This window comes from Camelus dromedarius, chromosome 29 (genome assembly GCF_036321535.1).
Source record: "Camelus dromedarius isolate mCamDro1 chromosome 29, mCamDro1.pat, whole genome shotgun sequence".
Classification (NCBI taxonomy): Eukaryota; Metazoa; Chordata; class Mammalia; order Artiodactyla; family Camelidae; genus Camelus; species Camelus dromedarius.
In genome coordinates this window covers 6149241-6289078 of record NC_087464.1, presented here as the reverse complement: position 1 = coordinate 6289078, position 139838 = coordinate 6149241, and the positions used below count along the sequence as shown (strand labels likewise).

Genomic DNA, 139838 nt, shown 5'->3' with positions numbered 1-139838 from the left:
CAGTCTTTGCTGTTTGTATTAAAAGGAAGGGGTTTACGTGGCGGAGAGAAACTTGAAACGCTGCTGACAACCCGGCATCAGCACCCGAGCTGGTCTGCCCGCTAACGCACTCTCCAGAAGCCAGGAGGACCGGCAGGGCGTTCTGCTAACTGGGCGTTCACCACCACCACGGCCACGCCGCAGAACTCGTCAGCTGAGGAGCATCAGTCTTGGACACGTGCTTTTTCTGTCTCCTAGCAATTGAAAAAAATTGCCTTCTCGAACCATAAACCGACCAAAAAATAAAATAATCAGGCCACCTTTTCCTTTTAGAATAGTCATATATAATTCATTGTTTTTATCTGTGTCTGCCTCAGAGAACAATCACCACGGACAAGGGAAGACAAACCTATCCGCAGCAAGATGTACGTGTCGCTTGTCCGCGTCTGTCTGAGACACTTCAGTGTCACAGGCAGGCATGTCTCCGCTGCACCGCGTTTATCTGAGACGCTGCACCGTTTGGGGCCATTTTCACTTTCTCTCATTTGAAGATGAAACAGCTGCAGGCGTGGGTAATTTAAAGGTGCTCTGACAAGCAAGGAAGCTTCAACAAGTTGATTCCTGCACCCCTATAAGCCAGACCTCGCCTCCCGGGAGGCCCAGGCGGCACTGCCTGTTCGGAAAGCCTGACTCCAAGCTCTTCTCATTGGCTGACTTCAGCGGCTGAGAGACAGCTCTCCTCCTCTGTCAGCTTAACAGACAACGGCAAAATGAAAGCTGGCCAGAGGCAGAGAAGGGGAAATTCTCTGGTGCTCCACAGTTTCTCACGTTTCACTGATGAATTTAGTTCAAACAGGGAAGACTGGTCACGGCCCTTTCACTCAACGCTTGCTCACGCAGTCCTTCCTAGTCTGGTTCTCTCTTCCCAGACTCTCTTTCTTTCTATTAAGGGGTTTATACACGTTAAGGCTCATCTGGCAGGTGGTGAACGTCCAGCAGAGCAGGCGCTAAATGCACAGACCCTCTTCAGATCTTGCCAGGAGACCATATAGAATTGCCCTGCCTTTCTGACCCCACGCTGCCCATTTCTAGTCTGTCGTCCTCCAATTGCCACCTCACTTACTTTCCTAATTAAGTTTTTGCTTTATAGCGGCTCTCGCAGCCACCTTTTCCTATGGGACTCCTCGGCATGGGGGACAGCTACTCCTCCAGAATCTCCCCTTGCCCCTTTCCACTACTTTCCAGGCATAACAAACAGCCAGCGCCTGTGCCCTTCCCTTGGCGGCTCGCGGCCCTCTCTGCCTGATTTGTCTGACTCCCCCGCCGAGTCCCACAGCTCCCAGCCCTCCCTGTTCTGTGTGTGTGGCTATGCCACAACACTTACTCCACTATTATAACTTAACTGGTTTCGTATCTGCTGCCCCACTACACTGGGAATCCCTCTGCGACAGGCCTTAGACATTCTGATATCCCTGGAGCTCAGCCCAGTGCCAAGCTGTTCAACACTAGCCCCAAATTGTGAGCATTTAATTCTGGGGATGTCTGGGGAAGAGGAAACTCTTGAACCAGAGTTCAGGATTCTCTTCCTCAGAATCAAACAAGCCAGAAGACTATTGCAGGACTACATTTCTTATGTCACTTGTATGCCGAAATACATGCCATCCACTGATGAGATACAATGTTCACATTAAATGTGAAGTATTTATACACAGCCCAGTACCTCCTCTATTATAATAAGACCCCCATTATCATCGCTGTATTTCTGAATCAGCATCAAGGTGTAGCTCCTCCTTTTTCAGGGACAGAGGGAAAAACCTATGCAACAGGGGACAACAGCTACAGAGGTGGAAGTGAGGGGTTCCAGAGGTTTGCTGGTTGTGTCTCGGGGGAGCTGCATACCTCCACGTCAGCCTCCTGTGTCTGGGCACGACTCCTTTGAGGAAGGCAGATAAATACAAATATGGTTCTTTCCAGGGCTCCTACAGCAAATGCCTTTCTTTTTCTCTTTTTCACTTGTGCCTCAAGATAAATGTATCAGCTCATTGCTAAGAGAAAAGAGAGAAGCCCAGAGCGACAATGACAGGGCAAGATGCATCTGTGGGAATCACTTCTTGGAGGCAATACTTAACTGTTTCATTTTATGAGAAAACCTTAGGAGTTAAGACATTAAATCAGTTTTGCATCTGTTGGATCTTCATTAGTAAATATTAAGTCACTTCCTAAAATATTAACGATTTGTGGCTTTTTGAAAAGCGGATATTACCTCTGACAATTCAGTGTAGGCAGTTAAGCCTGATAAAAGTGGAGCGGTTTTGAGGGGAGCAATAGGGGGTACATCGCAAAACAGATGAGTTTTACACACAGAGCAATCTTGTTACTAAGTGTTACCAAAGCAGGAAAGAGTATAAAGCACCTACTAGGGATATTTCACAGAGAAAAAGAGGGGCGGGGAGGAAAAAAAAGAGCAGTGGGCACCCAGGCAAATCCAATCAAGATCCTGGAGGGCCACTTAGGAACTCACGGGAGGGAAACAGAGCAAGCCGGACATGGGGAAATGGATGTGGAGCCCGGCAGGAAGCAGAGAACTAGGAGCTGACTTAAGTCTAGCAGACTTAGGTCTGTCATTTACTGAGTACGTGAAGCAAAGGGTTTTTAGACTATCTGGCATGTACTCTGGGAAGGCTTGCAGTGCCACATCGCACACTGTCTGTGAGCCGGCTCTCAACAGCCCCGTTCATCACCCCAGGGAGGGCCCGCCAGGCGGTCTGTGCATTGGGCCCTGGCCTCCACTGTGGTCTCAGTGACAGGGTAAGGGGATGTCTCAACTCGCCTCTTTCAGAAAGTTTTTGTTGCTAAACCCCAGTCCCACTTTGTGCTCACTATGGGATCTTATTCTCATTGGCTGTGTGACGCCAGGCAAGTTACTTAACTTCTCAGTTCCTCAGGTTTCTCAACTGCAAAATGGGGACGATAACAGTAATATCATATGGAGTTGGGAATACATTAGATGAGTTAATAGACATAAAAGCACTTAGGAGAGTACCTGGCATATAGTAAGCACTCTGTGAATGTCAGCTATGATTATAACAACTATTTTTAATATACTTAATCTATAGGCTTTATTCCCATGTTACTTTGTAGTAGACTTTATTTCTTGTACATAGACAGTTTCTCCAATTAAATCTTGAGTATAAGGACTGTGTAAAGTCCCCAAGTAGCATCCATCACCTGAACATAGTATTTATTCATTAACTCACTCAGCAATTATTTATTGGGTTCATACTATGTGCCAGGCGCATCACGTCATGTCTTTTGAAGGAGCTAAGGATCTCAGCAATAAAAATACAGCACGGCTGCCCAAACTGACACAGACGCATACGCACACAGTTGAGCAGAAGTGTTCACAAACCCTACTATACAGAGTGCAGACGGAAATACACACATGTGTATGCAGTGTGGGTGTATTTACGTGCTCCACACAGGTACAAACTGGGACCACAGCGGAGACTGACCTCAAACATTTACTGTTTTATCTCCTTCATGCATGTGAGCATAATCTGTGGGTTTCATATGAGGAGCTCAGACTACACAGTACGGCATCAGGAAACAGACTGAAGTGGACAGATAAACTTTTCATCCTCAAAATCACCAATCCCCAGACTGTCTGTCTCAGCCTATGCAAGCTGGACTCCGTAGCTTTAACATCTACTCTCCTATACCCAACATTGTGCTGGAGCATTGAAGTAAATATTCCATGCACTTTGAATGGACTTATATGAGTTGCACCAGCACTAAACAGGTAGGAAGAAATAAGAGGTAAGAAGGAGATGAGTGTTTGAATACATATCTGAGCCATCAATACCATGTTACATGTGACAAGACAATGAGGAGTACAAAAGCCCCTCATCCATCCAGCTGTCATTTATTCAACACGTGTGTTGTATAAGCTGATCGAAATACAAAGAAGACAAAGTTCCCGACCTCAAGGAACTTTCTGTCTACCTTTTCCCTCTTACTCCCATTCTGCCTCCTATCCCATACCCTACATGCCACCTGCCAGCAAAGAAGTGGGAGAAGATATGCTTGGCTAACCTGAGACACCCAAGGATGGGCACCTCTCTCTTAAGTTTGTGAATTTCTGGGTGTGATTAAAAAAAAAAAAAAAAAACAAAAACAGGATGGAGTGCTCTCTGAAAAACACAAGCTGGACTAAATTTCATGACGTTAGCAACTGAGACAGCCCCAAGAACAAGACACTTCTGCCTTCTTATTCACAAAAGACTTGGTTATGCCACAGGGCATTAGAAACACAGACCAGGATTGAGGTTGAGAATGAGTGTGTGTGGGTTTGTGGCTGTTGGACAGGCATGGTCACCCTTTGGTCATTTCCAGCCCCTCCTAAGGTTCTAAACCAAATGCAAGTCCCTTCATCTGTTGCTCTTGTGCCACAGTGACCGGAACATCCTGGTGTGACTGAAAGTGGTGCTGAGATTCCAGTCCTGGTGGCGGCTGTTTCCCGTCCCTTTCGGGTCCCTGAGGGAGAGCTGCCCTCCTGCTCACTGCTACCAAGTAATCTCAAAATACAGCCCTCATCAAAGTACTTCTTTGCTCCAGAATTTATGGCTTCTTTATGCTGGTTACATGAAACCTGAACTTCCATGACTGTCTAGTTCCTAAACTCTCCTCCAAAATATAACCCCAACCCAGGCTATCCCACTTTCCTCTCCACTGTACCCCAATACCAATCTCCCCTTGGGCTGAGCCAGTAGCTGGGATCCCTCCTTATCCAAGCCCCATCCATTTCCTCTGGGAAACTGCCTTGAATCAACCTGAATCAACCTTTCTCTTCCTCTTTATACTTATTACCAAATCACACCATTAGCCCTATTTTATATGCAGCCCCATCATTTAATAGCACAGGACAAAATCCTTCTGTAACACCACTTGATCAGAGCATGTGTGTATGTGTGTACGCTTACACATGCAGGCATGCAGCTTGTCTCCACTAGGCTATAAACACCCCATGAGCCCAGATCTCACCCCAGAAACACTACCAGGTCCACAGGAGACCCTCAAAAAATATTAGTTAAGGATCTGATAACACTCTTCCCCCTAGGTTTTAAGCTGTGTGTACCTTCTGCTGCTGCTCTCCCTCCTTCCATGGTATTTTCATTCCTTCAACAATTATTTACTGAGCACCTCCTAGGTGCCTGAAAATGGGAAATCACAGTGAACACGGCAGCTATGGTCCCTGTTTCCTAGCAAGCACATTCCCTGAATGTCGCCAGTCATTTGCTCTCTCTCTGTAGGAAACTATCAATAGGTGAACTGAGCCAAACCACACAGCACGTGCTGGAGTCTCACATGGAAGATACTAAAGGGATATGAGCAAAATATCACATAGCAAGTTGATTATAAAATAAATGTCCTTCACTGGCTTCTACTGAGATCTCAAATAAGGAAAATAATCCTTTTTTTCCCTGCTTCTTTTGCATTAGGCTAGTTTTGAATTAGAAATTCAGATGTCATGCAACTTGTTTCACTGTTGGGTGCTATTTGAAAGTGTCCTATAGGACAGGATAGTTTTTTTTTTAATTTATTTTTTGAGGGGGAGGGAAGCAATTAGAATTATTTATTTATTTTTAGAGGTATATTGGGGATTGAACCCAGGACCTTGTGCATGCTAAGCATGCACTCTACCACTTGAGCTATATACCTCCACCCCAGACAGGATAATTTCTATTCACTTATCTCTTTTCAAACAGATGCCTCATAATGTCTCTGAAATAAACCTGCCAAATATTAGTTTCTCTTCAAAGAACCCAGCTATAAAAATTGTCTTACTAAGGTATAAAAATTGTTTTACTAAAAATGAATAATATGTATCACCAAATGTTTATGTGAATAATTCATAACTATAATGTTCATTCATTTGTACATTTATGGAGTTCCTATCATAGCAGTTACGCCACCAGGAAGTATGGTTAAAATAAAAATAGTTTGCTTGATCATGTTAAACTGTCTGCAAGGCCCATTTGCAAAATAAAATACTAGCCATTTACAATTAAATGTCTGGCCTAAATATTAGAGGAGAAATTATACCCTGGGAAATTATCTTCAGCAACTGTAGTCCAAACTTTCAGTTATTTAAATCCTTAAAATTCAACAAGCCAATCATTCAACAAACAAGTACACATACAAAATATAAAAAATACTTAGCACAGTAAGCATTAAGGGTTTTAAATTTTAGTTAAAAATTTTAAAAATCTGATATCAAAGCTGAAAAGAAAATCATCTGTTAACAGCAAAACCCCTTTGGCTTCAGATATACTCTGTATCAAGTTTTCAGAGAAAGTAACGTAACTAGAACAGACCAGAAAACTCTTGAACTATTAAAACTTCATCACTGGTATCGGCAGGGACAGTGTAAAGCAAAGATCCTCATATGGTCACACGTGGCAACAGCAGACCTAACCTATAAGTCATGTATATTTTCACAGTAACAACGATGGCTTGTGGCTTCCATGATCGGCAACCACCAGAGTGACTGACCTCCTACGCTGGAGTGATTCTGCCATTCCATTCCTTACACATCACCAATGACCTATAATGATTGTGATGGATCAGATACCCAAACACATGCCATGCTAATACCATGTACACTAAATCTAAACCATGAAGCTAATTAGGGCAGAGATACCATTTGACTCTTTCATAGTTTTAATCATGTAAAGGATTGTTATCAAGACAGATTATTCCTGCTGCAAGGGTACTTTCTATAGAGGTAACATATTTGTCCTGGTCTAAACCTGTAACTTAATTTTTAAACGTAATTCACAAAAAATACGTTACATCATGACCTAGTACCAAATATACCTGTAGACATACATGACTGAAACCAAAGTTTCATAAAACTATACTTATCCATATTATTTGCAATGTGCTTTATTATCTTTCTAATCTTTTAAAAATTCTGGTCTGGACCTACTAAATCTGTTTACTGACCCATTGATGGATGACAAGGCACAATTTACACTGACCAAACCAACCTAACTGGATCACTTCAGCCCCTTCTACAACACCACATACTACTTAGATTCTGCCCCGCCTCCCATTCCACTTTGATTTAGGCATTTTCTGATGGGGTAAAAGAAAAATTGGGGCCAGCATCAAATATCAGAGGGTAATTTAGGCCTCCAAACCATGACTACATGGAATAGGGTGGGTGCCTTTTTCATCTCTGAGGTTCCAGCACCTAGATGTCATACTGGTCTGAGCATGTACTAAGTCCTTGATAAATGGTTGAATTTTAGAGTAAATAAAAGGGTAATCTTACTATTTGTTTAAAGTTACATAGGGATAATAACTTTCACCTGAGAAAAACAAAGCCCAAAGCATCAGGGTCAGGGGTACAAAGGCCATGGTGGCTTGTGGAATCAAGTCTAGGCCTTCAGTCCAGTTCCAGACAGTTTCCGGGGCACCCTTACCTCGAACTCGGCAGAAATCCGAGCTAGACCTCTATTCACCGGAGTGGGGTTAATATCCAGGGAAGATGGAGCCAACCCAGCAATTCACAAAACCCCTGAAAGCAAAGATGCAAAGTAGCCCTGGGACGGGCCTAACTGACTCTGCAAGGCTGGATGAGCAGGGGCTGCAGCAGGAGAGGCGGAGGCTCGGTCTGGAATGCGGCCTCGGCCTGCTGAGGGCTGGGCTCTGGACAAGGCTTGCGTGGGGACAGTGGCTTGGTCACTAGGTCTGCACAGGGGCAGGGACCCAGACATGGCCTTGACCTGTGCAAGGAAGGGGCCCGGCACACAGCCTGCGTGGGGACAGGGACCCGGCCTCGGCCTCGGCCTCGGCCTGTGTGGGGACAGGGGCTCAGGGCAAGGCCCGCGCAGGGACAGGGACCCGGCCTCGGCCTGCGTGGGGACAGGGACCCGGCCTCGGCCTCGGCCTGTGTGGGGACAGGGGCTCAGGGCAAGGCCCGCGTGGGGACAGAGATCCGGCCTCGGCCTGCGTGGGGACAGGGACCCGGCCTCGGCCCGCGCGGGGACAGGGACCCGGACTCTGCCTCGGCCTGCACGGCGCCCACTCCTGGAGGTGAGGTCGCGCCCGCCCCGCGCACACCCGTGCCCAGCGCCCCTGAGCCCGCCCGGCCCGCACCTGTCTCCGCTGTGCTGAGGCGCGGGCTCCCGTCGCCGAGCCGAGGCGGGCGGTCCGCGCAGCGGTGCATCCTGGGACGCCGGCCGCTCGAGGCCCCCGGCGCGCGGGCCCCCTGGGTGGGGCCGAGGGGGTCCCCACTGGCCACCACGCTGCACGTAATGACAACAGCTTCCTCCTGATGGCAAGTAGTTTACCTGGGCTGCGCTTCTCCTAATTGCTTAAGTAACTAGCCCGAGCTGCAGGGCTGGTACACAGCACGGTTGGGCTTCGATCTGCTTTTTTTATGATTCTGAACCCACGACCTTGCCACTCCCTCCACAACGTCTTCAGGGGGGCAAATTACATCGTAACTTGCCGACAGACTGTTGACAACTTGGGATGGAGGGAAGGGAGAGGACTTCTAAAATAATTACATAGACCCGGGTCTGCAGTGATTTCTCATTACAAGGTAGAATAAACAGAGACTGACTGATAAATAGAAGATAAATAAAATGGGGCAATGGAAAAAAAAAAACCAAAAACCTCTAGTAAAAGGGGGGAGTATTATTTCTTTGAATATTTTATTAAAATACAAACCTATGAAAATCATTTATAGAGGAGATAGTATAGTGTAGTAGGGAAAACAGACTTTGGAGCCAGACAGCCCTGGGTTTAAACTATGACTCTTTAATTTACTAACTTTGGGATGTGTGACCTCAGGCTTTTTAATAGTCTTTTTAAATGCTATTTTCCTCATGAATGAAATAAAGATAATAATTCCTCCTTGCAAGGTATCCTGAGGATTAAATGAGAAAAACGTTATCTAGCATAATATCTGTTAAAAAATTAAGCACACAGAAAATGACAGTTAGTTTTACTATTCGTGAGCACAAGAATTTAGAAAACTATGTTCTTAATAACAAGCAACTTAATTAAATCTTATTAAGTGTTAAGTTTTAATAAGTTTACCATGAAATAAAAACAAAAAGACATCAAGGAGTTCTCAGGGTGAGATAAGAAAACTAGGAGTTGGGATGCAGGTAATATTTGAACAGAGATGGATGAAAGGAGAGTGCAAGGAAGTAGAAAAGTAATCATAATTTAACACCTGCTTTGGAGGTGATGATAAGTAGAACTGACAATGGAGAAAATAAAATCAGGTATGAAGCAGTAAAGAGTTCAGATATTCTTCCACAATACACAAACAAAGAAGAAGTTGCTAAGAGAGGAAGGTAAGCATGGAGAATAGAAAGCAGAAACTCAACCTGTAAATGATGATTTAAAACTAAATCTAAAGAATACTGAAGGAATGGCAAAAGAGAGCTCAGAAGACACAGCTGGGATGTATATGACTCATCATGTTCTAGGAAAGAATACTCAAAAGAGAACCAGATCTAGTTAAAACCTCAGGGAATTTTTAGATTTCCAGGACAAATAAATTATTTTAGACACATCCATCAGAAAATCAGTGAACCTAAAAATACTCAAATGAGAATAATCTCAGCTTTCTCCTCCAAAAGCTAAGGATAGAAAATAATAGAGCAAAATGGCAGCAGTTCAAGAAAAGTTGTAACACTAAAAGTGTTCCCAGACAAGTTGTCATTCAGGTCAACAAAAGGAGTGGCAACCAAAAGACACTGATATACAAGGTCTCAGAAAACACATCCCTCTTCCGAGGAAAAATGCTGAGAGGCACACCTCAGCCACCCTTCCTGGATACATTACTCGAGAGAAACCAAAATTGAGATTATTGGACACATTGTGAAACTGAGTTAAGACTAAGTAATAAATATAATGGTGGTAATAAAATGGAATGTAAAAGGCAAAAGTAAAATTTGGAGAAGCTATATATGTACAAATTTGGGAGGGAATTTCTATTCGGCTTACAAATTCAGATGAAATTATCATGGCCAGTAAGCACAATCAGGAAAAAGAAAGTGAACAAAATTTGACACAGAGTGGAATCTATACTTAGGGCTTGAATCTTGACTTGGATGATTAGAAAAAGGAATTTTCAAACAGGTTTTTTGAAAGTAGAAAAGACAATGATTTGTATAGTTAAAAAAAAAGTAGGTATGTCTTCCAAATAACTATAAGACATAAGTACCAATTATTAACAACCCATCTGCAACCCAAGAGAAAACCAAGGAAATACCAAGAAAGAATAAACGAACATGGCAAATAGCTAATTTATGACAAGAAAAATCATTTTGAGGTTAAAACTGTATATGCTATACTTCAATAAAAATTGATAACTTTTTTTGACTATTAAAAAGGAAAAACATTTTTATTGTGTTTATAATATAAAGTCCATTTGTTTATTATCTGCTCCTTGTACCTGACCAGACCAAAGAATTCATATCCAAAAGTTTAGATTAAAAGTCACATCATACAGTTGGGAAACCTTAAACCCTGGTCTTGGATGGTCCCAAAGCTCTTTTCTTTAGATACGACAGTGATTTTTTTCAGCAGCTGGTTCACAAATCAATAGTATAGCCAGGATGGATGACACCGACTACCCAAGAGTTCTAGCATCATCTGTTCCACTTACCACTATTCTGAATGGCACGCTGCTGTGTTTGTGCGTCCAGCCTCCCACGGTGGGTATGTCACCGCTGACCTATAACGAGTAGAATGACACACCTTCGCTGGAGATGGGCATTTGCCACCCTCCATAACAGACTATTAAAGACAATATATGTAAATAAATAAATATACTATTAACTGACTTTTTACCACACTGTTAAAAGAAATATTGCTGATAGAATCCTGGTGGTTTCATCTCTCTCCATGCTGATCCAGGAAGTGCAGGAGCCGTTCAAGATTCGTTTCTAAATCCTCAACAGGAGGTGTGCTGACATAATTTTTTGCTCATAGGTACCTTTCAGAGAATCAGGCTGTTTGTGATTTACTCCCAAATGATACTCTGAGTCCACTATTTGTTTTATATATATATTGAAGTATAGCCAGTTTACAATGTGGTGTCAGTTTCTACTGTCCAGCACAATGCTTCTGTCATACATGAACATACATGTATTAGTTTTCATTCTTTCACCACAAGTTACTATAAGATATTTAATATAGTTCCCTGTGCTATACAGTATGAGCTTGTTTATCTATTTTATATATATTAGTTAGTACCCGCAAATCTCAAATTCCTTATTTATCACTTCCTACCCCCTTCCCCGCCCCAGTAACCGTAAGTTTGTTTTCTATGTCTGTAAATCTGTTTCTGTTTTATGAATAAGTTTGTCATTTTTTTTTTTTTAGATTCCACATATGAGTGATATTATGTGGTATTTTTCTTTCTCGGCATTATTTTATTATTTTTTATGGTTGGGTAGTATTCTATTGTATAAATATGTCACAGTTTCTTTATCCAGTCATCTGTTGGTGGACATTTAGATTATTTCCATGTCTTGCCACTATTAGTTTGTAATAAAACTCCTCCAACTAGTTTTATTTTCTAGTTCACCACTCGTGGAATCATCAAATCATTCCTTATATATATTAAAATTGACACACTTTATATAAAGAGGGCATATGCCATATTTAAGCAAAGAGAGCGACATGACACCAAAAAGGATTTACTTGTCAGCAATCTAGTGAGTAAGGGAAATCTTTTTGCTTTCTTACAGAAAAATATAGCAAAGTCAGAACAAATTTACAAAGACAATTTACAGGAAAACTGACAGCAAAAATCCAGCTCTGTTTTACACGAGTAGGCTGTACTCCTCTTATGGTTTACAGAAATGAATGAATAAACAAAAATACTCAACAATTTAGAGATGGAAAAGAAACTCTTCCCTTCTTAGCAAATACAAGTTTAGCTGCAGGAAAGACCTGTGTTCCCTTATTATAGCTAAAAAACTTAAACAAAGTCGTTAGCAATCATAAATGCGTCACTGGCGGGTTCACTTTGGGCCTCAAGGGAGAAGTGTGTCTGACAGTTGGTCTAAAGCAATTTAAAAAAACCTCACCTGTTGTCAGATGCCACAGATAATCCCAACTGCCACTCCTAGAAAATACCTTTAATGGAAACTCATGTTTTAAACTCTACAGCTTTCACTGATTAGGTAGATTCCTGTCTCAAACCAGACTAAAAACACCTGAACTTTTCTCATCTGAACTTTCTCACTGGATAGGAAATCATAACCCGATCACATTCCATTTCTCAGTTCTTCTAAATATCAGAGAACTGTACTTTCTTTGAAAAAATAGCACAAGTCCCAAAGGGGTGAAAGATGCAAGCAATCCAGTGTATTGAGAAACGTGTATTTTACCCAATACAGTGAGTAACTGCACTACAGTTTAGTCAAACTACTTGGAAAGGTTAATGTCAACAGCAAATTTAGGGGGAAATCCCTGTTTTTCCTGTATCTTAAGAAACGTACTAGTGAGTTTGTAATTAGGAGGGGTACATGGTGTTAACCGTAAAGGCTTTGATCTGCTTTGCTCAGTTCCACCTTCCTTAAAATAATCAGAAACACTTAGTATTGGTTTGCTAGTTTGACCTGTGATTATATAGTCAGGAAAAGGGATTTCATCAACCATGACTTTCAAATAAGTACTTTAAAACGAGGCAACTTTATAAGCTGTCCTAAATGACGATGTCATAAAAGATCAATTGAAGTTCAATGTTCAGGTCAAGTTTCCAAACCCCTGGGCAGTCCAAGCGGGGTGTGTCAGGTGGCTTGAGAGTGGGCCCCTGGCCCCTGAGAAGAGGCAAGAGCAGCTCAGGCCAGAGCCCGAGGTGGTGCATGGGGATCGGAACACTGCCTTTGGGGATGGTGTTCACATTGGTGCTGACTTGGATGGTGTGTTCTCAGCCTTTCTGTCATGTCACAGGAGCCCTGACAAATTCCAGCATTCAGATGGCATAGAGAACACAAGTTGAAAACCACTATCCTTATCATAGTTTCTATTTCCTCTTCCGTGCATGCTTGGCTCCAATGGAAGCTGCTCTCTTAGACATGACCAACAGCCTCCTAATGGTCAGAGTGCCCAGTGGCTTCTTCTCAGATACCATACTCTGTGATACATTTCCCTGCTCAAAGCCTTATTTAACCCTAGTCTCCGCACAGTACTTCTGGTTCTCCTGCCTCTGCAATTTCTCTCCCTTTCCTTTTTCCATCCAGGCCTCTTTCCCCGCCTCTCCCTAGCCTCAGGGCAATCAGACCTCCCCTCTGATTTTCATAATACCCACATGCAAATGACTCCTATGTTTTGCCCTAATGGTGTCTTTCTGATTTTTAACACAGGATCTCTGTCTGTCTGCTGGATGTCAGCGTGTGCAGAAGACAGTGCCTAAGTCGTCTGGATGACAGGGAACTCATTTTCCTCCCCATCTTCCATTTCCAGAAACAGCAGCAGTTTCCCCAGGAAAGTGAAAAAACAGCTCCTGTCTCAGGTTGATCCTCTCCCTCCTTTGTAAAATTTAGGATTTGTTTTTCCCCTGAGTTATATATTTACACATTGTTTAAAGATTCGGTCTTTCAGTTCTGGAAATTTTTCCTGGATTGCTTTAGTACTTTTCCTTCTCCATTTCCACTTTTCTCTCTGTCTAGAACTTCTGCTGTTCTGTTCTTGAACCTTGGGAACTGGTCTTCAGATTTTCTCGTCATTTCTCTCTCCTATTTTCCAATTTTTATGTCCTGTGGTTATACTTTTGAGGAGATTTTCTCAACTGACTTTAGCTACATTCCTATTGAGTTTTTCATTTCTGCTATTGCATTATTCATTTATAAGAAGTTTGTTTCTCCCCCTGAATATTCTTTTTAATGTAGTATCATTTATAATCATTTATCTCTGAAGATATTATTAGATTCACTTCCTCCTTACTTAATCTGTCTTGGGTTTGTTTTGACCTCTGTCTTTCATGTTAGGAGACTTCCCTCAAATATGTGGTGATCATTGGCTGGTCACTCCTATGCAAGAGCTGGGCACTGAAATGACGTTTAGAAACTCTGCCCTGGGTGAAGGTGGAGACTGTGGGCTTTGTAGCGAGACTTGTTGAGTAATTTCTTTGGGGAACCCCCCCCCAGTGTATCTTTAGATATTTTCTCTTAAGTTGGTCAGATTCCACAGAAATCTTTTCTAGTTTCCTTGAGAAAAGGGTTGTGGATGGTGGTGGTTCTCGACATTCAGCCTGTGTCGAATTAATCCCATTTTCAGTGTGGTATCCCTGCCCTCAGCTGTGCCCAGTGTCCCCCAGCCCAAAGACTCGCTGAGGATTTGGCTTTCTTAAACTGCTAAGTCAGTCTGTTGCCAGTAGATGTAGCTGGTATCCAGGTTCTTGTCCCATCCCAGAAAGAATTCAAAGACAAGACACAGAGGTTAAGAAAGTAGAGAGGATTTATTAAGGGATAGGTTGCTCTCAAGGGGAGATTGGGCAGGCTCAGGTGAGGGGCTGCCCTGAGGTTTTTGGCAAGTTGGTTACATAGAGTGTAAAAATGAATGGGCAGAATATTCAATGGGGAGGGAAGGGTTTGGGGTCACATTCCCTGATTTTCATCCCAGCTCCACCTTCCACAAGGGAGGAGGGATTTTTTTCCTTATTTAGTCTAGATCGAAGCGTCATGGCATTGGGATATGATGGCTACTTCTAATCTGCAAGGCTAATTATATTGAAATGAGGTCATGATAAGCAAAAGGTTACATTTGGAGACTGGAAATTCCTGCCTTATCCCACCTTTCTTTGTTGGCCTCCAGGCTACTTACCACCTCAAAACGTGTGACCACTTATCAGCCCAGAGGTTCCTGCTGTTCCTTTTCTGCCCAGGGACCCCTGGTGCTTACATGATGTAGGGTTTCCTGCATTTGGCCTGTGCCCCTCCTTTCTGCCCAATTCCTGCCATTTGCCCGTGTCCCCCTTTCTCTGCTCATATCTAGCTACCTGCCTGCTCTAACAAGTCCTTGTGTGTCTCATTGCTCTGATTTCAGCCCCTTTATTCATATCTTAGTGGGTCTGTGGAGGGAGGGAGCCTGAGGCAGGCATTCAGCAAGAAGGCCTTGCTCTCCCTTTTCCATTCCCTTTGCCCCGACTCCAGTGCGACTTCTACGGGATTCCTTCCAATCTTTTCTACTTGTCTGTGTAGTCACTCTGTTGGTATTGAAGTCACTTTCTTCAAACACAGAACCAGTCAACTTACTTGAATACCTCATTGGCTCTCCACTGCTACAGAGCAGTCAAAACTCCTTAGCACAGCACACGAGGTCTTAGAGGAGCTGACCCCAACATAGCTTGGTAGCATGACTTTCCACACCACCCACCACCCATACCCAAAGCTGCAATGATGTTAGTTACAATAGTGCACATGTATCACATTGTCTGGAAGCCAGGCAGTCAATTAAGTTTGGAACTAGATGTCCTAGATCCATTGTCCCGGCTCTGCCACTTCACCAGTTGGGGTGAGTTAATCTCATTTGCCAAACAGGCAGATGATCTTAATAGTACCTGCGCTCCAGCATTGCTGTGAGGACGAGTAGAGGAGGACTTAGAACAGCAGCTGGCATACAGGAAGTACGAATGCATTCAAGACTTTATGTCTCTGCACACCTGTCTGCCCCAGTAGCTTATCAAGTCTTTGGAGAGGCTCTTATTTACTCAGTATTTGTGATGTGTTTATTATAATGGGGCAGACACGGGTGCATATTCACTAGGGACAATATAAAAAGAACTTGGCAAATGGAGACTGTTGACTAAAGGTTAAAACACAATGTGACAAATGCTACAATACAGGAAAGAGCACAGCGTGTTAAGATCTAAAGATTCAAAACAGATGGGGAAGGCTTCACAGAGGCAACATTTAAAGTGGGCTTGAAGAATGAATACATAAGGCAAGAGATGATGCTCCTAAGGCAATGGGCGGGGGAGAGCTACAGGTGAGGCGAGAGAAACAGGTTGGGGCCAATTGCACAAGGCCCTGCATAACCTGTTTGAGTCTATTTTGTTTCAACCGCTGTTGTCAGTTGCACCATCCTAGCACACTGGGAGTGCCATAGACAGTTTTAAGGAGTTATGCACCAAGTATTTGAGTACATTTTAATGATAGCTGAAATGCAGCTACTTGGCAACTATTTTAAAAATAAATTAGAGCACAGTCCCAAAATAATGTTGAAGAAGCCAGATGCAAAGAACACATAGTGTATGATTCCATTTATGTGAAGAACAAAACCAGGCAAAATTAACCCAGTTAAACCTAGTTTGTCCCAATTTGGGGTGTAGTTATCAACACCGGTAGTGACTGGAAAGGGACCCAAGGTGACTCCTGGGCGCCAGAACTGCTTCTTGATCTGGGTACTGGTTTCACAAGTATGTTGTTTGTGAAAATTCATCAGGTCGTATACTTTGCTGTATCTGTTAAAAGTTAGAACAATTAGATTCATGACACTTTATGCTCATTTGGACGCACATATGCTTTTACCTGGAGAAGAGGTGGAGAGACAGACTAGGAACAGGTGCAAATAACACTAGTTTAGTGGTCCTTTGTGGACAACTGAGAACAGCTCTTGGATACTCTGGCCAATTAAAGTTATCACATAGCCAGGGTAGCTACTTTCACCAACAGTAGGGCTTCAGTGAGGGTTGGACAAATTGGCTTATACCTAAGGGTTAGTTATGTATGCAGAGTCTCTGAAACATCAACACTCAGCATACATATAAGATTGCCTTTTCTTCATTTTAGATTTAACAAGGGGCTGATGGCTCCTTATTAACCTTATAAACAGAGGTCAAAAATACATCTGTTAAGCATGACGTTTAATGCATTTCACATTTATGTGTTACCAGCCAGGATTCTTGGACTCCCCAATCAGTCTGATGAGAGGCCAGATGAGAAATTCAGGCAAGGCTTTATAGGGCCTTGTGCTGCAGCACGAGGGAGTGAAACCAGCAACAGGTTGCCTTGCTCGCTCCCAGTGGTGGGGTGAGCTGATCCCTTAAATGGGGTGAAGGTAGGGGCAGGTCCAAGGGTTGGGCCGGAGGGGTGGCTTAGGTGGGCTGCCCACCCCCTTGGTGGTGCTGTGTGCAGGTATCATGCACAATATCCTGCTTTTGTTCCTGATATCTCAGAAGTGGCAGTTGTGTTTTTGGTCTTTTGGTTTCTTATTGTTCATGATTGGCCCCAAGTGTGCGTTCACACAGTTAATTCTAGCCCCTTATAGTTTCTTTGTATTCTGTTGCTTGAGGAGACATTCATCCCTGTACAAGCACTGCAGCCCTGGGTCCCAGGGTCTCAGGTCCCAGGCTGTCTCATATGTACCCTTAGGACTATAAAAAAATCAGATGTTTTTTCTCTCTTTAAAAAAAGGAATTTTTAACTACCCCCCCAAAAAAAGTACCCAGTTAAAAACAAATAAGAGCAGAAAAAGATATACAATGAGAAGTCAAATCTTCTACTTCAGATCTTTCCCAATGCAACCACTTTCCTATATGCTCTTACATAAGTATTTTATAAACACACAAAAGCATATATAAATATACGTGTGTGTATTATTCCTTTTGCACCTTCTTTTCTTAAACAAATGGGGGCCCTGTATATTCACTTTTATTTTTTACTGCAGATGTTTCATATCTATAAACATTGATACAGCTCATTCTTTTATAGTATTCCACTGAGTATATATCTTATGAATTATTTAACCAGGTATTTGTAGTCTTTTGCTTTTATAAATGTGGCCTTGAAAATCCTTGTATATATATTCTTTCACATACTTTTTAATTTATGTAGAAACTGCCCTAATGTATACCCCCAACTCTGTTACATTAGCATCTCAGTGTTATTTTAATTAGCAACCCTCTATTTAGTTCCACTGATTTTTCCATTTCTACCTGAATGAGTACTAACTTGTTTTGATTACCACAGCCTTAAAATATATTTTAAGGTCTGGTAAGTTCAGTCTTCCTTGTATTTCTCTATAAAAGGATCACTTAAAAAGTATTTTAAGGACAACATTTCAGACTGCCTTAATGACAGACTCACTAGCACAATACAGTTATGCTCTACACAAATCCATCACAGGCAGACCTCAGAAAGACTGTGGGTTCAGTTCTAGGCCACCACAACAGAGCAAGTATCACAATTAAGGTGAGTCACACACAGGTTTTTGTTTCCCAGTGAATATAAAAGTTACATTTACCCTATACTGTAGTCTAGTAAGTGTGCAATGGCATTATGCTTAAAAAAACAATGTACATACCCTAATTAAGAAATACTTTAAAATGCTAACCATCATCTGAGCCTTCAGCAAGTTGTAGTCTTTTTGCTGGTGGAAGGTCTTGCTTTGATGTTGATGGCTGCTGACTGATCAGGGTGGTGGCAGCTGAAGGCTGGGGTGGTTGTTGCAATTTCTTAAAATAAGACAATAATGAACTTTGCCACATCCACTGACTCATCCTTTCATGAACTCTTTCTCTGAAGCCTGTGATGCGATGTGTTTGATAGCAGCTTACCTACAGTATAATTGCTTTCAAATTTGGAGTCAATCCTTCGAAACTCTTTCACTGCTTTGTCAACTAGGTTTATGTAATATTCTTAATCCTCTGTTGTCGTTCAGCAATCTTCACAGCATCTTAGAACTGGGAGTAGAATTAATCTCGAGAAACCACTTTCTTTGCTCAGCTGTAAGAAGCAACTCCTTATCCATTAAAGTTTTATATTTATAACAAATATAATAATGAAAAACATTTGAAATACTGCAATTACCCAACTGACACAGAGACACAAAGTGAGCAAAAGCTGTTGGAAAAATGGCACCAATAGACCCGGGGACACAGGATTGCCACAAACCTTCAGTCTGTTAAAAAAAAAATGAAGTACCTGCAGAGCACAATAAAGAGAGGTACACCTGTAATCACATTGAAACTTCAATTTACTGCCTCCCCTCAAAAAGACAGAATGTAATTATCTGTATCACAATATTAAATAGGAAAATTGCCCATTAAAAAATCTTTTTAAAGGAGACTCATGTCCATAGGCTACACACATACATATACATAGAGCTAATCATCTCTCTTTTAAAAACTGCTAAGATTTTAAGGTTTTTATGTTATCACATTACACCTAAATATCTGTACTGGCTTAAACAGTGTCCCTCCCCAAATTCATGTCTTCCCAGAACCTGTGAATGTGACCTTATTTGGACATAGGGTCCTTGCTGATATAATTAAGCTGAGGTCATCCTGGATGAGAGCGGGCCCCCATCCAATGACTGACATCTTTGTAAGAGGGAAACTGGATACAGGTAGACACACAGGGGAAATGTCACAAGACAATGGAGAAAGGTTAGAGTGATGCACGTACCAGTCAAGGAATACCAAGGCTTGCCAGCAATGGCCAGAAGCTAGGAGGAGGCAGGGAAGACTTCTCCCTAGTGTCCCATGGCTCTGCTGACGTCTTGATTTTGAACTTTTAGCCTCCAGAACTGTGAGAGAATAAATTTCTGTTGTTTTATGCCACCAAGTTCAAGGTAATTGGTAACAGCAGCCCTAGAAAACGGATACAATAACCATCCCACATTTGTGTAAGTTTGAACTACCATGAATTTCTAGTGCTGTACAACTGTATCAGGTGATTTGCCATCTGATTTATCTTTTTTAGCCACTAGGCTGCTTTTAAAAGGCAAAAAAGACATGATTTAGAAAACCCTTCTTTTGAGGTTTTTTTTTTTTTTTAATAACTATTGTCTCATTAAGGCACAATTTATATTAGGGAAAGACAGTTAGTGGAAATAAAATGCCACTGTTGTACAAAGGGTTCAAACTTTTATTATATATTGCCTCGACATGTTTTAACAACTTCAAAAGCGCTGTCGGATTATACGGGAACAGATTTTTCTTCTGTAAACGGTAAATGGCACCTCGAAGCTCTTCAAAGCACTTTACTGTCCTGTAACATATTCCTACTTGAGAGGCAGTGCTATCTGAGGCTAGGTCACAATCCACAGAGAAGGGAGTGTTGGATTCTTTAGGAACCAGAGGCCGTGACTGAGGCTTCAGGCTAAGTTCTTTTTCACCCCTACTTGTCCCAATTCTGTCCTGAATTTTCTTCACTGCTTCTTGGTGGAAAGATGTCAGTCTACTGTTTGCTAAACGCTGGTTTGTGGATTCTTCTTCAGAATCATCAGAGCTGTCATAATCTACCAGACTTGGAGAAGCTCTGCAGGGAGACAGACTATTAGCCGGGAGTGTGGTGTAAGCTTCCTTGGACAACACGATCTGGTTCAGTGGTTCTGAAGAAGCATCGGAAGCATGGCAGACGCAAGCATGAGCATTTCTGTGATGACTAAGAACAGCCAAAGGACCAGGTTCTGTCCAGTTGCTGCTACTGTCTTGGACAAGTGAAGAGATACAACAATAAATATTTACGCTATCTTTAGATTCAGTTACATCAAAGTACTTGCAAACAGTGAAAAAATGATCCCAGTCCTTTTGCAATAATTTTAAATATCTAACAAAATATTCAAGAAAACATGTTTCTGATGAAATCAAAAAATCAAGAAGAACTGTAGAGTCAAATACTATAGTTTTCAATAAGAATAAGAAAATACAGTGTGGATTGTAGCCATTTTCATGTGTGTGATGGTTCCACATTTCTTTTTCTTGGGTCAAGCTTTCAGTAGCTTCACATTTCCTGAAAACAAAGATAGTGGAGACCCTAGATTAATGACTCTTTACAAAAATAATAGTTTTGACAGATACAATTCACGTGCCAGAAATTCTCTTATCAGATTACTTTTTAATCCATGCATTATTTTAAAAAGAAAAACATTTTCAAACCAACCTCTTTCTCCACAAACTCTATATAAATCTGATTCAATAAAATAAACAAAACCCATTGACTTTGGTAGCTCTAGTTTTTTCTGCCCAACAAAGTCCTCTGTCTGCCTCCTGACATCGGAGTTCCTTGTTCCTCCAGTGACTAATTCCACGTGGTAAGGTGGGTCTAGAGCCTGGCCTCTTCCCTTAACTTCCACACTCTCCTCCCCAGGGGTGGGCACAGGACCCAGACTGACCAATCTATGACCCTAGCGAGCTAATCAGACCTTGCCTGGGACTTCTGCTGGCGCTATTAAAGAACATAACCATAAGGCTGCTGGAGGCCTGGCACTGGCTGGTGGCCCTGCCTGAGAATGAATTCAGAGCTGTGACATAGAAACAAAGCGACATAACCAACGACATGAGTTGAATCCCTGTATATACAGTATACCTGATGCCAACCTGACCCCTTAGAAATCCCAATTAAGAGTCAATAAATTTCTTTCTTTTTATTTTTCACTTTGACTAGTTTATGTTGGTTTCTACCATTTACAACCAGCCACTCTTAACTAATACAGTAACATTAGGAAAAATACATTTGACATGAGCACGTGCACACTAAACTGGAGCCAAGAAAGTTAGGAATTCACATACAAAGTGAATTTAGTTCAGAGGCTTCCTCTTTCCCGAGGAGTAAGAAGTCAGCTGTGAGCACAACTAAGATATATTCTAGCAGCTATGTGCATTCAGACTGAATTTGTCTTTGACCGTTTCTGAGCCTAATTCAAATCACATGCAGGAATTCTGTGTTCTTGATTAGGTCCTTTTGAAAATTGGCCCCAAATACTTACAGTCTGAAAGCAGCCACTGCCAGCAGTGTCATAACACAAGTAAGAACTGGCAGCACAGTGCTGCCCCGACGACCATTAGTAAGAACTCCCTGTCTCCAAAGCCAAGAAAGAAGTGGAAATAAAGCAAACACTCTAAGGTTTTAATAAAGCAGAAGCAGAAATGGTGTAAAAGGTCATCAGTTATTAACTTCATAACCAATTACAGATATTTGCCACAAGAAGATATGACCCAAGTGCAGCTGTTTTAATAAAACCGAAATAGGATCAGCATGAAATGCCATCAGCAGTGTAACTTCATAATCAATTTCAGTTATCCGCCTCAAGATGGTACCAGTCCCAGTTCAACCGTGTATTAAAATGAAAATCTAGCACGGCTCCTTTGATTACTTCCAAGTTTGTACTCACCTTCACAAAGGCAAAAATCACCTTATAGAAGTTCAACATAGAAAAGTTAGTGTTAGAGGTGAAAAGAGTTCTTAAACGTCAATGAAATTAAGATTTAGACAAGTGCATTAACAAAGATGGAGACGCAACCGGAACCCACGTTGACTAAACCCAGTCTAGCTCTGCTCCGTAGATCTGCCTACCTAGCCAAGTCTTCACAATGAGAACGCAAATGTAATCTCATTTTCATGTAGGGCAGGGTTAAAGCACGGAATTGGAACTTAAAAGGAAACCACAAGATGGTTCGGGATTTTTTTCTCCCCTAATGATGGAAAGTAAATAGTAGGTCCAGCGCATTATTAAAAATGTTTTCTGCTTTCTTGGCACGTGGTTAGTACAATTACTTTAAAATACACGAACCTGGTCAGCTTTAGGTAGATGCCCAGCAATGCTTTGGCAGCCTCCAGCATGTCATCGTCTTGCTCTACGAAGACCCTAGATAACCACTCACAAAGATTGTGTGACTGCAGAGAGGGCTGAAGGTGACGCTTTAAGAAGGTCAGCAACTCAGACATAAACCTCTGTAAATCAACTTCAAAAAAAAAATGCAAATTTCAAAGAGCAGGTAAGGGTTTACGAATGCATTAATAACTTGCCTATATATAAATTTCTAATATCTAAAGTCCTTCAAAATGCATTATGATTTACATTTTCAAAAAGTTTGTGAGTCAGGGATTATCTCTGAGTTTAGAGAAAAAAATGACTCAGTCAGTAAGATACAGTTAAAATGTATATAGCCAGACCATCTATGTGCCACACCGCCAAACACTAATTATCTCCGAGAAATAAAAGTTACATGAATGTTTGCCAAAAGCATATAAATGAGTAGCAGACAACAGAAATCACTTCACTGGATGTCAACGTGTCTGTTACGAGAGGCAACAATGCTACCAACAAAACAATGTGCTTTCCAAATAACAGAAAAAAAGGTTTTTGTTTGTTTAAAGCATTAAAAGAAAGCACTACTATTAAGCACAAAAATCAAAAAGGTTTCAAGGAGTTTTAACTGCAGTTTAAAACTCTTGAATCATATACCACATGCCATCTAGTGTTGTAAATTATAACTGCACAGAAGTGTATCTTGTATGTAATTATTATGAGCTAAATGTTATCCAAAGCGATTCAGGGAAGTCACTGCTTACAATTCAAACTTTTCACTGAAACTATATGCTGCTTGTTTAGAGACGTCTACTATTCATTTTTCTCAAATGAAACGGAGGACGTGTCTTCCCCAACACCTACACTGAACGTCCCACTTTAAACAGCTATCTTTGGACTTTTAAGTTAATATCCTGGAAATTTTATGCAACAATTTTTTCATCAATGTAACTTCTCACATATTAGTTTCAATTCCTAATTATCAATTACTATACTACAAATATCTTAATATGAATGGACTTACATTGCTTACTTTGAAGTGACTCAACGCCACCTTTTCTTTTAAACGAAGTCTTTCACTGTGCTAGGCAAATTCAGCTTAGCCCACAAAACTGAAACTTTTTCCCTTATGGGTAATTCTAGTTTTCTCTCTCTCTCTTTTTTTGTTTTTGGAAGAAAATTTGGTAAATTACAACTAGAACAACATATAGCTAAAATTAGTGGAATTATAGTCCTGAGATTTGTTAACTGTGAATAAATACACTTCAGTACATAATTGCCTATTACTTTGCATACAAAAGGAGTTCAGAGCATTACCTTTCATTTCGTCTGCTGAAGCACAATTTTGAAACTTGATTTCTAAGGATCTAATGATAGGTAAACTTGCTGCTCTGAGGATCACATAATCTGGACCAGGGACATGCTCCCAACCAGGCTGAACTTCATCGCCTCCAAAGTGGGAAGGTTTTCCATGGACAGACAATGTCCTCAACAAGCCCAAATCCACAGCTTGCAAAACAGCGTCAGCTAAAGCCAACATGTCCACATCTAAGTGATCATCTGGCGGCATTAAGGCAGGGACAGACCCCCGACAAAGGTCTTCACCCACTTTGCAGAGAAGGCACTTTTTGATAAATATGATGAACTTCCTTTTGACAAAAGCCTGAACAGGCCAGGAGATAACGTCTAACACACAAGAAGGCTTCAAAAATAAAATCCTCTGGCAAGTGAAATGTAACTTCAGGTGGATTCTGGAGGCGATAAGAAGTTCAAGCAATTCCAGGAAACATATCAAGCTGTTCACGATTTTAGAAAAATCTTGGTGGTTTTCAAAATGCTGAGAAAACAAGGAATTGTAAAAGACTTCAAAAATGGTGTTAAAAGGAGTCAGGAACTGCTTTAAAATTTCTGCAATTATAAAAATAGTAGTTATAAGCAACAGGAAAAACAAGTCTTAAAGCATAATTTTACAATTCGAGTTTTGTAATTATTATCACTTTATAAGATGAAAAAATGGATTTGACTTATTTACCTCTAAAATGAACAAATGAAGATACACAAACTAACAGCTAATAACCATGGTTAATGCCCATTTTACAAATATTAATATCATCAGATGATGCAAAGTATATATAAAAGTGAAAAGCTTTTAATTTCAATTTTTAATAATAATGAAGTTTAATTTTTTTTCTTTTAAAAAGGTATTCTCAATCAAAAAATAGTTTTCCATGCTTATGGATGGATCAGATGTTATAAAATAAATTTTATTCTTCATTATATAAATAGAATGCTCCTTGTGAACACGATAATGACAGCTGTTTATGGGGGAACATAATTCATACCTGTTTTTTGTGAACACGTATCTTTTAAGATTTCTTTCATTACAATGGTAAGAGTTGAGAGGCAATACAATGCTTTATCTCTTTCAGGATATTCAGAAAGATTTTTCTGGCAAAAAGCAATCCAGGAATTACTTAATGTTATCTACAAGTGAGAAAAGATTTAAAAGTAGTAAGCTATATACAATAAATTGTCTTTACAGTTACAAATTACCTATTATATACAACCCTATAGAACCCTGTTAAATCTTGTGCAAAAAAAAAGTGAAAATATTTGGTAAAACAAGGACACAAATATCCTAATAATTAAGTCAAAATATTCAATATGGCATACAAATAAAAGATCAAAAGAAAACATGAAGATATTAGCAGTGGTTATCTCTTAAGTGGCTGGAATGATGTCTAAAATTTTTATTTTGGTCTTTATACATTTTGTCTGTTTCCAAATTTTCTACTGCAAATATCACCTTTTTGTATTCTGGAAAAAAGTTATTTTAAGAAAGGAACAAGCACTGATGGCTAAAAGAAGTCAGTAAATGCTTAGATTTGCTTATTAACTAATTCAGAGATAAGAGAAAAATCTGATAATTTGTTCACATTTTTTTCATTATGCTGAAGACCATTCTTAGAATCTGTTTCTATTAAACCTGTGAAAATGGTCTTAGTCTCAAGCAGGGGTTCCTAAAACTTTTTTGGAGGGGAGGAAGGAGACCTACCTTCTCCTTTGAGAATCTGAAGAAAGTTATGGACTCTGACTTGAAACCCATCTTTTGGGTTAAGAATGTGATTTTGTAATGATTTACAACATATTTAATTAAGTCTTTAACTCTTGATAGAATTCACCATCACATTATTCCATTCTTATACTTCAGTGAATTTACATGTCATTATGTGAACAAACATTTTATTGATAAAAAACTGAATGCCACAGAGCAATTTTAAATAAACTATAAAAGAAATAATAACATAATTTGATTATCTTACCTTTTCTCTCAATTGGAAATACAGAAGTAGTGCAAGGCACTTTGCAGCCATGTGAGACAACAATTTATCCGAGTTTTGGAACATACAGGTCTACAGGAAAACAAATAAATTTACCCACTGTTGCTGAATGTTTTAAAACTTTTATTTTAAAAATCTAGATCTTAAAAAAAAAACACAAAAACAAATGGGCTTACTAATTTAGAATCGATGTCAGATGATTTTAAAAGGATTTTAATTATATCTCTGTATTTCTCCTTTGCATGGAATTCAGTTTCAACAGACAATGTTCTGGTTATCATTACTTTGATCACTGTTAACTGAAGGAGCATTACTTCTCGGGTACTGCTCATCTGAGAGTGCCTCTTCAAACACACAGGTGCTACGGAAACGGTAGCCAAATGGACAGAGGATGGCCGATGCACACCCTCGACATCAAGGTTGTCTGAGCAGTCTGAACAGTCTTGATCTGAAAATGCCAGGCTGAGATAAAAGACGTAATCATGGCTGTCATTTTCAAGTGTGGCGCCAAGAAGTATCTTCCTGTATAATTGCTCTAAAATGTCAAGGAAAGCTTTCATTTTGATGGCCGAAATACATCTTATGAGAAGGCTGACAACTTCAAACTGCAAATATTAATCTTAGAAAAGCGATGAACCTCTAAGCCGTTTCTTCAGTAAAACCTAAACTAGGAAAAATAATTTTAAAGTGATTAAGTGTTATCATATTACAAGGGAAAGGCATTTGTTTCCACTTAATCATTTAGTCTCAAGTTAAGGGTAATACTGATTGCTTAATTTCTAAAATGGGATACTGGTAATAACATTACTTCAAAACCATAAAAACAAAATTATGCTCTTCCTATAGATTTAAGACCATAGTTATTTTTAATTTTATCACAACAAAGACTTCAGCTTTCCTCCAACATTTTTCAATGGGCTGTCACGGTTTCTCAACCTTGGCACTATTAACGGTAGGAACTGGGTACTTGTGCTGCGGGGAGCTGTCTGGTGCCCTGTAGGAAGTTCTGTAGCATTCCCGGCCTCTACCCATTAGATGCCAGTAGCACCCCCTGGGGGGCTAAATCATCCAGGTTGAGAACCACTGGGCTAATAACTCAAATTCGTTAACTTTCACTTTCAACTTACATATGAAAGCCTAAAGTTAGCTTGTTATGGTCAAACTATTATGGCTATTGCTGGATTAATCCCAATTTTAAATTATATGATAACATAAAGAAACCTTGGTCATCATTTATAACATAAAATAAAACAATTTTAGATGCCATCCCAAGGGGGAAAAAACCCAACAAAACAAGATATTAAGCAAAAGCAATCCAAACATGAGCAAACTGTATTTGAAACTGGATTTAAACTTAGACATTCTCGTTGCCTCAGATTCCTTTGACCTGATGGAGACCGGAAAGAGTGGGGAGAAAGGAAAGGACATGTAGGGCCAGACATGGCCTTTAAAGCAGAGAATATGGGCAATCAAGTGACAGGTGATTATTAGACGAAGCACGTAGTTACTGCAGAGCAAGCATGGCTAGGAAACATTTAAGATTTTGGCCCAAGCCAAAGAAATTATTGCATGCCCTTTTACTGGAATACTGGAACCTCTGGAAATGGTATGATCCTATAGGGCTAGCTCCTTTCACTGCCTTTGAGACTTCTGGAAATTGTAGGTAGACTGACAGCAATGCAAATAATCCTTGTCTACGGACATGTAAATAATTGTCTGGTGGAGGGGCAGCTCTCCCCGCAGTGGGAAGAAGCCAGTTTTGCTTCCATGTGTAAACTCATTTCAACATTCCTTTCTTTACTCTAAATTCATGGCGTCAATTTTTCCTTTAAAATGGTTGTGACATTTCTCTGGTTCTTTCATTGAGTTAAATAAAATGGTTGATATGTGTTCATTTTATATGGGTCATGATTCTGTCATCTTGAAAATTTATCCTTTAACAAAATCCACGGACTTCGCTCCTCCACTTTGATCCACTTTTAAATGCCCTGCCCATCTTAACCTCCTTCCTTCCTCACAGGAAGAGACCTTGGAGGGCTGTCACATCTACTCTAGGGCCCACTGGCCTGCCCTTGGTCTTCAAACCTCCTTCTTCACTGGTTTCCTCCCCTTGCTTAGCTTCTAAGGAATTTCAATTCCTGGTCACCCAAGACAAGACAAAGCTGCCCTGTTCTAGGTCTCTAATGCAGTGATAAACATTAAGAAATCTATAGATTTTAATTTAAAGTTCTAGATGAAACTTTTGTTAAGTTTTCACTGAATTCTGTTTTCAAAGTGTAGTGTGTACCTCATGTGATTAGTAAACATAAGTAAATATCGGTAACCTTGTTAAATTGACAGTGTTAAAATTTACCTAAGCCCTGTGCTCCCAGAAAGTGGCCGTGGGTAAGAAGAACTGCCCCTCTTGTGTCCCAAGAAAGGGCTGATCACATTCCCACAGAACACCTACCTTCACCCTTCCTCATCGACTCCCTAGTTTTATAAAACCCCACATCTTCTCCTTCTTTGAGAGGTTTCCCATGAATAAACATTTGCCCTGTTGCAATAGCTTGAATAAAACCATCTCGTTAATTGTCTGGTGTATTTCATCTGCCAGACATTAAAAATTAGTTTCATATCCTACTTCAAAGACTAATTTCATTGTATTTTACTTTATGTTTTAGTTATAATATTTCTTCCCAATTAAGACTATTGACATTTTTATATGTAAAATATTCCAACATTTTATTTTTAAACTAATCAGTAAACTCAACTAATTAGGTTTTAACTAATATATGATCAATTGAATTCATAATTTTCAGCCACAAATGGAATTATTTTTATTTCAAAGCTATAGCAATAAAAAAACTTCTAAAAATATTTCTATAAATCTTTTAAATCCTTAATTTTTACCACAAATGAGAATAAGACTGCTGTATTTCAACCATTCTCAACTTATAAAAAAGACCATTTCAAATGGTTCAATCATTTCAGCACATAAAACTAAACTGAAAGCTAATAAATAAATAAATAAACAAGCAAGCATTTGGTGGGGGGATGGGCTGTTTTCTATCACTGTGGGACCCAAGTTCTTTGATAAGAGTGTTTGTGAGAAATCAGATTGAAAAGTTAGAAACTTTAAGATACAGAGATTCAAAACGATGCTTTATAGACAGAGAAAAAAAAAAGCATCAACTGGGGTCACAGATGCCAGTAAGATAACAAATGAAGACAACAGGTGCCAGCCCCAGATGGGCAAGTTCTCCCCTCCCCCTTTCCCCACGACCCAACATGCTCCAACCGGGGCGGTGCGAGGGCAGGAGAGGGTGCTGTTTTTCACAGTTCCAGGAACTGCTCTCTCTACTTACCTTCAAGCCTAGAGCAGGTACTAGCAGTTACCAGCCCCCTAGGGTACACCATCCCTCTCTCAGGTCCTTAAAACAAATTTTAGCTGCCTCAGAATCACTTGAAAGGCATGTAAAGGCAGACGGCAGGCCTTACCCAAGAAGTTTCGGATACAGTAGTTCTGGGATGGGGCCCAATCACTTTTATTTCCAATAAGTTTCTGGGATATTGCTAAAACATTAAGCACACTGAAGACCCGGAGACCCTGCCTCATGTTTGTAAACTGTCCTCTTACTAAACTCTTGGCAGGACTCTGATAGAGGTCAGGGAATTTTATTTTAGCATGAAGAAAAAGCCTGACAATTAAGTTACAGATAGAAGACTTAAAATGTATGATGAAGGCAATACTTAAAAGTGTTTTTCTGTCGAAGCGGTATTCTGGTAAGAGCCTGGGACCTGGGATCTAGAGTCATGTGTCTCCGCCACATCAGGGTCACCATGGGGCAAGCCACCATCTAAGCCTCAGTCTCCTCCTATGTTCACGGGGCACAATGACTACCCAGCCCACAGGGCGCTGGGAGGGTTAAACTAAATGTGATTGTCTCTGTAATAACCCCTAGTGAACATCTGTCAGTATTCCTTATGCCCCAGATGGCCCTGTTAAACATGACAACGCATGGCAGGTTTGACTCCAGACGGCATACATACACCTCCATGTTCACTGCAGTATATTCACAATAGCCAAGATAAGGAAACAACCTAAGTGTCCATCAGTTGATGAATGCATAAAGAAAACATGGTATGTGTAATACATACATCTATAGATACACATCTCATCACTCAGCCATAAAAAAAGAATGACATTTTGCCATTTGCAGCAACATGGATGGACTTGGAGAGCATTATGCTAAGTGAAATAAGTCAGACAGAGAAAGACAACTATCATGTGATCTCAATGATATGTGGAATCTAAAAAACAAAACAAACCCAAAGAATGCATACATACAGAGAATGGACTGGTGCTTGCCAGAGGCAGGGTGTGGGGTGTGGGCAAAATGGGTGAAGATGGTCAAAAGGTATAATCATCCAATTATAAAACACTCATGGGGTGCCATGTACAGCATGGTAACTATAGTTATTAATACTGTATTGTACAGTATTACTAGCAACTAATAATACTATTAGCAACTTTCAAAGTTGCTAAGAGAGTGGATCTTAAAAATTCTCAGCACAAAAAAACTGTGTAACTATGTGTGGTGATGGATGTTAACTAGACTTACCGTGGTGACCATTTTGCAGTATATACAAATATTGAATCATTACGTTGTTCACCTGAAACTAACATAATGACTTTCTCTAGCGAGGTCAGGTCCTCCTGAGGTATTCCCAGTCTCCTCGCACCACTGCTCTGTCTTACAGAATGTGTCACAAACATACTTTCAATTATCTGTGCAATGATTTGTATGTCTCCTGCCTAGACTGTAATGCCATAGAGGTGTCTGGTTTATCACTTCTTCCCCAGCTTCCAGTCAGTGCCAGATACACAGTAGGTATTAATCAATATTTATTGAATGTGTTCGTGCCTGAATATTCTGTTTCAGTCAAGTTGTCAAGAGATTCATTAACTATTCATTTAGTGTCAATCAGTAGTGTGTGTGTCTAAAATAATCTTAAAATCAGTTCCAAAGTTAATTTTAATAGTTTTGAGCTCAAAAAGTATATAAATGCTGTGTAATTTTTAGCTTCTGAATTTTAAATTACAATAAAAATTTCATGTCAAAAAATTGTAAATATAGTAGTTTCCATAGCAGGGGCTGAGTTCTGAGCTCATTCAGTCTTTACTGTATTAGACCTCACCATGGGCTCAGTAGAAGCTGCACAGATCGAAGTCACAATTAAGTGCAAATTAAAACTACCCTTGAAGGGGGAAAAAAAATCCCTTAAATTAGCAGCTCAAGAGCTTCCTCTCTTTGAGCAACTTTTTTATTGGGACCATGGGGCCAAAGTCTAAAGTAGAATTTCTCTTTCCAGCCCCATCCTCCTTTCCTGCCAGGTACTGCAGACTAAAAGGCTAAAAGGCAGATGGTGTGCCTGTGTATCTGCTAGTCCTATTTACAGCATCCAGGTCCCTGATCCCCCCACAGTCCTAAAAAAGGAGCCTGCTGTCAGCCGGGGCATTAACTGCTCATTCTCTCCACCACCAGCACCATGTGCTTTAAGGACTGAGACATGGCCTCCTGGGCAATGATTCTTCTTTTTTTTGGGGGGGGGGTCATTAGGTCTATTTATGTATTATTAGTTAAGTTTTTTGATTTTTTTTTAAATGAAGGTACCGGGAAATTGAACCCAGGACCTCGTGCATGGTAAGTATGTGCTCTACCATTTGAGCTGTACTCTACACCCCTCCCCACCAGGCAATATTCTTGATTTCAGTCACACATTGAAATCAGTAGGGCACTAGGAAAAAGCCCTGAGCCCTGGGCACTAACTGAATCAGAGCTGCTGTCATGGGACTGGAGCATGTTTCCAACAGTAAAGTCCACTTCTGCTCAGGGAATGAACTCATTCCAGTTGAGTCAGGGTTTTATGAGCTAAAATACCATAAACATTGATCCTGAATTACTCCATTTCTGTGTTTCCATTGTGTGAATTTGATTATCACCTAAATGATTGGGAAATTAAGTATGTCTGGTGAAATCTAATCAATTTGAACTTGTTAAAAAATATTGTGCAATCTAAACCGCTTTGGAATCAATGAAAAGTGATAATTTAAGAATTATCCATTTTGATGGTGTCAATACAATATAGCAATTCAGAATTATCTAGTAGCATATTCTGTGAAAGTGTGGTAATACAATGTTCCCTGGTTGTAATATAATTATGTCTCTTAGTAATCTTAAAAATTGTTACAACTCGAACAAAGGATTTCAAGCGAAAAATAAGTGGCCAGAGAAATGGAAGGGCTGGGAATTGGGACACAACTCAGTTACCAGATTCTCGCTAGGAATCTTGTAGACCTTCATGTCTTGGTTGACTCAGCATTTAGCAAACACACTATTCACTGAGGCTGCTGTTAGGCCTGAACATGTTCTCCATAAACTGCATAGTTTCTTTCTTTCACTCTTCCTGGAGTTCATAATTGCCTGTTTCTATAATCAGTACATATTATAAAACTGAATTTGTAAATTACATTCGTACTAATTAAACAGCACTTTCAATAGATTTTTTTTTACATCAGCGTCCCACTGCGAAGAAAATTAAAAGATCACTGGATTAGATGATTCCTAAGGCCTCCCTGCAATTTGAGAACCCAAGAGGACCAGAGAGGTCAGGTGGCAAATCCAGGTCCCCACGAAGGAGGCAGTAATAACTTTAGGCAGAATGTACAGATAAGTACAAGTATTGTTGGAACTTCATGATACATCTGAAAACAAAAAGAATGTGTGAAAATTAAGTGGTAGTTGTACTGGTTAAGGTATTATAAGTTATTTCTCAAGCTTTTTGTGATGTTATTTTGTTTTTATAATAAATCAGGAAGAAATCATGGCAGAACTGAAAGATCTAAAGTTGCTAATATAGAACACCATTTAATACCGTCTGAACACAACTGGTTTCTAATTGTAATCCAGCTATGTACTTTAAGGAGAGAGGGAAATTTGGAAATCTGAAATTGTGAAATATGATTGCTGAGAAGTACAATGGAATAAAAATAAAATAGTTGATTTTTTTTTAATTGGAACCTGTACATCCAAAAATATGTGGCAGCCTTCAAAATAGTTTTTTTTTTAGGAAGAATTACCTCCAAACAGAGTACCATTGTTCCAGACTCTTGTTGAAATCCCTTTGGAAACTGCTTGCAGAGTTTGGCATACATTCTTTTGAATATATAATAAGATACTATACTTTCTGGATGGATCTGGCTTAAAGAAACAGCCAGGAGTGATTAAAAACTTTTCTTGTATAATTTGCAGCCTGGCTCTTAAAAAAAACAAAACTTTTTTTTTTTCTAGTCTAAGCAAATATTTATCAAGGATGTTCTTTTAAGAATTTGTATTTTCTGAAAAGCCTTACACAGAATAAGGGAAAGAAGTTATTAGAGCTCACCAGATGTGAATATTAATTAAATTATCAATCCATACTATTTCAGTGCCTTCTCTATCATACAGGAGGGTTCTTACTTTAAAATATATCTTTTCACTCCCTCCTCCCCTAGCCCCCAGGAAGTTTTAAGTTTTTTTTGTAAAAGGGGCTTCTTACAACTTCATCAGCAGAATTGCTGGCCAAAGGGGCATATTCTTTAAAGGAAAAATGGGCACATGTTCACACAGATAACTGGGTGGTCCTTCCATTAAAAATATTCTTGCCTTTTTCTAAACGCACACCAATCCTTGACAAGTCAATTTCTCTTGGAGTTCCTTCTCCCGCTCTGTAGGTTCTTTCTCAGACTCCACCTCTTTCTCCTACAGTCATCTCTGGGTATAAGACTGGTTCCAGGACCCCTCACATATCTATGGTTCCAGATCCCCTCACAAAATCTATGGATGCTCAAGTCCTTTGTATAAAGTGGTGTTGTATTTGCAAATAGCCTATGCACATCCTCCCCTATACTCTACATCACCTCTAGCTTAACATCTAATACAATGTAAATACTATGCAAATAGTTGCTGGGCTAGCGGCAAATTCAAGTTTTGCTTTTTAGAACTTTCTGGAATTTTTTTCTTTTTACAAATATTTTTGATCTGAGGTTGGCTGAATCCATGGACATGGAGTCTGAGAATACAGAGAGCTGATTGTAGTCCCTTAAATGTTGGGACATGTCAGGGTACAGTCCTATATAGCCCCTCTCTCAGAGCAATTTCAAGGACTCTCAATGTCTTCAATTAATATCACCATGCTAACAACTCCAGAATTCACAGTCAGGGTCAAGCTCTCTTCTGTGTTCTGTACTCCAGTGTCTAAATGCCAGCAGAGAGCTCCATTTGGAGGTTCCACAGGCACCTTCAGCACAAATTCAACTCACTCTATGACCCCTCGAACTTGTTTTCTTCTACACTGTTCATTTCAATATACGGCACCTCTATCTCCTAGTCACCCAATCAAGAAACCTGGTTATCTTCCTGGACCCTTCCTCACCTCACTTCACCCTATCCTCACTGCCACTATTAGAGTTCCCCACTTCTACCCTGGACAACCCCAATGGGGTCCTTGCTGAGTGGTTGTTCTTGGCCCACTATACTCCCACTTCTGAAAAGCTTCTCCACTTTCCTTAGGATAAAGTCCAAACCCCTGAAAAGGGCTTAGCAGGCCCTTGGAGATCTGACTCTTGGGGTCTTCTCACCTCTATGCCCCACAAACTAAGCTCCAGGCTTTCTTCTGAGGTCCTCAGGAACTCTGTGCACTTTAGGGATTCCCAAGCTTTGCTCAGCCCTTTCCTTCTAAATCACACTCAACCCTTCCCACTCTCAGCCTTCAACTTGGAAATTTCCAGGCCTGGAATATCCAAGTCAGGGTTAGAGAGCCCTGCCAAGTGCTCCCTCAGCCTATAGCACAGTATCTATCTCACCGCGAAACTATTTTCTAATTTGGTCACAAGCTTCCCTGAGTAGGACTGAGCCCAGTTTCAGTACCTAAGCCAATAGGTGGCTCATATGAAAGGCACCAAAATAATCAGTGAATGATAATGTAAAAGAAAACATCAGGGAGTCAATTTAAAGTGTTTGCAGTGACCCCCATCTGCCACAAATTTTTCTTCATATGTGTTACTACATAAAAGCATTTGAAATGCCAAAATACATAATAACTTTATACAATTAGATAGGCCTTTACTTGAGGGCACTGGTAGTAGTCAAATGTCCAGTTTATTGGGCGACCTAGTTTAAAATAATGTCAACTCTTGCCTGGACTACTACAATAGTCTTCCACATTTGCAGTAACTCCTACTCCCGGCTACAGTCTTCGCCACTGAGTAGCCAGAGATCTTTTCAAAACACAAATAAGATACTATAACTTCCTAATCATGGCTACAATGTCCCGCAAGATCTGCAGTCTGCGGTCTGTCCTCCCCGCCCTCCAAATTCATTACCAGCCATTCTCCCTCTTACTCTGCTTGTCTACCTGGTCTTCCTCTTGGCAGTTCCAGTCAACAGCAAAGGTCATTCCAGCAACAGAGGCTTTGCATTTTTTACACTTTTGGTTGTCTCTGCCTGCAAAATCTCCCCCGACCCCCGCCTCCACGTCTTGGCATGGCTGGCTCCTCCTCACTCAGATCGCTGCTCTAATGTCACTTCCTCACAGATCCTTCCTATCGAAAATAGCCATCACGTCCTAGTCAACTCGATCCCATTATTCTGCTTGCTTTTCCTTCTATAACCTATCCCTACCCGAAAAATCATTTTGTTTGTCAGCCTCCCTTTTTAAAAAGAAAGCTCCACGAGGGCAAGTGATAGCATCTGCTTTGCTCACCGTTGTCTCCCAAACAGCACAGTGTCCGTCCGCCAAATACTTGCTAAATGAAAAAACGCACTTAACACGCCCATATCCCATATTTTCCACTCTTTCCCCCTTCAATCGCAGGAATTCGTGAAGGTTGCTATCCTTGCAGGAAAGCCCTTGAAGCGTCACTGCCATCCCAAAGAGAGTCCTCTCGTCCATGCTAGGCGAGGTACGCCCAGCCTGGTAGCTAGCCGAGCCTCAGGGACCCAAAGACCAGCCAAGGAGCCGGCACTGGTCTGAAAAGCGCTGAGAAGGGGCGGCGGGACAAGGCGCCTCTCTCTTCGCTTTCTAGGGACTGTCGCCCCCCACCCCCCAGTCTTAAGTCTTAAGAGGACAGCCTCTCAGTCGGCCGCACACACGCCTCCCCCGCCGCCGAGGGTAGCGGCCGCTCCCAATTACCTGCCAGAGATGTGACTCCAGCCACACCACCTTCGCACCGCCATTCCAGCGAACACCGGCCCCTTCCCGGCCACCGTAGTTCACGGAAAGTACAAGGTGGTCCCTCCTCTCGCATGCGCAGACGTCCTATTCGGCGTACAGTGTCTCTTAGCAACCGCTACGAGTCCCTCCGCCGGGGGCGGAGCATCGGAGGCCACGGAGGCGGGGAAGTGAGTGAGGCCAATCGGAGACGAGTCCTAGCCTCGATCGGCCCGCCTCCTCTAACTGTCGCGAATGCGCAGGTGGCTTTACGGCAGGCAAGGGGTGGGGGCCGCTAGGGGTAAGGAAGAGAGAAGGAAGCAACCAACCAACCAAGTCGCCCCACCCCCCCACCCCCACCCACCCCGGACCTGGTTTACGGCTCCGGTCTCAGGCTCCAGTGCGGCCGCTGATTGGCTGCTGAAGGCTTGGTCCCATCCCAGTGACCCCAAAGTGCTGGAGGGAGGGGGCGGGGGTGGCCCAGTGCAAAGTGCATCCCGAAAGCCCCCAGCCTGGAGCCTCGGCAGCTGGCACTTCGGACCCTGTATGACCTGAGACCTCACTGCCCCGAGACCTCCTGTGTTCCGCCGTAGCTGGGAGCCTCCGGCCCGGAGCGCGGCAGCCCCCCGCTCCGAGCCCTCAGACCCGGACTGCCCCCCCACCCAAGCCGGGACTTCCTCTCTGCACCCCTGCCCCGAGGCTGCCCGGCGGCCAGGACTGCCGCCTCCAGTCTCCTCGGCTGTCTGGGTGCTCGCCGGACTGGGGCCGTGAGGCACCGAGGAGGATCAGGAACACCCGTGTCCGGCCCTGCCTGGGCTGTTTCTTCAATGGAGAAGTTGGTGAGTGTGGAGGAGGAGGAAAGGAAGGAGAAAAGCAGCAGCTGAGCAGACAGGTAAAGTCAGTTACCTCCTCTGTGGGGAAGGGGGCTGGCCTGGGAGGGAGGAGAATCACTGCTTTTTCCTGCCTGCCCTTACCACTCTCTTCCTCTGCTCCCCCTTCCTCAGAGCCCCCTCCTTGCTCGCCCCCGGGGCACTGCACCACTCACTGATTTCTGATTTCCAGGTTGAGCTGGCTAGAGGAGAGGAGAGAACAGGAAGGGGTCTGCCCACTCACCAGAGAAGCAGGAGAGAGCCTCTTATCAGCACCCTCCATAGAGGTAATAAGGCAGCCCTCCCTTCCCCCATTGTTTATTCCTGGCCCCTTCTCATTAACCAGTGCTTTATTTTCTGGGTGATACCTGGGACTGCAACCCCAGTTTCCTAGCAAAAGCAAAAACACTGCCCGTGCCCCAGTCTTTAACATTTTAATAACTTCTCTACCCCAGAAACGTATTTTTCCCCTTTCTCTCTCTACAGTGTGTTTCCGTATTTTGCATTATCTTTTGGTACACTATACCATTTACCCAGCTCGGAGACTCTGAGACCTTTTGTAGCTCCCCTTGCCCCTCTTGGTCTCACAGGAATTTCTCAATTCCTTGTTAATTGCTTGTTAATTCTGAATGACTCTGCTCTTTAATTAAACCACAATTTTCTGTTTTCCTCTTATTCCTTCCTGTCACTTTTCCTCTACCTGTATCAGAAAATCTTTGGAGTTACTTACCTAACAAGGGGTTGGTAGGGGAAGGTAGAGCAATAGCTTGAAATTTATGAGTTTCAGAAAATAACATGACTTTTTCTTTCTAGTAAAAAGTGAATCTGTGTATCTTAGTAGTGTGAATGGTGTAAAGCAATACTCCCTCCTGAAGCACTTATGTATAATTAACTCTTTGGGTTTTGTGTGTTTCTGTGTGGCAGATGTTGATAGAATCTGAAACTGTTATAAAAAGATGAATCGTATTTGTTATACTTCAGTTTTCTAGAACTTATAAAACTTTACACAGTATCTTGTTAATCATTTGACACTCAGGAATTTAAAAACAAAAGAATGTTTTGTTGTGTTTCGAATCAAGGGTTTTATTTTTGCACTCTTCATAAGAGTTCTCATTTCAAAACCCCTACAGAGAATTTGTTAGATTGAAATTTAAGCATCTAATTCATGTGATCACACTTCTGCTGTATTTTGTTGCTGCATCTGCAAATGCGCCAAAGGTAAGTTTAGGACATTCGTGTAATTCCCAAAGAGGGGATATGATCAGGGAAATTATACGAGTTAATTCAGAAATTAGCCAAGTGAATAACTTCTCTCACATCCAATAACAGGAGTATAAAGTGACTTGTTAATCTCGGAGTTATTTTAATATCTCAGATTGTTTAGGGAATTTTAGGTACAAAGAAGTACTTAAAATAGCAGAAGTTGTTAGGAAATCATTGATTTATTCTGTTCCACTGGACTTTCTGCTTTTCAGAAGAAGACATTAATGTCTTTCCTGATTCTTCTAATTGTCAAGGCACAGCAAGATACTTTTAAGGGGCTCTGAGGGTTTGCATATTCTGGAGACCTGGAACTGGACACCAAAGGAGAGTATTTGCTACTGAATGGGATTTAGAATCAGTATCTACCGATGACTGTTCTATGGTCCTAATGTTCAGGACACCCTTGTATGTGTATATAGGGTCCACTTCACTTCAGTAAAATCTAGGCGGGAGTCTGTAACATTAAAGGCAGTTTTCATTATTTAAATATGTGAATCACCAGAGAAATGCCTAATGATTACTTTAGGAGTTTTTTAAAAATGCTAAAAACTTGAGGTATGTTTTTAAGGTAAAAATGAATTATGTGTTTTCTACTCAGGCCTTCTCAGTTAAATATTTTTTTCTGCTTTCGATTGAACTCTAGCATGGTTTCATTTCTGAGGGGTATTATCACCTGTGCTGAGTTGACTATATAAGGTAGAGGACCCTGCTTTTCTCTGGTTTCCAGTCAGTTTATTCTCATTAGCTAAATAATATTTCATTGATCTCCTCAACTTTTAATGGTTTTTCTAAGATTAGGGAATATAATTTATATATACATATATAAATTTTCAGCATCTGCTCCTAATATTAGCATGATTGAGAGTATTTGGTCAGGATTATGCCAAACATTTAAAATATTTCATTTGAGTACTTTGTTACCAACGTGGCCAGTTAGGTAGTTTATCTTTTTCAGCCTGGTGGTTAACTTTGTGTTCATTCTATTGCCAGTCACATGATTTTGCAAGGAAAAAAAAATCAAAAGACACTTGATTAATTTGATAACCAAAGAAGATTTATAATTACATAGGGAGAATCACTTTCTGCTTTTTTGGAAGATATTCACCAATGCATTTTGAGTATGCTTTAGCCAATACTTACATTGTTCATACTGTCCTTGAAAAGTCTAAAGTCAGGTAAAGTTTCTATAAGCATATCTAATACCTGACTTTCAGCCTTTCATTTCACTCTCAACTGAAGGTGTGCCCTACGCAGAATGCTTGTCTCCTTTTTTACGAACTTTCTAGGTACTACCATGAGGCTGCTATGCCAGACCTGGGTTAATAAGGTTGACAAGACTTCATCATTTATAATAGCTGTCATTTAAGCTGTGAGGGGGGGTCTGGGTAAGTGAATTATAAAATTTCCTCTGTTGCCTTGTCCACATTTCATGATCTAAATTGTTGATCTTTCTGCTGGAATTTAGGAGACTTATAGATAAACTGTGCATGCTAATAAATCCTTGTGTTATACAAAGGCCCAGGAATTGGGAGGAAATAGAAATACCCTTACTTGTTTTGGAATATAAACACTATGCTGCTGTGTTGAGTGATACTTAAATAACACTTTATTTTGGGTTCCAGGCTCTTGGGCATACAAGTAGACCTCGTCAACATGCATCTCCGCCATGTTGCACGCTTCGGGCATTGTAGTCTTTTTGCATCCATCTTCCCTCTTAGGACTTGTGAGCTATTGGTGTTTTTTTTATTTTTTTTTCCTCAGAGCCAGTCTCCTTGGAGTTGCTGCTTGTATTTCCTTTCCAGCCTATATTTCTATTTACTCTGCAAGGAAATGCTTATTTCTTTTTTTGAGTAGCAAGCTGTTACCTTGTTTTTAGTTTGTGTGAAATCTGAAAGCACAGTTCTAATTTGTGTCACTTAATCAAAAAAAGTGTGGACTTTTAGTAAAAATAATATGCAAAAAGCCATTGATGACTAATCGTTTATGCCAAAGGAAACTGGGGACATGTGGGCAAATTTGGTGAAAGTTACATAATGTTAGACAGATCTTAAATATATTTTGTCTTATAACTATTTTATTCTTTATTCTTTGGATATAGATTTCTTTTGATTATGTGAAGCAAGAAGCTTTGGTTTTTAACTTAGTGAGGTTCACTTGGCATCTGCTTGAAAATTAGATGACAACATTTTAACTCCTAAATTGATAGTTTCTAATATGGTCAACAGGATCAAAGCTCGGAGACCTAGGTTGTTTTCTTTTGAACCCATGTGAAGGAAAGGTGACTTCCTGAAATTTAAATACATGGTTAACGTTAGGCAGGAAAATCTTATATTAAGAGTGATATGCACTGGGGAAGCAGCTCATTTTAAGATACAGTTTTGAAATCTTCCTTGTTAGTATGTTATTTTTTTCTTCTTTCTGACTGTGAAACCTAGAATGGAATTTCTAAAGATTGCACCCTCAGAGTTTTAGTCATTCTGAGTCAATTTACACATATTGCACATTGTACATATATATATAGATTTAGAAAATTGCCTCCTTTGCCATATTATTTTATTTTATAGGTGACTTCCATGAGCTATCAGATTTTGAAAGTTGGCATTCCTTGGGGAAATAGACTTTTTGCCATTCTCATCTCTGGACTTCCTCTCTAGGTTTTAATAGGTAACCTTTACCACTGGATATTACATTTACTTTTAAGTTCAATAGTCTTTTTTCCCTTTATTCATACGTACATGTATGGTTATACCCTATTAAGTGTAAACTCTGATAAAATTACCCCAAGATGACATTAATTACTTGGCTGATGCTTTGGACTATTAGGATATTTTGGTAATAAGTCATAACGTAAAGGATATAGCTGACAAATGATGAGTGCATGGTGTGTGTGTCTGTGTGTGTTTTTCCTATAAAGGCTGAAGCATATAAAGAGTGTTTTTTGGGTGTTTTTTTTTGGGGGGGGGGTTTAGACCTATGGTTATTTATAGTGCTTGGTATTGTCAGAAAAGAGAAAAATGATCTTAACTGTTCTAGGATTGTTTGATTCATCTTAAGTATGCAGAGCTCTCTGTTAAAGCTCTACTCAGGGTAATACCAGTGGCCAAAGCCTAGCAGTGTGGCAGGCACATGTCAGGCACTCGGGAGACTTTCATTTGTCTGACTGAAGTAGTCCGCGCAGGGCATCACAAGTTGCTGGTGTCTGTGCGTCTTTCCAGTTGAGAGAAATAATTGTCACTTTGACTTTTAGCACAAAGCCTTTATGATATTATGGATAAATTAATTCCATTTCATATTCTTGACCAACCCCCACCTCATATGTCATTCCCACCCCTCCCACTGCCTCCATGGAAATGGTGATGGGGATATGGGCAACGACAATAAAAGAAAGATTTAGGGGGGCCGGCAGGTTGAGGAGAGGTAATTAGGTTTGTTTATTTATTTATTTTAATGGAGGTACCAGGGATTGAACCCTCCCCCAGGACCTTGTGCATGCTAAGGATGCACTCTACCACTGAGCTCTACCCTCCCCCCAGAAATGAGTGTCCTTAAAGGCTCAGGACCCTGGAGGGTAATCTCCACTTTTTCTGGGAGGCAGGGGATACTGAGGATACACTTAGAAGTGTGTTGGTGTTCATTCTTAAAATGTAGATGAAACTCATTTGGAAAATAATCACACGTTCCTCTGTGGAAATGTTGGAATCTCAGGGTCAGAGACATTGGTTTTCATTCTTTATTTTAAATACAGTTTTATATTTATGGAAAAGTTGCAAAGATAGTACGGAATTCCATACAATCAGTTTCCCCTAATTAACATCCTATATTAATAGATACATTTGCCACAGTTAATAAACCAGAAACTGTTCTTAGTAACTAAAACCCATACAGTATTCAGCTTTCTTTTCAGCTGTATTCAGCTTTTACCTAATACCTATTTTCTGTTCTAGGATCCCGTTCAGGATCTCACATTACATTTAGTCATCTTGACTTCTTAGGCTCCTCTTGGCCGTGACAGTTTCTCAGACTTCTTTGTCTCCTTGTTTTTGGTGACCTTGACCTTTTGAAGAGTACTGGTCAGGTATTTTGTAGAATGTTCCTCAGTCAGAACTAGTCTGGTATTTTCCTCATGATTAGACTAGGGTTATGGGTTTGGGGGAGAAAGGTCAGAGGTGAATTGCCATCCTCACCTTGTCACACTAACAACATGAATTGACACTCTTGATATTGACAGTGATCGCCTGGCTGAGGCAGTGCTTTCCAGGTTTCCCACTGTAGACTGTCTCTCCCCTTCTCCTTCCTCCATACTGTCCTCTTTGGATGGAAGTCACTCTTAAGGATGGGGAGTTGTGCTCTACTTCCTTGAGGGCAGAGAAGCTACAGGATTTATTTGGAATTCTGCACAGGAGATTTGTTTCTTCTCCATCTTTAATTTATTCAATCAGTTATTTTTATCAATGCAGACTTACTGGTATTTATTCTGTACATCAGGCTAGAATCCAGTAGTACTTTATCTTTTTGTTTGAACTGTTCTGCCTTGGCTGTTGAGAGCTCTTTTAGTTGGCCCCCGTGTCTCCTTGACATACCTCCACCATTGCAGTTTTCTTCGAGTACTTCCTTCCTTTTTGACACTGGCAGGTGCTCCGTGCTCATCTTGTATCTTTCCTGCCCCAGTCTTAGCATCAGCCATTTCTGTAGGGATAGTTCCACATTTTTACAGCTTGATGTGTATTCCGATCATGCCTAGTTACTTATTTAGAAGTAACAGGCAGAGTTTTAAACCAAATATTAGGTATTTCCAAGTGCATGTTGGCAAAGTCTTTGGCCTTCCTTGAAGAAATTTGACAAGGAAAAATAAGATGTGAGAAGAGGAAAGGGTCATACTAAATTTGGAGTGGTTGAAAATTTTGGTCTGCAGCCAGCACCACCCATGACTGCACTTTCCCCGTAGCTCATCAGGTTGCCAGGCAGCCCGACCTTTCCTTGTTTAAGTGATGGAGGGCTTAGCACATCCACCCCCACCAGGAAGGAGTGGCAGTTCTCCCAGTCAGTCATTCCTAGAGGGATTCTGGTGTCATGTGTAGAAGTTACTTTGTATGTGTTCTTAACCTTAGTGGAATATACAGATCTAAGATTTAATTGACATGGGGAAAGATTCCTTTTCTTTTAAGTTGTAGAGAATTTTTTCAGAATTCACATGGAATAGGTGGCAAGACTGTTGTTCTTCTTCTGCCTAGTTTGGTGTTTGCACAAAGGGTTAACAATTTCAAGATTATTAACGCGATGCTTGTTATGTACACAAAGAACTGGCACATAGAGACAATCTCCTTTAAGCTGTCACAGGTTCCATTTTTGACCCTGGCTACCCATTGTATTGAACGCACATATGTTCTCATTCTGGTCGTTTGGAAAGAGCAAGAAACTTATGGTGTCAGAAAGTAATTCAATTCTGGAGGTATATTCTGAATACAGCAAAAAGAAGAATTTGTCTTTGTGTCCAGATTCCAAATGTGTGATTTATTATTTTCTTTATTCATTAAAAACAAAAAACACTGTCTTTTTAAGAAAAAAAAATTCCTGAATCCTATGTTCTGCCACCTTGGAGACTAATGTGGATATTGAGATCATTTCCTCTGAGTTGATTTGAGTTTTCTCTCATCTGTAAGTTTGTTGTAAAGTGCTGAAATGTAAGCTCATTAAAAGGTAGACTATTCAGGCAGCTATGGTGCTTTATTGTTTTTAGAAAATTTCCCATGATGATTATTTCATTTGTCTTTAGGTTAAGAAAGAGCTCATTGACACCAGAATCTGGACAGACTCTGAGCGCCCGCACTCACGATGCTGTATGTGCACAATGGTTATTAGGCAATCCACAGACCAGGAAAAGGGGCATTCTTCTGTAAGGTAAGTGACTAAGGGTCATAGGTCATCTGTGCTGTTCTGGGGAAAACCCATTTAGCTTTTATTTTTCTCCTTCAGATCACCTAATATACACAAAATACAGCACTTGCTAAAAGAAAACCCAGGTTTGTTTTGATACTCTGTCTCTTTTTCCTTGCATTGTATACTTCGTTTAAGTGCCAAGGTACTTGTCTCATTAAAAAAAAATCTGTTAAAGATGATTGTTTTGAGTATATGGTCGTAGTTTCTAATAATTTCTTCTGATGATCTTCATCTTCTCTGACAATGCTAAAAATAAGCAAAAACCTATTCCAAAAGGATTCTTGGCTTTAAAATTTCTAAGACAAAAAAGACTTAATTTTAGTGTCAGTTGAAAGAGTAATTAAGTGAAGAGATGGGGAAATCATGTTTATTAAGAAAACAAATTGTCAGGAAATTTCTCATTTCCCAGTTTTCTCTAAGAAATAGTTCTTTGTAGCAATAGTGTAATATTTTTAAATTATATTATTAGTGATACTTTGAAGTTTGTAATTCCATTTTCTCTGTCTAAAACAAGATAGGATATTTGATTATACTATTAAGCTGTGACAGTACGACCTAAGTCAGGCTTAAGTTGACCTTTGTACGGTCTATAATGAGAAGTTTTACAAGGTAAATTATTATTGGTATCAAAGATTATCCCAAGATGTTTAACCTACATATGAGGCCAGAATGTCTTTAAGGACTTTATCACATATTTTTTTTTTTTAATTTTTAGAAATGGAAGCTACTAATTAGGAAATGAGTCTAATCTATTCCTTAAAATTAGCCCAGATGGAATGGTTTCCTAGAAGCATGTTAAAGTTTCCGTATGTATTTAAAAGCTTAAAAAAAAAGTTTTTGTGTACACGTATATAAGATATGACTTTTCACCAATTTAGTTTGGACCTTTCCTATATGCATGAAGGAGATCTCATTTTATTTTGAGTTTGAGTACACACCTCTTTTGTGATTTATTAGAGAATGTGGGAATTCAGTGTATGTACTACTTTTACTTTTTTCTTGTAGTTAATCAACAGGTTGTTTAGATTCTTGAAGTTTTTAAATATTTTTATATGGTCTTGCTACTTGGAGTATTTGTAAAATAAAACTTTTGGAAAACTGACATCAAGAAAGTGTAGAGGAGGTGGCAGAAAAAGAGGAGTAAATCGTGCATCAGATAACAAAGAGGGGAGGATAGAAAGAGAAACAGAAATAAACAAAAGGAAAGTAAATAAATCTACACCTTTTTCTCTAATTTACTTAAATCTGCTTCCTCTCCCCCCCAACTTTCCACTCTTTGGAGCCAAAAATAAAATATTGTTGAAATACTTTAGGGAGCCAGCCTAAATCTTTTGCTTTTTTTAAATTTGAAGCTACTTGTCATAGTTAGAGGTCTTTAGTCCTCACCGTCTGTGAATTGTCCTTTTGATACTCGCTATTTACGCACTGATCTGTGCTAGAATCCTTGAATGGTTTTTAACTGAAATTTCCTCCGTGTGCATCAGGTAAATGCAAACTCCTGAGACTCATCTGTCTCCTCTGTTGTCTCCCATCTTCAGCTGCCCAGCCTCACCTTCCATTTTGCCTAAAATAAATGTTATGTTCATTGATGTTTGCTTTGAGTTTACAAAAGGTTGCAGAAGAAATTTCCTATTTCAGCCATTGAAGGCTTTATGCCTCGCTTTCTTTTTGCAATGCCTCGCTTTCTTTTTGCAATCTTTTCGAATCTTAGGGAAATTACTGAAAGCTTTGGTTATAACAGATGCATGCATGTTAATTAGGTGTCATATATGAACTGCCATTACTCAGGTTTACATGATTTAGCAATGGAAAATTCTGTGATATTTAATGAACACACTGTCAGGAGTCAAGGATTCTAAATTTTATGTATTCTACCATTCAAGGCTGATCCCTGTGACCTAATGAATCCTTAGTAAAAAGTGGACTCAGCTAGGATGTTACACCACCATTGTCGAAGGAACCCTGAACTCCAGGAAGAGTTGCAGATTCAGGCTGCAGTGGCTGCCGGGGATGTTCACACCGTACGAAAGATGTTAGAACAAGGCTATTCTCCAAATGGCCGAGATGCTAATGGCTGGACCCTGCTTCATTTCTCTGCAGCAAGAGGAAAGGAAAGATGTGTTCGAGTATTTCTGGAACATGGAGGTGAGTTCACTGGGAGTAAACCTTTCTTTTTTTTCCCAAGGAGGAACTTAAAATGAAATTATGTTTGTCTAAAACATATGTGGGAGTGTGTATGTAATTTTTAATGCTTCTCTGTTAATATTGAACTTCTTGTTTTCTCTCCTTTGTGAAGATTTATTGTAATTATGTTGAGTTTTGTTTAAAGCCAGATATCTAAAAAAATCAGTTTGTTGAACATGCTTTTTCCCCCTTTTAACCATAGTTTATATACAGCCAGATTTTCCCAGATTATTTCAGCTAACAGCAGCCTTTCTCCAGGTTGTCCAGTTGCTTTGTTTCAGAAGCGGAAGTGGCCGTGGTACCAACAATTAGAGAGTTGCTCAAGTTTCCCCTGCTGGTAATTGCTTAAGCAGACAGAGCTAGCACAGGTCCCTTTAAATATCATGGCCTTAACAGTACCATGTCTTTTCAGTTTACCTCTTTTTAAGAAAAAGTTAAATAAAAAGCTTTTATTACTGTTTTAGAGCACTTGCCTCTTCCAGAATTGTATATAGGTTCTAGGTCTCCTACAGGATTGGTTATCTGAGTTCTAATTTTGTGTTAATATATGCAGTTGGAAACTGCATTTGACATTTTATGACATTTTATGCTTTTGCTTTGAAAAACTATCCGTTCCCTTAATTAATAACTAATAATTGCCTTAAACTGATTTACCTTTTTCTCCAGTTAGATTTCCACTTAATTTATTTTCCTAAAGAGGCACAAATATATTTTATCATTTGTACCCAAATTATTTTTGTAACTTATGATGTAAAACAGCTTGATTGGGACTCAGGGTCCATTATGAACCATTCTAAGTCCTGGATTGCTTATGAGCAGTCATGTAGTTTCATTTCTGAGGTGAACTTTGTTACTAGTCCAACTTTCTTGCAAACTGACTTCAAGTACAGAAAATGTTAGAAGTCACACAGCTCCCATTAGGGTCTTGTGAAGTATGCACACGAAGGCTGCGAGCATGGACCTACTGCAGGTTCAGCCTGAGGCTAGGAATCGTCGCACGTCCGAGTGGCCCTGAAACAGCACTTATACCCCTGAAACGGGGGACTGTTGACAGGACTCAGCCATTCATTTGCTGGCCTGTGGCTCTTTTCTGTCCCTCCCGACCGCCCTTGCTTCTACTTTATTTCACCTTGACGCTTGAAGACCTCAGTTCTGAAGGTCATGAAGGGGAAGTGTATGAGAAATGCCAGGAGAGAGACCTGAAAAAATCTAAGAGGTGGGCGTAAGAGCAGAATGCTTAAATTCTGCCAGTGCTTAGTAAAATTAAGACCAAATCCGAGCTCCTATGTGTTAATTCCACCTAGTCCAGTTACTTTCTGCTTCTGCCAACCTTGCTTTTAAAAAAATAACTAAAAAAAAAAAAGTTCAGTTACTCGGTTAATATATGAACTTGTCTCTTTAAAACAAATAAAACACATTTGCAAATAAATTGCAGATAAAGCCGAAGTCCCCTTTGGACAACTCCCAGTCTTTATCTGCCTACCTCTGCCCCAGAAGTAAGCAATGGGTTTGAGTCTGGTTTGGTCCTTATCTTTCTAAATCACTTCCTAATGTGCTCATAGAAAATATGTCATATTGTGTTGTGTGTGTGGTTTTAGAGCATAAACGATATCATACCGACCATATTATTCTATAGCTGTTATTTTTTCTCAACTATTTAACTTAAGACTTTTTTAAGGGGGGATATGGATTTTATTATTATTATTTTTTTATTGAAGCATAGTCAGTTACAGTGTGTTAGTTTCTGGTGTACAGCATAATGTCCCAGTCATACATATACATACATATATTTGTTTTCATATCCTTTTCCACTAAAGGTTACTACAAGATAGTGAATACAGTTCCCTGTGCTATACAGGAGAAATTTAGTTTTTTATATATAGTGGTTAATATCTACAAATCTCGAATTCCCAAGTCTATCCCTTCCCACCCACTTTCCCCTGGTAACCACAAGACTGTTGACTATGAAGACTTTTTTAATATCAGGGGTTGGCAAACTTTTTCTGTAAAAGGCCAGAGAGTAAGTATTTTAGGCTTTGTGAGCCCTCCTGTCTCTGTTAACTTCTTGATTCTGCTTTTGTAGCCAGAAAGCAGACATAGACGATGTGTGAATGAATGACTGTGGCCGTGTGGTGATAAAACTTTATTTATTGAAAACCCAGGAGTGTGCTAGATTTGGCCTCTGCACCCCAGTTGGCTGAACCCTATTTCGTCAGCACCACCCCTTCTGTGTGTGTGTAAATATATTTGTATATGTGTGTACAGTTATTTTAACAGCTTTTATTGAGATAGAATTCACATACTTTACAATCCACCCATTTTAAGTGTACAATTCAGTGGCTCTTCATATATTCATAGAGTTGGGCATCCATCACCACACCCAATTTTAAAACATTTTTATTACCCTGAAAAGAAACCTTGTACCTGTTCCATATTAATACATGTAGATTTACTCTGTTCTTTTCAATTTCTGGGTATGGTATGTATTAGTATGGATATACCATCATTTGTCTAAACCATTCTTCCTTTTTTGTTTTTTGAGAGTGGCTGAAATTTTTCCAGCAGGAGATTTCATTTGTTGAGAAGGTAGCACATACATATATATACACGATTAAAAACAAAGCAGAAAGTGTTACAGAAACATCCACTCCTTACACCAGTCCTTTCATCCCCTTCCCAGAGGCACTCACTCTTCTGGTTTCTTTTGTGTCCCTGCAGGGATAGTCTGTGCATATGAGTGTGCATACTTTTCCACCTTCCACCTTCTAACTTGCTTCCCTTTTATTAATAGTTTGTTCTGCATCTTGATTTTTTTTTTCATGAAACAATTTAGCTAAGTCATAGTTCCTTGTCACTAGATGACATTATCTCAGATTCCATTATATGAATGTAATTTACTTAATCTTATTCCCTGTTGTTGGACATTTGTACTTCTGCTACTAGAAACATTATTACAGAGAATGTCCTTGACTAATATTTTTCCATATGTGAGTGAGTGTCTCTTGGATAATTTCTAGAAGTACAATTGCCACATCAAAGGGATGTTAGATTTTTTTTTTTCTTTTGATGGATATTAACACATTGTCCTCCAAAGACATTGTTGATGGCTCTGTCCTTAGCAGGTGGGAGAGCGCCCAGTCCCCAGCCTTTGCCAGCAGTGGTTCAAGTCACCATGAGGCTTGCTTTTCCTCTGTGTGGTTTGCTTGCCTGTCCCCCCTCAAATGACATATGAGTATCAAAGCATTGCAAGGCAGCACTGCTTTGTCTGTCTTTTTCTTATTGGCTTGTAGGAGTTGTTTATATACTCCCTGTTGTGATATGTGGCAACAGTCTTCTCCTAGTGTGTAGCTTTTTCACATTCTTGATGTTTTGGGGTTTTTTAAGAGGGGGCAGAAGTCTGCATATTAATGTAGGTGAATTGTATTTTTCTTTTGGCTTATGGTTTGTGCTTTTTGTGTCTTGAATGTCATATCACAGGATCATTATTTGCCTATATTCTAAAAAGTTTTGTGGCAATTAGGTTTTTAATCAATCCAGAATTGGGTTTTGTTTGCAATATGAAGTGATTGGCTACAACTTCATATTTTTCCCCCATAAAGGTAGCCTGAATCATCCCTTCTTTCCTCATTGCTATGTGCTGCCAGCTCTGGTATGAAGGTTTCATATATGCGTGGTTCCATTGGTTCTGTTGTCTGTTGGTGTATCTCTGGGTCAGTGTAACATTGTTGTAAATTACTGTTGTTCGCTAGTAAGTTTGGGTATCTGGTGGGGCACGTCTCTCCTTTAAGGATATATTAGCTCTTAGCACTTTACATTTCTGTGTAAAATTTTAGAACAATAAAATCACATATTTTGGAGAAGCCCCTCATTTATTCTTGTTTAGCATCTTGTACTTGCTCGTTTTACCCTTGTAGAATAAGAGATTTAGGGAGTATTTTTAATAGCACATTATGCATCAATTTGGAAATATTAATAGGAGAGGAAGCCTCCTCCCCACCCCTCTCGGCCAGTGTGATGCTTCGACATGCTCTGTGTTTAGTCTAGGCTCAGCTTCTGATCTTTAGACTGGTACCCAGCTGCCTGTTCAGGATCTCCATTTTCAGGGTTCGCAGCTGCTGCTTCAACTTTTTTATTTTTTGGCAGTAAATGGCACTGTAGCCTATGACTGCTGTGCCAGAGATCTAGAAAGTGCCCTTGACTTTCTTCTTCCTAAATAGTTGTCACAGCTTTTCACTTCGTTTCATTGGAGGCACTGCCCCGCCTTTGGGCGAGGAAACCTCCTTCCTCACCAGGACTGTTACTGGGTCTCCTTCTGTTTCCAGTCTTCCTTGCCCCAGCCAGTCTCTGAGTGGAGTGATCTGATAAAAATGAGAATGAAAATATTTCCTTTTAAACTCCATCAGTGGTTTCCCATCTCTCTCAGGGTAATAGTCAGTCCTCAGTGTGACCTACATGGCCCGGCAGCGTCTGCTCCTCTGCGATCCCGTTCCAGCTTCATCTTTGAGCCACAGCCCCTCTGATCTTTCAGATTCACTGAGCTCAGAGGTCTGCCCAGGACCCACCTGGGTCACTCTGCTCACCCGACTTCTGCCACCTTTACCTCACTCACGCCTGCATCTCCCTCACCCCCCCTCCCGCTTTCTCAGGGGAGTCTTCCTTTACCCTCTGGACTTGGTCAGATCCCTCCATCAGATGATACCGCTGTGCTCTGTACCTTCTTGTTCTGGCTGCTGTCACAAGCACCATAGCTTATTTTTGTAATATTCTATTTAATGTCTATATTGCTCGTTAGTCCAAAGCTTCATGAGGCTAGAACGCATATCTGTTTTGATCTAAATGAAGCAGGTGGGGGGGGGTAGCAAACACCAGTTACCTAAGATGATTGTTCTCCAGCCTTACAGAGACAAGACTGATCCTTTTTTTTTATTAAAAAATATTGATTGAAAATGGGCCAGTCTTATGGTGGGATTAGAAAAGCACCTGAATGCATCATACCTGCACTTTTCCTTAAACCAAAGTTTTTTAAGGGCTTGTAAACTTCCAGTCACGTTGGTCCCCACCTGTTAATAAGCTTATTTTGGGAGAGACATTAGGTGAAATGAAGTCAAAGATTCAAATATGGGAAAGTGAGTGAAGTCATGCACCAGAAACCAGGGTTTACTTTCTTCCCTCCCCTCTTCTTCCCTCCCCCTCCACCCCTGTGCGTGAGATAGAGAATTCATATAGACGGTTAGATGAGGATGAGGCAGCCAGTTGGTCACTTATTCATATATTTATTCAGCAAATGTTTATCAAGCACCTAACACATGCCGGGCTCTGGCCAGGCCCTGAGATATGGACGTAAGCAAGCATCGTGCTCACCTTCTGGTGCTTCATAGTCCAGTGGGTGGATGGATTTATAGCCAACATTTGTTGAGCATTTCGGATAAGCCATGTTCTTCACAACTATTCTATGAGGGTAAATCGTATTTTTTTCCATTGAGAAAACTGAGCCACAGAATGGTAAGTAATTTGCTCAAGGTCCTTCATCTCATAAATTGTGGAGCTCGGATTCAAACCCATTGTCTTAACCGTGATTCTGTATGACCTGGAAGAAAACAGTGCAGCCCCACCAGTGAGCTAAGCGCCGTGTATAAAATAGCAGCGATTGTTGTTGGGGTGGAGGTGAGGCAGTGGCAAGGAAGTCTCGCCAGAGAGAGCATGGTTTGCGCTGAGGTCTTGAAAGGGGAGGCGGGCATGGGGTGCTGGAAGGATGGAGGTATGGGGTTGTTCCAGGCACAGAGGACACCCAGTGAAGGGTTGAAGAAGACAGGGAGCATGTTCGGTTTTAGGGACTGAAAAAAAGTCAATATGATTGGAGCATACCCAGGAATTTGTCTTGGGGCCAGGGGTGAGCCATTCAACAGAGAGGAGTGAGAGAAACAGAAACTTTAGAAAGTTCACTAGTGACTGTGTGAATTTAGTGAAGAGATCCAAGATCTCAGGCACCGCTGACCCTCTCCCTGCCCCTCACGTGGATTTACGGAGCACCTACTACGTGCCAGGCGCTGTTCTGAGGGCTGGGAATACAGGAACCAAGTCGAGTCCCTGCTGTCGTGGCACTTACATTTCTGAGTGGAGGAAGCTGACTAAATATACGATGTCAGGTCATGAAGAAAAATGAAGCAGAGAAAGGATAAGAGAGGTGCAGGGTTTTGTTTTAAATTAGGAATTCAAGGAAGGCCTCTAATGTACCGTGTTAGCTGGGGCCTGGAAGAAGGGAAGCCCAAACCATGTGAACATCTGGGAGAAAAGTGGTAAAGGGGAAGGGAAAGGCAAGTGCTGGAGAAACTCTAGGATGGGGACATCCGTAGCCCTTAGACAAATCTAAGAAGACGGGGGCTAGAGCATCATGAGGGGAGACAGGGGGAGACAGGGGCAGACCGGGCCAAAGGGATAGTCAGCTGACGCGTGCTGTCCATCCTAGAAGGCACGGAAGAGACTTTGGACGTCATTCTAAGTGAGAATGGGGAGCCGCTGACTGCTTCTCAGCTGAAGAATGATAGGAACTTACTCACCCTGGCTACTCTGAAGAAGGTAGATTATGGAGGAGCCAAGGAGAGATGGGCAAGCCTGCCAGGAAGCTTTTGGATAGCTCAGCAAGAGAAACTTGTGGGCTTGGTCTCCACCATAGCAAGGGATGTGTTGAGAAGTGATCTGATTCTGGATCTGTTTTGAAAGTGGAGACAAGATATCCTGATAGATTGGCTGTAAGGTGAGAGTGAAAAAAAAAAAGAATAACTGAAGTTTGGGGGCTAAAGACCAGGAAGAAAAGAGTTGTCATTTACTGAATGAGTGGGGGAAAGTTAGCAAAAGCAATTTTTTAAAAAGGTGGGGGAGGGGAATGTAGATGTTTAATACAAATCACTTATCCTACCAGAAATTTTTTATCTCAAGTACATGAAAGGATTGGATCGGATCTTACGGTTAAATCTGTACACCTGCACAGTAAAACCACCAATGTGTGATCTCACAGACCTGTCAAAACCCAGAGCCAGGAGCATGCCTGTGAGTGTGCTGCGGTGACAGTGATGTGACCACAGAGGAAAGCCTGGTTGGGGAGCAGCTCTGTGAAGCCATACTTGCTGCTGCTATGGGAGAAATCCGGTTTCTTTGAGAAAATGAGCAAGTTTGACTTGAATTTCTAATGCTGTCTATATTCCAAAAGGAAAAGAAAGCAGTGAGGCTCTCTTTAGTTTAATCTAAACCTGTGCTGTCTGTAGCATGTGCATCAGCAGGCACCCTTAGAGACATTGGGGTTCAGTTCCAGACCACCACAATGAAGTGAATATTGCAACAAAGGAAATCACCGGAAACTTTTGGTTTCCCAGTGCATAGAAAAGTTATGTTTATGCTGTCGTCTAGTAATCTGTGCACAAGCATTATGCCAAAAAACAATGTGCATACCTTAATTTAAAACATTTTATTGCTAAAAAATTTCTAACCATTATCTGAGCCTTCGGTGAGTCATAGTCTTTTTGTTGGTGGAGGATCTTACAACAATGAAGTTTGCTACATCAATTGACTCTTCCTTTCACAAATGATTTCTCTGTAGCACACAGTGCTGTTTGATAGCATTTTACTCACGGCACAACTGCTTTCAAAACTGGAGTCAATTCTGTCAAACCCTGCTGCTGCTTTTTCAACTAAGTTAATGTAATATTCTAAATCCTTTGTTGTGATTTCAACAGCCTCCACAGTATCCTTTCCAGGAGTAGATCCCATCTCAAGAAACCACTTTCTTTGCTCGTCTATAGGAAGCAGCCCCTCACCTGTTAAAATTTCATCCTGAGACTGTAGCAATTCAGTCATATCTTCAGCCTCCACTTCTAATTCTAGTTCTTTTGCTGAGTAGTCTGCAGTTACTTCCTGCACTGAAGTCTTGAACTCCTCAGAGTCATCCAGGATGGTTGGAATCAACTTCCTCCAAACTCCTATTAATATTGATCTTTTGACCTCTTCCCATGAATTACAAATATTCCTAATGGCATCTAGAATGGTGAATCCTTTCCAAAAAGTTTTCAGTGTACTTTGTCCAAATTCATCAGATAAATCACTATCTATGACAGCCATAGCATTAGAAAATGTATTTCCTCAATAATAAGACCTCAAAGTCGAAATTACTCCTTGATCCCTGGGCTGCAGGATGGATGTTGTGTTAGCAGGCTTGAGAACAACATTAATCCCCATCAGAACTCTTGGATGACCAGGTGCATTGTCAGCGAGCAGTAATATTTTGAAAGGAATCTTTTTTGAGCAGTAGGTCTCAACAGTGGGCTTCATATATCCAGTAAACCATGTTTTAATCAGATGTGCTGTCATCCAGATTTTGTTGTTCCATTTATAGAGCATGGACCGAGTAGATTTGGCACAATTGTCAAGAGCCCTGGATATTTGAAGTGGTAAATGAGCACTAGCTTCAACTTAAGTCACCAGCCGTATTAGCCCCTAACAAGAGAGTTGGTCTGTCCTTTGAAGCTTTGAGGCACTGACTTCTCCTCTCTAGCTATGAAAGTTCCAGATGCCATCTTCTTCCAATAAAGGTTATTCTGCCTACATTGAAACACTGCTGTGTAGTGTAGCCACGTTCATTCCTTGTCTGAGCTACATCTTCTGGATAATTTGCTGCAGCTTCTACATCAGCATTTGCTGCTTCACTTTGCATTTTGATGTTATGAAGATGGCTTCTTTCCTGAAACCTGATGAATCAACCTCTGCTAGCTTCAAACTTTTCTTTTGAAGCTTCCTCACCTCTCCCAGCCCTCATAGAACTGAAGAGAGTTAGGGCCTGGCTCTGGATGAGGCTTTGGCTTAAGGGAATGCTGTGGCTGGTTTGATCTTCTATCCAGACCACTCAGACTTTCTGCGTATCAGCAAAAAGGCTATTCTGCTTTCTTATTATTCCTATGTTCACTGGAGTAGCACTTTGAATTTCCTTCAAGAACTTTTCCTTTGCATTTACAACTTGGCTAACTGTTCTGCACAAGAAGCCTAGCCTTTGGCCTGTCTCAGTTTTCAGCATGCCTTCCTCACTAAGCGTAATGATTTCTAGCTTTTAATTTAAAGCAACAGACATGTGACTGCTCATTTGAACAGTTAAAGGCATTGTAAGGTTATTTGCTGACCTAATTTCAGTATTGTTGTGTCTCAGGGAATAGGGAGGCCCTAGGAGAGGGAGAGAGATGGGTCGGTTGGTGGAGCAGTCAGAACACACGCAACATTTATCAGTTAAATTCTCTGTCTTATAATGAGCTGGATTCATGGCAAGCCTAAATAATTAAAGTAGTAACATCAAAGATCACTGATTACCATAACAGGTATAATAATGATTAAAAAGTTTGCAGTGTTTTAAGAATTACTAAAATGTGATACAGAGACATGAAGTGAGCAAATGCTGTTGTAAAATGGCATAGACTTGCCCTAGGCAAGGTTGCCACGAACCTTCAATTTGTTTTAAAAAAAAAAAAGTAAAGTGCAATAAAATGAGGTAAGCCTGAATTTACATTCATGTTAAATAAAACATTCAGTTCTGCAGTCACACTAGCCATGTTTCAAGTGCTCAATAGTCACATGTGACTGGCAGCCACCGTATTAGACCTCACAGATAGAAAACATTGGCCTGTGCAGATAAATGATATTTTGCTGCTTTATTTTCAAACATCCCGCTTCAAGGCGATGAACGCTTAGGGTTTAATAATGTCCCAAAATATTAGTGTTTCTAAACACAAATGTGATCCGTATAATAGTACCTCTGTCCAAAGCCTGGTAAGCTTTCTGACCAGGATACAGTGCTGTTGGGGTTATGGGGAAGAGTTTCTATTATAAGAGTGGGAATTTTAAGAAGCCCACAGTTATTATATCTTCATCTTCCCATTTTGAATCTTTCTAAAAATTCTAAGACCATGCTGGACGTTTTAAGATAGTAACATTAAGAGACCCTATATTAGTTAGTGCATTAATTTATCTTCAGATTCAGTGTTTATGCAAACTGACCTGGAGGACAGCCAGCTGAAGCTCCAGAAGTTAATTCCATAAAGCAAATCCCCAGAGGAACCTGAGAAAAGGTGTCTCAGGTCTCCTCTTGATGCAGTAGGTAAAATCCTCTTGGTGAAACCCAAGAAAGTGAATGAGGGAGATAAGGGATTAATCAAATTCATTGCAAAATGGTGAGAAATCACTTTTAGCTTTTCAAAAATGAAATTTTGCAAATGATAATCCCAAGTGTCATGAAACAGAGACATTAATGTTAGGAAATTATGAAAGCACTTGTGGAAGGAAGTGTAGCAGTTTGTGTTAGACCCTCAGAAATGGGAGAGCTTTTTGCCAATCAATCTACTTCTGTTAGTTTATTCCAAGGAAGCAGTATTAAATACAGGCATTTTTTTTCTGAATGAAAATTTTACCCTTTATTATATATAATTTTTAAAATGGAGGCATTTTCAGTGCCCAAATATAGAGGAAAAGTTAAGTAATTAGATTATGATTAAAATTATGTATAATTGTTTTAAATGTATAGAAAGAAAGCTGAAAGTCTATCATTGTTGACAGTAGTCATTAGGAAATGCTGTTTTTTGTCTTGCTGCTTTTCTGAATTTTCAGTTTTTTGTTAATGAGAACATTTTTCTAGGGGAAATCCTGTTTAGACACATACCATCTGACTTTCCAACTCTATTTTGTGGTGAATTATTAGACAAGTTTTAGGTTTTTGTCTAGATTTTGTTTTTCCTTTGTCACTGTTGCTCTGTTTGCCTATGATAATACTTACGGCACAATGCATTTTTTTTTTTAGACCTCCAAGCAGTGCCTGTGTCTGCAAATGTAATTGCATTTGGTGTTTTCTAAAATTTTTTCAAAGAGTAATCACACAAATAGCAAATTAGGGTACAACACTTATGCATATATTTCGTAAAACTCTAACTTAACTGCTTTTAGGATTTTGTAATGTCCAGAAGTATTTAAGCCCTTGAAACAAATGGGAAGCATATAGTAGTACCTCTGTACAAATCCTGGTAATACTTTTGACCAGGTTAGTGTATATTCCAGTCCTTAGCGCAACCGGTAAAAAAAAGATGGTGCAAAGAAGTATCACTAAAAAGTCCGTGGTGAAATTAAAATGGAATGCTAAAAAATGTTCTAATAATACAAAAGAAAAAGGTAGTAAAGGGAAGAAGAGGAGGATAGAGGAGGCTAGTAGAAAACAAATTGTGAATCTAAACTGAGCTATGTCAATAGTTTCATTAACTAATACTGGACTAAAGTCTCCAGGTAAAAGCTAGAAATTGTCAGAAAGGTAAGTAGACAAAACTCAGTTAGATGCTGCCTCCAAAAATACACTTTAAATAGAAAGGTACAGGCAGGTTGAAAGTAGATGAATGGTTGGGGATATATCATGCAGATGGCAAGTATCTGAAGGCCGGAGTGGCTACATTAATGTCGTATGAAATAGATTTCAGGATATAGACTGTTACCAGAACTAAAAAGAGACATTTCACAGTGACCAATTAGGCAGTTCATTAGGAGGAATAATAGTCATAAAATGTGCATCCACACCTAGAAAGGCAACTTCAAAATATGTGAGGCAAAAAATTGACAGTTAAGGGGAGAAATGAACAGTTTCACAATTGTAGTTGGAGATCCTGACATATCTCAGCAGTTGATAGAACTAGATTAAAAAAAAATCAAGAACTAGAGAAAATCTGAAAACCATTATCAAACATGTTAGCATAGTTGATATTTTTGAAAATTGCACCCAGTGCCTACAGAATATACATTCTTTTTATGTGTGAATTATATGGCCACTAGGATAAACCGCATGCTGGCCACGAAGTAAGTGTCAGTAAATTTTAAAAGGCTGAAATCTTAAGGGTATGATCCCTAACTGCAGTGGGATTCTTTTAGAAATCAACCATAAGATACCTAGGACGGCCTCAGATATTTGGAAATCAAACAAATTTTGAGCTGAATGATAGTGAAAATACAATATATCAAAATTTGTGGGATGTACTAGAGCAGCGCTTAGAGAGGAATGTATAGCTTTAAGTGTTTGAGTAGAAAAAAACAATCTTAACTCAATTATTTAAGGGTTTACCTTAAGATACTTGAAAAAGAAGAAATTGAGCCCAGAGTGGATGTTCTCATTTACCCTCTCTGCTCCCCAACAATCTCTGTGGCACGTTATCATTAGAGCAGGAATCCTCCTTGCTACTTGAGGAGACTGACCTGATTTTGGAGCCCAGTGGAAATGCCCCAAGCCTGGAGCATCATTGAAAGTAACAGTGCTCTTGATGTAAGTGTAAGCCAATCTGGAAAGGCCAACAGCTGCTTGACTGAAGCTTGAAGCAAGCAGCAGGGCAACCTCACCTTGAACAGGAGACCTGGCAAACGAGACAGCCAGCCACGTGGGCTTTGATAAGCTGCTGCAGATTCCTGGGCATCTGGATGGCTGATGCGTGCTTAAGAAAGACCAGAGAGGACCCCAGTTATCTACTCATCCCTGGCTGAACTTGAGGCCAAAACACGAAAGCTGGGGCATACTTAATAAATTATCTGATTATTGAATGTTGTGCTCAACCTATACACAGATCTCCTTGGCAAAAGGTTGGAAGCCTTACTGGCTCAAGATGCTTAAGCACAACCTCTGACCAGTTATTGGTCAAACAAGTTATTCCTAGGAGCAGCCCCTAGAAACCAGACTTTAACAGTAACAACTGAGCAGAAACAGAAGTGGCTGTGTACTGCAAGGGAGACAGTCCGCGTAGAATTCGTTTAGGCAATTCACTAAAATAGCAACAGCAACCGACCTGGAAGAGGTGAGAATCAAAATCCAGGGTTGCTATGATGTAGTCTAAAAACTTCAATTTTCAGTAAAATTAGGAGATATGCTAAGAAACAGAAACGTGTTGCTCATACACAGGAGTAAAACCAGCTAATAGCAAGTGTCTCTGAAGGGGCCCAGATGTTACCCTTAGTTAACAAAACTTCAGAATAGCTATTATAAATGTGTTCAAAGAACTAAGGGAACCATGTTCAAATAATTAAAAATGACAGTGACTCATCAAATAGAGATGATCAATAAAGAGAATACACACACACACACACACACACACACACATATATCTTATAGATATAAATGGAAATATATATAAATAAAAATAAAAATTCTAGAATTGAATCTACAATAACTAAAATGAAGAATTCATTACAGCGGTTAATAATGGATTTGAGCTGGCAAAAGAAGGAATCAGTGACCTTGAAAATTGATCAATGGATCAAAATTTAAAAGAATTTTAAGAAATCAACAACAATAAGATATCCAGGACATTCTGTGGCCAAAATAACTTATGTTTGACCAGTAACTGGTCAGAGGTTGTGCTTAAGCATCTTGAGCCAGTAAGGCTTCCAACCTTTTGCCAAGGAGATCTGTGTATAGGTTGAGACACACATTCAATAATCAGGTAATTTATTAAGTATGCCCCAGCTTTCGTGTTTTGGCCTCATGTTCAGCCAGGGATGAATAGATAACTGGGGTCCTCTCTGGTCTTTCTTAAGCATGCATCAGCCATCCAGATTCCCAGGAATCTGTAGCAGCTTATCAAAGCCCACGTGGCTGGCTGTCTCGTTTGCCGGGTCTCCTGTAAAAAGGTGAGGCTGCCCTGCTGCTTGCTGCAGGCAGTGTCACAGCCTCACTCAGAGCCCCAGAGACCTGTGGGACGTTGTCAAGCATACCAGCATATGCATGAGGCATAATGGGAGCCAGAAAAAAGCAAGGAGAAAGAGAAAGAGGCAGAAAAAAAGTATTTGAAGAAGAAATGGCCAAAAACTTCCTATATTTGAGAGGAAATGCTTAACTATACATCTGAGAAACTTGGCAAACTCTTAAGTAGGATATATTCATCTAAGAGACCTACTAGCCAAACTGTGGAAAGCTAAAAACAAAGGAAAAAATCCTGAAAGCACTTAGAGAAGTGACTCATTATATACAAAGGATCCTCAAAGATAAGATTAACAGCGGATTTCTCCTAACAAACAACAGTGGCCAGAAGGCAGTGGGATGACATATTCTGATTGCTGGAAACAACTGTCAACCAAGAATTTTATATCTAGCAAAAACTGTCCTTCAGAAATGAAGGTGATATCAAGATACCCCAAGATAAATGAAGGGAATTTGTTGCTCTTAGACCTGCCTTACAGGAAGTACTAAAAGAAGTCTTTGGACTGAAAGAAGAGGACCACGTGTAATCCAAATTCACATAGCAAGAAAGCATCACTGGTAAAGGTAATTATTCAGGTACATATAAAAAACAGTATATTCTTTTTCTGTTGCTGTGTAACAAATTATAGAAACATATGACTTAATAAAACAGATGCTTATTACTCCAGCTTTTAAGATGTTGGCCGGACTGTTCTCACATGTAGGTTTGACGGGAGAAGAATTTGCTTCAAAGTTCACTCATATTGTGAGCAGATTAATTCCCTTGGGTGTGTAGGACTGAGGACCTAAGCTTCTTGCTGGCTATTGGCTGGAGGTTACCTGTAGTTCCTAGAGATAACTTGCAGATTCTTGTCCTGTAGGCTTTCTCACCAAGGCTCCTTCGCTCATCAAGGCAGCAAGGAGGGTTGCTATAGCGAGTCTGCCAGCAGGATGGAGTCTCATGTATTGTAACATAACCACAGTAGTGACATTCCATCACCTTTGCCAGATTCTGTTGGTTAGAAGGAAGTCGCAAGACTTGCTCATACTCAAGGGGAGAGGGTTGCACAAAGACATGAACATCAAGAGATTGGGATTATGCGAGGGGCCGCCTTAGAATCATTCTGCCATAGACAATATATATACATTTTCCCCCTTTCCATCTCTTGAAAGACAACAGCATAAAGCAATAATTATGAAACTGTTGTTGGGCTTATATAAAGATGTAATACATCTGACAGTAATAGCACAAAGGAAGGGAGAGGAAATGGGGATGTACTGGAACAGTTTCTGTATGCTGATAGGATTAAATCCAAAGTAAGAATAGGAATGAAATAATAAAAAGAAATCAGTGGAATTGAAAATGGGCAAATGATGGAGAAAATTGATGAAACCAAGGAAAAGCTTGTTCTTTGAAAAGATCAAAAAAATTGATAAATCTCTAGCTAGACTGATGAAGGAAACAAGAGAAGAGACTCACAACCAATATCATGTATGGAAAAAACATTTCACATGAGATCCTATAGACATTAAGAAGATAATAAGGAATATGCCAAACACTTTTCTGCCATTTAGAAGAAATGGACAAATTGCCAGAACTGACCCAAGGGGAAAACAGAACAATTTAATAGCCGTATATCAAAGAAATTTAGTTCATAATTAAAATTTTCCACTAAGAAAACTTTAGACCCAGCTGCCTTCTCTATTAAATTATTTCAGATATTAAAGAAATAAACAATAACAACACTAGCCAAACTCTTTGAAGAAACACTTCTAAACTTACTGTATTAGGTTTTTCGTACCCTGAAACCAAATAAAGACATTGCAAGAAAAAGACACTGAAAACCACAGAACAGTATCCTTCATGACTACAGATAGAAAAATCCTTAATGAAATACTATCAAATATCATCCATCATTATATAGAAAGAGATATTACATCACCTCCAAGTAGTGCTTATCCCAGGAATGCAAGGTTTGTTTAACACCTGAAAATCAATGTGATGAGCAGTTTACCCTGTTCAGAATAGGAGTAAATACCAGGTGATCACTTCACTAGATGCAGAAAATGCGTGTGTCTGTATGCGTTCATCATAAAGACTCGCAGCAAACCAGAAGCTGAAGATAGCTTCCAAGCCCTAAGGAAAGGCACCTGTGGAAAAACTATGACTTACATCATAGTAAATGGTGAACTGCTGAATGCTTTCCCTCTAAGACCAGGAACGAGGCAAAAGTATATGCTTTTACAACATTTCAGCATTCTGTTCAAGTAAGAGTCCTGTGGATTGGAAAGGAAGAAGTCAAGCTGTCTTTGTTTGCAGAGAACATAATTGTGTATGTAGAAAATGGTAAGAAATCTACAAAATGTGCTGGAACTAAAAAGTGAATTTGGCTAGATTATAGAATACACAGATCTGTATGCAAAAATCAATTGTATTTCTCTATACCAACAATTAACATTTGGAAAATGAAATGTAAAAATAATTCATTATGATAGCAACAAAACTCTAAATGTTTGTTAATAAACGTAATGAAAGGTGTGCAATACTTTTACACTGAAAAGTGCAAAACATTGCTGAGGAAAATGACAGAAGACCTAAATAAATAGGTATTCTGTGTTCATGGTTTGGTTAGATCATTTTATAATTTTGTAAATTAGATTTACATTTTTAGAGTTGGTAGAGTTCCAGTCAAAATTCTGTCAGGCTTTTTTGAAGAAATTGGGAAATTGGTTCTAAAATTTCTTGGCCAAAACAGTTTAAGAGAAGGTTTGAGGATGTCTTTTAACTGCTGGGAAAACTTATTATAAAGCTACAGTAATCAAGACAGTGTGTGGTGTGGATACACTGTTAGATCAGTGGAACAGAATAGAGTTCAGAAATAGACCCACACATGTATGGTAAATTGCTTTTTGGCAAAGGTACCAGGGTAAATCATTGAGGAAAAGATAGTCTTAAACAAATTATGCTGCAACAAGTAGATATTTATATGGAAAATAATGAACCTTGATCTGACCTCACACTGTACACAGAAATCAACCAGCAGTGGATCATTGCCCTAAATGTATAAAACTAGAAGAAAACAAAATCTGTGTGACATTGTGTTGGGCAAAGACTTCTTAAACAGGACGAAAAGCAAAAAACAGAAGAAACAAATGACAGGTGGCTTTACCAAAATGGAAAACTTTTGCCCTTCAAATAGAAAATGAAAAAGCAAGCATAGACTAGGAGAAGATGTTTACAAAACATATCTGACAAAAGGGCTTGTATCCAGAATATAGACACAATTGAGTTTTAAACTCAATAATGAGAAAAACAACACAATAAAAATGGGTAAATGATTTCAGCAGACACTTCACAAAAGAAAGTATATGAATAAGCTCAATATCACTAGTCATCGGGGAAGTGTAAATTAACAATAAGTTACCACTTTATACTCTATTGAATTGGTAGCGTTAAAATTACTAATAATGCTGAGTATTAGTGGAGATGTAGAACATCCAGGATTCTCATACGTTGCTGGTGGGAAAGTAATACTGTATAGTCACCTAGAAAAACAGTTTGGTACTTTCTTAGGAAGTTAAATGTACATTTATGTGACCCAGCAATTCTCTCCTAGGTATTTATCCAAGTGAAATGAAAACATATTTCCATCTACATACAGACTTGGATGTATGAATGTTCGCAGTAGCTTTATTCCTTATAGCATCAAACTGGGAATAACTCACTTGTCCATGTACTGGTGAATATACAAATAAAAAATTGTATATCCTTATTATGGAATACTATTCAGCAATACAAAGGGATGCACTTTTGATGAACAACATCATGGATGAATTTCAAAAATATCATAAGTGAAATAAGTCAAGCACAAAAGCCCACATACTCTATCATTCCATTTATGTGAAACTCTAGAAAGGCACAACTTTAGTGGTTGCCTGGGGCCCAGAGTCTTGGCAGGGAATTGACTATAAAGAAGCAGGAAAGAACTTTTTGAGATGATGGAAGTATTTTGATTTTGGTGGTAGTTACATGACTATATAATTCCTCAAATTTCAGCTTGTACATTTAAAGTGGGTCAGTTTTATTGTACCTCATTAAAGCTGTTGCAAAGAAAGAAACCATATCGGTAGGGAATGTTTCTCTGCTCTTATTTATGTATACTTTTAAACTTTTCAGTAGGTTTAAATGGATTTCTTGAGACTGCTACAACTTGTTTAAAATAGGTTGCACCTGTGGGGAGGAAGCTTGCTAAAGTGGACAAAGTTAGGAGGTTGATGGGGCTGCCATGTTAGTGCCCAAGGAAGGCTTTTCCGATGAAGGAACATTTGAGCAGACATAGATGAAGTGAATTCAGTTCAGAGACGGTTTCTTCACATGTGCCTTGCACATTTCTTACAGAATTTATATCTAGGTGTCTTGTAGTTTCTATTACTGTTAAAAATAAGATCTTTTTCTTATCCTATTGCATTGGTTAATAATAATCCTTAATTTTTGTTTTCATCTTTATTTGCCTTATATTTCCCATTTGTTAATTCCTTGAGCAAAGTAACTATGCAGATTTCATATGTTGTTAATCTGCAGTCTTCATTCTGTGCTGTGTTTCCAGTGTGTGTTCAGTTAATGCATTTTAATGGTTTTTACTTAGACTAAGCAGATCACTGCTGTGTTTGTTAATCTTTGTTTTTCCCAGCTCAGCATAGCAACAAGATGTAAGTAGAATCTAAAAAAGACCTAAAGTGGAAAACCCAAGATGCAAGTGTAGTTTCATATAACATAGTTTTACTGTCAAATAGAGTGAGTACAGGATGCTCATAAGACAGTTTACTGGCAGCTTTAAAGGCACTCATGGTGGGTGAAAGGTGGGAGAAGTGAAAGAAGGTATTCTTAAATTTCACTAACACATTAAGAGAGAATGTCTGGAAGCAGTTGATTGGCCGGGTACAGATTAGAAATGGCCATCTTGGCAAGATTTACGGTTTCATCTGAATAGAAGGGGTTCTTTCAAATTTCATGCCTGTCTTCACATAGTCTGCTGTAGGTAAGTGAGGTATCTGCAGACAGACCGGTGCTCAGCATCCTGTCAAAATGGATACATTAGCGGCTCATGCTTATGGCTTACCGGTAGATGGCAGCAGTATGCTTTGTTTAAATGTTCTTGCCTTCATTTTTTTTTCCTAAGTCACATAGTGAATAGATATTGCATAGTTTTCTTTTTGCAAAGACCAAGACAGATATGATACTCTCATTTTCTTTAAATGGATAAAGATAATATTACTGTTGTGTAACGTTAGTTTATATTAAATGATTTTAGAAGTTCAGCTGATACAACTTACCTAAAAAGTGTTAACTTTTTATAGGTTTTGTTGCAACTACTTAATTGAAGTTTGTGTTCTCTGCAGTATTATTACTATATAGCATGTAGTTTTCAGCCTCCTAGGTTTTCCTAAGAGACCCAGTTGTCATAAAATGTCTTAGAACTAAATAACATTTCACTAAACAATATGTGAGTGTTAAATCACATGACTTTGGAGGTTTTTGTTTATTTAAAGAACACTCATGAATTTTTCTCTTTTCATGAACAGACTAAAAATTAAGGGTGACTTTTGTAAGAAGAAAGCATTTTAATCCTAGGTAGTTAGATCTGACCAGTTATCTTTACACGGAATTGTTGGCCTCCTGGAAGTGACTTACATAATATGAGGGTTCTTGCCCCTTTTTTGCCTGCTGCCCAGGAAGGCCAGTGGGTTGAGCGCATCACAGAGCTGACCCTTCAGGAAAGATTGGGAGCAGATGACAAAAGTCTGACTTGAGTCACATAGCAGATAAATCATTTTAGTTTCTTTCTCCTTCGTTTCTTTCTTTCTTTCTTTCTTTCAGAAATCAGTCAATTTAGGAGAGGGTTTTAGAACTGCTTTTAAAAAATAATGTTTCTACGGTGCTGAGTTCTCTTTCAATTTTTCACACAACGTGTGCCACTTAATTCTTACAAACTCCAAAGTTCTTGTAAAACTAAAAATTCAGAATAGACTTTTATCTTATGAAAACATGATTTATCAACATCACTTAACATATATCTTACATGCTTTGGAATTTTTACAGACCACAGAAAAACTTTTTTTTTTTTTTTTTTTTTTTTTACCTAATACACCCTAAAACAACACAGTCTGCCAGACCACAGTACATCCGTAATTTAGAGCAGCAGATGTTGCTACACATGCTTCTCTTTAAGACCAAGAAGCAGCACAAGAGAAAATAAAACAAAAAGTTCAAAACAGAAGAGAAACATGAAACAATACAGAGAGGAGGGAGTTGGGAAGCCAAGGGCAGTTGGTTAAGTTAGCAAACAGAGGGGATGTGGTGATCTGGACTCTGTGTTTTTTGTGCATATCTTTTAAACCCTTTATAAGTCATCCTCATCCTGTTAACTCAGGTTTGATACTTTTCTACGAAAATTGATTTTCCATTAAAACTATACTTCAGTTAAGCTGAGGAAAGAAGTACTTGACATTCATTATAATGTTTAATCGTTTCACATTTCGTAGGGGAATTGGCTAAGACGTGCTATATACCATGGCAGGGTTCACTGCTTTGTCTTAGAGTCTGCTAATGTTTTCATTTTGGTTTTAACTTTAGCTGATCCCACAGTTAAGGACTTAATCGGAGGCTTCACTGCTCTTCATTACGCAGCCATGCATGGCCGGGCCCGGATTGCACGCCTGATGCTAGAATCTGAATACAGGAGTGACATTATTAATGCAAAAAGCAATGATGGCTGGACTCCCCTCCATGTGGCTGCTCACTACGGTAGGGACTCATTTGTCCGCCTCCTCCTGGAGTTCAAGGCTGAGGTCGACCCGCTCAGTGATAAAGGTACAACGCCGCTTCAGCTCGCCATTATCCGAGAGAGGTCAAGCTGTGTGAAAATCCTCCTGGACCACAACGCCAACATCGACATTCAGAATGGTTTCCTACTGCGATATGCTGTGATCAAAAGCAATCACTCTTATTGCCGAATGTTCCTTCAGAGAGGAGCAGACACAAACTTGGGGCGCTTGGAAGACGGACAGACTCCTTTACATTTGTCTGCCCTTAGGGATGATGTGCTTTGTGCACGGATGTTATATAATTACGGAGCGGACACGAACACAAGGAACTATGAAGGACAGACCCCACTGGCTGTTTCAATAAGTATTTCTGGAAGTAGTCGACCGTGTTTGGATTTCTTACAAGAAGTCACAAGTATGTAATTTAATTATTACTATTATTATTACATATATTTTTTTTTAACAAAATTTGCATCTTCTGAGGAGCTTAAGGTATTTTTACAACTTAAAATAACCAGACGTTAATGATTCCTATTAGTCCTGCTTGGTAAGTAAAACCTCTTTCATCCGAAATGAAAAGAAATGCTCTCTATCACAACATTTTGTAAAAATTTCACTTACTAAAAGAATCAGGGGTAGATATGGTGAGAGAAGAACTGGAGAAAGGGACAGAGAGCAGAGAATTTTTTAAATTAAAATTTTTTTAATTAACAAAGATGGATGTTAGAAAAGGCAGTTCCAGCTAGTCTTTCCAGGCCTCCATGGACTTGAGATTGAAGAATTAGAATGAGAATTTTGGATCTTAGCGACCAGAGCTGTGGAAGGGCCCTGGAACTTGTGCTTTATTTATTGCTCATGTCTTACTGTTGCTTTTCTGCTTCATTATGATGTGGACATACATGAAATGGAACAGCAGTGATATTTATTTAGGTATCCTAGTAATGCAGGTTAAGGATGCTGGAAATGAGAAAAATTGTCGTAAGGAAAAATTTGCTATCACTGGAAAATTTGGTACCTCTACTCCCTGGCCCACACAGGACAGTGTCACTGACCTCTTTTTGTGTGGGCACTTTTTTTTTAAGCCAGAAAGTGTCTGACCCACGATGTGTAGTGGTGCCTGTGTTTGCATTGTTCTTCTGATAGAGGTGTTAGTTTGTGTGGCATAGCCACCCTCTCCTGTCCAGCTTCCTGTGACCAGTCGAGAACACATCTCAGAGCTTAGCATCCAGCATGAAGCTAAAGTCTATAAACAAAACGTTTGATTTTGTTGTCTACTGCACTTTTTCATGAATTCCCTTTTCCTTACCTGATTTTTACGGTTCACTCATTATTGTGCAAGAAGAAAACACATTCTGGGTACCAGATGCTGGAAGGTAAGGCGTTTACTTGATCTGCTTCTAAAAAGTAATCTGCTCCTCCTTGGAACTGATTTTGGGAGTAGAAAACTTAGGAAGAAATGAAGTGAAATTTGGATTTTGTTTATTCATAAGAAGGGACAGGCGAATTTTTTACCACTGAGCTTCTTTCGGCTAAAGCGTAAGAAGAAATCACGCTCAGGGTCAACTCATGCAGCCCAGCAGAACTTTGCTGTCCCCTGTGGTAGCCACTAGCCCCACCTGGCTGTTCCGCACTTTTTATGTGGCAGATGCCATGTAGGAACTGAATTTTTAATTTTACTTAATTGTATTAATTTAATTTAAATGTCCACAAGTGCCTCATGACTCCTGTGTTCTGCAGCACAGATATATCTGCCCCAGGAGAGATGCTTTGGGCTGTCTGGTAGGTGGACCCTCGCAGAAAGCTTTTGAGACACATCGATATACAAAAGACGGGAGATGTTTGGGAGGTGCTGGTTCCTCACCAGCTGACTCTGACTCTTCAGATCCAGGCTGCGTTTTGGGAAGAGATTGCAGTGAAAGCTCCAGTGCTGATTCTCACAGCAGGCGCTGTAACAGCCTTCATTTATAGACCGGGAGGGGTGCCGGTGTCGGGAAAGATGAGATTACTCTTCACCCGAGGTTGGGACTCTGTCATGGTCTATCCCCTAGAAAGTACATCTTATTCTTAATCAGTGCTGAGCATCTTTTTGTTGGTGTCGCTATCGTGTTGTTTTAACTTACACACCAGAGGCTCTTGGTTAAGTTATTCTGATCACCTTCGGGAAGCCATGTTACACTCATAAATGCCTCAGTCTGTTTGTTACATATTCTGCTCAGGGGTTGACGGCATCGTCGAGGGCTAGACCGCCCAAGCTCGAGTCCTAACTCTGCCACATATTAGCGGTGACCTTGGGTGGGTTACATAGCCACTTTGTGCCTCAGTGTCCTTGTCTTAAAATTGGGGTAACTATATAGGCTTGTTGTGAGGATTGAATGAGTTAGTATTTGTAGTGCAGTTAAAGGAGTACCTGGCACATTGAAGTGCTGTGTGTGTGTGTGTGTGTGTGTTTAATAAAATAATTAAATGAGGGTGGATGAACAGTGAGGGCTGGCTTGCTACCAGCAGAGTGAATCCCTTAGACTCTTATTCTACCCTCGCCTCTTATTTTCAGCTCTGCAGACTCTTAGATAGCCTGCATGTGGAGACAAATGGAGAGCAAGGATATTGAGTTAAAAGAGATTCCCACGTACCTTTAAAATTAGGGCAGATAGAAAAATCGACAGGGACTGCCTCTTTGTGGTTGAATTCTCAGCTGCACATAGAGCAGAGCCGTGCACCTGTAGGTCCTCAGTAAGTGTGGGTTGGCTGATGGACCGCATCCGGAAAGGATAGTGGCTGAGCAAACTGTATGCTTTGCAGAAGTGAAGGACCATCAGCCAGGACCTTTGGAGGCTGCAGTTACCCTATGTTTTCAGATACTGCAACATAATTCATTACTCCTTTTTGTTTTAATTGAAGTACAGTCAGTTTACAATGTTGTGTCAATTTCTGGTGTACAGACATTACTTCTTGACTTTATAGTCAGTGATGTTTCCTGCCAAAAGCAAATTGAGTATTTCTGCTTCGCTTGTACGTTATTTATTAGGTTTTCTTTTCCTAGTGAATAACTGTGTGCTAGAAGGACCGCCTGTAACTGATGCCCTTTGGAGCTCTCTACTGGCTCTCTTGGAAACCAGAGTGAAAGAAGGTTGGGCGGTTCAGGGAGCATCAAATCAAATCCCTGCACTCTTTCCTGTCTTTGATGCTGCCAAGCGCCAGAGCTCTCTAGGCACTGAGGCATTGGCTTCCAATCTGAGAGCTCAGATTCCTGAGGTGTCAGGACAGCAGAAGTGCCACTGGGTGGTCATTATTCAGGGCCGTGTTACTTTTCTGTGCACCATTTAGATTAGAAAGCAAATTATTTAAATTGGAAGAGGCCAAGACAGTCATAATCCTGGAATCTAAAAGCTGCTGTGGCTTTTTAGAAAAATTGCCATAAAAACTTCGATACACACGTCATAAAAACAGAGCAAGTCAAGCGGCTTACTTATAAGGTAGTATCTGCCAGTGCCTTGTTGATCACAAGTAGATGGAGAAGCCACAAAGAGCATTTGTTACTCTACAGCCAGACTTGCAAAAATCTCTGCCTTCCAAAATAGCTGGAATTCAGCGTGGTCTCCTCCAGAAAGCCATTCAAGTGAAGAAGTAGCTTATCTCTGCTAACCCTGGAACAATAAACGCAGCTCAGAAGAGCCAGAGATCATACCCGGAGACTGAGGATTGCCTTGCAGAAGGAAAGATGTTTTCCTGCTTAGAGAAGCCAGTTTTTGTTCTTTTCATTCTTTTACTTGAAAGAAAAAAGAGTGGAAATAAACCAAAGGGACAACAGCAGGGAGAATAAGGAAGGTGTGACTGATAACAGGTAGAGATGGTGATAAAGACAGGCAGCAGCAGATGTTCTGATGGAGGTCCACTGATGGACTCTGATGGAGGTCCACTGATGAAGGCCATGCAAATTCTATCACTAAAGTAGAATAATTTCTGCACAACGTTTGCACAAACACCATTATGGAGCTAGGAGGATCATGGTATCTCTGGCATATAGGAATGGGCTAAAATTCTGTAGCTGAAGATAAACAGCAGAAGATTGTAGGAACGTTTGCCCAATTCAAAGGAGAAAATTAACATTTACGCACAATAAACGGACAAGCACCAGAAAATGTTGTTAAAATAGTCTTCAAGAAAGACAGTTTCATAAGTAAAGCTTGCCTTTAGGGTCTGGTTGAATAATAATGGAACTCTTACCACCCCCCACCCACCCACCCAGACAGCAATCAGACTGTAATCTAGTGCTCTTTCCCCCTTATCTCCCTGCCCCACAGTATAAACTTCCCTGGCCAACATATGGATGAAGAGAGAAATTCCATGAGAAAGCTGGCTGTGGGCAGTAACTAGCCAGAACTCTTAATCTTATGGGGGGAAGAAAAAAGATGGGATTTTAATCAACTGTATGCCTGGGATTTTGTTCAGAAAGAAGTAGTGGAAAACTTACAGTTTGGGAGGGGGCCCACTTCTTAATGCTTAAGCACAGACTATGCCCACAGTAGGTAAGGACCTTCTGCCAGCCGCCTCTGCAGGAGCGGGGAAGGACGGAAAGGACCTGCAGTTCCTTGTGCACACAGCTTGGAACACTGTCAAGTCCACGCTGAGGTAGCAGTAAATGAGACGGCTCCCTGTTGGAGAATGCCACTCAAGAGTAGGCAGCTTCCACATTTGCTTGGCTAGACTGTTTGCAGAGAAGTTTCTCTGCATGCTGCCTGCCTAGGAAGCCCTTTAATTGTAAGGCTTTATCTTTTATGTAGAAAAGGGAAATGTTTCCAAGGCAAGGTGGCATCAAAGACTTGGACAAGTGGCAAGGTCCAGGGCATTGGAGGGGTCAGCTTGTCACCCATTTCTCCCTCTGCCAGTGACATCTCCATCTGTACTCACTGTGTATGGAAACTGCCTCTGTAGGGCTATTTCATGTTGGCAGAAGATAGGCAAGGTTTTTCTGTTACCATCTAACATTTTCATTAGTTTTAACATAGCAGTCAGTTATTTTCGATGGCCTGACCGATAATTCCAGCGTCTCTGTCATAGGGAAGTCTGGTCTGATGCTTGCTTTGTCTCTTCTGACTGTTGTTTTTTCTTGACTTTTAATGTGTCTTAATTTTTATTTTTTTTTTTAATCAAAGCCAGATGTGATGTATCAGGAATAGGAACTGAGATAAATAGACCTGAATGTTGGGTTTTTGGTTAACCTGTCTCGGAGTTGGGCTGTGTGTTGTGTCTGCTACAGCCGTAGGTGCCAGAGGCTTCAGATCCACCAGGGTCCTTGCTTTGGTCTCCCCTCTGGAGTTAGGGCTTCCCTCAGTGCCGCTCCGCAGCAAGTCTGCATCCTGGAACTCTTTCAGCTCTAATCCACTGTTAGCATGTTGGTGTGGTGGTTAAGATGTGGGGGAGGCGAATGGCCTAGAATCTAAGGATGAAATCTCAGTCTCTCAGTGGGCCTGTGTCCCTGGGCTATGACCTGCAGAAGAGTTTCTTAGTTTTGCCCACTCTCCCCTCTTCCCTACCACTACCCCCTCCTTGGAGGGCTTTGGTGGCTGGAGTCAGAGAAATGTTCATTGTCCAGGCGGGATTAAACGCTGGGAAAGTCTTTCCCCTTGGAGAACAGGCCTTTGTTACGAAGCTTCTGGGTGTGTGTCCCCTGGTTATTCTCACCCTCCCCCTGCCAGGGCCATGGGGGGCGCATCTGTATTGGCTCTTCACTGTGAGAACCTGGCGGGGTTCCTGAAAGTAAGACTCAGAAATGAGCAGGGGCTTCCTACGATGGCGGCTCTCACTCTCAGCCCAGCCCGCGCACAGCTTCTGGCAGCTCATCAAAATGACCACTTCTGTGTTCTTACCAGTTTGTGGCCCCAGCGGCTTCTGCTTCAGGTACAGATTTCAGCTGTGACGCTCCGGATTGGTTTTTCTCTCCAGGTTTTGCAGTGGAGGTTTGCCCTGTGACGTCAGTTTACTGATGGGTCCAAGATAAGTTGTTGATTTTGAGTCTGTTCTGTTTTTTCTTCTTGTAAGGATGGGAGTGATGATTTCAAATTCTTTATTGGTTGAAGCTAAAATAAAATGTGAAAAACATCCTATTCATGGTCCCTTGGGCTGAGTGGTATTGGGCCCACTTGGATCCAGAGGCACGTATCTCCCGCATGTCATCCTAAGCTCTCTGTGTCACAGATGCCATGAAATCAGCTGAGTCTGGTGTGGAGACAGCGGCTAATGGGCTCTTGACCCAGTGTCTCACTGGGCTCATAAACTTGCGCAGACTGCTTAGCCTCTGCCCGCCTCACGGACCTCAGTTTTCTCCTCTGAAAAATGGGGAAATTAGACTGTAGTCCTTGGGATTCCAACTTTTAAAAAATTCTTGCCTAGTAACCACCCTTAAAGAGGATGATAACCTGCTGCTAGTAATTTTATTTTTGGATTCATGTAAAACAGTGTGGACTCCTGGGAGTCCTCGAGACAGTTTTTAGGTGCCGTGAGGTCAAAGCTCGTTTCAGAACAATACTAAGATTCTATCTGCCTTCTTCACGGCACTGACTTCTGCAATGATAGTGTAAGAGTGGTGGTGGGTAACATGGCAGCCACCTCCGCATTAATCAGGGCAGCGGCTCCAGAAGGTTTGAGCCAATCTTAGGAAAGGATGTTCTAGTTCCATTTAGGAACGTCTTCAATTTAATTTTATTAAATCTTTTCCCTTTGAGTTTGTATCTTTTTAGTATTCTGTGGGATGAAAATTGAAAGTATTCTTATTGTAGATCAAAGTGCTGTGATTGAATTGAGGAAGAGCACTTCTGTGATGTGTTTGAGTGGAACCAGCAGCTTTTTGATGGAATACCAGTTTTACTTGAAAGATGAACTGACAGCCAAACTATAGCTGTTTTGTCCTTGGTATTTGGCAGACATTTTCTGGAAAGTGAATAAAGTTCACTTTGTCACCTTAAAGAAAACAACCGACAGTATTTATAGTGAGTAAGTCATAAAATTTGAGCTTTCAAGTGAAAATTAGAAAATGAAAAGCTTGTACTTGCCACAGGGACATAGACTCCCAATAGTAAAGGCTTTTTTGAAATCCACCAAGATATTAACAAAAGTGATTTTTTTGATATCATATCATGAATTGGGTCAGCATTTGGAAAATCTGCATGACCTAGTGAACCAATAATTTCCAAATGACTGATGTATATTGTTACAAAATCATGCACGGGTAAAAGATTCATTCAAAGGGCACGATACACCAATGGATTTTAATGTGAAAGAGTGCAAAACTTTCATTTATTTGGTTTCAGATTCCATATTGTATCTAATCTTAAAAACACACACACACACACCACTTGTTGAGTTTTGGTGAAGTCAAAGAAGATCCATGATTATCTAAAAAGGCTATTAAAATATTCCTTTCTTTTCCAACTACATCTGTGAGTGAGTCTGAATTTTTTCAGCTACTTCAGTCAAACAGCATATTGTAACAGGTGGTACGCGAACGCAGATCTCTGAGTCCAGCTGTCTTCTTTGATGCCAGACCTTCAGAGATACATGCAAGGATGTGAAACAGCACCACTCTTCTTATGAAATCTTTCCTGTCTTGGAAATCAGCTTTTTTTTTCCCCATAAAAAGTTATTTCACCTGATAATGAATTTATTACTGTTATTCTTAAATGAATCAGTAACTTTTTTTTTAATTTCTCAATTTTAATTTCTAAATACAGTAAATAAAGATATAACACACATAAACAAAAATTCTTTGAGGTCCATCAACTTAAAGAGTGTGAAGAGGTCCTAAAACTAAAAAGCTGAAACCTAGTGATGTACCATTTCTACGTCCGCAATTTTAAGGACACGCTGTTTGTTGGCCTTGTGCTTTAGGGTTTGTTGGGTCTCTTTCACATGTTTCTGTCTGCAGTTACAATCTGTGGATAAAATGAGATGCTTTAAATTACTGCTTACCCTGTGCTAGTGTATTTACCAGTTAGGATCTGTAAAGATCAGTGATTCCTGAACTGTGTCTATAAAATTGTTATTTTATCAGATGCTATGGTGGTAAAACAGATTCATTATTCATATCTGCTGGGGAGGTTAGTACCCTGGATTCTATATCCCAGCTTCAGGGACTCACCATGCACAGTAGCATGTCAGAGGTGCCAAGGAGTCCTTGAGTGAGTTAACCACTTGACTTTGTTTATGGAACACCTTACTTTTTTTCACACAGCATCTTTTATTCCCATGGCACGGTCTGGTATAGATTACTCTTAAGATAGAGAATATGCCAGTTGGGTTTGTGTTTAATATCCAGAGGTGTCGAAGTTAATTCAGTGTTTCTAGTTAGATGCTGTTCAAAGACTTGAAGTAACCACTCAGTATGCTTCAGTGGTATGTCAGAGGTAGTTAGTGCTGGGCTGTATTGATTTGTGTGTTTTAAAGAATTAAAGGAATTAATAAAAGGAATTAATTACTTAAAATTTAAATACTTCTATTTAAATATTTAATAATTTAAATAATACTATACATGATTTTAAAATAATTTAAATAAAATTTTAATTAAGTTAATAAAAGGAATTTTTAAAATAAAGGGCTCATATTTCTAAGAAAAAAGATTAGGTAGATAGCAATGAGTTGCAGGAGACTTAATTGGTCAAGTACTTGAGATTGTTACTTTTTTGAACATCAGTCACAGGCATTTAAAAATGCTATTTGATAAACACTGCAGTAACCTGAAATATGTTTTCTTTTTATTTTAGTAATAGTCAAGTACCATATTTTAGCTGAAGAGTTTCAAACTTTGAAAAATTAAGAATACAAATCATGCTTTTTTTTTTTTTTACTTTTTAAAATTGAAGTATAGTTAGTTTACCATGTTGTGTCAACTTCTGGTGTACAGCATAATCTGACTCTTTTAATTTTAAGAGAGTGAAATTTAGACTGGCTTTCTCAGCTAAATCCAGTACAAGGCCAAGTATGTAAGCAGACAGTCACATAAAGCAGCCCCTTTGCATCCTGTATTCCTTTCCAGTGCTGCTGTAATCAGATTCTTTGATTTTTTTTCTCTTTCTTTCTCTCTTTTCTTTTAGTATGACTTATCAGAACAATGTTACTATTTAACTCTTTGGAGAAATAATTTGTGTAGCACATTTTAAGTAAGGTTATTTTTGAGTATTGATTTTTTGTTCTAACTGGGGATTTTGCTAAACATCTACATTTATACTCTTAATTAGGTTTTTTTAGTCCCAATGATTAAAATCACTTTTAGAAATAAATAAGTCAACAGTACATAGTTTTAAGTCAAATTATACCACATTAAAAAGTTCCTATGATATAGAAAGTATTACCTTATTCTGGACTTTTTCCATCATACTGTATTACTTTCTATTTTTTATGAAAAGGCTTCTAGATATTTCTTGTCATTTGTTAGGAAGCAGTATAAGGTTTTGTTTGGCTTAGTGCAAATGGGAAATACAGGTCAAGGCTCTTTTGCCTGTGAAGAAAAATGTAATGAATGGACAGATGTCATCAGGGCTGATATGTGTGTATACGTTTGGATTTCATCTAAGAGTTAAATCAGTGGAAGCATTTTATTTTACAGTACTATGGTTTTTATTTTAAGGTGAGCTAGCAACTGCCTTTGTCCTATAAAGTAAGATTTGTTTAGCACATTTCATACTAAGTCCCTGTGAAGGGAATTCAGAAGCAGGAGCAAAGGAATAAAATGTATTCACGGTAGGAGTTTAAAATGGGAATCTGAGATTAAAACAGAGAGAAGACCATTCCAGATGTTGACCTAAGATGGAATGGTACTTGAAGGAACAAGTTAGATTATACAAAGCAATCCAGAACGGGCTAAATCTTTCTTTTTGTTCCTTTATGCCCTCCCCTCTACAAACAGTCTCTACCCTCCTTTCCCCCAAAGAAAAATGTGGAACTTTTGTTTTACTTTCATTTTGTTCGCTTTGGTTATCTAAAAATGTTTTGCCTCTCTGTCTACCTTTACAAATATTTCATCTAAATAAGTAAGTTTAGCCTATCATAAACACAGTGGTGCTGATGTCAAAAGGAGGTGGTTTAGGATATTTAATTTTCTAAATTAATGCTGCTGCCCTGGTTTTGTAATTTATCCTAGACCAGACCCTTCAAAAGCTGATTTCCTATTTTGTACCAGCCCAATTATTACTAATTATGGGCTTCTTTACCAAATGGAAAGACTGGTAACCCTTTGAAGTGTTATGTAATCCCATTGTAATTCATTAGTATGAATAATAGCGTGTAGTGTTTCTGCATCCCCCGTAGTGCTTGTAATTCCTTAAATTATGCTCCTTTTGTGAGGTGTCCCCCAGTCTCCCCTGTTACAAGCCCGTGGACAAGACGATTGCTGTTTAATAGGGCAGGAGTGGTTTTCTAAGACGCCTAGTAAACAATGTGCGCGTGTGAGTTGATTTTTTTGGCTTGTTCCCTTTAATCTTTCTCTGCCTTCTTTTCCTCTGCCACTGCCTCCTTCTTCCCCTTGCCCCTTTAGTCTCTGGGACAGTGCATTTCTGAGCGCATAGTAAGTGCTCAGTAATTTGTTAACAAGAAAATAAATGGAAGCACACCTCGGAGATACTGCAGATTCTGTTCCAGACCACTCCTGGAACACGAACTTCGCAGTAAATCCAGTCATACAAACTGTTCGATGTCCCAGCACGTACAAAAGTTATGTTTGCACTGTACCATAATCTGTTAATTGTGCGATAGCATTATATCTAAAAAAAAAAAAAATTACATCCGTTAACTAAAAAATACTTTGTTGCTAAAAATGTCTAACCATCATCTGAGCTTTCAGCTAGCCATAGTAGTAGCAACACCAAAAAAAAATCACCAATCACAGATCACTATAATATAATAATAATGAAAAAATTTGAAGTGTTGTGAGAATTACCAAAATGGTGACACAGAGACATGAAGTGAGCAGATGCTGTTGGAAAAATGGTACCAATAAGCTTGCTCAATGCAGAGCTGCCACAGTTCTTCAATTTGTTAAAACAAACAAACAAACAAACAAAACACAGCATCTGTGAAGCACAGTAAAACGAGGTGTGCCTGTACTTCGCTTTCAGTCATAATCTTCTATTCCTAAAGCGATATTCCTGAGTCTCAGAAAACAGTCATTACAGTGAGTCTTCGTTACTCTTTATTTTTTAGCCCACTTTTCACTCAGTGCGGCTACTGGGCAGGATGAGGGAATATCTGTGTTTCTGTGGAGCAGTAGTTTAATGACATCCCTCACTTCATCGCTGCACAGCTTCTTATACAAAAGCTCTCACATTTCTGCCTCATTCAAGTCAGGCAGTGATTTCCAGAATGTGATTTCCATCAGTTCGTCCAGGACCAGTTGCTCCTTTACTGTTAATCTGCCAACTATTTTTCTTACTTGGTGTTAAGAACCAGGAAGGGCCCTCGACTTTGCTGAGAAGGAGAAGCAACCACTAACTATCCTAACTAGTATTTAAAAACTACTGTTTTAATATTGATTTACCAGATACGTCAGAGCTCTTACTACATGCCTGATACTACTGTAAGCACTTTACCAAAACTGACTCTCCTTGTGCTTGTAAGGGCTATTATGTTGGTTGTTCTCCTCAGTTCACTGATGAGGAAACTGAGACAGGAGGCTTCTATTATGTTGGTTGTTCTCCTCAGTTCACTGATGAGGAAACTGAGACAGGAGGCTAAGTAGCTCACCCAGGGTCACATAGCTGGTACGTTTGGGGGCCAGCAGTCAGACCCACCCATTCTGGCTCCGGAGCTGATGCTTTGTAACCATTGTACTGGGCATCTGCCATTCAGGGTCATTCTGCGGACAGGAATTATGCAAAGCCACCTGTTTTGGATTTTTTTTTTTTTTTAATGGCAACACCCTATTTCCATATCCCAGAATCTCACTCGGTTATCGAATGCTGCAAAATTTACTGGCTTGAAATAATAATGGCTGATCATTTTACTTCTCTGCTCCAGGCAGTGTCATCTGGAGCTGCTTGACTGGGGCCCCTCCACTTTCCAGAGGGCTCTCACTCTGGTAGCTGGCTGGCTGGTGTGGGCAGTGGGCTGGGAGCTCAGCCTGGACTATGGGGTGGGGATGTTAGTTCTTTTTTTGTAGACTGCTTGGTCTCCTTCATGGCATAGTGATAGCTGTGTTCCAAGAGTGAATGTCCCAAGGGCCAGGAGAAAGCTATGATTTTTGAGTCCCATCGTAGTCACTTAGTCACTTTCAAGGAGAGGGAACCTGGAAACTGTGTCTCAATGCTGGGGTATCCAGTCCCGCTGTAAAGAGAACACAAGGCTTAGGAGTTCCTGCAGTCATTTTTGGAGAGTGTAATTTGCTATGAAACGAGATCATCAGAAGATATACCCCATTTGGAACCTTTTGTCTCCAGCTCTTCTACTTCAGCTAAGCAAATTCCAATAATACTGTTTTCCACATTGTTGGATGACATGTTTTCGCTTAAGGATGCACGTATATACTTCTCTATGTCAGTTTTATCCTCATGTGTTTTTTGCCTGAATACATTGTGGTTGCCCTTTTCATTAATATTGTACTTGAAAAGAACCTGCCATCTATTAGGAAAATCAAATTCTTTGAAAAAAGAAGATTCAAACCTAATTCATATTCTGGTTTGCATTTGCAGATCAAATACTATAAGCATCTGTTGAAAAATGACAGTGATAATTTATTCTCTTCCTAAAGGTAGCCCATGAATGGTGATGAAAAATAATTCAAAACAGGTTAGAAAATGATCTGCTGTTGACATGGGTATGTTTTGCAACGAGTCGACTGTAAAACAGTATAAAATACTTCAAGGGCCAGCCTATTAAGTATTCATTTATTCAACTAGTATTTGTTGCGTATTGTCTCAGGCCTTGGGCTTTTACACTGGCGGCCAGAAATTGTCTTGCTCTCTTGGAGCATGTGAGGAAGATGGGCATTAATAGATCATCACCAAATAAATGTAAACTCATAGCCTTATTCAGTGCTGCAGAGAAGAGGAGCTCTGAGAGTATCTGTTGGGGAACCTGACCTCATCTCTGATGAAGTGCCCTCTTGCCAAGAGACACAAGTGTGTGTTACAGCCACTCAGGGATCCTTGCTCAGACATCTGTAGATACACGTGCCCCTGGTTTATGGACATTTTAAGGTTCAGAACCTCTTGGAAAGCACCTGTTCATACAGATCTTACAGAGCAGAGATCTGCGTCTTAAGGATGCTTTTTCACTCGTGAAGAATTACTTAATTTTGAATAATGGTGATCGCTCTAAACCTGTACAGTTCAAGTAAAGGATCAAGGACTAAGTATAGCAGCGGTCCTCCACGAATGGCCTGGGGACCCCTGGAGTTAACCCAGACCATTTCAGGGCATCTAAGGTCAAACCGATTTCCATGATAATACTAAGATGTTATTTGTCATTTCTACATTCTTTCTTTCGTGAGAGGAAATAGAGTTGTCCAGAGACGGGATGATGGGGTTTCATCACAGCAGACTGAATGCAGAAGCATGTATGAGAAGTCAGTGATCATCTGTTAAGCCAGACCTTTAAAAGCTTTGCAGAAATGTGAAAGATTTCCATTCTTCTCATGATTCATTTTTGAAAATACCATTATTTTCATAAGTGTTACTTATGTTAGCATATAGTAAGTTTATTATTTTAAATGAACTAAGTATTTCTGAAATTTCTGTTTTAACTTCTGATATGATCATTATCAATAGATATAACCCACATAAATGGAAGTTATTTTTTGGGGTCCTGGATAATTTTTTTTTTAATGTGAAGAGGTTTTAAGACCAAGAAGTTTGAGAACCACTGAAGTATGGCATTCTGCTTGACTTTGAGTGTGTTACTTAATCTTGGAGACGCAAAGAGTCTGTAAAATCAGGATGATGATCAAAGTACTTCCCTCATAAAAGGGAAGGATTAACGAGTTAGTATATTGTCAGGAGCTTATAAGACTACACAGCGCAGAGTACACATTCGACATATGTTAGTTTGTATTATTGTTACCATTTAATATGAAAGTAGAATTTATGTGAATTCAAGCACTTTTTAAAAAAATTTTATTGAAATATAGTCAGTTACAATGTGTCAATTTCTGGCGTATAACACAATGTCTCAGTCATGCATATACATGCATATATTCGTTTTCATATCCTTTTTCATTAAAGGTTATTACAAGATATTGAATGTAGTTCCCTGTGCTATACAGAAGAAATTTGTTTTTGTTTTTGTTTTGTTTTTATCTGAGGCACTGTTGCATACAATTTTTGCTTGTGTTTGTGGTCACTTGTATTGTTTTGGTAAAACACAATATCCAAAAGTGAAAAAATTGTATTTTATAATTTTTCTTTTGAGTTTGTGTTAGAGCAGAGGTTTTTATTGGCAGATGGTTGGGATGTGAGGTTTGAAGAGACAGATTCAGAATAGCTTGGGGTGCTTTTCCAACCCACTCCTGCCCCCCTAGCCTATGCCCTCCCCCCTCTGCTGTCCAAAATCATGGTGAGCAGGTGGGCAGATGTCCTTTGAGAAGGCTCCCCAGGATTGTGTCACTGCCCTGGACAGTGAGCTGACAGGAGGAGCCACGTGAGAAGGCGTCCCTTTCAGTTCCCTCACTTTTCAGATGGAGAAACTGAGGCCCAGAGAAGTGATTCGCTCACACAGGTGTTAACCCATCACCTCAGAGGCCTGTGCAGGATGAGAATTGGCATTCTGATTTGTAATGGTAAGAATACCAGGCTTAGAATCAGAAGAACTGGCTTTAGTCCCGGTCTCAAAAGCTTTTAATTGGTCATCTGACATTGAGCAACTAACTTAAATCCCTGATCCTTAGTGTCCTTAATTTGTAAAATGGAGGTGAAAATATTGACCATCCCAGGGATGTGAAACCATCACAAGACACCACATCAAGGTACCCAGGATGCGTCCTTCTAGCTAGAGTCTCTCTAATCCTTTGCACGTAAAGTCCACACAGAGACACTTCCCAGTGAAACCCAACTGTTCTTTTCAGAACCTAAAAGCCCGCGCCTTAAATATTGTGCTTTGTAGCTTTGTAACATTTTCTTTTTTCTGTCTTTTTAGGACAGCCCAGAAACTTGCAGGACCTGTGCCGAATTAAAATTCGACAATGTATAGGCCTTCAAAACCTAAAGCTACTTGATGAACTACCAATTGCCAAGGTCATGAAAGACTACTTAAAACACAAATTTGATGATATCTGATATACAGAACTGTGAGCAAGATTAGGAGTTATATTCCAGATACTTAAAAGGCTTTTTGCCTTGCACAAAGTATATCCTATGCAATTTCTGATTTGCTGTGAAGTCAGAAAGCAGGTATACACTTTTAGGTTTCTTTTTGTTTGTTTGGTTGGTTGGTTGGTTGGTTTTCATTGTAGGGGAGGGTTTTTTTTATATATATAAACACACACACACACACACACCACATGCTTGAAGGTCTTAATTTGGTTTCTTGGTCCAAGTTTAAGAGGTCCAAGCTTTCTATACAATATTGCATTTATAAAAAAAATTGTTTTTTCCAAAATGACACAAGCAGGTTTGGAGTGGAGAATTTACCTTTTCCAAATTTATGGTTTCATTGGCGTGCATGGTGTTGTGAACCAGCAGAGCACTTGTTAAAGTTGGGAGGCACAGTTTCACCCAGGGGGTCCTGGGTTCTACTGGAAAATGCCCTAAGAAATTTTTAAAGTCATGCTGTCACCTTTTTCATTTTTAATGAGTACAAATTGGCTGTTTCAAACTGTTCTCTTCCTAATTAATGTAGCTTTTGGATGACATACATCCAGTACCCCTGCTTTCCTGTTGGTGTGCTCTTGTTTTTAACTTATTTTTTTTAACAACTGTTGTACACTACCCAGAGACATTGGGTCTCAACTTCTATCTCTAGTTGAACTGTGCTTTTAAAAAAATTAATGGGAAAGAAGATAACTTTCTAAAGCCAATGCGTTCTGTTTTTTAAAACAGTGCCTCCAGTGCAATACTCTTTCTGGTGTATTTTATCCATTATTTCACTCAGTGCTCCTCATTCCACAGCCGGCTTTGACATACCTGTGAGAACAGGAGCCGCCACTTTAATTTTAATTGCAGAACCAGAGTTATGTCAGTTGCAATTTCCATGTTAAGCTTTGTTTTTTACTTCACTTTAAGCAGAAAATTTCCTATCCTGGTGGTAGAGTATTCCCTAAAAATAGCCCAAAATATTGTGAAACCATTTGGCTTTAATGGTTAAATAATTTGGGGTGGTTTCCTGGTGTTTTGTTTTGTTTTTTCTTCCCAGTTAAAATAAAATTTCTAAAGGGCAAGAATTTCTAATGGGTGCACATTTGTAAGCCTGGTTAATTCCTAATACGCTAATTAAACATTTCCTATCCATTTGTAAGGATATGTACACAGTGAAGCTCTTCAGAACAGTTACTTTATTTTCTAGGCTGATTGGCATATTTCTGCAGTGTAAACACAGATGTGATAAAGTGTCAATAACAGTGATTCCAGAGGCATTCAGGGTCTACGGTGAGGCCCTGAGAAATGAGTTCTGTGCTTGAGTTGTCATCATATTAGTTTCAGAAGAAGCTTTAAAAATATCCCAGTATTGTGCTTAGTGCTTTGGGAAATTTCAGAATATTTACACACTTGTAATAAAATTGTTATCAAAAGTTTACAAGATGAAGGGCTTTCCTTGTCTGCATTTCTAGTTATAAGTCATTAAGAATAAAACTATTTCGCCTGAAAAGTATAACAACAGAATTAGAACTCGGCTCTGGCTTTACCCCTTTTCAGAGCCAGCAGTGATATTTCAAGCACAAATTTGTTCTCTTGGATGCAGCAAAGCTGTGGCATCAGAGAATCTGTTCTGCTGGGTCTAGGCTATGTATAGGTTTCTGAAGAACGGCAGCTTCGAGAAGGGAATGATTTGGGGGATCATGGACAGGGCAGACACTCTTTTGCAGGGAGTTAGTGAGAGTGTGACCAGTTTTGTAACCATCCCCAAACTGTAACTGGTATGTGATGAGTAGAAATGGGTGGTCTGTCTTTCCCCATAACAAAAGCTCCAAAAAGTTGCCTTCCGAGAGAGAGTGTCCCTTGGGAAGCTAGGATCCGGGCTGTGTTCTCGTTCTGGAAACCAACACCTGGGTCAGAGGTAAGACACGGTGTCACATCAGGGGCATGGCATGGCCAGGAAGGAACAGAGTGTTCCTCCTCCCCGAAACCCTGGGCAGGGAGACAAGGAGATGGGAGGGGGTGCGGGGGTCCTGCGCTCTGAGCAGTGATGTCAGTGTGACATTCACACAGGGCTCATTTCCTCATGTGTGTCTGTTTATTCAGTGAGTGTAAAGTGATTTTCTTTCCCCAACCACTTGAAGGTTTCCGAACTAAGTTAGCCACTGAGTGTGAGTCAGGGAATTCCAAGTAAAAAGATCAGATAAAGGTAAATTCTTTGTTCTGTAAGGCTGCTGCAACTTAAGAAAAAAATTATGAGAGCTCTTCCCGGAATCGAAATTTCTATTTAATTAAGAAGTGTGTAATTCCATTATTTATTGTTTGAGGTTTGATTTATCTGGAAGCTTAAAAAGAATGTTTTCTTTTTTGTTGTTAATAAAATCCCAGTCACATATCATATGTAACAATAACTAAAATGTCTCAGCGTTGGTAACTGATGGAAATAGGGGCGAACGTGTGGGTCTACACTTGAATTTGATAGGCAGAGAAGCATTCTGTGGTCACAGAATGAGTATAGAGAACAGACATTCTCAGAAAATCAGCCGATTGGTTTTTCCAGAATCTTGACTGATATGTTAAGAATAATATAAATTTGTCACTGATCCTTCTATGTTTCTTTTGAAATTTATCATTTAAGCCTATTACTAAACCTTTATAAAAATATATTTGGCAAGTACACCAAAGAAACCAACTCATAAAAAGATTATGATCATTAATGAACTGCAAACCTCATCTTTTGAAAACAGATTTTTTTGTGTGTGTAAATATTTGTGTTTATAAATGTACAGCAGAGTAAGAGTGTTTTTTTAGATTATTTAATTCCCATATTTCTAAACTCTTTACTACAGAATAATCCACGCTTGTTAGTTTGGAGGACTTGGCTTTTTTTTTTTTTTTTTTAATCCATTATCAGTCATGCTTGGAACAGCATTTCCGCTAGAGAATTCAGAGTTCTGGCAGTAGCGAGAGTACACATCTGGAGTGTGAGGGAGTCTAGCCTGATCTGTCAGATGCACACCCTAAGAGACGAGAACGCGTAGTTTAATTACGAGAGTGGACCATGCAAAAACTGAGATTCTAACTCTCATCCGCCCAGAATGTGATTGGGATGAGGAGGCCCTTTGCCCACAAATTCAGCTTTCATGTAACTCCTAGTGTGTTCTATCATAATGTATTTTGTTCTTCCTTTGTAATGTAAGTTTTGCTTTGGGTCAATTTGAATTAAAAAAAAAAAAACTTAAATCTGGTTTAAAATATATTGGAATTGTGTTTTATTTCTAGTCCACCTTAACTTTTTAATACTTCCAGCTACTGGGTGAAAAGAAACAGATCTCTGTCTTTCACTCATCAGCATTGTAAATCATCGGAATTGTGTAAGAATGCAGCACAGAAAATGCCACCATTTCAGATCAGATAAGGAAGTGTCCTCTCCGCCACTGCCTTTTAATGCATTCTGCAAATACCAGCCAACAGAAGACTATCTATCACATTCTTGAATGTGTTGATCCAGCACTGAGCCTCTTGGGGGCATAGTCCCCTCTGTCTCACCTTGAGAGGGCAGAGTTTGGACCATAGCATCTCTAAGCACAGAACAGTAAATTCAGTTAAACAATGAATTGGAGGTAGTGTATTAGCTTGCAAGAGATAGAAGCTAAATAACAGATTTCATACTTCCTCTGTATGTCATACGCACAGCTTGATTCAGGAGAGACCTCAAACTAATATGAATGATGGTGTGCTAAGAGAAGGGAGGACAGACAATTTAGCGCCCCGTGCAGAAATTCGATGTTTTGCAACCATAACCTTGTTACAGACTTGTTCAGGGTTTGAAACGAAAGCCAAGAATGGGACATTTGAAACTGTTCCTAATGATCAGCAGGGGAGTTCAGATGTGAAAAATTGCTGTGTTGCTTGGAAATCTTGAGGTCATTCCTTTTCCAATATGATGTAAGTAGCATATTGTTTTTTCAGCTGAAAGACAATTTACAAAAACGGCTTACTAGCTATTGATAAAACAGATTATCCACTTGATAAAAAAAATATTTCCACATCCCCTGTAGTTGAGTTTCAAAGACAAAAGAAAATGGATTTTTATCATCTGTTGATATTTATGTCACATAATGTAACTTTGTGTTCTCTTTAACAGGTCTTACAAATTTTGATGTTATAATTTATATTAGCTTAAATACCAATAAAGATTTTAAATATCCATGGCCAGATACTGCTGTGTAGGGTTGATGTAGATTTGTCCTAAGATACAAAGGCAGTTTGTCTTTATTTTATCATTAGTTATCTCTGTTATTACCTATAAGATCTCTTAAATCTTTGATAATCAAAACAGAGGGTCAGCCAGCATTTTGACCCCTACCGGATCCCAGGACTCTTCTTGTCTGCTGCCGGGAAGTAGTGTTCAAAGTTTTGTAATATATTTCTCTAAGATCACGATACATTTTATAGATATCTCATCATCTTCCAGAAAAACTCTATGATTCCTGAGTGATGGTTAACATCTGTTAGTCCCATTTGAAAAGACTGAGGTGATCTGCGGAAGGTTCTAGAAGAGATCGTCTGTGGTGGAGAAAATGCGGCACCAGTGCCGGTCCTGCAGTGCTCGGGCTCTTGTCCACCACGTGTTAGAGGAGGCTCTTTCCAGTTCACCTGCTCGCCTCTGCCCAGAGCACCCTGTGCTTGGTTTCAATTGTGCACCCACAAGCTAAGTGATGTATCAGTTCTGAAGACCCATAAACCATTAGGAATAAAGGAGCAGACTAAAGCAAGTTCTTTCTCTTATGTTGAAGATACGACCTTAAAAACAAAATCATGTAATCATTCATAGTTATTGTAAAATTATTTTAAATTAAATCTTGGTTTGTTCCAGCATCTTAAAAATCATACTTAGAACTTTTTAAAGTAATTTTTCCTTGTAATTAGGAAATCGTTTCAAATGAATGTAAATGTAATTTATTTTACGTTACATTAAGTAGTAATGAAGTGACTCAACTTATGTGAAACAGTATTTTATGAATCAGAAATGAGATGGCTAAATTCGGATGAGGAGATTCAGTCGAAGCTGAGAAACTCGACTGTGCAATGAGTAGACGGCCCTTTGTGGCTGACACAGAGGTAGTCCAGCTGCAAATATTTCCTATTTTATCTGGCAGACAGAGTCATATTTTTCTTGCTGCTCAGTCTTGAGCTAATGTTGCTTTTCTTCCTCTGATAGTTTTGGGTCAGGTCACTGCTCAGTTTTCTTTTTCTTTAGCAAAAAAAAGAACACTGGTAGGGCATGGACTTAACTGTACATGACTATTTTATATTTCTCTAGAGGTTTTCTAGATTTTCCCTCTCAGTTCTGGCCACTTAACCCTTCCGTGAAGTACACACGTGTGCGCAGGCAGGCCTGGGCCTTGCCCCGTTGCTTTCAGGTGCTGATGTTCGAGGGCCCATGTCGCTTGTTTTCCCTGCCTGACCTGGATGGAAATCTAGCTCAGTATCGTTTAAGAAGCCTAATAAATGAGTCTGGACTACAGCCATTTCCCATCTTTGGTAGCAACAGAGACAAATTGCATTTCTTCCTGGTGTTCTTAAGAAATCATTTGCTGAGTCCATTGCACGGCAAGCTCCTTGAGGATCGACCTTGGGTCCTGCTTGCCTGAATCTCAAACAGCATTTGCTGAAAGAATCAGTCTTCCAGAGCCATAGGTACAGGTGGTGATGGGTCCTCAGCCAGTAACTTAGTTCTTTCAAGCCTCTGAGGAACCCAGAGCCAGGTGGGTGACAGATCAGCACTTCCCAGCTCCAAATTCCAGGTAAATACCGTTTCCCTAATTCCCATCAGGATTGCCTTTTGCTGTTTCTTCCACCTTCCCTCTGCCCTCACCCCGCCACCCCTCCCTCCACCATGGTCACTAGGCAGTAGACCCCACATTATCAACGGTGCAAGGGCACTGGGATGGCAGGCTTCCAAAGAGACCACTGGGTCTGGTCGTGGGGAGTTCCGTCTCCCAAGAGTCTCCCTCCGTGAACTCCCACAGCGTGTGGAGCCTCTGAAGGATTACACCTCTGGGGCGGGAGACCCTCCATGCCTGTCCAGCTCAGAGCTTCCCCACCCGGAGCCCGAGCTCACTGGGGTCCTCGTGGGTTCCAGCTGTCCTTGGACAGACCTCTCCTCAGTCCTAAGGACAGCTAGATGGGGTCTGAGTTGGAGCCTCTGGCTGATCACCAGTTACCACCACTCACTTCCCACGTGCAGTCGTGGGGCATGGGCAGAGTTGGTCCTTAAATTACTTGAACCTTTTCTCCTCTCCACAGTGCCTGCGTGGCGCAGTGCCTTCCACCCAGCGGGTGCTCAGTCAGTATTTTTCAAGTGAATTAATCTAGTCGAAACCCTTTCTTTTACAGGCAGGGAAGCCTTCCTTTTGCAGGTTGAGATCTGAAGGGACTTGCTAGCTGTGGCCCAGCCTGGAGTGACTTGTGGTAAAGGGCAGGGTGGCCAGGCCCCCTCCACATCTGCATCCGTCCTTCAGTGAACTGGCTTCAGGTGGTTCTGTCCTCACTCGCATCAGCTGTTTTCCACAGAACAGGAATTGACCCATTGTTAACAGCAGTGACGGAATGAGATACCTTTTGGCAAGAGTTGGTGAGACTCTTTATACATCTCCGTCCTGGATTTAAAGCCACACGTCCATAAAACTGCCTCTAATTTCCTAAAAGCACTTTCCAAGAGTTCCATCTTGGTCCCCACTGTACCTTTTTGAATAATCTTGACTGAAAGGAAACAGCTTCGATTCTGAGGGCACCCTCAGGAATGGCTATTTTATGATCCCTCACATTCACAATAGATATTTCCATTCAGAGTTAAAGATACTGGTGGAGAAGCCGAGAGAGGAACTTGGACATTTTGTCTTAAAGTTAAAAGTTGAATTGAAATAAATATTCTTGGATCAACAGCAACTAATTTGTTGTGTGTATTTTAAAACAGATGTTTCTTACCTCGAGGCCTCTCCTCAAGTTTTTCTGTAAGAAGCTGATTGCTCAATGAACCTGTCAGGTCATTATCTCTAGCAAATAGACGATTTAGGTGTAGTTGGCCGAGTGGAGCTGTGGACTTGGACGATGTCACATGGTGAGTTTACACCATCAGCCCTTGAGATGAAGGTAATGATGCTTTATTCCAGAAAGTACTGTCAACTCACGTCTCCTACCCACAGAACATTTTGGGGTCCCGTGGTTAAAATTGCAGTGGACATGTCAATAACAAGGTGGCCATTTCTCTTCCAACTTCCTGTCAAACCCAATACAGGGTGGATTTCAAAGTCACCACCTCCCCACCCCAGGCAGGTGTTCCTAGGGCATGGGGTATAGGGGGTGAGGGCTTCCACCAGCTCATGTGAGACCAGTGGTGGAGAGATAAAAGGCCCTTGCTTCATGCCTCTTCTGTAGGGGGAGCGGACCCCTGGAGAAATGGGCCGGATGCATGGCTACAGTCTGAGGACCAGCTCCAAGCAAGGTGCACCAGGAGCCTAGAGCTGAGACGGGTGGAGCTGGTAGCAGTAACGGCCTTACCTTGGAGCCCCTTAAAGAATGTGGGGTGCTGCCTCGCCTGGGCCAGCACAGCTCTGCCACTGAGTCCTGCACCCACTGGGGGCCTGCAAAGCAGCTGCTTCGCTGCAGCCTGTTCAGAACATTCGCCTTTAGTCCTGATTCGTATAAAATCTGTCCTCAGGCATCTCTGCTCCATAATGTGTGACAAATGTGTGTTATCCTCTGCTCCCCACCTCCTAGGGATGGGTGTGCGTGAATCAGTAAGTTAAAATAAAGCCTTAGATGACAGTGAGGTTCTGATGAAAGAAACATGTCAGGGAGGAAAGTGTGGCTGTCTCCTCTCTGGGGAGGGGAGGTGGGCCTCGAGGTGCCTCTGCAGAGAGGTCAGCTGAGGTCGTATGCTGTGAACAGGGCTTCAGTGTTGAGGACCTGTGGATTTATAGTTACCTTGGGCTCATCAAGTCTGAAAGGAGACGGGAAACTAGGGAGGCGATGGAGGGGCGGGAGCTCAGGTGTGAGTGTGGGCTGGCAGTCCTGCGGCTGGGAGGCCAGGGGAGGGCTCCCATCCTCCTGGGCGTTCAGCGCTAACCCAGCTGGTGGTCGGGCTCCCGTGGGGACGGCTTCTCCAAGGCACCCCTTTGTCAGACGCCCATCCCACCCCTTGGCCTGCCCGTTCCTTTGAGAAGTCCTAGTTGAAAGGATGCCTGGCAGTTCCTCTTTCTAAGGGGAAACTGGCTTGCCTGTTTGTGTCCATCTGTCAGGCCAGAAGCCTCTGGGAGGCAGGGATCTGGCCTGAGGCTTTGTGGCCCAACAACTAGAACAACACCTGCGTGTAGTCCGTCACTGGCCTCCCAGAGGTTTGGAGAGTGAGGGGTGGCCGTGAGTTCCCCTTCAAAGCCCGGGCGCCAGGTAAGAAAGCTGGGAGGGAACTCACCTTTGATTTGTTGCGCTGACTCTCAGCTACTTTACATTTATTCTCCTGTAATTCTCACCTCCATCCTGCCAGGTGGGAATTTTGGTCATTTTCACAGATGAGGCTGAGGCAGTCTTCCTCCCCTCTTCAGTTCCCCTGTCAGGCTGAGCACTGCCCCGGCCCGGCCACCCCACCCTCCCATGCCTCCTCACCATGGGCGCTTCCCCACGCTTACACATCTTCCCTGGGCTCCCCGGACGTCGTCACCACCACTTGTCACAGGTACCACCCACTGTCTTGTTCTCTCTATGTCCCTGCGTTCCTCTGGGTTCTTAGTGAAGAACTAGGAAACCCCTGGGAGGGTGTGCCAGTGTTGTACGTGTGCACATATGACTTTTCCAGGGAGGAGAGTCTGGTCTCCGTCCAGTCGTCAAAGGGGTCTAATTTCCTAGTGTCTAAAGCAACACGTTGACCAACCCCTGTGGTCGTTGCCGAGCGTCTGTCTCCCTGGCCACCCAGTACCGTGGGCAACTTGCCCACCCGCCTCGGGGGCGCTGCCCTGTGCTTGAGTCTCGCTTGTGCGGTGGCAATGAGCCAGGTGACAGGGATGTGAACCTCCTTCTGCCTCCAGGGCACCCAGTCCCCATCTGTCCCCAGCAAAGCTGGGGCTCAGAGTCTGCTCCCTCAGCCCCCTTTCTCCCCCACCTTTTCATTTCCTTGCTTAACTGTTTCCACATGGGTCCTGGACATCCATCCCAGTGAGAAAGTCTGAGGGAGCAGAGAGACTTGTTAGGCTGGAAGGGACCTGGGGTGTCCCATGACATTCAGGGAGAGGAGAGGCTGGCGGGCTTGCCTAGCCTCACAGCCGTTGATGCTGGCCAGGCTCCAGGTCTCGGCGCTGTCAGCTCAACCTCTGCAGGCTCCCGGGTTACCTTTGAAGGAAGACTCTCAGAGCTGGGAGGGGAACAACAGCAACGTTGAGTGTCTTGGATGATGAGCTGTGATGTCACCATCCACAAGGATGCTCATCTGCCTGAGGGGCCCCCTAGAGGTTCGCTGTGTCACCAGAGCGGACCCAGCAGTGGCCTGCAGCAAGTAGGGAGGGGGCAGGGCTGGGGGGGGGGCAGGCACCTAGGTTCCAGCCTTTAGTCTACCTCATCCTTGAGCCAGGCTGGCTCCCCAGCGTGTGCAACCCCTCCTTGCATCCTCTCCTGGACACCTTTGTGCATTAAGATAAAAAGGCCAGTGCACAGGGAGGGTCCTGGCTATTCCTTTGAGAATTCCAGAGCACTCACTCACAAAGCCTGTAATTAACCAGCTCGCTGCATGGAAATGCTTGATGTTTAGGAAGTTATTAGGTGGTTCAAAAAAAAAAAAAAAAAAAAGAAACACTGACCTGAGATTAACTGATACCATTAGTACCTTCCTTCTTCACTTAAATTTTATAAATTAAAAAGTGCTTTAATCACCTTCTGTTTTAATGGACAGAAATAAAATGCCTGCTTAGTCGTCGTCACATGACAGGTAAGTCGAGATGTTCCTCCGGTCCAACTGGACCCCTGACAACTGCATCATAAATCTCCTGGGAGCAGTCCCTTGGTCATCCTGACGCAGTGGAACCCCAGCTTGTGTGACTGGCAGGTTCCTGATCCAGTGTCCACAGACTCCACCCATGTGTTCTTTATGGAGGTGGTCACAAAATCTGGGGAAGGTTTGGAAATGGTCAGTTGAGGATCGCTTGCCTGTTCACTACATATTTTTTGAGCGCCCGTATGGACGTTCTAGCATCAGGAGCCGGCCAGCGAGGGAGCCAGATGACGATGGGTCGTAGACGGGAGAGGAAAGACGCAGGGCTGGTGTGGGGAGACCAAGTGTGTGGACATGGGTAGGGCTCACTTGGCCAAGGACGTCCACGTTCAAAGTTCAAAATGTACACAATTCCTGGAGTGTGGAATTATGGTGCTCCACTGAATACATCAGTGTGAGTGGGTCTCACCCGAGGGGGCATCAGAATCCCCTAGAGGGCTTGTTAAAATATTACCGAGCCTCTCCCAGAGTTCCTAATGCAGCTGGTCTGGGCAGAGCCTGAGAATCTGCATTTCTAGATGATGTGGACACTGCTGGTCCGGAAACCACTGCCTTTGGGTATTTAGGCTTTTCCATGGCAAGTGAAGGAGAGAGGGAAAAAGAAAAATCCAAGTTACTATGAGCTGTTAGAGAAACCGCCTACCTTGTGCATGAGCTGTTTGTAAAGTAGATCTAGTGCTTCTCAGAAGCCACACATGAAATGCGTCCCTGGGTTTTATGGGCCAGCTTTGAATGGTTCTGTATGTGTTATGTGAACAAAGACTTCAAGTCTCTCCTGCCACATTATAAGCTGAGTCTATGTCTGGGCCTTTATGTCTCCAATTATCTTTTGCAACTGCTTAATTTGAGCTGGGCGCAGACAAACCCAGTAGCCTGTAGTTCTGTTATCCTGCTGTTATTCTTCGTCAACCTAGTTTAGCAGCTCATAAATAATACGTCTGCCAAACATTAATGATGACAGCCCTCGCTGCTGGGGGTGGCGGTGGGGGTAGACAATGACTGGCTGCTTCAGCCAGCCTGTGCCTTGGCACTGCCCGCGGGGCAGGCTGCCAACAACGTGTCCCAGAGATGGAGAAATGCACAGGGAGCATGGCCCCAAGTGCTGACGGCAGCTGGGAGACCCTTTGCCACGTCAGGCTGTGTGCAGGCTGAGCGCCCCGAGCCACCCGGGGAACCACAGCACCCACCAATCTCTCCCAGCCCATGGGTGCAGCCTGGGCCCCTTGGGGGGCTAAGCTGATGTTACCCACTTTAAGAAAAAATAAAATATAACAACAGCCTACAGAATGGAAGAAAATATTTGCAAATGATGTGACTGACAAAGGTTTAATTTCCAGAATATATAAATAGCTCATACAACTTAACAAACAAAAAAACAAACAACCCAATTCAGAAATGGCAGAGGACCTAAACAAGCAATTCTACAATGAAGATATACAAATGGCCAATAGGCACATGAAAAAATGCTCAATATTACTACTCAGCAGAGAAACGCAAATCAAAACTATAATGAGGTGTCACCTCACACCAGTCAGAATGGCCATCATTCAAAAGTCCACAAACGGTAAATGCTAGAGAAGCTGTGGAGAAAAGGGAACCCTCCTACATTGATGGTGGGAATGTAGTTTAGTGCAGCCGTTATGGAAAACAGTATGGAGATTCCTCAAAAAACTGAAAATAGACTTACCATAAGATCCAGCAATAATACTTCTGGGCATATATCCAGAGGGAACTCTAATTTGAAAAGACACATGCACTCCAGTGTTCACAGCAGCACTATTTACAATAGCCAAGACATGAAAGCAACCTAAATGTCCATCAACAGATGACTGGATAAAGGAGTTGTGTATTTATATGATGGAATACTACACAGCAATGAAAAATAATAAATAATGCCATTTGCAGCAACATGGATAGACCTGGAGATCATCATTCTAAGTGAAGTAAGCCAGAGAGAGAGAGAGAGAGAGAAATACCACATATCGCTCAAATGTGGAATCTCAAAAAAAAAAAAAAAGAAAGAAGAAAGAGGACTTAATGAACTCATCTGCAAAACAGAAACAGACTTGCAGACATTGTAAACAATCTTATGGTTACCGGGAGAAAAGGGGTAGGAAAGGATGAATTTGGGAGTTTGAGATTTGCAAATCATAACCACTATATATAAAAATAGGTAAAAAACAAATTTCTTCTGTATTACACAGGGAACTATATTCAGTATCTTGTAATAACCTTTAATGAAAGAGAATATGAAAATGAATATATGTATACATATATGCATGACTGGGACATTATGCTGTACACTAGAAATGGACACATTATAACTGACTACATTTCATTAAAACAACAAATTAGCTAGGAGATGAATGTAGCTTTGTGCCCGAAGCTGCTGCTACCATCCAAGAGCCATGCTGAGAGCCACCAACATGGAGTCATCTCTGGATGAACTCTGCCTGCTAAAAGAATCAATTACCTTTAAAAAAAAGTTTTATTACAGTGTAATTGTGATACAAAAAATTGCACATCTTTAATGTATGCAATTTGATGGGTTTGATCATTCCCATTGGAAACTGGAAAAACAGACAACTGGAAGGAAAGGGAATGTACAAAGTTCCTCTTCACATGTGATGGGCTACTGCCTATAATCCAGGACCTGGGACAAGAAACAGGTGGCACTCTGAAGGTTCCAGTCTCAAGGAGCAGATGGCCTTGGGGTAGGGGAGCAGGTTGGAATCCACGTGGCAAGGACAGTACATAGTGATGTCCCAAGGGTCCCAAGGGAACTCCCTGACAGAGGCCCAGCCTATGCCTGGCTCCAAAGCCCGGCCTGGAGGTTCTGGGGACCAGGGCTGCAAGTCATCCCCCTGCCCCTCCCTGTCAGCTACATGGTAAATACTAGAGAGGATGTGGAGAAAAGAGAACCCTCCTACACTGCTGGTAGGAATGCAGTTTGGTGCAGCCATTATGGCAAGTGTGCAGCTGCGAGATGGAGGTAGAGACAAAGGTGCTTGTCAGACAAAGGTGCTTAACGAAAGTATTTAGGGTTTCAGCAGTCCTGTTCTCCAAACCCCGTGTCTCCTAATGTACCTAACTGAATATTTTTCTAAAGGGAAATGCAGTGGAACCTCCCACCTAGTGGTCCAGGATCACAAGCAATCTCTGGCCAACTGTAATTGGTTTTATTTGTCTGTTTAGGAGGTGGGAGAGACTCATGGATGTGACAAAGTTAGATGTCCGGGTGGTAAGTATATGGATGTCTGTGCTATTATTCTCTGAACCTTCATTTAGTATTTTTGTTAAACATGAAAAGAAAAATGATTTTCTCACCTGCTAGTTAACAGGTTCATTGTGGGCTGGGTCTATTTTTCCCTCAGTTTTTGGATTCCAGCACAGAGGGTGGCACAAGGCAAATGTTCACTCCTTACGTGGAAGTTCTAGTCTATTTATAGAGCTGAGAAAAGTGACTCCTAAAACCCATCAGTTATAACGTGGAGAGGTTTCTCACTTTCAACACAGTTGTATCCAGTGCCTACTACCTGCTGCAGTCGGCCCTCAAGTCATCGACGAGGAACGGGGTCAGGAACCTGGCTTCCATACCTTTAGAGGTTTGGGGCGAAGAGGAGAGAAAGGAAAGCGATGGATGCAGTTGGAAAAGCAGCGAGGACCACCAGATAAAGGGCGGCAGAGGAACGCGCCTAACTTTGGCTTTCGGGATCCTGCTCCCCTTTCTTTCTGATTAGCTTGCTGAAGACAGGAAAGGTCTGTCACATGGGCATCACACGGCCTGGTTTCGCTGGCTTTGCTGGTAACTGGCCGTGTGGCCCCAGCCAAGTCCTCTGCCAAGGATGAGAGGTGCTGAGCTAAGGACTCCTTCACCTGCCACCGCTGTCTGATTCTAAAGTGACAGACATGACAGGAGGGGGAGGAACCGGCACCGGGGCAACAGACCAAGCTGCGAGCTCCAGTGGGTGGGGTGTTTGTTAATATCCACCCCTCCCCTCCCCTCCCCACCCACCCGATTGCTGCAGCTTATTAGAGGTGGTTTATGAAAAGACTGGAATCCATGCTCTGGGGTCTGCACGGCTCTGGCGGAGGGTTTAGCAAACATAAAAACTCACTTTGTGAAAGTGCAGCAGCTGTGATAAATAAGCTTAAGCCTCGGTAATCACTTTTTCACTTTTACCAATTACGCTAGGCTGCTTTGTGACAGAAGTTAATACCGAGTACGAATTTTAAAGAAGCCTCATTTTCCTTGTCTAATTAAATTAAATACTTGAAAGGTGATTCACATGTTGATTTCCCCCCCATTAGCCAACTGAAAATTACAGGGTCTTTTAGGAGCTTGAGCCCCGTGATTCTCCTGCTCAGCCTTTAGGGTCAGGGAGCCTCACCCTTGGACGCTCTCCTGCCGGCATCCCACCCACCCGTTTTTTGTGTGCAGCTCTCCATGGTGGGGCTCTTGGGCCACCACTGCCCAGGAGAACTTAGGGAGGGCATGCTTGTTAGTTTTTTAATCCTTCCACAAGAATCTGCACAAGATGCCTTTGTTTCCAGGTTTTTGGTACTCCCATCGTGCAACAGGTCTCTCTGGACTGAGAAACCAGGAGGACAGCCTATCCCATCTCAGTTCATTTTCTTTTTTTTTTTTAATAAAAAAATTTTTTTTAATTTAAGTATAGTCAGTTTACAACGCTGTGTCAATTTCTGATGTACAGCAACAGCATAATAGTTCAGTCCTACCTGTACATACATATATTCCATTTCAGATTCTTTTTCATTACAGGTGACTACAAGATATTGTATATAGTTTCCTGTGCTATCCAGTAGAAACTTGTTTATCTATTTTACATATAGTAGTTAGTATCTGCAAATCTTGAATTCTCAATTTATCCCTTCCCACCCCTTCCCTCCCTCCTTCCTTCCTTCCTTTCTTTCTTGTAAACTGGTAACAGAATTCACCTGGATTGAAAGTTCGAGTTGGAGACTCTAATCTTCCTCCAAGGTGACAATCTGGATTATCTAAGTACCAGTAGATAGTGGCAATTTTGTTTCAGTGATACCACCAGGATGCTGTCATTTGAAACTTTTCTTTATTTTATGTTTCTATGCTATGCTTTCTGCTCCTTGTTTCTGAGATAGCACATAGGCATGTGTTAGAAAATGTAACATGTTCTAGGCAAGTATTTCCTTGGACAGTTGACAGGTCTGGGGAGCTTCAGGGAGCCTAGGTGATGGCATTGAGTGCAAGTGAGTTTGCTTTGCCCAAACGTTTGAAGAGTCATCACTTGTAAAGTGACTGGTATTAAGTTTTCTTGACTGGATCAGATTATTCGCCAGTTTTCATGCTCCATTTCCAGGTCACCCCTCCTGATGCATATATTCACATATGCATATTATGGAAAGTCCTTATTATTTCAAAATGTGTGTTCTTAAAATGTGCACATTAAATATACATTAAGTAAAGACTGGAAGTCTCTTCTCTTCCTCCCGGTGTTAACCATGGAGTGTGGATTCTAACAGCTCTTTTCTCTGTGAATCCATGTGTGCATTTAGCTTTATAAAAAATGACCTCTATATTCAATATCTTACAGTAACCTATAATGAAAAAAATATGAAAACGAATGTATGTATATATATGTATGACTGAACTATTTTGCTGCACACCAGAAATTGACACAACATGGTAAACTGACTATACTTCAATTAAAAATAAAACAGAAAAAATGATCTCTCTGAAGCTTATCTCTACTCATAGAGACCCTTTCGTGGTGATATTTAGATATACCCAATTCTTGTTAATGGCTAAATAATATTCTACATTCATTTGTTTCTTTCAACTCATGTGTATTAAGCCCTTCCATGTGCCAGGCACTTCTCAAAGGACTGGGGGACTCATTTTTTTGTATTGTCCATTTCTTGCTAATTTCTTTCTATAATCTAAAGTATCCAACCTGCTTCTCAACCACTGTATCATCAAAAGCTTTCATTTTCTTTGGCTGGATTTTGCTTGATATGTATGTTTTAATTGTCCACATTAAAATATAAACATGAAATCGATGAGATTCCCTATCTTGTTCACTGATACATCCTCAGCACTGAAAACAACGTTTGACATACACCAGCAGCTCAAAATTGATTGAGTCCATGCGTAGCTGAATGGACACTTGGGTGAATGGATGATTCTTATATGATAAATGGGGCCGGGGAAGAAGCAGACCTGCTCATTGATGACCTTGCTTGGCTTTCCTTAAACTTCCAGCACCATCCTGGCTGCTTTAGACAAAGATATGATGTAGTCTTATTTCTATTCATTATATCCTTATACAGGTGTGTATTTACCCAGTCTTTTGTTAAAATGGTGACCACTTCCCTGCAGGTGGGCATCAGGCATTCCCTGAGCCCACCAAAGCCCCCTGCCCCCACTGCCCCTGCCCTCAACCTTGGAGACCTCACCCAGATCCTGCAACTCCAGGACTGGCCACCTGCCCCAGCAGGGGCTCTCAGCTCCTGGCTCTTGTGCAAGACCAGCATCAGCTCTGATTGGTCGGCACCCTTTTCTCGCAGGTTGCTCAGTGTATTGAATGTCACCCCTGCCTTCGTGGACACAATCATATTCTGGTTGACTTGTTCAAGAGAATTACCCAGCTTTAACCTTTAAAAACACAAATCAGATATATCGCTTCCCTGCTCAAAACCCACTGATTACTTCAACACTCTGAATCTGAAGTGTTTATGATGGTTTCAAAACCTTCTCTGACTTGTTATCACATCACTGGAGCTGCTCTGACCCACTGTGTTCCCTGACACCAAACACCCTCCTGTCCCACAATCCCCCTTTGCACTTACTGTCTCTCTACTGGGAATACTCCTGCCCCGAGAATACTTGGCAGCTGGATCAGGCATTTCAGGCCTGCCCAAAGGTCACCTTCTCAGAGAGCTCGCCCCGGTCAGGCTCCCAGCTCCCTCTATACCCTTTGTTTTTCTTCATAGCCTTCGATCTATGTATATATTCCTGGAATGCAGCAAACCCCCAGTAAATATATATTATGTATTTGTATATATCAGGTACACACATATTATGTAGCTGGAATACGGCAGACCCTCTGTAAATTACATATATGTGTATACACATACTACACATCGGGCATAGAGCAGACTGTCAGTAAATATTTGTGGAATGAGTAAGTGGATAAATAGAAACACCACATAATGTGTATAATTGTTTGCATCAGTGTTCAGAAGACTGCAAACTTCTACACGAGGACATTTTCTCATCATCCACATAACTAAGAACAGGAACTGGGCAATATTTGATTTTATTCGACATTTGAGCTCTCCTCAACAGTTCGTGAATGACTCTCTCCCATTTTATTTGTGTCAGTTATTTGTAATACGTTACAGACATCAAGCCTCTGCACAGCCTAAGAACTAGAATACTGACAATAATGTTCATTGACATCCATGCTCCTCCTTCCTCCTGAGAAGTCACCACTCACCTGCCCTGGGATTTTAGAATGCAGCTCTTTCCTTGTTTCATTAGTATACTTGGTCCTCCAGATCCACGGGTTCCAAGTCTGCAGAGTCAACCAATCACAGATGGAAAATATTCAGGAAAAAAATTCCAGGAAGTTTCAGAAAGCAAAACTTGAATTTGCTGCCCACAGGCAACTACGTCCATAATATTTACATCTTACTGACAACCATTCACATAATACTGACATTGTATTAGGTATTATAAGTAATCTAGAGATGATTTAAAGTATATGGGAGGATGTGCCGTGGGTTATATGCAAATACTATGTCATTTTATGTAAGGGACTTGTGCATTCACAAATTTTGGTACTTGTAGGGTTCTGGAACCAACCCTCCACAGATACTGGGAGATGACTCTAATAGTTCAGTCCTGCACGTGTGCCCGCAGGCAATATTTCCTCCACTGTGCTTTTTCAGAAGGTAAAGTAGTGAAATGCGTGTCTTCTAATTACAATGAATTCTCCCTCCTTTTTAAAATTTTTTGTTTAAAAATTTTTTTCGTTTGATTTATTTTTATTGTCTTGGCTTTCTTATTTTTACTTTGCTTTTTTTTTTTCTTTTCTCAGCTTGAATGTTTTCACCAAAAAAGTAGAAAAATATTATATAATGAATACCTCCATGTAGATCCAACAACTGTGGGGGCTTTGACATCACTGCTTTATCCCTATGTGTACGTACATACATACCTTTTTTTGTGCCATTTAAGAGCAAGTCATAGACACCATGACACTTCACGCCAAAATACTTCACCCTGTATCCAAAAATAAAGACATTTTTCAATATAAACATGATGTCGACACCATTCCTAAGGAAATAATGTTGATTTCATATTCTAATGTAATAACTAATCTGATATTATTTTTAATCAGGATCTAATCTAGGTTTACACATGGCATTCGGTTGTTTCTCTCTTGATCTATTTTGGTCCAGAACATTGCCCCACGCCCTTATCTATCTATCTATCTATCTATCTATCTATCTATCTATCTATCTATCTATCTATCTATCTGTCTATCTATCTGTCTATCTAATTTTTATTCTCATGAGATTGACTAAAGAGCCTAGAAGAGTTGCCTTGGAGAATGTCCCATAATCTGGATTTGTGTGACTGTTGTTTATTCCTGGTGTCATTTGGCTTGTTCATCATCTACCTTTGGTATTTCCTGGAAGCTGGAGGTCAGTGAAAGGCCGGATTCAGGGTAAACATTGCATAGACGATGCTGTGTACGAGCATACATTTTAAGAGTTTTGTCTCTAAGGGCAATTGAAAGTAGACAGCTCCTAGGCCTTGCAGAAGGACTACTAATATGGTGTTAAACAGGCAAGAATCATTTCTACCCTAGGAGAGCCTTAATGAGGAAAACATCTGGCCACTTAGCAGAGGCTGGGAATCTCTTATGTCCCCTCCAGGACTGAGCTGGTGTTTGGTGATGCTCAGCCCTGCATCCGACGCGCATTTCCCTTCCCTGTGTGTTTACTCCAGGCTGAAGTGAGGTGAGGCAACGGGCCAGCTGGTGGAGGGGAAGGCCTGTGGGCCTGTTTGTTTGGGTCTGGATGGATGGTTCTGTTCCTCATTTCTTTACACATGGTGGTTTTTCCTTTTTCTCCCCCCACCCCTTTCTCTAATCCCACATTTCAACTTTCAGGCCAACAACAGAATAACAAAGTAAATAGATGGCCCGAGTTAGCTGGTCCCACAGAGTTGGAACTGAAGAGACTCCCTTGAAAATTCCTTTCCTTGGGTTTTAAATTCTGTGACTCAGACTTGTTTGTGTTTAAACACACACACACCCCCATTCCCCAAAAAAACCCTCACAAAAATGTCGGTGGGAAAGCGGAGGACTGAGTATGGTTACATAGCCAGGCTCCCACCCAACCTAAATGGCCCTTCCTCGATGCCATTTTTAAATTGTTTCCTTCCTGTAATAAGAGACTCATGTATTAAAGAAAATTGTCTTTCCTGACACTGAGAATGATTGGGGCCTAATAAAGAGAAAGCCTGAGGATATGCAGGGTCCCTGCTCTGTGTGAAGGCACCGGGCCCCCAGGGTGGGGAGGGAGGCTGGGTGCTGGGGTCCACTTTGCCCTGAGTGTGCCCCCACCCCGGGCTGTTGCTTCCCCCTACACTCCATGAGTCCTCGGGGCCCTGCTGGCTCAGTGACCTGACAGCTGTGATTACTGAAGACCGTCTGCAGGGCTGGTGCCTGGGTGTGCACATGTGCACGTGTGTGCTTACTGTTTACTCTCTATTTCTTTGAACCCTTGACAATGACTCTACGAGGTAGGCGCTCTAATACCACAGGGTGATGATGGGGAAGCTGAGGCCCAGAGGGGCTAAATGACTTGCCCAAAGTCCCCTGGCAGGGAAGTGGTGGAGGTGAGATGGTGGCCTGTGTCTGTCCATCTTAGACACTCTTGGAGTCTCCACTGCAGGTGAAGCAGCATTTGGTCTGAGTCCTCGGCCGACGTTACTGGGGCATTTCTAACCTTTCATCCAGAGCCCAGGTGACGTGCCTCAAAGCACCAGCCAATGTGGGTTGGGTTTTGATGGAAGCCAGCTGGGCACATATCACTGAGAATTGTTTTCTGCACTCAGACCAGGGCCGCCAAGGCTTCTGGTTGACCCTCTGGCACTGCTCACATTGCAGAGGTGTTCAGCTCCTTATCAGCCCATCTGGGAAATGACAGGCAACAGCAGGAGAGCCTGGCATCCACACCTAAACCAAGCAGCACCGCCTAATCAAATGCCTGTGGCTTTCCGGCTCGAGAAACTTCATGGTGCATAAATGCCACCTCTCAGTTTTCTGGACATGCCCTCCCACCCTCCAAGAAGACCAATAGTTGGTTTTACTAGAGCCATCCTAACTGTGTCACTGTGATGGAGCCAATCACAGCCAGCAGGGTCGAGATGTGTTCAAGCACAGAGAGGCGGTGACCTACAACAAGGAGCCCTTCCAGGGGTCTGATGGCACTGGCCTGTGTGGCGCTTCATCCGGGGCTGGCCTCCCGTGCACTCACACAGCTGGTGTGGAGGACAGTGTCTGAGAGCAGGAACTGGCACCCCAAGCCAAAAGCTTCCCTGTGCATGCTGGCTCACTCTTGTGGGGTTTCAAAAGTCTTCTGTCTAAAAAGAGTTTGCTGGTCTATGGACAGCACAGGGATGTGCCTGGCCTTCCTTGGGATGGAACAGCCCCGACACTGTCAAGTGTGTTTGGAGAGCAGGAGGAAGCATGGCTGCTTCCCTGCTGGGGAAGGTGAGTCCTGATGAGGCAGGCTTGCGTGGGTGGATCTGCACACAAGGTGTCTATCTTTCCTGAACCCTCAGTCAAAATGTATGGTCCCTCAGTGGGTTTGTATGCTATTTGGGAGCCTGGGAGGCAGCTCGGGAAAGAATCTTTTCTAGCTGAAATGTGAATTTCTGGAACATCATGGCAGCTTCTGAGGACCCCAGTGTAGAACACTTGTAATTGTAGCTTTTCTGGAGAATCCGGGATGTTGGTCACTGTGCTAGTTTGCTAGGGCTGCCACGACAAAAGCACCACAGCCTGGGTGCCACAAACAACAGAAAGGGGTTGCCTCATAGTTCGGGAGCCCAGAAGTCTGAGGTCAGGGTGTCAGGACGGTTGGTTCCTTCTGGGGACCGTAGGGCAGCATCTATTCCAGACGTCTCTCCCGGCTTCTGGTGGTTTGCTGGCCGTCTCTGGTGATCCTTGGCTGGCAGAAACATCACCCTGATTTTCACCTTCATCTTCACGTGGCCTCCTCCTTGTACGCCTGTCTTTCTGCATCCAAATTTTCCCATTGTGTAAGGACACCAGTCACATCGGATTCGGGCCCTCCCTAATAACCTATCTTGGTTAAATCTGCAAAGACTCGTTTCCTAGTAAGGTTACATTCTGGGGTACGGGGGGCGGTTAGAACCTCAACCTAGGAATTGGGGTCGGGGACACAGATCAGCCCGTAACAGTCATCATGTTAAACCTCACCTGTCTGAGGCCTCCTTGGTCTAGTCAAGTTCCACAGTGTCTTTCGACACCAGATTCAGATGGGAAAGATGAGAGCTCACCTTTCAAAGCTGGCTCAGCAAAGTGATAGGAGGCCGTGAAAAAGTGGGGCTGCAGTCCTCGCAGTAGTAGGCACGCACCCGCGCTTCGGATCAGACGGAGGAGAGCGGAAGGCTGGGAACTAAGCTACTGGCTGGGAACAGAGGCGAGTCAGCTCTGCTCCCTGCCTACCGAACCCCTCCTTTCAAGCAGAAGACTTTCCTGGGCTGGGCTCGGGACAAGGCCACTCCTGTAAATGGGAGGCCTGGGTTCTCCGTGGTGGAAAGGGAGTCCCCTGAAGGCTTCGTAAGAGTGGCCAGAATTGCCTGACCACCATCGGTGTCCTGACACCAGTCCCCCCAGCCCTGCCCCTCAGTCTGTAGGAAGAGAGGACTTGGGAGCGGGAGGCAAAGGCTAAGGTTGTGCAGGCAGCCTGGCGGGAGGGGCAGCCTTTGTGCCTCTCCCTCCCCAGCCAAGAGAGGGAGGTGGACACTGGGTAGGTATTCCTCCTGGAGCCCATGGTGCCCGAGAGAGGGGACAAACACCCCTCTGCCCAGCTGGCGCTGGCTGAGGTACTGACCTAGATATTGTAACCCATTCTGGTCTAAGATTTGTGTGAGGACGGGAGGGTCATGGCACACTGGGCTGGGGAGACGGCGGAGGCCACCCCTGCCCCATTCCAGTCCTCACAGGGGTAGAAGCAGAGCAAACCAGCGAGTGTTCCCAATACCTCCCTGGTTGTTGCCCTGGCTCCAGCCTCCAGGGCTGGAGAAAGACGACAGGTGGAGGTCTAGTCAGAACAAATCTGATTCCATATTAGATCTGTTCCTTTGGCTCTACCCCTGTGCTCTGTTTCCTGGGCTTAGTCAGGCTGGTTCTGCACCTTTTGTAAAAGAATGTTGCCTAGAGCCTGAAATAGACAGGAGAACCTATTCTCAAAACTCTGACCTTTAAGGGTACAACACGTTCCCATTCATACAGAGATGAAAATTTGCAGAACAGAGAGTAGAGTCTTGTCGGAGGTTTACAGGGACACCATGACCTGACCTGTGCAGACAGCTGCAGGAACAAAGGATTCTGATACTGAGAAGTTTGCAACAACCAACCACACCCCCTCCTCTTTTTAGTATAAAAGGAGCCTGAATTCTGACTTGGGGAAGATGCTTCTCCAGGACATTGGTCTGCCATCTTCTCAGTCTGCTGACTTTCTGAATAAAGTCGTTATTCCTTGCCCCAACATCTCATCCCCTATTTTATTGGCCTGTCGTGCGGTGAGCAGAACTCGGTAACAGAGGGATGAAATTGAGGCGGCTCCAGATCCTTCCACCTCCAGGCGGAGACGCGCTGGTTGGACTGGGTGAGGCAAGCTGGGTGGGAGGCTGACCTATCAGCCTGGACTTCACTGTTTACCATCTGGAAGGCCCCAGAAAGTGGTAAGCTCTGCCAAGGAGCTGTTCCCAGCACATAGTTGGAAAGAAAGAAAACAGCCTCATGAACTGACCCACAGAGGGACCCTCCTGAACGCAGAAGTGCCGCGCGGCGGTGGGTGACTCATGCATGTCATTTCTTCCCAGAAAGAGCATTAAGGAAAGCTGATTTGCATCATGGGTTAAAGCACCGAGGATGCTGGAGCCCTCGGGCATCTCTGACTCTGCAGAATTACATGCACCTGCATTCAAGCCCTGACTGCACACCTCCATGCAGCATGGTCAGGCAGCCCCCTCGGTCCTCAAGACTCAGTTTTCACATCCAAACAGTGGTCACCGGGTTACTGTGAAGATTACTAAGCTGCTGGGTGTCAATGGGCACCATCAACTGACAGCCAGCAAGCAGAGCCAACTGCAGAGAGCCAAGTAAGTGCCCAGCCTTGCTTCGCTGGTGTCATTTCTCCCTCTGCAAAAGCCGGACTATTCAGTGTGGGTGCAAAAGGCAATCCCCGGACTATCTGGGACTCTGAATTCCTGTAAGCATCAGCTATTCCTCAATATTTTTCTTTTTAAGAAGAATTACCCAATAGAGGTTGGGATTTGTTTATAAGTGGTTCTTGTGCACATCTGCAAAAAGGAGAGATGAGTTGGAGACGGCAGTATTAAAAAAATAAAGTACTACTGCTCTATTTTTTTTTTTTTAAAGTAAGTCACGCAGTCCCTTCAGCATGATCTGTTGGGCCTGTGGGTGACTGAATATTCCAGAGTCTAAAGCTAGATTGTGGATGACACTAACATGCACCATCAGTGTGACAGCTTCTCAGGGGGTAAAACACCATCACCTTCAAGGTCCACATCGACTGGAAGAGGCATCATGATTTCAGAATCATCAAAATGTGGGTAAGATGCAAACAGAGGAATATGGGTGAGCGCTGAGCGTTGGCGGGAGGGCAGGCAGCCACTGCCTCCCTGCGGGGGTGCGGGCAGAGCTGGGGACAGTTTGGGGGTGCTGTGAGTTGGGGTTAGAAAGGCAGCTCTGTGGTGCGGGTGGGGCCCATATGACAAATGCCCCCTCAGGAAGAACACAGTCCCCTTTTATCTTCACACCCCACTCTTGGACACTTTCTGGACTTTAAAAAAATCTTAAGTCAGGCCTTGAGTCTTCCTTTTCTCTGATTTGGTCTGGACAGAAGCACTGAGGGGCTAGAACAAACCGCCCCTAAGTGGTGCTCAGTGTGGCCTCGTCTCCGCAGCCCCTCCTGCCCCGGACCTGCGCCCGCCTGGGGCCACCTCACACCCCCACAGGGGCTTGGCTTGCCTTCTGCTTCTTATCTTCCAATGTGCACACTGTTTTACACTTGAACATTTCTGCAGTGGACTGTGGCTAAAAAAGTTGATGGCATCTCAGAGTCAATGACATCCAAATGACATCATGTGACAGGTGTGTCCTGCCATTGCTCTTGGAGGTGACATTCAAACTCCTGTTGGCCTGGGCCTGGCTCTCCTCTAGGCCACGTCATCCTGGCCCCCTCCCCAGACGCCTCCTCCTCTCTTGCCGCCCTCTGTGCCGGGCACTTCATACTCTCTCCTCCCTTGGTCCAGCCCTGTGCCTCCTGCAGGCCTCAGCTGAGACCTCCCATCCTGCCCAGCCCTTCTCTGACCCCCAGGCTAGGTGGGGTCTCTTTAGTCCCTGCTGATGGGACTCTCCCACCACAGACCTGGGCCCCGTGTGTCTTGTTCATCCAGCTCCTGGTGCCTGACACAAAGTTCTTCAGACAGTGGATGGACAATGAGCACTGGCTTATAACACTTAGTGAAGAGATGTGATTAAAATGTGGCACAATCCATTCTCTAGAAGCCCTCACACGTCATCATCAAATTAAGGGAGACAGAGAGGAAGAGACTGTCCAGGAAGTGTCATGGGATCATAGGCTTCACCCACTTTCCTTTTAACTGCCATGACTCACATAGTGTGTGTTCCCAGGATGACGCTGGTCCCTGCCTCCTTCACAGACCACACGGCATGTCCTTTCAAAATGTCCTCTCTGTGTCATTTGAAAAGGGAGCAACTTGAGACACTAGGCCAAACTTTGCACACGGGGACACAGACAGCCATCTGGGGTGTCAATTCCCACTCCCGCATGGGCGTGTCAGACGTGTGCCCTGCCTTCGGGCCCTGACGTCGGGGTAGGAGCCGGCCAGGGGCCTTGGGAAGTCACCAGCAATGGAGCTGCTCGCTCAAGTGCGGCTCCCTCCAAACCAGGCCTTTCTCTTTCATTAGATTTCGGTCATGAAGCAGTTGATGTCACTGAACTACCTAAATGCCACCTGAGAATTTTGTTTTTGTTGAAAAACTCTGTAGTCTGATAGTTTTGTTACCAAGTCCAAACTCGTTCTGCTCGCCTCACGACAGGCCAATAAATCGGGAGACGAGGTGTTGGGGCCAGGAATAGTGACTTTATTTGGAAAGCCAGCAGACCCAGAGAACAGCAGACTAATGTCTTGGAGAACCATCCTGCTGCAATCAGAACATACCCTCCTTTTATACAAAAAAAAAAAAAAAAACAAAAAAAAACAGGGGAAGGGCTGTGGTTGTTGTAAACTTCTTAGTGTAGGAATTCTTTATTCCTGCAGCTGTCCACGTGGGCCAGGTCATGGTGCTCCTGCAAAACCTCCAACAGAACAAATGTTATTCTCTACTCTGCAACTTGTTATCTTTACGTGAGTGCAGAGCTAGCGAGACTAAGCCTAGGAAATGGCACAGGATCAAAGCCAAAGGAACCGATCTAACATGGAGTCAGATTTGTCATTTTCTGTTACAGTTTTGCAGCATTGACAAATCAAGAATGCTTTCCATGCTTGCTAACATTTTATCATCAGGCAGGAAAGATTGGATCTGTAATTTTACAAGCAACTGGCATTTCTAGCCTAAGTTACTGCACTAGCCTCAAATGCTAAGTTTTGTTTCTTTGCCAAATCTTTTATTATGGATTCTAGAGTCTTGTCTAATCATCTAAGTCTCTTGAGGTTCATCTAGGCAGGCAGGGGTCACATTCCTGTGGACCCAGCTATGGTAGAGATTTTACCAAAAATTAGTACGGGGCCATTGGAGAGCAGGTCCTGGTTCTATTCCTGAATTCTTTTTTGTCCCCAAGTAATAGGGAAAAACAAATCTGACTCCATATTAGGTCTGTTCCGTTAGCTCTAACCCTGTGCTTTGTTTCCTGGGCTTAGTCATGCTTGTCCTGCACCTTTTGTAAAAGAATGTTGCCTATAGCCTGAAACATACAGGAGAGCCCATTCTGACCTTTAAGGGTGTAACTTTTTCCCCTTCATATAGAGATAAAAAGTTGCAGAACAGAAAATAACATTTGTCTTGTTGGATGTTTACAGGAACATCATGACCTGACCTATGCGGACAGCTGCAAGAACAAAGGATTCTGACGCCAAGATGTTTACAGCAACTAACCATGCCTCCTCCCCTTTTTAATATAAAAGGAGCCTGAATTCTGACTTGGTGAAGACAGTTCTCCAGAGTATTACTTCCCCTTCTTCTCCATTTCCTGGCTTTCCAAATAAAGTCGCTATTTTTTGCCCCAACACCTCGTCCCCCAATTTATTGGCCTCTTGTGCGGCGAGCAGAATGAGTTTGGACTTGGTAACACCCACACTGTCCTGCAGAGCTACAGTCCACATGAGCTTTTTCCTCTCCCTTTTCCCTGTTTAAAACGTGAGCCGCCCCTTTAATTTTGGAGGCCTGGCTGGGGTGTGGGCCACTTGGAGGCATTGGGGCACTAGTGACAGTCCTTCTATCTGCAGAGAAGAAAAGACAGGAAAGATTTCCTCTGTCCATCCTCAGCAGATGCTCCTGGCTTGCCAGGTGGCTCTGGAAGACAATCTAGGCTCGCCCCAGGAAGGAGACAATAGGGGTCTGCCATCAGAAGTCAGCTTCTCCCTTTTTATTCTGGAAGCTGGCCTCAGGAGGTACTCAGGCCTGGCTGCAGAGTGGGCCCAGGCCAGTATTTTTGAGAAGAGCTGCCTCAGTGAAGCCCGTATTCAGGGCAAAAATGGAGGTGATGTTTTTATGTTTCCGCTTACTCCTGGCCCCCCACCCTGCTGAGAAGGGAGGGCTGATGGCCAGCCCGAGCCCCCAGGTGCCCTGTGTATAAAGAAATGGTGATTCCGCTCACGAGCTCACAGATTCAAACCTCCACCACCTCTCCCCCAAACAGAGCTTCCCTTGGCTGATGGAAGGCTCAGGGTTTGGCGGAGGGTAGAGGTCCGATATAATCATTCAGTGTCTGATTCCGTTTTAAAGGAGAGGTTCTGAGTCACTCTTCGGTGTCACCACTTTGGTTCCCGTGGACTTTGGTTCGTTGGCTGTGTTCTGCTGAGATCTGACCTTCTGGAGGGAAAGCAGCGTTCAGGTGGAAGGATTTTGACAAAGGCCAGGGCCTTGGAAAGGTGACAGATGACAAGCAGGCACTGAGCCTGGCTTCCAGCGGATGCTCCGGCTGAGTTGTTCAGGGTGAGAGGTGGCCTGTAGGACACCCAGCTGGCTGCCCAGGTGCACAAGGAGAGGTGGAGGGTGACGCCAGGGAAGGGGAGAGCCGGCCCGGAGGATGGAGAGCTGGAGCCCTCCGGGAAGACAGCCGGCGTGTCACCGCGTCAGACAGCTGTGGGAAGGTAGTGGTGCGGGTTCCAGAGCGAAGCCCTGGGCAGCATCCCTGTAAGTCGAGGATTAGTGCTGATTCTGCATCTGCAGTGGGAGGAGAACACACCCCCAGCAGGGCCATTTTAAGGAGCTCTTAAAGAAGGACAGCTTCTTCCTGTCACAAGGCGGGCCTAGATATGGCGTGAAGGGGACCAGGGGCTCTATGCAGCATCTGTGGCCCTTTCTGGGGCTCTGGGTGTGGCTGGGAGTTTGAAGAGCAGAGCAGTCAGGTTGGGTCTGGGGTGGCCTTCCTGACAAGGCCCAGGTCACTCACCTCCCTGGAATGTGGGAGGCCTGCCAAGCTCACTTCAACCAGGATGGGCACAGTTGGCCTGGCCAGCTTGGGTTTTTAGGGGGTTTTCCCTCTTTGCTTCTTCAGGTGATTTTCAGGCAAATGGCTAAGGTTCTGTGTGTGAATTTCCTCCTCGAGAAGGGGGCCGGAGATGGGAGGGCTTAACACTTCCCGAGCCCTCACTCTGCTCCGGGTACGCAGGGGAGCAGATGCTTTGAATGCGTCACAGTTTTCCTGTGGGTTAGACGTCATTACCTCGTTTAGCAGGTGCGAGAACTGAAGTGGAGACAGGTGGGGTCACTGTGCGGTAAGGGTGCAGATTTTGCACCTGGGGAACTGACCTCATGGTAGCCTCCCTTCTAGTGGGAAGCAAACCCTAGCCTCCTCCCCGCACCCTGGCAGCACTCACCACGTCTTCTGGGGGACAGAGAAACTGGGGATAACCTTCATGGGACAGGAGAGGCTACCTCACCAAAATATTTGGAGGTTCCAGACTGCCACTGGCCCTCAGGATGCTGGTCTCAACTACTGGGGGAAATTAGCCCCTTAGGAGGATGGATGGCTGCCCCAGAGGCGAGGGGGCCAAAAATGTTCAGTGGAGGAGTGATGGGAACACTGGCTGCTGTAACAAACGATCCCCCACATGGCAGGGGCTTCACACAACAGACCTCATGTCTCACTTGTGTAATGATCCAAGGCAGGCATTCTTGGTCAGCGGGCAACTTTTCTCCCATATGTTATGTCAGGAGCTGGGACCCCTCCATCCTGTATAGTTGGTGTCCCCAGGGTCTTTGACTTACTCTTTGTCTAGCCAACAAACAGAAGATGGTGGGCAAGTCACGTCTGCTCCTTAAGAAGTGATGCTCGGCATGTCTGCTTTACGTTCCATTGGCACAAGAACTGCAATAGAGAAGAACAACTCTGACTCCATATTAGGTCTGTTCCATTGGTGTTAACCCTGAGCTCTGTTTCCTAGGCTTTGTCTTGCTGGTTCTGCACCTTTTGTAAAAGAATGTTGCCTAGAGCCTGAAATATACAGGACAGTCCGTTCTCAAGGCTCTGACCTCTAATGGTGTAACACTTCCATTCATATGAAGATAGCAAGTTGTAGAATAGAAAATAACATTTGTCTTGTTGGAGGTTTATGGGGACACTGTGACCTGACCCACGTGGACAGCTGCAAGAACAAAGGATTCTGACTGCAAGAAATTTGCAACAACCACATCCCCTCCTCTTTTTAGTAACAAAAGGAGCCTGAATTCTGACTTGGAAAAGACGGTTCTCCAGGACATGAGTCCCCTATCTTCTCAGTCTGCTGGCTTTCTGAATAAAGTCACGATTCCTTGCCCCAACACCTCATCTCCTGATCTATTGCCCTGTTGTGCGGTGAGCAGAACGAGTTTGGACTCGGTAAGAGAACCAGGCATGAAGTCTCGCCCGGACACAAGGGAGGTGGGAAATGTAGCCCTGGTGGGGCATCTCCCGGGGACCACCCCACACCCAGCGGGGCCCGGAGCTCTCTCAGCCACAGCAGGAACACGACCTGAAGGGAAACAGGTGATGGTGGGGAAGGCTGCTCTCTGAGGGCTGCTTACTAGAGGAGAAAACATCAGGATCTCAGTTGTGGGGGGACGTGCCAACCACGCAGGCTCGGGCTAGGCGAGAGAGCACGGACCCCGGCGTTGTGGGCTAATGCCCTGCTCCAGCCTCCTGGGCTGGCGCCTACATCCTAGGGAACAAATTTAGAGCAGGGAATCCTGGTGGGGATTGGTGGCAAACAAGAGACAGAGGGGATGTGTTAAAGAACTGTGGTTATAGCAGAGCCAAATGTGGGGGTCCTTTCAGGGCAGAGGTGAGAGGGTCCTCAGCGGTGTCAGCACAGATCCTCCCCTGGAGACAGCCGGGCCGTGGACAAGTGAGTCCTGGATCTGAGTAGGGAAGTGAGCAGGCCTGGGTTTCCCATGGAGGGTCATCCCTGCTCCCCTCGGAAATGGTCCACGGAAATGCAGATACACCGAGGCAAGGAAGGTGTCTATCACAGGTGAAGCTAATTTGAATTATGGGAGTAACTGGGATGATGAGAACTTTGGAAATCTCGATGAGCAAGCTGGATTTTAATCCTCCAGCGTGTTTGCACGAGTGAGTAAAACAGATGACTAATACTTTACTTTCCAGAGCCTAGATTCAGCCTTTTCTGCTGTCTGTCTGGTTTCTGAGATATTCAAAAGACATCATTTTCGACCAGTCATGAACAAAAAGCTATCTATAACCCAAGTAGGAAGTGATTGAGCATGAGTAAGTCTCGGTGAGGGCAGGAGCGATAAAAGGGACTTTTTGAAGGAAACAAAAGGAAATTGATTTAAAGAAAGGAATATTTGCTTAGTGCCATGGATCGCTCTTAGATAGCTGTCTTTGGGAGAAAAATGAACATTTAAGTACACAGCATGATATGATAGTCAATAGCAGAAAATTTCTTCTTTTTACCCTTCCATGCACCACCCCCCAATCACGCACACTCAGCCAAAAATGATATAATACATAAAGCCAAAAGTCTGAGTGGGAGAGAAACTTAATAATGATAGTTAAATGGATAAACATATGTTCTGCCAAAAATTCAGCAATGTTGTAATCAACTGAGTAAGTTTCTCAGAGATTCTTAACCCGAGGCTCCTTGGTTCCTAGGGAACCGTGGTGAGCTTTCAGCTGGAGCCGTGGGAGCCAGAGACAAGCATTTGCTGCTCTGGATTTATTCAGAAAGTCTCAGGATGGACCGAAAGGGTGATGGAAAGAAAGAAATGGAAGGAACAAACTGGAAACTTTCTGGGGGACCTCAGGCCGCCACGTGGCCTGCCAAAGAAATCCTTGCAGGGAGCGGTGGACAGAGAGGCATTCATTACATCACTCGGCCCAGGCTTAGGAGAGCGGGAAGAGCAAATTACAGGAAAAGTTGTGGGTTGTGCAGCCTTTTAATGCTGATGCAAGTGGAGAAGGTAGTCCTGTTACTGACAGACGCTTCCAGCATCCCCCTCAAGCCGGGCCCGTCTGGTGGGAATGACCCACCAGACCAGCTGCATTCCCAGGGCAGATGTCACAACAGCAGCGAGGGAAGGGGAGCGTCAGAGACAGAGAGGCTATCAGAGAAGTAAGGGGGAGCCCCGGGGCAGTGAGGGGCTCGGGCCCTCTGACTGTAAATGGACCCTCAGAATAAATCAAGCACCCTGAACCAGGGGTGCCGGAGAGGCAGCGGCCCCAACAGCCTGGGGCAGAAGCTCAAGTCCGAAGCCTTCTTAGCTAGTGTCGCAGGCTCCCAGCCAGGGCCCCAGCTCAGCCATCGCCACGGGCCTCCAGTGCTACCGTGTTTTGTGTTCCTGCAGAGATGCTGACCCCGGAACAGTCCCGGCTCTCCTCTTTGGCCCAGAGCAGGAAGCCTGGGTTATTCCACCCTGAGCCCCAGCTGTGAGGAAGGTCTAGGTCTAACCAGGTCTAACATCGCTCAACCTCGCAACTAAAGCCAGTCTCGCTTCCCCACCCCTCACTGCCTCCCTGCCCTTCTGACTCCTCCCAAGAAGCCACAGGAAAGGAAGGGCAGGCACCATTTGCCTGCCTGGCCCCTGCATTGGCATGGAGTCTGCAGCCAGAGCAGGTTTGGGACAGTGGGGAGATGTGCTTCGTGCACCCCACTGACACCGATGCCATAAAACCTAAATGCTTGTGTCCTCCCAGTTCATATGCTGAGGTCCTAGCCCCCAGTGGGATGGTATTAAGGATGGGTGTTTGGGAGGTGACTAGGCGAGATGAGATCATGAGGGTGAGGCCCTCAAGATGGTATTGGAGCCCTTATGGCAGCGGAAGGGACCCCAGAGAGCCTGCTCTCTCTCCACCACGTGGGGACACGGCAGGAAGGCGTGCGTCTCCAAGCCAGTTAGAGGGCCCCCAACAGGAACCAGATCTGCCAGCACCTTGATCTTGGCCTTCCAGCCTCCAGGACTGAGAAGTAACCATCTGGCACTTGAGCCCAGTCTGTGGCATTTTGTTCCAGCAGCTGGAGCACCACGAGCCTCGAACCCACCAGGTGGCTCTGAGGGGCATGTGGCTGCCGTGGCCTATTACCAAGTCAAATGTCAGGTGAAAAGCCACTTGTCTTACGGCCAGTATTCCAAGACAAGGATGTCACCAGGCACGTGCTTGCCCCGGGAGTAGGATCAGGGAGGCCTGCAGACCCCAAAATCTCCCGGGGGAGGGATCTCCTAGCACGCAGACAGCGGGCAGTGGTCACAGGCTCATTATGCAGAGCAGGGATCTACTGGTTTATACTGTCCCTTTCCAGATCACTGCCTCATTCTGACTGTGATTTGGGGCACAGACACTGAGCACCACCAAACCAGGCTGGGGTCTCCGCCAAGATCTTTCTACATGGGTGACTCGGAGCCTGTCAGTCTACCTGGTGTGTGGGGGAGACCCTTGAATTTGTCTGGACCCAGCACTCCGTCTCTCAGGTCACATGGAGGCACATCTCCCTGCCTCCTTAGGCAGGGCCAGAGGACCCCTCTGAGCCCGAGGGCTGTGAGGGAGGTGAGCTGGATCACTTCTGGGCCAAATCACTGACTTGTTGGTTCTGTTGGTCTTTATCACAAGTCATTTGCAGAAATGCTCCAAAGTGAAGAATTGGTCCAGGTGTAGACCTGAGCTGAAATGAGCCCAACCAGCCACTGAGACTGCCTGAGATTGCCACGTGTGCCCACGTGCGTACATACACTCACACACCAGTTACGGGGTGAAACCCAATGGGGACGGGCTGGATTTGAGTGCTCCTACGTCATCATGGCTTAGGCCCACCTGGCTGGTCATGCCAGTCAGTACTCTTTAAACATCTGAAGGCCCCTGGGAGAACTGGCTTTGGGTGGGTTAGGATCGATGCCTCCACAGTAAGCAGTGGGTGCGGTGCGTCCACAAGGCGAATGGGAAAGCTGTAAGGTCCTTCTCTCGTGATCAAAATAGTCCCACTGGCTCCCAGAGAAGGCTGGTCCCTGCCACTGAAGCTCTTGGGAAAGGCACCTGCACCCACCCTGAGTTCACGGGTCACAAATGAAACCCACTTTAGCACAGAGGTTCCAGTTCAGGGTCTGTGGATTGACTTCAGGGTCCTTTTAAATTCCTTGCAAATTGTGAGCCCGCAGGAATTTTTGGTCCTTGTGTTTGCAAGGGAATCTCTGACCTCCCCAGTTTTAAGAACAAGTAGATCAAGAGGTTAATGCATTTGAAGGAAGGAGGATTTTCGGTCAACTGTGCAAATAAACAGAAAGGCACCCTTTGCCAATTGTTGCATCGACAGCCTGTGTGAAGCCAATTCTAGTCACTTGATTAACATTATTGTTACTTTCCTTTGCAATTCCTGGACCAAAAGCCTCCCTTGGTACCACGTTTCCTAGCCAAATGGTACTTTCTTCCAACTGCCTTGAGGTGCCTCTCAGATTTTGGAAGGTAGCCAATGCCACAGCTCTGAAAACACACGTAACCTTGCCAGGCCTCCAAAGGGCCACAAAAGAATATCTTATCACAATGTCCCCTTTTCTTTTCCATGTTGTTTTGTAGATTTGTATACTTTAGTCTCTATCTCCTTTCCAAAAAGGGTTTGAGGGATCTGATTTTGTTAGGATGCAAAGAGTGAATACTTTGCATATCTGACAAATGTCATTTCAGCACACTATTCCGGGGGGGGGGGGCTGAGATACTCGAGAATCAGTTAAGAAAATTGTCTAATTCACTGAGGATTGACCAGAAAAAAGTTTCCATTTGCTTCCTTGTCAACAATCTGAAATGCATGTGTTTGTTCTCTGCCATGGTAATCAGTGAGAGTCTCCAGAATGGATTCTGTCTTTGGATGGGTCGGGGGGTTCCTTTGGGATTTGATGGTTTTAGGGCCAGCATCCTAAGATTGCCTCCCAGCTGGGGACAAGAGCAAGGAACATTTTGGTTTGTGATGGCTGATGTTGCTATGCCCTAAGTATATTCTTTTTTCTTTTTCTTTTCTTTTGCATCTATATCAGAGACGATGGATGTACACTGAACTCATCGTGGCCATCATTTCATGACGCATGTGAGTCAAATTATTATACTGTACACCTGAAACTTATGTAGTACTGTGTGTCAATTATACCTCAATAAAACTAGAGGAAAAAATTTCAAAATTTAACAAAAAAAATCTGGTTTCTATTTGCCTATGTAGATTCATATTATTTAGGATTCTAATTGAAGGTAGGTTCAAAACATTCTTTAAACTGCTTTTTTCGGAATTAGCTTTGGAGCCTATTTATATACAAATCACACACACAAGTTAGTTTTTTGAAGTCATTTGCCAGTATTGACAAAGTGACTTCTATGTGTGTGTGTGTATATATATATATATATTTTTCAAATGAAGTATAGTCATTTACAATGTGTCAGTTTCTGGTGTACAGCACAATGTCCCAGTCATGCATATACATACATATATTCATTTTCACGTTCTTTTTCATTAAAGGTTATTGTAAGATATTGAATATAGTTCCCCATGCAATACAGAAGAAATTTGTTTTTTTGTCTATTTTTGTAGTACAGTGGTTAACCTTGGCAAATCTCAAACTTCCAAATTTATCCCTTCCCATTCTTGATGTGAGTTTGTTTTATTGCAATTTCTCTTTCAGTCAGAGAGGCAGTGCCTCACTCCCACTCAGTGAAAAGTCAGGGTTCAGGGTGTGCTCCCCGCCCTCTAGGTGCCTCTTCCTTTGCCATTTCTCAGAGGCTCACACACTAAGACACTTTATGTGGCTGAACCAAAATGAGTCTCTGCCTACATGGTCTGTGTCTAGACTGACAGGACCTAATGCTTCCTCCTTGCAGATGGTCTTAGGGGTGAATGGCAACTCCACATGTGTTTATTGAATATGCACCTTGTGTTGAAAGGAATAAAAAAATTATGTAGCATGAATGGAGCTACACCACATGCCAGGTGGTGCTGGGCACTTTGCTACCGTGTGGCATCTCATCCTCACAAAACCTTCTCAGGGAGGGGCTGTTATCACCTGTACTTTACATTAGACTTGGCCGGGGCAGTGTCTCTCCCCAGGCCACATGGGTGGAGTGGCAGAATGAGGCTCAGACTCAGGTCTGCGTGACTTCAGGGTCCACATAACCCTGCCAGCTTCTCAGTCATTGATGATGATGGCTTCAGGAGGGCATCTCAGCAGGGCAATTCTTGAAAATGGGTAGAACTCAGAGAGGCAGAGAGAAAAGGAGGGAACAGTGGGGACAAACATACGCAACTGGTTGGATGGATGGAGAGTGAACAGGTTTGGCTAGAATCAAGCAGTGTTTCTCAACAGGGGCATTGCTGGCACCAGGATGGGACAATGGTTCAGTGTGTGGGACTGTCCTGGGCATTGGATTGCAATCTGCATGCTTGCACCCTGCCCACTAAATGCCAGTCACCACCTCCATCCTTGGGACATCCAAATGCTTGCACGCATTCCCAAACACCCTCTAGGGCACCTCTGGTTGAGAACTGTTAGAGCAGATGAGAGTTGGAAATCAGGGTAGGATTTGGGATGAGACTAAGGAAGACCTTGGAAGCCAGGGGAACAAGCTTGACCTGGATTCTCAAGAGGATGGGAGTGATTACTGAAGGTTTATGAGCAGAGAAGGGTAGGAGGGGAAGAACAGGGGAGGAACTGGTGTGGAGGAGAAACTAGGGAAGGGGAGATCTCATCCTCAAATGAGAAGATTGACAAGGTAGCTGAGAACACCTGTGTCACCTGCTACCTCTCCTATTGTCCTCAGTCTTGTATGAACCTGAGAAAGGGCCAGCACCACAACCAGCAAGGGTGACAACACGACAGACGGGAAGGACACTCCCTAATCCATCCCCAGAAGAATCGAGAGCTCTGTGCTCAGGGCACGTAGGGATCAAGACTGTATAATGCAGACATAGTAAACAATTTTATGGTTACAGGAGGAAAGAGTGTGGGGAGGGATAAATTTGGGAGTTTGAGATTTGCGAATGTTAACCACTATATATACAAATAGATAAAAAACAAATTTCTTCTGTATAGCACAGGGAACTATATTCAATATTTTGTAATAACCTTTAATGAAAAAGAATATGAAAATGAATACATGTATATATATGTATGACTGGGACATTATGCAGTACACCATAAACTGACACACTGTAACTGGATATACTTTAAAAAAAAAAAAAAGACTATATGACAAAGAGATACTCTACCTGATCGTATTAACTGAGTGGAAAGAAGAACGGGAGTAAGGGAAATCAGAAGAAAGATGCCCGGGGGCGGGGCTTGCCAATGTATTTCTTTCCCGTTTTAGTCAGATTTATTTAAACTGTCTCTGAGCCTACATCCACTTATCCAAGAGGTTATTAAACTTTATCTTGTAAACTTCATCCCAGAATTAATTTACAAATAAGGAACATGCTGTACCAGTCATGGGTACTTGATCCAGACATCTCAAGGAGCTCATGTCCACACTAATAGGTCCTCAGAAAATTTAGCCCTTATCTCCAGGCCGAGAAAAACACAGACTCTGTTGGGTAGAGGAAGAAGCCCTCTGAGGTCCACATGTGAGATGCCTGGGGCCAGATTGGAGAGGTCTGAGGAGATGGTGGTCTACATTAGTGTCCTGAGAGGGGGCCGTGGAAAGTGAAACCCAAACCCCTGGCTGTTACCACCGGGACCACCGGGCATCGTGCTTTGGCCTGGAAGAGATGCTGCAACTTCTTGCATTCCACTTATCAGACAGCTTCAAGAATGATATGTACTTTTGTTTATAAGGAAAAATGCCAAGCCCCTGAGAAAATTCCCAGAACAATGATTGTAACTCATGACAAGACAGAGCATGTGAAATTTTTCTGGCGCCTTGGCCTAGATGGTTGATGTAGAACCTTATGGGATTTTCTGTTTCCTCCTCTGAGGTTGTTATGCTTTTTCACCAATAATACTGATTTTTAAAAAATGAAACTTCCTGGCTCTTTTGGGAGAATTCAAAGGAACTCTAACTTGAGATGATTGTTCTAAAGAACCTCCTTTCCTCCATTTCAACAGGGCTGTAAATCATCATTTCCCATTCAGAATGGGGGCTGATTTTGCAGTGTGTTATTAAACTGATACTGGATTTTTAACTCAGGGGGTGGGGTGATGGGATCCTAATTTAATAAAAATCTAACATTTTCCCAAGTCCTACTAACACCCACAACAGTATGATAACAGAGAAAATTTTGTTTTGTATTTATCAAGGAACACCACCCAGGAACATATTCCAAATTTTTATCAGTTCTGAAAATTGCTGGCCATTATCTCTTCAAATACGGACTTTGCCTTATTCTTTCTCTACTTTACTCTGATTCAAATTGATCTTCTAACTCCATCTTCCATATCTCTTAACCTCTCTTTCATATTTTCCATTTTAAAAATATGTTTCTGTGTTTCATTCTGGATCATTTCTATTACTTCTAGTTCTCAAATTCCTTCTTTAGCTTTTTCTAACCTTTTGTTAAAAGATCTGAGTTTAGAGGAAGATTCTGTGAAAATGATGGAGTAGGACGTGCCAGGAATCTGTCTCCTTACCTGGACAACAGTTGTACCAGCAGAATCTGTCTGATGTACGATTTTGAAACTCTGGAATCTGTTGAAGGCTTACAACTTCCAGGGGATGGCAAATTGTGGTTAATTTTGGTCAATTTCAGCTCTCAGCACAGTAGGTGCTTACCCATTGCCCAACCCTAGTCACATGGCAGGCAGTATGTATATGTTCCTGGAAAAGTTTGCACACTGCTTGGAGGAGCCATGGTGGGCAGAAAGCACTCTTTCCTCCTGTTCTCCAAGTATCAGGGACCTGTGCCCCATGTCTGATCACCTATTGCTGCTTCTCCTCACAGAGATACAGGCAAAGTGGCATAAGCCATTTTTTTTTCACCTCTTCCCATTGTTGGGAGCTCATTATCTTCCGGCTAAAGTGACTTCCTGGGGGTTTCAAGGGCTGCCACCTCTTTTTTCCCCATTTTATTTTTGCTTTTCCTCTTTTGGGGAGCCAGACATTAAAGAATAGGACACTAAAAAACTCCATTTACAACAAAAATTTGGAAATAACCAGGCATGCCTAGGGAGAGGAACAGAAAAGATCTGAGAGGACCTTAAGTGTACAGTTCAGGCTGATCCCACATACAAAGAGCCTATGACAATTTTAAAAATAAACAAGTAAACAAAACCAGTAACAAAAAATCATCAAATCCCAGGGTAGGGTGAGAATCTGTTTTTCCAGAGTTCCCACTTTACTAGATTCAAATGTTCATTGTTAGCCAAAAAAATACAAGGCATACCAACCACCCCCCCCAAAAAAAAACCCCAAGAAAGTGCAGCTCATTTGAATGAAAAATTAATTCAACAGAACCTGTCCCTAAGAAAGACTTAAAGGCAAATATAGTAGACAAAGACTTTAAAACAACAACCTTAAAGATGCTCAAAGAACCAAAGGAAGATATGAAGAGAGTGAAGCAACTGTTGTGTGAACAAAATGAAAATGTCAGTAAAGAGATAGAAATACTCAAGAGATGGAGAACCTAGAAATAAACCAAAAAGAAATTTTGGAACTGAAAAATTTTGTTAAAAAACATAAAGGATCTCACACCAACTTAACTTTTCAACTTAAGGAAATAGAAAAAAATGAACTAAACCTAAAGCTAGCAAAAGGGAGGCAATAATAAAAATTAGAGCAGATCTTAATTAGAGAATAGAAAAACAATAAAGAAAACAATGAAACCAAAAGTAGGTTCTTTGAAAAGATTGACAAAACTGACAAACCTTTAGCTAGATGGACTAAGAAAAAAAGAGAGAAGACTCAAATTACTAAAATCAGAAATGAAACTGAGGACATTATGACTAATTCTATAGAAATAAAAAGGACTATAAGAGAGTACTATGAAAAACCATATACCAAAAAATTGGGTAACCTAACGGCAATGAACAAATCCCTAGGAACACAACACTTACCAAGATCAAATCACACACACACAAAAAGAACTAGAAAATCTGAAGACAAAAAAAAAAAAGAAAAAAAAAAAGAAAAAAACTAGTAAGGGTACTGAATAAAAACTATCCCAACAAAGAAAAGTCAATGGCTTGCTGACTTCACTGGTGAATTCTACCAAACATATAAAAAAGAAGAACAAATACTAATTCTTCATTCTTCTCAAACTTCCTCAAAAAACTAAGGAGGAGGGAACACTTTCTAACCTATTCTATGAGATCAACATTACCTTGATACCAAAGTCAAACTAAGACACTACAGGAAAAAAACTACAGATCAATATCTCTTATGAACATTGTTGCAAAAATCCTCAACAAAATACTAGCAAACAGAATTCAGCAGCATATTAAAAGTATTATTCGTGACCAAGTGGGATTTTTTTCTGGAATGCAAGGATGGTTAAACATACAAAAAATGATCAGTGTAATATGTCACATCAACAGAATGAAGGAAAAAAAACCCCACATAATCATCTCAATCGATGTTGAAAAAGTATTTGACAAAATTCAACATGCTTTCGTCATAAAACAATCAACAAACTACCTCCACATCTTAAAAGTCATATGTGAAAAACCCAAAGTGAACATAGTACTCAATGATGAAAGGCTGAAAGCATTTATTCTAAGATCAGGAACAAAGCAAGGATGCTTTATGTCACTTCTATTCAATACAGTTCTGGAAGTTTAAGCCAGAGAAATTAGGCAAGAAAAAGAAATAAAAGGAATCCAAATCAGAAAAAATGAAGTAAAATTATCTTTGTTTGCAGATGATATGATCTAATATGTAGAAAACCTAAAATTCCATGCCAAAAAAAAAAAACCTGTTAGACCTAATAAATGAATTCAACAAAGTAAGTGGATACAAAGTCAACACAAAAAATTTAGTTGCATTGTTGTATGTGAGCAATGAACAATTTGAAAAGGAAATTGTAAAAATGATTTCATTTACAACAGTATCAAAAAGAATGAAATACTTAGGAATTAATTTGACCATGGATGTGAAAGACTTGTACAATGAAAACTACAAAACATTGCTGAAAGAAGGAAAAGAATACATAACTAAATGGAAACACAGCCCATGTTCATGAATTGACAGTCTTAATATTGTTAAAATGTCAACACTACACAAAGTGATCTACAGATTCAATGTAATCCCTATCAAAATCCCAATGACATATTTTACAGAAATAGAAAAACTCACCTTAAAATTCATACAGAATCTCAAGGGACACCAAACAGCCAAAACAATCTTTGAAAAAAAAGAACAAAACCAGAGGACTCATACTACCTAATTTCAAAAATGACTACAAAGCTACAGTAATCAAAAGAGTGTGATATTGGTATAAAGACATTGATATAGATCAATGAAATAGAATAGAGAGCCCAGAAATAAACCTTTGCATATATGATCAAATGACTTTTGACAAGGGTGCCAAGACCACTTAATGGGGGAAAGATTCATGACATTGGATTTGGCAGTGATTTCTTCAATATAGCAAAGGCAAAGATAACAAAAGAAAAAATAGACAAATTGGACTTCATGAAAATTAAAAAACTTTGTACATCAAAAGAGCAGAGAGGCAACCCAGAGAATGAGAGAAAATATTTGTAAATCATGTATCTAATGGGTAATTGATCTATATCGGAAACATACAGAGAACTCCTAAAACTAAAAGCAAAAACAAAAACAAAATACTAAACAACCTGATGCAAAAATGAGCAAAGGACAGTTTATCAGAGAAGAGGTACAAATGGCCAATGTGTACGCTAAAAGATGCTCGACATCAGTAATCATTAGGGAAATGCAAATCAAAGCTATAATGGGGTACCATCTTACACCCATTAGGATGGCTGCTATTAAATGAACAGAAACAAGTGTTGGCGAGGGTATGATGAAACTGGGATACTTAGTGGAGATGTAAAATGGTAGAGCTATTGTGGAAAACAGTATGGTGGTTCCTCAAAAAATTAAAAATAGAATTACAATACAATCCAGCAGTTCTACTTCTGGGTATTTTCCCAGAAGAATTGAAAGTGGGATCTTAAAAGGTATTTGTACACTCATATTCATAGCAGCATTGTTCACAATAGCCAAATATATGAAAGCAACCCAAGTGTCCACAGACAGATGAATGGACAAGCCAAATGTGGAATATATATACAATGGATTATTATCCAGCCTTAACAAGGAAAAAAATTCTGCAATATGTGACAACTTGGATGAATCTTATGGACATTATGCTAAGTGAAATAAGCCAGTCACAGGACAAATACTGTATGATTCCACTTATAACAGATACTTGGAGTAGTTAAATTAAAGAGATAGAAAGTAGAATGGTGGTTTCCAGGACCTGAGGGAGGAGAAAATGGGAAATTACTGTTTCATAGGCATAGAGTTTCAGTCTTACAAGATGAAGAGTCATTGTGATAGATGTTGGTGATGGCTGCACAAGGGTGAGAGTCTATTCAAACCACTGAATGGTACACTTTAAAATGGTTAAGATGGTGAATTTTATGTTGTGCATACATAAAACAACAGAATTTTTTTTAAAGGAAGGAAACGCTGATACACAGTATAACGTGGGTTAACCTTGAAGACACTATGCTAAGTGATTTAAGCCATACACAAAAGGGAAAATACTGTGTGGTTTCGCTCATATGTGGCACCTCGAGTATTCAAATTCACAGAAACACAAAGTAGAATGATGGTTGCTAGGGGCTGGGGGAGGGGGAAATGGGGTGTCAGTGTTTAAAGGGTACAGAGTTTCACTTTGGGAAGTTGGAAAGTTTCTGGAGTTGGATGGTGGTTATGGCTACCTGGCAATATGAATATACTTAATGACTCCGAATTGTACACTTAAAAATGATTGACACACAGGGAACTATATTCAATATCTTGCAGTAATTTTTAATGAAAAACAATATGAAAATAAATATATGTATGTATATGTATGATTGAAACATTATGCTGTACACCAGAAATTGACACATTGTAACTAACTATACTTCAATGAAAATGATTTAAATGGTAACCTTCATGTTACATTATATTTAGCACAATTAAAATAACAACTAAAAAAAGATTTAAATTTAAAATTTTGATTGTTCTTTCAAAAATTATTCCTACAAGTTCTATTTGGTTCTGTTTCAAAATTTCTTCATCAGTTTTTATGGTTCCCTTTTCTCTGCAGAAATTTTTAAACTTTAAATACCTTTTAACATCATAGATAGAGTTATTTTGTAGTCTATGTCTTATGTTTCTAACATCTGACTTTTTGTAGGTCTGTTTCTGCTATCCACTATTTTGCTGGATCTCACCATGGTGCCTTTTTCCTTATGTGCTTGGTTATTTTTTTATATGCTGCTCTTCTTCCTTGAGAAAGTATTTGTGGGATGGAATGCTTCCCTTTAGGATTTGCATTTGTTTCTTCAAGTTGTCTGGGGTCATTACCAGCCAAAGGCCACTTTAAACTCACATTTGAGATTACGTTGGGACCATCCTAGAAATGTGAACTTGGGATACAAATCTCCATAAAGGCCTACTTATGATTACACATCTTTAGAGGATTCCTTCCTCACGCTCTGCTCTGTGCCTCAGCAATTCTTCAGTTCCCTGATTCATCTTCATTCTAAGGGTATAGCTTTTCAGGTTCATAGACTATTGTGAGAGTCTTCTATTACACTTTTGACTTCTACCTTCTTACCATCAAGAGAACAATCAAAGTTCAGATTTGCTTGGGTCAACAAATGCCCTTGGAGCAAAAGCAGCTCCAGTATTGCTCTTACTGCACTAGGGTTCTCTCTTTCCCCTACATTTTTGTCCTGTTAATTCTTTATTATTAGATTGAAACATACGGAATTATTCTTAGTTGGCCATTTTTGGCCGTCAAAAGGCAAAACTAGTAAATCTAATATTTAGCCAGACTTTCAATGCTTCTTTTATTTAATCCAGCATTTTAAATTATATTCAGCAGGAGGATTGGCCCAAATAATCTAGTCTGCCAAATTCCCAGAAATGGAGTCTATCTGTCAACTGTCCCTGCTGATGGTTGTGGGAAGATTTCCCTTTCCAAAGCCAGCTCATCCATGTGTAATCTCTGGAAACTTTCTTCTACAGATGATCTCCTTATCTCGGGTGACCACAATTTCTCTCTTCCAGCTAATTCTTTCTCTTCTGCCTTTTTTTGGTTAACAGTTTGTTTCTCTCCTCACTGGAAATTTTTTTCTGCAAGTGGGAATAGCCTTCTTTTTCTCACATTTTACCTTCTCTCTACTGTAGAGAAGTAAAGCAGGAAAAAAGAAAGATGAGGGAAAACCAGAAATAAATGAACAGGACACACAGCTGAGAGACAAAGAGCTGTTGTGAAAGGCTAATGTGACTGGAAGTTCAGGATTGCAGCCGTGTTGTTGGCTAACAGCAGCTGGTCCCATTTGGAGCAGGAAACAGAGCCACAGGAAAAAGATCTCCAAAAAGGAAACAAAATTGATTGTTATTGATGTGTTTAAATGTTTGGAGAGGAAAATGTATCAAAAGTGACACTTGTTTTTTCTTTTCCAATTTGGATCCCTTTTATTTCTTTCTCTTGCCTGACTGCTGTGGCTAGGACTTCCAGGACTATGTTGAATAGGAGTGGTGATAGTGGGCATCCTTGTCTTGTCCCAGATTTTAGTTGGAAGCTTTTGAGTTTTTCACCGTTGAGTACTATGCTGGCTGTAGGTTTGTCATATATAGCTTTTATTATGTTGAGATATGTTCCCTCTATACCCACTTTGGCGAGAGTTTTTATCATAAATGGGTGTTGAATTTTATCAAATGCTTTTCTGCATCGATTGAGATGATCATGTGGTTTTTGTCCTTTCTCTTGTTGATGTGATGTATTACATTGATTTGCGTATGTTGAACCAAATTGTGTCCCTGGGATGAACCCCACTTGGTCATGATGTATAATCTTTTTTATGTGTTGTTGGATTCTATTTGCTAAAATTTTGGTGAGGATTTTGGCGTCTATGTTCATCAGTGATATTGGCCTATAATTCTCTTTTTTTGTAGTGTCTTTGCCTGGTTTTGGTATCAAGGTGATGGTGGCTTCATAGAATGAGTTTGGGAGTATTCCCTCCTTTTCAATCGTCTGGAAGAGTTTGAGAAGGACTGGTATGAGTTCTTCTTTGTATGTTTGGTAGAATTCCCCGGTGAAGCCGTCGGGACCTGGACTTTTATTTGTAGGGAGGTTTTTAATGTAAAAGTGTCATTATATGCTGATGACATGTTACTATATATAGAAAACCCTAAAAGGTCCACACAAAAGCTACTAGAGCTGATTGAAGAATTCAGCAAGGTAGCAGGTTACAAAATTAACGTTCAAAAATCAGTTGCATTTCTTTACACTAACGATAAATCAACAGAAGAAGAAAGTAAAGAAACAATCCCCTCTAAAATAGCACCCAAAGTAATAAAATATCTGGGAATAAATCTAACCAAGGAGGTGAAAGAATTATACACAGAAAACTATAAACCATTGATGAAGGAAATTAAAGAAGACTAAAAAATGGAAAGGTATTCCATGCTCTTGGATTGGAAGAATCAATATTGTTAAAATGGTCACACTGCCCAAGGCAATCTACAGATTTAATGCAATCCCTATCCAATTACCCAGGACATATTTCACAGAACTAGAACAAATCATAATAAAATTCATATGGAACCATCAAAGACCTAGAATTGCCAAAGTATTACTGAAGAGAAAGAAAGAGGCTGGAGGAATAACTCTCCCAGACTTCAGGCAATACTATAGAGCTACAGTCATCAAGACAGCATGGTATTGGTACCAAAACAGACATAGAGACCAATGGAACAGAATAGAGAGCCCAGAAATGAACCCACAAACTTTTGGCCAACTCATCTTCGACAAAGGAGGCAAGAATATACAATGGAATAAAGACAGTCTCTTCAGCAAATGGTGTTGGGAAAACTGGACAGCAGCATGTAAAACAATGAAGCTAGAACACTCCCTTACACCATAAACAAAAATCAACTCATAATGGATTAAAGACTTAAACATAAGACAAGATACAATAAACCTCCTAGAGGAAAACATAGGCAAAACATTATCTGACACACATTTCAAAAATTTTCTCCTAGAAAAAATAAAAGCAAGAATAAACAAATGGGACCTAATGAAACTTACAAGCTTCTGCACAGCAAAGGAAACCAGAAGTAAAACAAGAAGAAAACCTACGGAATGGGAGAAAATTTTTGCAAGTGAAACCGACAAAGGCTTGATCTCCAGAATATATAAGCAGCTCATATGACTCAATAAGAAAAAAATAAACAACCCAATCCAAAAATGGGCAGAAGACCTAAACAAGCAATTCTCCAAGGAAGACATACAAATGATCAAAAAGCACATGAAAAAATGCTCAATATCACTAATTATCAGAGAAATGCAAATCAAAACTACAATGAGGTATCACCTCACACCAGTCAGAATGGCCGTCATTCAAAAATCCACAAATGACAAATGCTGGAGAGGCTGTGGAGAAAGGGGAACCCTCCTACACTGCTGGTGGGAATGCAGTTTGGTGCAGCCACTGTGGAAAACAGTGTGGAGATTCCTCAAAAGACTAGGAATAGACTTACCATATGACCCAGGAATCCCACTCCTGGGCTTGTATCCAGAAGGAAATCTACTTCAGGATGACACCTGCACCCCAATGTTCATAGCAGCACTATATACAATAGCCAAAACATGGAAACAGCCTAAATGTCCATCAACAGGTGATTGGATAAAGAAGAGGTGGTATATTTATACAATGGAATACTACTCAGCCATAAAAACCGACAACATAATGCCATTTGCAGCAACATGGATGCTCCTGGAGAATGTCATTCTAAGTGAAGTAAGCCAGAAAGAGAAAGAAAAATACCATATGAGATCGCTCATATGTGGAATCTAAAAAACAAAAACAAACAAACAAACAAAAACAAAGCATAAATACAGGACAGAAATAGACTCACAGACAGAGAATACAGACTTGTGGTTGCCAGAGGGGTGGATGGTGGGAAGGGAAAGACTGAGATTTCAAAATTGTAGAATAGATAAACAAGATTACACTGTATAGCACAGGGAAATATACACAAAATGTTATGATAACTCACAGAGAAAAAAATGTGACAATGAGTGTGTATATGTCCATGAATGACTGAAAAATTGTGAACACTGGAATTTGACACAACATTGTAAAATGATTATAAATCAATAAAAAATGTTAAAAAAAGGTGACACTTGTGAATAACTAAACAAAACAAAATAGTGAGGACGACAGATAAACACACACATCTAAAACAAAGAAACAAACAAAAAACCAAGTCATTATTAACTCCAGGAAAAAGAAAAGCTCTAAGTAAAGGAAAGATGATCATAGTCATTATGTACATGGCTCATCTATAGATGGTATTTACAAAGCCATGACTTTGTGAACTGGTTTATTGTGACAAAACTATATTAGGAGAATGGGGAATATACATGTGGGTGAAGGATGGTTGTAAGAGACTTAAATTCTTATTTTCCATTGTTGGAAGCAAATAGGTAGTATCTAAATCTAACAAATAAAAATATACTAGTATAAGCATGTCACTTAAAAATACAGCATTGTGAAAATGTCAGAAAAAATAGCTAAAAGGCAAAAGTGGTTGCATCTGTGGACTTAGAAACAAAATTGAATGTGACAAGAAACTGCAAGTCTTCTAGTATTATCTGATTTTTCACTGTATGCTTTCATTACTAAGATAAAAATAAAAATTATAAAAAATATAAACATTAGAAATAAAGGTGGGATTATCTTTATGTGCAGCTATAATTGACTAGACATTTTTACTTCTTTTTTTAATTGAAGTATAGACAGTTACATGTGTCAATGTCTGGGGTACAGCATAATGTTTCAGTCATACATATACATACATATATTCATTTTCCTATTCTTTTCCATTAGAGGTTACTACAAGATATTGAATAGAGTTCCCTGTGCTATACAGAAGAAACTTGTTGTTTATCTATTTTATATATACTAGTTAATATTTGCAAATCTTGAGCTCCCAATTTATCCCTTCCCACCCCTTTTCTCCCCAGTAACCATAAGTTTGTTTACTGTGTCTGTGAGTCTGTTTCTGTTTTATAGATAAGTTCATTAGTATCTCCTTTTTCTTTCTTTCTTTTTTTTTAAGATTCCACATATGAGTGCTATCATATGGTATTTTTCTGTCTCTTTCTGGCTTACCTCATTTAGAATGACAATCTCCAGGTCCATCCATGTATCTGGAGGGAACTCTAATTTGAAAAGATACATGCACCCCAGTGTTCATAGCAGCACTATCTACAATAGCCAAGACATGGAAGCAACCTAAATGTCCATCAACAGATGACTGGATAAAGAAGTGGTGATATATTTTTACAATGGAATACTACTCAGCCATGAAGAAGAATAAAATAATGTCATTTGTTTTCATAAATAAGACAACAAAGGGCTCACAGAAATCCAAGAGGAAGCAGCCCCGAATAGTTGGGCACCACAAAGACTAGCACAGGAAGTCAGTTAGTAACCGGGGAAGCTGCCCCTGCATCTCTGTGTCGGGGTGGCAGGGTCCTCATTTCAGATTCTCAGCACACCTATGCACCTGTGCTCTTTCCTGCCCTCTCTGCTCAGTCCTCCTGACCAACCACATCCCCCACAGGTCTGCAGACTCAGGGGCCAGTGGGTGAGGTTGCAGAGAGCCCGGGCTGGACTGGGGGAGGTAGGGCAGCATTTGGTGCCCAGACAAGCCTTGATCCTGAAACAGGAGGCACTGGCCTCTTCTATCCCAATTGCAGGCAAAGGCCAGGCTCCAATTTTATACTCTATCTCTCAAGTCCTTCCAGAACTTTTAATTAACTTTCATCCCAGCGTTACTATCTTGTCTTAGTCCTGCTTGCTTATCTGTCCCCTCAAATATTGTAAATCCTCTTGTGTAGAGACTCATCTTATCACCCCTGTATCTCCAGGCCCAGCGCAGTAACAGTGTGTAGCAGGCTCTCAATGAATATTTGCTGCATGAATGAATAAATGAACGAATGACTTAGTGTGTGGGTGAGACAGAGCCCAGAGGTCAGTGCACGGTCAAACCTGACAGAAGTTGAATTACAGAGACAAGGGTACCGAATTCTGGGTAGGCCCTGCCCTTGGCCACCTGCACTTCCGCTGGCCAGCATGTCAGGCCCATGGCCTTTGCTGCTGCCTATGGTCCACGCCCCAGGGCCCATCCCCATCATGCAGTGTGCCAGGAATATGTCCCACCTTGTCTTCTTGGGAAATGTTGGTGCCTTCATCTCTATGCACAAATTAATCCGTCCTCTTAACACTTGGCTAGAGACCTAGGGGAACTCAGGTCTCAAGCTGTCGTGGGGCTCTGAGGGCAAAGAGGAGGATGGACAGGAAGGAGAGAGACCGCGGGGAGTAGGGACCAGGGAGAAGACGGTCATGGAGTTGGAGGCAAGGCAAGTGTGGGCCTGATGGGAGGCTGTGTGGATGGAGAAATGAAGTGGGCCTGGAATTGGGAGATGGATGCCAGAGGCCTCTAGCGGACAGGTTGGGACAGGAATTCTAGCTGAGGCGACCAGACAGCTGTGGTGCTGGTACCCTGGCAGGGGACGCCGAGGAGGAAAGCTTAGCTAAAGATAATTCCACTTCGAAGCTGGCAATGCTGGTCGAGAGCATGGGAAGCATCCGGGAAATGTCTGCCCAGCACCTACTATGTGCCTGGGCTGTCGCCCACCGGCTTCAGGCACTGGTTTACATCTGTGGGTGTGAGAGGGGTGGAGCGGAGGTCATGACCGGGACAGCCCAGCCTCCGGGGACGGCCTCCACGGGAACCCCACTGCACCTTCCACATAGACCAAGTGCTGAATGTGAAGGGTTCACTGCGCCTTCCAGCTGAGGGTCACACAGACTGTGGGGTCCCGCTGTGCTTGTGGTGGGCGCACCCTCTAGCACCCCTGGGAGGCAGAGGAGCCCTTCCCGTGAAGCCCGGCTCCCAGCAGAACGTGCTCACCTCCTTTGTCTCAAAGGTCATGGGAAGGCTCTGGTTCGCCTCGGTTCCTGGTAACAGGGTGAAAGGGGAGGGCAGCGTGGGTACCTTCCTCTACAGGGACAAGGCCAGCTGTGGGAGCACTGCCTGCTGTGGTCAGGAGGCCCGCTGGTGATGGGGTGCCCGGGGCTGAGCTCACTTGGGGAGCAGTAGGCCCGTGGTCTCAGGAGAGTCCGGGAGAGGCCCCTTCTCAGCCTGCTCACTGGAGACGTAGTGGGGGATCTCTGCTTGCTCTGGAGGTGAGAAAATTTCCCTTCATTCAAAAGTGAAAAAGTCTGGGGGCTCATCACACTAGTCCCGCATTGGGCACCCACCAAACACAGAGGAAGCCCCACCCACGCCCAGTCCCCTACCCAGGGCACCCAGGGCTCCCCTTCAGACCCTGTGGACAGGCTCTTATGCATTGCATGGTATCCCTCCTAAACTGAAGCTAATGTCCTAACCTCTGGTACCTTAAGATGTGACTTTATTTGGAAATAGGATTGTTGTGGATGTAATTAGTTAAGAGGGGAGTGTACCGGAGTCGGGGGGGGGGGCTCATACTATATGGCTGGTATCTGTATAAAGAAGGGACATTTGGACACACACACACAGGGAGAATACTACGTGAAGATGAAGGCAGAGGTGGGGGTGATGCTTCTACCAGCTTAGGGATGCTGGAGATCACCAGCAAGCCAGCAGAAGCTGGGGAGAGGCCTGGACAATGCTCCCTCATGGCCTCGGGGGGAGCCAAGGCCGCCAACACCTTGATCTCAGACTTCCAACCTCCAGAACAGGAAACTGCTACCCCCCAGCACAGCTGCGGACATTGCCTGAGCTCACACTCCACGCCAGGCCCCAAGAAGTTATCTTGCTTTACCGAAGGGGAAACTGAGTCACCAGCCCCAAAGCTAGTGAGAGGTGGAGCCGTATTCATCTGACTGCAAGACCTTTGCTTTCAACACAGTTAGAGATGCTGCCTCCGAATATGCAAAGCTCATCAAATTCACTCGGGAAGTGCCAGCCAAGTCCTGGGTGTGCCAGGCTCTTTCTAAACCCTGGGAGCACGGCCAGAACAGGATGCCTGTGCTCCCTGCCCTTTTGCAGTTTCCACTCTGGCATCGGAAACAGACCCTTATAGCGTTACAGATTTCATTGTAATCCCGCTGAGTTTAGGAAGGAGAAGCGTGGGGTGTCACAAGAATGTGTAGGCAGAAGGGTCAGAGGAAGGTGTCTGGCATGAAGCAACATTTGAACTGAGCTCCAAAGGGGTTGAGGAGTTAAATGTAGGAGTTTGGGTGAGCGATGTAGGAGGATGATGGGGTAGGGAGCATATTCCACTAAAGCGGATGTGGTTGACCTGCAGGAAGCCAGAGATGCAGCTGGAAACACGGCTGATGAGGTGAGAGGACCACACGAAGGGTGTTCACTTTTATCCTGAGAGTGATGGGGGAAATGGAGGGTTTCAGAAAGAGACCAGTTTGTGTTTGGAAAGATTGCTCTGTTTGTGTAGAGTGGGTGGAGATGCGGATGGGTGAGGGTGGATGAGGTTCTTGCAAGAATCTGGGCAAGAGAGGATGGCGCCTGGACTGGGTAGCTGCAGTGGGGACCAAGAGAGACGGGTAAACTAAGAAAGATGCTCAACGTCACCGGTCATCAGGGAAATGCAAGTCAAGACCACAGTGAGGTACCACCCTGTACCTGGCGGGACGGCTATTAAAAAAACAAAAGAAAACAAGTGTTGGTGAGTGTGGAGAAACTGGAACCCCTGTGCACTGTTGGTTAGAATGCAAAATGATGCAGCGTCTATGGAAAACAGTATGGTGGTTCCTTAAAAATTAAAAACAGAATTACCATATGATCCAGCAATCCCATTTCAGGGTATATACCCTTGAAGAATTCAGATAAAGATCTTGAAGTGGTAGTGGAGCACTGCAGTGCTGCTCACATTAGCCAAGATGTGGAGACAACCTCAGTGCCCATCAACGGACGACTGGATAAAGAAAACGTAGTACATACGTACACAGAGCAGAATACCATTCAGCCTTAAGAACGAAGGAGATCTTGCAATATATGACAATGTGGTTGAGTCTTGAGGACATGATGCTAAATGTCAATCACAGGACAAGTGCTATATGATTCCACTTACAGGAGGTATCAAAAATTGTCAAACTCATAGAAGCAGAGAGTAGAAAGGTGGTTGCCAGAGGCTGGAGGGAAGGGAAACAGGCAACGGGGAATGGAGTCAACAGGCAGAATGTGTCAGTTATTCAAGACGAAGAAGTTCTGTTAGTCGGCTGTACAACACTGTACCTGTAGTTAACTATACCGTATTGTACACGTAAAATTTAAGAGGATGAATCGTGTGTCAAATGTTCTGCCACAATAAAAATAAAAATTTTTTAAACTTAAAAAAATACAGATTTGGGGCACTATCGGCCAAGCTGTGGAGTTGAAGGAGGCAGGTGGATGGCACTGGATGGTGGCGCCATTTATAGAGATGGGAAAACACTGGAGGCTGATTAGGTTTGAGCGGGAGGAGGAGAGCTTGAGACACCGGTGAGACATCAGTGTATCTGTCAGTGGGCAGTTGGTGAAATCAGATGAAGCGTAGAGGAGAGGACGGGGGTGGACACATCGTGAGGAAGTTACTAGAAGCTGCGGAGTGGCCAAAGCCATGGGAGCAGCTGCAAGGGAAGCCCCTGGGGGAGCTCCCCGGGCAGGAGAGGAGAGCCCGGCAGGCCTGAGGGAACGCAGTGCTGCGGGGAAGGGTGGAGAGGCTGGGCCAGTACAGGGGACCAGGGCAGAGGGGCTGGTGGGGCTGTGCGTGCGAGCATTTCAGAAAGACAGAGGCGTGAATGTAGAATCTGCCTGGAGGTTGAGTCAATTGAAAACTGACACACACCTGGGCGAGTTTGGTGATTTGAGTCGCTGATGACGTGAGTGAGAGCCACGCTGACGCAGAGGCAGGGGCCGACTCCAGGGGCCAGCGGGCTGAGGAGCGGGAATGGGGAGGGATGCGTAGCGCAGGCGGGGTGTGCAGACCCTATGTGGGTTTGCTGCAACGTCTCTTGCTCAGACCAGTAAGCATCCAACAGCTACTCCACAGGCACTGATGGGCACCACCATCTCCCAAGCGCTGTGCTGGCTGAGGGGATCCCCACTATTCCCTGCCCTTAGGGAGCTACTGGACCCCTGGGGAGATCAGGGAGACAGGAAGGAGTGTGGGGAGAGTGGTTATTCCCACGCTGGAAGGTGTGGAAGGAAAGGAAGGGCTTTTCTATGAGGATTTAACAGCCAGGAGGGAATCATGAGAAGGGGAAACCCGGGCCATATAGGTGCCTCAGTTTCCCTTCTTCCTCCCTGAGAAACTCCAGCCGAAGTCATGTGATTAAAGAAATTCAGGAAGCTCTACACAGTGCATCTGCCTTCTGCCCCTTGAAGTGTCTCCATGCTCATTCATATTAAAGGCTCTGACGAATCTTCCAATAAAGAAACGCATTTCAGTTTTGAGTCCAGCATCCCCCCGGTTTGATCTTTTTTAGGGCAGGTTTGAGGAAGTCTGGGAGCAGGTGGCAGGGAGCCACTGTAGGGCTCTGACGGCTTTAGGAAGCTTCCTCTCACAGCTGTGTGTCGGCAGATGGGAGGGGGAGGACCTGAAGAATGGAGAGCTGGTTGTAGCAGCATTGACACCGACTAGGCCTAAGCTCAGGTGGTGTTTGGGTGGCTGCAGGGGAGGGGCAGACCCCGGGGGAATTTAGAAGAAAGGTTCCCTAGAACTGGATGACCCATTAGGGGTGTTGTGGAGGGGGTGACGGAGGTGATGGAGGAGATGGAGATGTTGAAGGTGGTGATGGTCATGGTGGAAGTGGAGGTGGTGATGGTGGGGAGTAGCAGAAATTTCTGACCTGGTGTCTGGACGGATTGATCAAGACAGAGAATGTAAAAGGACGGTGGGTGGATTTGGGGCCAGGATGGAATGTGGGAAAATAGAGTCAGCTCCTCTTGGACGTGGTGAGTTTGAAGCAACTGCAGAACAGACACAGGGCGTCCTGAAGAACTGCCGTGTAGGAACTGGGGCTCAGGGGAGGGCTCCGGGCTGCAGGTCATAGATCTGGGTCAACAGCCACTGAAGTAGATGGAACCACAGGAAAAGTAAGCAGGAGTGAAGATAAGAGAGCTGGTTGGTGTCTGGCTTGGGTCATGGTCTTCTAGACCAGCATAGTGGGCAGGGACAGCTATGTCCCTTGTGTGCTACATCTACCAGAAAATTCTGAGCATAAGATCCAGTGGTCCAGTGCAGGAAGGAGTGCCAACCCAGATCCATCTGAACCCCAATGTACTTGCTGCCCTCTGGTTCATGCGTCAGGCTCAGTTTCTCACGGGCAGCCAGTTGGCAGGGAAGGATCTGTGAGCTGGTTGTAAGTGACAGGTCCTATGTCTCATTCCCTTGGCTGGACTCGGGTTGGCGGATTAAGGAAGCTGGGCTTGGCACAGGAGTGGACAGTGGCTTTGCAGAAGGGTGTCTTGCTTGCATGCCAGCTGGGTGTGTGTTCAGAGCAGATTCCTATCCTCCAAGCCCTTCAGGCTGTACTGACCTCAGCGTGTTGACAGTGACCTCTGCCATCTTGGGTTGTTTGACAAATGTCTTGGCAACTCTAGTGGAGCCAAAGCCAGAGGCCCCAGCAGGGTGCCTGGCACCTATGTGGCCTCTTTAAACTTTGATGATGTGCCCACATCTCATCACAGCCCCAGGTGCCAATGTCAAGAAGGAAGGCTGTGGATGGCGAGGTGGGGGTCCTTGCTGTGGGCTTACATTTGGCTTGTGAATCTGGGTTCCTGTACCAGGAGGCATTATAGGAAACAAAACCACACACATGGCGCGATATTTCATTGACAGTCATTGAAACAGAGCCATTTCTTGGGGTTTTACTTGCAGAAGTCGAAGTCCATTTTAACCTAAAGGACTTGGTTCTAACTTGTGTGTAAGATGTCCGGGGTTTGAGGAAGCCATAGGTCTTGAAAATCCCTGGTAGGAAGCACCCTGTACCCTGGCTTAGGGATTATGGCATCCTATTGTATTGGGGAAAAGGTGAGGGCTTCAGGTGGTGTCTCTGGGTGAAGCCCGTGTGTCCAGGCTGCTGCCAGCTCCATCCAGGATCTCCATTCTGGGAGGGACCTTCCCAGATGACCTGGACCTGCAGACACGCAGGCAGACTCGGCCCCTTTTCCTCCTTTCTTGAAATGCATCCCCCACTGAGAGCTTTCACATGCAGCTTTGGAGAAGAGGAAGATAGATGGTTTTTGGTGTTTCTGCAAAAAAACAAAAATAAGCAAACCAACCTCCCTCCCAGCTTGCATTAGTGATGCCACAATGTGTCCTTCTAACCTTGCGGGTGTAGATGGGATTTGGCCTGCTCCAGCTCTGTACACCTGCTATGCCTGGGGATCGGGCAAAACCTCTCCAGGCTCCGTCCCCAGCAGACCCAGGAGTCCACAGCCAGTGGGAGGAGGCTCTTCTGAGGCTCTGACGATACTTGCCCGGAGGTCCAGGTCCGAGGCATCTCAGGAATGTGTGGACTCCTGCGTGTTGTGCCTCAGGAACTGGATGGCACCCCAGCCAAACCACATCCTGGTCACCTGAGGCCTCTGATGCCCACCTTGCCAGGCCCAGCCCTGCTCCGTCCCAGTGGCGCATGGGAGGAGCAGGCGTGGGTGTGATGGCTGAGGAAGGGCTGGGGTGGTCTCGTGGGGACAGAGATCTGACCCTCACTGGCAGTGGAAGCAGAATGACCTTGTAGCTGAGAACAGGCTTTTGCTTAGTTCCTAGTGGAAGTCTTTCCTGGTGTTGGCCTTTATTTGCTGTTTTTAAGGGAAATAAAGATGAAAGAATTCAATAGATCTAGTCCTGTTTAAATGGATTTCTAATGCCTTTTCTCCACCGGTGGATTTCCCGCAGCTGGACTTGTACTTGAGCCTCAGTGGATTCCTTGGTTGGTGGGACCATGCCTTGGTTGTTTGGGGGTTCCCAGACCCTGACTGCCTGGGGGAGCCCCATGGCCTGGCTGAAGGAGCAGAGACCTCACTGCAAGCAGTCCCGGGTTCCAACACAGACCCAGCCACAAGCCTGGGCAGGGGACCTCTCCGGCCTGTTGATCCAACTTTAAATTAGGGATAAGCACACTTGTCTTGCCGTTTGTTGTCCTGGTTCATTAAATACCATCAAATACGTACGGCCCCAGCTGGCTCTCAGGCCCCCAGTGCCCTCGTAGTGCTGGTGTCTTGGGAGTTGTCTTTAGACTCAATTCCCTCAAAGGGATTATTTATGATTCAGTAACAGCCTATCAGGAAGGACAATGGTTCTTCATTCTTCTTCCCATCACTGCCACCAGGCCTATTTATAACGCAGAGGATTCCTTAGGAGTGACTCACCTGCCACACCGCTCTCCCGAGGAGACCTCATCGCACGCTACCTGCCCCGCCCGCCTGCGTCTGGCCTGGGCTCCCCGGGGCTCCCCGGGGCTCCCCTGGTCTCGCCTCAGCCAGCCCAGCCCAGCCCAGGGGTGTCTGCAGGTGCCCTCAGCCCAGGCATGATAGGACTTCACCAGCTAGAGAGGCTGACAGGGGCCAGGGGTTAGAGACAGAGGGGAAACTGAGTCCCAACATGGGGCCCTGGTCAAGGACTGGGTCACCGTTTAGACCGCATATCAGCCTAAGCTGTAGGGGCAGCTCGGGGGATGGCCAGTGTGAACCAAAGTCTTCCGGGGAGACTTTCTGACTTACTGACCCAACTCGACGGTCCAGTCAGAACAACAGGGCACTGGTCTGGGTTCAGGAAGCGGGGGTTGAAGGTCAGGCCCATTCCAGCCCTCCTGGGAGCCTGCCACTCCAGGGTCTCTGTCAGGGGGCTTCCTCCTCCCTGATAACTGGCAGGGTCTGGCCACCATGATGGCCACACAGAGGAGGGCTCTGGGGATGCCTTATGCTGAGCCAGGCCCCTGACCCTTGGTCCAGATGGCAGAGCAGCATTTCTGGTGGGAGATTATTTCTCGGGCTTCTGCCCTTCCCTCTCACCTTCTCACTGGCACTTCTGGCCCGAAGCTTCAGCTCAGGGGCTCTTGAAAATTTTCCTCCTTTCTCCACAAGGAAAAGGCAGCTAGACAATCTCATTCTGGGAAGAAGCAGCATTTTTAAGCCTTGTCTTTTCTGGGCAGCATTCAGCTTCCCTCCCTGAAAAAGGTGAAGGTTTTGTTCCAGGGAGAGGGTCCCTTGGCATCTGTCCCCAGGGTCATGGGCAGGGGCATCCTGGGCTCTACCCTGGTGCTCCCCCAGGCCCATGGCTGGCTGGTCACTGCTGTCAGCATCTCCTACATCTCTGCTTGCCTTCTTCTTTTTTAGAAAACCTACCTTTTGAAAACCATGTGTAAACATTGAGGTGAACTTAAATGGATATTTTCTCAAGGCTTTTATAGCCACTTGAGAGGACTTGGGGGTGTCCCCACAAGGGGCAGCAGGAGTAGCCCCTGGGACAGTCCCACCTACAGCAGGGCTGTGACCCCTGGCACTGTGGGGAGGGCAGATTCTGCCTTCCTCACATTCTTTATCTTATCATAAAAACGTGGGAGAAATGGCACTCATACTTGTCAAGCACCTACTCAACATGTTTCCATGATTAGCCCCTTTAGTTCTTTCAGGATCCCTGTGAGTTGGTGTAATAACTATAGCTAACAATAACTAACATGCAATAAATAATATAGCTAACACTAATGAAGTGATTCTGATTAGTTTGGCTCTGGTTTAAGCACTTTGCATGAATTCACTCACTCAGTCAGGAGTGAGTAGCAGAGCACCAACAGGTACTTTGGTGATTCTGTACTTTGTGGGAGAGGACTTTGAGGTACAGGAATGTTAGTTTTGTTTTTTTCAGAATTACCTAAGAAGGTTTTTTTTCCCTACTTATTTATTTTTTTAATTGAAGTACAGTCAGTTACAATGGGCCAGTCTCTGGTGAGCAGCATCATGTCCCAGTCATGCATATACACACATATATTCATTTTCATATTCCTTTTCATTAAAGGTTACTACAAGATATTGAACAGAGTTCCCTGTGCTATACAGAAGAAACTTGTTTCTTATCTATTTTTATATATGGTAGTTAATATTTGCCAATCTTGAACTCCCAACTTTATCTCTTCCCACTCCCATACCTCCCCAAGTAGCCATAAGATTGTTTACTATGTCTGTGAGTCTGTTTCTGTTTTGTAGATGAGTTCATTAGTGTCTTCTTCTTTCTTTTTTTAGATTCCACATATGAGTGATATATGGTGTTTTTCTTTCTTTTTCTGGCTTACTTCACTTAAAATGATGATCTCCAGGTCCATCCATGCTGCTGCAAATGGCATTATTTTA

At 42.4% G+C, this 139838-nt stretch overlaps 2 protein-coding genes across 4 annotated transcripts; one reads left to right on the top strand and one right to left on the bottom strand.

Moving 5' to 3' along the window:
- Nucleotides 1-19085: 19085 nt before the first annotated feature.
- LINS1 (lines homolog 1) lies at nucleotides 19086-36207 on the bottom strand. Of its 3 annotated transcripts, none has more exons than XM_031440470.2 (7): nucleotides 36108-36207; nucleotides 26069-26554; nucleotides 25875-25964; nucleotides 24894-25035; nucleotides 23869-24459; nucleotides 22534-22705; nucleotides 19086-20753 (listed from the first exon to the last, which is right to left on the bottom strand). In XM_031440470.2, the coding sequence occupies exons 2-7, from the start codon at nucleotides 26450-26452 to the stop codon at nucleotides 19829-19831; spliced, it is 2304 nt and encodes a 767-aa protein (XP_031296330.2). In that variant the 5' UTR covers nucleotides 26453-26554; nucleotides 36108-36207; the 3' UTR covers nucleotides 19086-19828. The 3 variants fall into 3 exon arrangements, with proteins under 3 accessions (XP_031296330.2, XP_031296329.2, XP_031296332.2); XM_031440469.2 differs by having other exon boundaries at nucleotides 26069-26559; nucleotides 36108-36194; XM_031440472.2 differs by lacking the exon at nucleotides 26069-26554 and having other exon boundaries at nucleotides 19087-20753; nucleotides 36108-36192.
- Nucleotides 36208-36509: 302 nt separating this feature from the next.
- ASB7 (ankyrin repeat and SOCS box containing 7) lies at nucleotides 36510-85100 on the top strand. The gene is made up of 6 exons (XM_010985333.3): nucleotides 36510-37017; nucleotides 37188-37281; nucleotides 44031-44155; nucleotides 46078-46339; nucleotides 66742-67347; nucleotides 82047-85100. Exons 4-6 carry the CDS (start codon nucleotides 46129-46131, stop codon nucleotides 82184-82186), a joined length of 957 nt encoding a protein of 318 aa, XP_010983635.1. The 5' UTR covers nucleotides 36510-37017; nucleotides 37188-37281; nucleotides 44031-44155; nucleotides 46078-46128; the 3' UTR covers nucleotides 82187-85100.
- The last annotated feature ends 54738 nt before the right edge of the window (nucleotides 85101-139838 follow it).

Bases quoted from the DNA above. Each gene is read 5' to 3' on its own strand.
- LINS1 (XM_031440470.2), bottom strand. From the start codon at position 26,452: ATGAAAGCTTTCCTTGACATTTTAGAGCAATTATACAGGAAGATACTT. The intron at 25,965-26,068 runs GTAAGCCCATTT...GTTTTCCTGTAG, and splicing joins CTGACATCGATTCTAAATTA to ACCTGTATGTTCCAAAACTC. The intron at 24,460-24,893 runs GTATGAATTATG...TTATAATTGCAG, and splicing joins TACGTGTTCACAAAAAACAG to AAATTTTAAAGCAGTTCCTG.
- ASB7 (XM_010985333.3), top strand. From the start codon at position 46,129: ATGTTACACCACCATTGTCGAAGGAACCCTGAACTCCAGGAAGAGTTG. The intron at 46,340-66,741 runs GTGAGTTCACTG...TTTTAACTTTAG, and splicing joins AGTATTTCTGGAACATGGAG to CTGATCCCACAGTTAAGGAC. The intron at 67,348-82,046 runs GTATGTAATTTA...CTGTCTTTTTAG, and splicing joins TTTCTTACAAGAAGTCACAA to GACAGCCCAGAAACTTGCAG.